This window comes from Mytilus trossulus, chromosome 14 (assembly GCF_036588685.1).
Source record: "Mytilus trossulus isolate FHL-02 chromosome 14, PNRI_Mtr1.1.1.hap1, whole genome shotgun sequence".
NCBI lineage: Eukaryota > Metazoa > Mollusca > Bivalvia > Mytilida > Mytilidae > Mytilus > Mytilus trossulus.
In genome coordinates this window covers 8839237-8983415 of record NC_086386.1, presented here as the reverse complement: position 1 = coordinate 8983415, position 144179 = coordinate 8839237, and the positions used below count along the sequence as shown (strand labels likewise).

At 32.2% G+C, this 144179-nt stretch overlaps 3 protein-coding genes and 1 long non-coding RNA gene across 5 annotated transcripts in view; all 4 read left to right on the top strand.

Moving 5' to 3' along the window:
* LOC134696112 (uncharacterized) overlaps nucleotides 1-4319 on the top strand; it is a 5832-nt gene extending 1513 nt beyond the window's left edge. The window contains exons 2-4 of the long non-coding RNA XR_010102898.1: nucleotides 1154-1207; nucleotides 2336-2423; nucleotides 3710-4319. This is a non-coding gene — a long non-coding RNA (uncharacterized LOC134696112). The remainder of the gene's footprint in view (nucleotides 1-1153; nucleotides 1208-2335; nucleotides 2424-3709) is intronic.
* Nucleotides 4320-43987: 39668 nt separating this feature from the next.
* On the top strand, nucleotides 43988-58467 carry LOC134696047 (heat shock 70 kDa protein 12A-like). Its single transcript, XM_063557599.1, has 6 exons — nucleotides 43988-44050; nucleotides 50839-50932; nucleotides 51924-52212; nucleotides 52755-52973; nucleotides 53423-53579; nucleotides 57329-58467. The coding sequence occupies exons 2-6, from the start codon at nucleotides 50856-50858 to the stop codon at nucleotides 58327-58329; spliced, it is 1743 nt and encodes a 580-aa protein (XP_063413669.1). The 5' UTR covers nucleotides 43988-44050; nucleotides 50839-50855; the 3' UTR covers nucleotides 58330-58467.
* Nucleotides 58468-63666: 5199 nt separating this feature from the next.
* On the top strand, nucleotides 63667-96826 carry LOC134696160 (heat shock 70 kDa protein 12A-like). Its single transcript, XM_063557811.1, has 11 exons — nucleotides 63667-63702; nucleotides 70756-70868; nucleotides 71567-71617; nucleotides 72398-72476; nucleotides 74737-74816; nucleotides 78059-78125; nucleotides 78832-78930; nucleotides 82179-82467; nucleotides 86666-86884; nucleotides 87508-87664; nucleotides 95619-96826. The coding sequence occupies exons 8-11, from the start codon at nucleotides 82447-82449 to the stop codon at nucleotides 96626-96628; spliced, it is 1407 nt and encodes a 468-aa protein (XP_063413881.1). The 5' UTR covers nucleotides 63667-63702; nucleotides 70756-70868; nucleotides 71567-71617; nucleotides 72398-72476; nucleotides 74737-74816; nucleotides 78059-78125; nucleotides 78832-78930; nucleotides 82179-82446; the 3' UTR covers nucleotides 96629-96826.
* Nucleotides 96827-111710: 14884 nt separating this feature from the next.
* Nucleotides 111711-141051, top strand: LOC134696649 (heat shock 70 kDa protein 12A-like). 2 transcript variants are annotated; one of them, XM_063558559.1, is made up of 11 exons: nucleotides 111711-111777; nucleotides 121690-121796; nucleotides 124697-124747; nucleotides 126529-126607; nucleotides 127019-127098; nucleotides 127649-127709; nucleotides 130146-130242; nucleotides 131930-132218; nucleotides 137426-137644; nucleotides 138024-138180; nucleotides 139947-141051. In XM_063558559.1, the coding sequence occupies exons 2-11, from the start codon at nucleotides 121695-121697 to the stop codon at nucleotides 140969-140971; spliced, it is 2160 nt and encodes a 719-aa protein (XP_063414629.1). In that variant the 5' UTR covers nucleotides 111711-111777; nucleotides 121690-121694; the 3' UTR covers nucleotides 140972-141051. The 2 variants fall into 2 exon arrangements, with proteins under 2 accessions (XP_063414629.1, XP_063414630.1); XM_063558560.1 differs by lacking the exon at nucleotides 111711-111777 and adding an exon at nucleotides 118355-118431.
* Nucleotides 141052-144179: the final 3128 nt, after the last annotated feature.

Sequence of the window (144179 nt, the reverse complement as noted above, 5' to 3'; positions counted from 1 at the left end):
AATGCATCCAAAATTACTAGCGTCTTGGCAGCGTACATGATTTTAACACGTACGTCGGAGCTATACGCTGATGTGTCACGCCTCGGTATTGTTCTATATAAAAAGCGTAGATTGTCAGGTTAAGATTGAAACTAAAAGTAATCAAGGATTTCATAGAGAGGTTCATTACATCATTGTCCATCCTGACATAAACATGATAAATGAATATTTATTTGACAACATATGACTTGAATTGACTCTTCCTGTACGCTTAAAGATATAGACAAATAACTGAACTACTGAGTATAACATTAAAGATACGGTTGTCCATGAAGCTCACTATAAATAATATCTTTTGAGGACACATTTCTTGTTTGTATGACCTCGCCCTTTTACAAATTTAAAGAGTTGAATTTGATTAAACATGCTTATATTTTAATTCCTCAGGCTTCCGAGCTCATCTTGTTAGAATAGCAAAAAAATGACTAAGCCGAATCGCTACAGCACTATCTATTTATTGAGACCATGGAGAAAGATGTAACCATTAATTAGTTCTCTCAAAAATATATAAACCAGTCTATGTTGACACTTTTAGCTATATATGAACTTATATGTAAATGAAAGGGTTAAAGTGTTGCATGTGATACCCTTAAGGGCATACGATACAGTTTTGATCATGTATTTACAAGTTCATAAAATTTTGCATATAGGCTATTTTTTACCCGATTAAATTAAATAAGAGTCTAGTGTTCATGGCCAAAGTATTTTAATCGTGACAGAAAGCCGATGCATGCCTTATGAAAAGAGGTACACTGTTTGATCACCAGTTTACGTCTTTATAGTTTGAAAAATTGTTTAAATGTTTTAACTGTTAATAACAAAAAATGTTTATTAAATTATTCAATAACAGAAAAACAGAAAATCATAGATTAAAAGCTAACTAACATTTTTTTTTACATAAATAAGGCCGTTAGTGTTCTCGTTTGAATTGTTTTACATTGTCTTATCGGGGCCTTTTATAGCTGACTATGCAGTATTGGCTTTGTTCATTGTTGAAGGCCGTACGGTGACCTATAGCTGTTAATGTTTGTGTCATTTTCGTCTTTTGTGCATAGTTGTCTCATTAGCATTCATACCACATCGTCTTTTTTTATAATTCTAATTATTTTCAAAGGAAATGAAGAGACCTGAGAATCAGATAAACATCAGATCATTGGAAGTAAAAAATGTGAGTATGAAGTATGAGTATGTTTTATTTGTTTCTGCTAGTCCCATGTTGTGGATTATGAAATAATTTACTGAAACTTAGATTACAAAATTGTAATGCCTTGGGCAAAGTAAATCAGTGAAATCTATAATATGTGTATGCAATGTAGTTTTAAGCTAACAACCGTTATATTTCTGTCTTCTCCGCAAAATATCAACGAGCACCCAAAAGAAAACATATATTTATATTATTTTTAAGTTCAGATTTGCACGTTGTGTAACAATTCAGCTTTTTTGGAAAACCGGTTGGGATCCAGTTCGCGGAAAAGGTGAGAGGGGGTGTAAACCCGGTACATCATGATACATTTGCATTTTTTGTGAACTTCAAAAATAGTCTAAAAGTTATTTCCAGCCATGTGTCATTGCTTGAACGATTTCACACTTAATTGAAATTTTTGTTTGCGTTTTACTTGACGTTAAATTGGGCCACATTTGTTCATGTTATATGTCTGTCCGAAATCAGTAATTTAGTGGTGTTTTGGCTGCTGTTTGTGATCTATGATTTCATTTCTATTCATCGGTCGTTGATATTCACGTTTAAATTTTTATACTCCACCTACAATAGTAGAGGGGCATTATGTTTTCTGGTCTGTGCCTCCGTTCGTCCGTTTGTTCGTTCGTCCGTGCGGCCATTTTTCAGGTTAATGTTTTTGGTCAAGGTAGTTTTTGAGGAAGGTAAAGTTACATCAACTTGAAACTTAGTACACATGTTCCCTATGACTTAATCTTTCTAGTTTTAATTCCAAATTAAAGTTTTGACCACAATTTCACGGTCCACTGAACATAGAAAATGATAGTGCGAGTGGGGCATCCGTGTACTATGGACACATTCTTGTTTGACATTATGTTAAATCGTATGTTTTAAGCTTACACTACGGCATATGATTGCTTATTGTTGAATATTGAACAGTAAAATATAGCTGCTTACATCCAAATCAATTTACGTCTATGTGATAGTATCACTAGAAATCATACCACATCTTTGTATTCATATCTAGTTTAAAACATAATATTTTAATAAAATTTAAAGCAGCATTCAAACAGAGGTGAAATTCTAAAGATGATTACAATGTTTTGAATTTTTTCTCAGGATTTCGCAGTGAACGAAAAAGTAATGGGCTTCTGGAAACCGGAAAAGAAATGGTATAATGCAACAGTCCTAGAAAAAACTTAATCAGGTAAACCATGATATAAATTTAAGAGAGATTACAAAAGAACGATAATTTATGAATTGATTGATAGTCAGGTAGTTTTTTTGTTTGTTTAAGGCCATATTGTGCACCCTAGGCTATATCATAGATACACACACGTGATATCGCGGGTCCGTGACTGATTTAAAGTATGTAACTATGCGCAAGACTTATATTTGTATTAGTATTGTCATCTGATAAAGCGATTATAAGATAGTTTTCACAGTTTTCTCTGCTTTTAAATCATTCTGTTTTAACCCGTTTAACAGGAACTTATCAATTAGTGGTAATATTAATTATTTGGAAAACAAAAGGTCCTGGGATGGAGTATTTTTTTAATCAACAGCATTGTCCTATATTAGTTATAAATTAAAGTTAAATTCTTTGATTCGCTGTTTTACGTCATGCCCGCTAACAAATTGAAAACTGTACCTATACGCCTTATTTTTAGTATTCGTATTGTTATCTGATTAAAATACTACAATAGGTAACAATTTGACAATTTACTAGTGTCAACCCTATGATTATGACCCGTGTATATAGCATATCCTGAATACACCGTTTGGTGGTGCGCCTGTCAAATACGGAACGTACAGATAAGGTAAGGTAACAGATGAATATACTATTGGTATCGGTATCGGACTCGACCCGGAACTTCTTAATTATTGGCAATATTAATTACGTGGAAAACAAAAGGGCTGGGAGTGGTGTTATTTTTAATCTACACCTTTGTACTATATTAGTTATATATAAAGTTGAATTCTTTGATTCGTCGTTTTTACGTGATGACGGCTGACAAATTGGATCTCGTAATTTTAGTATTATAGATAGGAAGATGTGGTATGGGTGCCAATGAGACAAGTCTCCATCCATGTAACAATTTATAAAAGTAAACCATTGTAGGTCGAGGTACGGCCTTCAACACGGAGCTTTGGCTCACACCGAGCAGCAAGCTATAATGGGCCCCAAAAATTACTAGTGTAAAACAATTCAAACAGGAAAACGAATAGCGGTTTAATTTAAAAATGACCGTTTGCATTTATTGGCTGAGAAAATTGGCGTATCTGGAGAGAACATAGAGCATCACATGTCTAATCAACAGAAACAATGTACATAGCATTCGAAGTAAAAGACTCAATAAGGATTCAACATTTCGATAAAGTCAAGGGAAACATCGTATGAAAGGAAAGATGTAGATATATTTGATTTATTTTAATATGCTTAATTTATGTTTTGTTTTCTGTCCCTTTGATTGGATAGTCTCTATTTTACAGGTTGCAAAGTCGTATTTGCAGACGACAACTTAGTAAGAGTGTTAAGTCTACAGAATCTACGAAAAATGACATCGAGATGAATTCAGCTGAAGGTGTTTTGTTTAACAAAACACTTTCATATATATATGAACTTACAAGAAACTCACAAGTCATCTGATATGTTCTCAAAACAGGATATAATAAACAATATCAACAACATAATGAGGCTGTATTTCCTTGTCCTTGAACAAAAGACATTTCACATCAGTCAAATGATCCTATATATGTATACATGTATACAAGAATGAACAAGGTTATATATATTGTTTAATTTATATTGGGACAGTATCATGATATCTTAATGATTAAAAAACAAACATTCACAGAATTAGCTTGTTTGGTCTGAATGTGCTTGTAATTTAATATGACAAACTGTATGTAGAATAAGAAGTAATTATCACACTATCACTGAGACAACATCAATGACGAAAATAAATAGATGAAAAAGTATGCAAAAATCATCAACAACAGATAGATGTGCATAGAATAAATTATAAATCGCCAAGTGTGTTACAATATTATGCACATAAAGCTGTTCAATATAGTTGCAATATTAAAACATGTTACAATGTGTCATAGAGCACTTTGTATAGTCATTAGTAAACACAATCTTAGCATATCAAAATTTATGATGATGTACTTACAAACATTTTTTATCTTTGTGCAAGTTATTGAGTTCCATCATCAACAGAATTACTTTTTTAAATTCATTAAAACATCATCAGCGTTTACATACAGGATAGATATTTTCTGAACATCAACAGCTTCAGGAAAACTATTTGAAATTTGATAATATTGATATTTGGTATAACAAATTGATTGGAATTGAGTCTTAGTAGGGCGGTCGGTTGTGTCTGCTGATTAAACAACCATAGATTTAAATTACTTGTTTGTGTGCCTTTTGTGTTTTTTGTGGTTTCGTAAGAATATAACAATCCCTTGTGTTTTTGTGGGTTTTTGTTGCTTAGTCTTTGGTTTTCTATGTTGTGTTTTGTGTACTATTGCTTGTCTGTTGGTCTTCTTTTTAAACCATGGCGTTGTCCGATTAATTTCGACTTATGAGTTTGAATTTTCTTCTGGTATCATTTGCCTCTCTTTTAAGGAGGTTTGTTCCTAATGGTGACGATTTAACGTAAGCTCCTCGTGTTTAAAAAGAATCTGTATTCAAAACATTCAGCCTTCTTTATACGGATAACAACAAAATATTCAAACATTTTGTCAGGAATCTAGCTGATGTTCAGTAGATGCTGTTTGTTGATGTTGTTCATAAGTGTTTCTCGTTTCTCGTTTTTGATATAGATTAGACCTTAGGTCTTCCCGTTTTAATGGTTTTGTGCTAGTCATTTTGGGCCCTTTATAGCTTGCTGTTCGGTAGGAGCCAAGGCTCCGTGTTGAAGACCTTTTTAATACCTATAATGTTGTTTTGTTTACAAATTGGGAGTTGTCTCATTGGTACACATTTGTTTCATAAGAAGTCAACTGTCTAAACACTGTCTAAATTTCACGACTTGGGATGACAGTTTTAGTACATACAATTAACAATATCTAATATGAACATGATGAGATTATGGGGAAATTACCCCAATTTGTAGTCAACAATATCTGATATGAACATGATGAGATTATGGGGAAATTTCCCCAATTTGTAGTCAACAATATCTAATATGAACATGATGAGATTATGGGGAAATTACCCCAATTTGTAGTCAACAATATCTAATATGAACATGATGAGATTATGGGGAAATTACCCCAATTGATAGTCAACAATATTTCTATGATTTGAACATAATGAGATTATGGGGAAATTTCCCCATTTGATGGTCAGCAAAATTAAAGCTTGTTTTTTCCAATTAATTATCTTATCGTGGGGATTTCCGCATTCTGATGTTTTTGGTTGTATATGTGAATGTGGGGATATTTCCCCATTCTAATGTTATTGGTTTTATATGTGTATGTGGGGATTTTCCCCACTGGTACATTTTTCAATTCAAGAAGACTATTTTTCTTCATTGAGTGGGAAGATTTCCTCAAATTTGATAACATTAAGTAAGCGCTTTTCCATTATCTGATAAATTTGTTGACAAAAAGTGTTTATTTCAATTCACATCGTCAACCGAATTTGAAACCACAAAAAAAAGAGAATAAAATAGAAATTCTCTTTTTCAAATAGAATGCGTTCTGTATACTAATTTGCGACCAGATTTATCGAACAACCATTCAGTTACATAGGAACACGTTTGATAAGATTACGTGGAAGTAAGGAATAACGACTGGAAAATCAAACCTTTCAACCGATTCAAAATCACCATGTAAAGCATGGAAAGCACGTTATTTATCTAAAGCTAAAAAGAAAACAATTTCCAATTTAAAAATGGTTTAATCGAAATAAAAATATGTGGTATGAGTGCCAATGAGACACCTCCTCATTCAAGTCACAATGTGTATTAAGTTTAGAATTATAGGTCAAAGTACGTCCTTCAACATGGAAACCTGGCTCACATCAACTAGTAAGCTATAAACGGCCCACAAATCGCTAGTGTAAACCAATTCACACAGGAAAACAAACTGTCCAATCTATATGAAGAAAAAAACCCTAGAAACGATAACCAGGTTAATTAACGACAGTCACTGAACAGAAACCGAGATGAAAAAACACATAACGATTCTTTTTAGGTAACCACTATATAACGTGGACCTTCAATTGTTCAGAAGAGGCCTGTGATAATGTCATACTTATTTACTATATGACTCTCTGGGGCATACGGCCATGAATGTAGTTAAATGTATAATTTTCGTCTTTAAGACTTCCTTATAGTATTTTAATCATTAATTCGCCACATTAATAGCCTCTTTCTCGAAACGAACAAAAAATTATTTACGAGTATTTGAATTGTGTTTCAATTACTAACGCTTTAACTTATTTCTTAATAATTTTCTGAAATGTTATATGCGAATATCGACAATATTCAAACTTGTTTTTATTGATGAATAAAGTGACTTTTTGTCAGATTTCTCCTGTTTACTTATAGGTTAGACAATACGTTGAACGGTCATCTTAAATGACCTGAAGAATTTTTTTTATAATATAACATCTCTGACTTAAACGATGTTGAGGTCCCCCGTATTTACATGGTCATAACTGTCATATTATATTATTTATGCAAAATTGCTTCGGAACTTGCAGATTTTCGGTTCACTGTAAAACCTCATGTAATGAATCCTAAATAATTGTATTATATACAAATTGATATAAACAATGCCTTTTAATGCACCTTGAACAGGAACGTTTTGGTTTTAAATCATGTTATGTGATCATAATTTAACCTTTTATAGGTCAAATAGGTTTTATCAGCTCGAGTATTAGAACACATATATATACAGATAGTTTTCATTCTACGGATTTTTTTGTTTCCACATTAATACAATTCGTGTACACGCTAGAGGCGATTTGTTTGGTATAACTAAATCTGTAAACTTACACATGGTCTGCCTAAAACTTTTAAATGTTTAAATAAAATATTATACTTTGATGTATTATTTGGTTGAACATTAGTACTTTAACAGAATAGTAACGCATTTGAGAAAGAGATTTCTTTTCTTAATAATTAATATAATTTACTTAAAGGCTTTCCCTTTGTATTCGCATTCCTTCAAAGTCAAATCAAATAATGGCAACCTTAACCTCATGAACTAATTATTATTAATAAAAGACTACCAAATAACATTAACTTCAGAAAATCTAAGGTAAACAAAAATAATTAGTCTTAGAAAAAAATGGATCTATTCCAAAAGCTTTAATATTAGATAAGACAAAATGTTTCATAAGTTTACACTGTATGCTCCAAAGTATGTATTTTTTTTTAATATACAGAGTTTTGATTTCGACTCGGGAAGGTTGCGCACGAGTCGGGCGAGTCGACGAAGGCCGATTACTTGGGGACATGACAATAATTTTTGCGTTGATAGAGACCCTTTAAATATAATATAACCATGATACAGTGTTAGCCTTGGAGAAAAAAAAACTGAAATTTATAGTAAATAGAAAACACACTTTATTTTTAATAAAGTTTTAATGTATGTTCATAGTATACAGAAACGCGAAAATAATGGACTTCAATAGAAAACTAAAACATAACAGACTTTTGAAAAAAGGGAGAGTGTTTTAAAAATTGTCCTGTCTCCAAGTACCTATGAATTTTGATACCTTTTCTGAAATTCTCCAGACATTAAATCTTTTACAAAAATTCTCCCTACAACTGTGAACATACTTTCAACCAAGCTCGAAATGCCCGTAATTTTGCTATATAGTATAGCAGTGATCGCCTTGGAGAAGAAACTTGAAATTGATAGTCCATAGCAAATACACTTTATTTATAGTATACGTATGTTCATAGTATACAGAAACTCGAAAATAATGGAATTAAAAAGAAACCAAAAAATGATCGCCTTGGAGAAGAAACTTGAAATTGATAGTTAAAAGCAACTACACTTTGTTTGTAGTACGTATGTTCATAGTATACAGAAACATAAAAATAATGGAATTTCACAGTTAACAAAAAAATAACGGACTTGTGAAAACGGGAGTTGGCTTAATAAAATTGTCCTGTCTCCAAGTAACTCTGAATTTTGATACCTTATCTGAAATTCTCCAGATATAAAATGTTTTACAACAATTCTCCCTTCACCAGTTTACATACTTTCAACCAAGCTCTACATGCCCGCGATTTCGCGGATGTGTTCTAGTTGTCTTTTAAAATACAACTGGCAATTTAGGATCGTAATGTTGCTATGTCGACAAATTCATCGGTTTTCAAGAGCTAAATTTGATAATGCTACTGCGATGGGTGGGTGGGGAATGCAAAATATACGCCATGCGGCTGCACATATCATTTATTTATAACTGCATATGCCGCTTACATCATTGCGTCTTCCCCACAATGGTTTCCATCTTTAAGATTGCAAGAGTATTTCAGTTTGTTCATATCTAGTTCTAAAGCTAACAACTTGACTGAAACCGGATAAAATGAATGGTAAGAATTCTAGAAGTGTTAATTTTGCCGACATTTTATATGGGACCTTATATTCCCCATGTGTTAAGGTCTTCAATGCTCTTCAACTTCGTATTTATTTGGCTTTTTAACTATTTTGATATGAGCGTCACTGATGAGTCTTATGTAGACGAAACGCGCGTCTGGCGTATAAAATTGTAATCCTGGTACTTTTGATAACTATTAAGGAAATATGACACAAATTGAACTTTACACTCCAGTTGTATGATGACACAATTCTTAATCACTAGTGTTGTCAAATCGTACACTTTTGCCTAACCGGTTACTCGGATAATCGTTCGACCGATTAACCGGTTAACCGGTATTTTAAGTTGTTGTTTGGAAGCCTTTTCAATAGTACCATACATGTACACATAGTTATAAGATGTGGTATAAGTGTCAATTTGACAACCTTTCATCCAAGTCATAAGACTACGATTAAAGAATTGAAGTTTGTCCTTTTAGCATTATAAGGCTTGTCTGTGAGGATTCCTGGAGAAGTTTGGTTTTTAATAAACACATACACCGTATCAACAATAGCATTTGTACCAACTTCAAATTGAAAAATATAAAAAAAAAAAAAACGTCTTGATCTTTTAGAATTGAATTTGTCTGAAACCGATCATTGTTTAATTTTCTCTTGTTGTCTTGGAAAATAATGTGGAGTGTTTCAACTTGAAATGATTAATTATAAAAAAAAGAAGATATGGTATGATTGCCAATGAAAAAATTTTCCACAAGAGACTAAAATGACACAGAAATTATTAACTATAGCTCAACATACGACCTGTTTCTTTACTTTGTTTGCTTGTTTCTTTAAGCATGTTACTCGTACTATCACGTATACCTTGAGTACATTCACATTAGTTTGCATTTCACAATTTTTAATGTAGCATTTCGTTTAAAGAAAGACTAAACCTTGCACTACTGAGGTTACAAATTTAGATGTTGGTTTACACAATATTAGATCAAAATGAAATAATCAACTTATTAGTAAAATGTAATCGTATCTCTGATTTAAAGTTATTGTTAAAAAAACATGTTTACCAATCATGTTTCTTTAAGGTTCTGCCCCGAGCTCTAATTAGTTTTATGTATTTAGGATCAACAATAGCAATCAATATACTGGACAATTAATCTGTCAAATAAATAACCACGACGACAATTTTTGAATAAAACGTAACTATTTAATGATCTCCATGCAAATTTATATCAAAACTATCAAAACTGAAAAATAGGTCCGGTTAACCGGTTAGCGTTTTTGGTATTCGGTATTCAGTCGTTCGACCGGTTAACCGTTGACAACACTATTAATTACAGTTAAAATGTGCAATTGTCAGTTTTTCTTTTACACAATTGCCTAATACAATTACTTCGTTATAGTTGATATATTTTGAATTTGATGACATATATATTGTCATTGAACAGTCGAATATTGAAAAATGAAATCATTCATTCAAGCAGGATAATTTGGTATAAGTTTCATTTTTAAATTTTAAATTGTTTCTACTTTTACCTTAACAATTTTTGATTGTTCGAATGTAAAACTAATCTTTAGGGCTGCTTTCCTTTGTTCAAATTTCAGACGAAAGAAAACAAATTAAAGGTCTTCCAATCTTTATTACAACTCACATTATGTATGCATCATATTTGAACTTTAAGGAAATAATGCGCAGCTTATTTTAAACGTGTAACCTAACTTTTAACGTGCATGCATAGATGGCTCGAGGAAAATATGCGTTACCACAACAATTATTAAGAAAGACAGTTTTAATCAATCCAAGATTAAACTTTGATGAAAGTAGATCCTTTGTTTTATGTTTAAGAAATAAAATAATTGGTTGACGATGTCCTTCCATACAAAATCTTTCACAAAACAAATTTGCGTCTCAAACATCAATGTAATATAAGGAAGGCGCTACCGTAAATGCCAGCTTTATATCAAGACAATGTCGATTTGTTGTTGGTTGCATAACGTCTAATTGCAAATATTTCATGCAAGTTCAGGACCACATGTCCTTTTTTATACGCTATGTTAACATATATAAGTTTTGTCTACAATAAAATAAAAAAAGACAAGTTATGCCATGCTTTAACTATTAAAGAAATGAATGCTGGTAACAAATTTAATTTGCTCATTTTAAAAAGATGATAATTAGATAACTTCACATAGAGAAAGAAAACTTGTAAGATTTCTGCAGCTTGTTTTGTTAAATAGGTGCAATTCGGGTACTGAGTGCAATTTTGGTACTGTGATGTAACATAACCATAAGTATTTATTGCTAAATAGATTGAAATTTGGATCTGATATGGTAATAAGTACTCGGTACAGTGAACATGTTTTGATCAGGTTTAAATTGACACATTATCATAAAATATACAGGCAACAGCAGCAGCTTGGATTTCAAAGGATGTAGCCCACATACTTCCAAGTAACATACCCTTTATTAAGGATTTGTTTAGTTGCCTGTATATACATACCAAAGTCATGGCCAATTTTTGACAATATGAGAGCATACAAACAGTATGTATCTAAATGTACTACTCAAACTCAAGTCTCCTTTTATGATTAAACTAAGAGACAGAAAAATAAAACATTTTCCATCTCTTGGGACTGTATATCATGCATAAGGTAGATATCCGATATGTGACATAATCAATGAGAAGATTTGTTGAGAGTTTGCAAAAGGAAGAGACACAGAATTAGAGTATGTAAAATTGATTGCTTATTTTGTTCTTGTTAACAACTTTTGTTTAGTTTTAAATTAGTCTGTGGGCTACATTCAAGAGTATAACCAACTTCATTATCAATGTTACTTGATATGTGGAATTATGTGGCTGATAGATACTATTAGGCATGGCCCACCAGTCCACCGGATTTTACCCTGCATGGCAATCTACAAAAACAAATATTAATGACATGAACTAACGACAAATACTTAAGTACACAGACACACACAGCATAATGCGGGGTTAAACATATTTGCTAACGCTCACTACTCCCTATAACCTGAGACAGTTGTGTAGCAGCACATGCACAACATGAATTGGTTGATATATTCTCTCAGTCGTACGGGAATCAAGATTACGTACTTACGAAATATAAATAATTCTATACTACCCTACATAATGACAATAACGAAAATGCTCGAAACTTTAAAACGAGAAGGGATGCAGGGGCGCCTAGCTCCCATCTTGTAAATGACTGTCTTTTTCGGTGAAAGACATGATTCTAGAAATGACAATTTGTAAATAAATGACACGTCAAATGTGATCCTAGGAAAATTATAAAAAATCACCGTCAATTACGATTCAAATCGATTATAGCTGTCAAATATATATTCTTTTAATTTCCTTAACATGAATTACACAATCATGTATTCAACAAAATACGAACTGCAATTGTTTATTCATTTGAATTGAACTGCAAATTCTACTTTCTTTTTTGGTTCTATCATTTATATTGCATTTAACGTTGAACTTCATATATTTCATTCCAAATTATCAAATATTGTATTTTCGTTTTATTCAGTTTACCAAATACATTCTCTGTAATAACTGCTGTATCCTTTCTTTTGGAATTATAATCTACAACCTTCAAACACAAGTTGTTATTTTCGTAATTTGCCGAGATTGCGTTTAGCACTTGATTAAACTGACTGAGTCAGGTTCAGGATAGTTAATTGACGACAGCATGTCTATACATATCTATACAAGGAAAGATAACGTACCAACATATGAAACATATGTAACATTGACACTGCGCAACTCAAACTGTGTGTACCAAGCATACACCAACGTTGAAGATAGCTTAATTTAACCTGACTATCTGTAAGTTGACTAGAAAACATGGACACTGATGACGCAGAACGCGAAAATGACATTGAGCAGCAAGAAACCCAAATTCTAGTAAGAGTTATGTTCTAAGTTAACCTGGTCAAAGAGTATCGCGTCGCCCTTACAAAGGCTTAATCTACTAAAACGCAGACCTCCACGGGTAAACACAACTCACACAGTGGATGCTCAAATGTCACTGGTATGTCAAGCCTAGCATGTAGGAAGCGTGTCAAAGCTGCTTAATCCAAAAAATTACAGAAAAACATGCCCTGAGGTATTACTACAGGAATGGTCTCTCTACAGACAAATTGAAATCAAACATCAAGTCATTTTAATGGAACAAAAATCCTTTTATGGCATCCGTTAACCTCTTTTGAATTCAACAAAAGTGTCAAAATCTAAAATTATTTTGAATTTTAATAAAAATAATTGGAGATAGTTTGATTTTTGTTATGATATCCAGAAAGCGACAAGCATACACTCACAGGCTCCTAACGACAGATAAATATAGAATTTGCATATCCTTATTAGAGACCAAACGACACAAGCATAAACTACTGCATATATAGGTCACCGTATGGCCTTTAAAAATGTACAAAGCCAATAACGCAGAGTCACCTATAAACCGCCCCTATTGACAAATGAAAAACTATTCAAAAGCTTTATTTTTCAAATTTTACACATAACAACAACAGATTCACTGTACATAACACAGATGAAAACAATAGAACGCTTGCAAATTAGTTACATAGTGTGCTTGTTACCTAATACGATATATGTTAGGTCAGTAAATTTCATATAGGGCGAGAGCGAAGCTCAAATCCCCTCAATTTACCCACACCATATATATCGCACTAGGTCACTAGCACGCTATGTAACGAATGTATCTCACCAACTATCTTAACATTTGGTATCTATATGGTGGCCTATAAAAGTGATACACTTTTTAATACCGTTAGTATTAAAAGCAATGACATCATTTTGGTTTTAAATGTGTTTTATGAATTAATGTCATTATCAATTGCATCATCTGTTGCAACCTTTTAGATTTTGCCTCAACATCGTGTTCTGTATTTGTATTGCTAAATGTAGAATCCCATTAAGGCTTTTATTCATGATGGACAAGAACGCCGTTGTTATGGTTGGTGTTCTTGTATAGCGATCTTGAAAACCTCTAACGAACCTGCATGCATAACTTTATCTGGTACAGTGTAACTAGTCTATTCCGACACTTGGGACCAGAAAAAAAGTGTCGGAATACTCAGGGTTTTTTTTTCGGAAAAAAAGGTATATTTTAGGACCATAAAAATGTGTCGGTAAAAGCAGGATGTTTGAATACTCAAGAGTTGATTAGGCAAATTACATTGTAGTTAGTTCCAGTGAATAGTTAGTTTCCATAAAGAATGAATGTTTTGTACTGTCAGATACGTTAATCCCTCTGGTGTTATTAATTATTTACCTTTCAAAAGTATTGTCTCTTTCACAGTTTTAATATACTTTGGTTTTCTTTTATTGTTCTTTTGGTCTTTGTTGGCTGGTAGAGCTAGCCCCAGACCGAGCCCCAGACCCTCAACAACCTTGTAAATCAGGATCAGACGGATGCTGCGTCTTCATCCTTCTAGCGTCTCCATTTCAAGATGTCGTCTCATGCTGGTCACGGATCCTGATTCTCGACTGCTGTATTTTTTATTGATCAATCGTATACATGTACCACTTTTTTTTATACGTTACAGTTTGTCTATATCCCCTTTCATATATGGGTTCTAGACAGTTGCGTCATTTTCCATTGTCGGTCTTAATAGGGATATGTATGTTACTTTCCTGCATGCTTCTTTTTAATTTCTCAAGCTCCTTATAAGACTTACAGACTTATACAGTATTCGTCCTTTTCCACAGGTAATGCCTACCTCATATTCAGGAAACGAAGTCCCCTATAACAGTAAAAAAAAAAATCGGGAAAATTTCCCGAAATTTTCATTGTACTAATGAACTCAAATACGTTAACTTTTGTTCTCACTTTTTTTAATTCCCTCATCTGCGCCGAAACCTACTTCCATTTCTCGGTCTCGTTTGCATGAAACTTAAGAGTAGAATTAAGGAATAACAGTACTGTAGTTGAAGAGTTGCCACCGTCAATTGTAGATGTGACGGTCGCAAATGCAGTTTTACTGGCGACGCGTAGCGGAGACAGTAAAACGGAGATTTGCGACCGTCAAATCAAAATTGACGGTGGCAACTCTTCAACAACAGTACTGTTATTCCGATTCTAATGCATTACAAAAAGAAAAAATCCGATAAAACTTGAAAAAATGTCTAAATATGTCAAATAAAAAAAATCCGCGAAACTTCTTGAATGATTTTGGCACAAAGACGTCATGGCTAAACGTGACGTCATACAAATGAAAACTTGCAAACTGGACGTTATTACGTTACCCGTACGCTTCAAATTCGGATAAAATTACATTAAAACGGCGAATTCGAGGTAGGTGTTGTTTTATTTTCGATTATATAGTAGTAATCGAACATTTGTTGATTCACCAATTCAAAATGGCTGGTCCCTCCTTAGTTACGCCTAGTCAACTGTGGATTTGACGGCAACTTTTAGCCAATGAAAAAAATTGCATTAGAATATATATTTATCAGTCTAGTACAGTATACTATATGAAGGAACGTCAATTTAATTTTTATTCTAACATGACGTCCTTAAAACGCTTTGAGTGCACACCCGTGGTAAAATATGAATATATTGCATTGACTGTTCCGATCGTACTCCCACGTCATATGTTTTTTTATGAATGAAGTACCTGACGTTATAGAATGATGACGTTATAATTTAGGCATTTTACGGGAAAATACACGCTTTTGATACGGAAAATCATCACAACAAGGAAACGTAAACAAACGATGCTAAAATGTGATATAAGCCCATTTTTGTTAGATACATAGAAGACATATGAGTAAGTTAGCATTAAAATTCATCCAAATCTATTTAAATAAGTTTTGTGAATAGTTTGAGCATGTTACTTATTCTGTTTGCTCCGTTCTTTTACGCCAATCTAAAAGTGCGCTAATTTATGGGAACGGCAAAGAATGGCCTCCACCTAGAGCGCTTCGATCCAAAAAAATTGCCGTATGTGTCCTATTAGAATCGAAATAATTCATGGGGGCTTGAATATATCTAGATTTTACCACGGGTTGTCCCTTTGTTTCGCTCAGGATAAAATATTTGTCATAAAGGGCCAACCCGTGGTAAAATAACGATATATTCAAGCCCCCATGAATTATTTCTTAAATAATTCCTTGATATGAAAAAACGTTACCTGATGATAACGTTTCTTTATTTACATTACATATGACGTCATAACTTAAATAACGTCACAACTAAAATTCCTAAAAACAGGACCGAAATCGGAAACGTATGATATTTCCGTTTTGAAATTAAAATATGTTAGAATTTAAAAAAAATAATTCGTACAGACATCACATCAAAAGTCTAAAAGTCCGAAAATACCATTTTTTGTCCTGATTTGTATGAACTTTTACTTGACATTCTCCAAAAGTATGAATTGTTTCTTAATTTTTCTTGACAAATTATCATTCATAGTAAATTTGTATGAAATGTACCCGACATATTCTCAATATTCTGCATATGATCTTAAAATTTCTTGACAAATTCTTTACATTTGAATATTGTCTTGAAATTTCTCGGCATATGTTCGTCATTTATATTTTTTCTCAGTATGGCTAAACATATTCTTAACATTTTGAATTGTGTCTTAATAAACATTAACTTGACAGTCCTGAGTTTTACAAATCATGACCAATATTTATGATATAACTTTAATCGTTATTTCTCTTCATTTATATACCTATATGGAGTTATTTTCTTTCAGAACGACAGGTCATTCTTTTTCAGAATCAACCCGGACGATACCATGTTTCAATGAAATATGCTCAAAGGCAGAAAATAATGACCTGTGTGAGGTCATTATTTTCCTTGATAAAAATGCAATCTATAATTCAATTCAAAAATTTATTCATTTGATAGTTTTTTGTTGCCGATTTGGAAATTTATATTTTAAAGTTCAATCGATGATAGTTGTAAAAGAAACCTTCATTGCCCGCATTTTAATTTTAGAAACAAATAACGCGTGAAGTTTTGTTAATTTATCGCTACAATAAAGAAACATTATCATATATGTGAGATGAATTTTAATATAGACTTTCATAAAGAAAAAGCCAGATTTAACATTTTCGTGTGTTAGATTTTGAAAATCTTATTGAGTCACACTGAATAGGTTGGTTGATTTTTGGTTGCTTGCTTAACGTCCAGTGGCAAATATTTCATGCATGTTCACGACGATAAACAAAATTAACTAATAAGATAATCTTATATTCTATTGAATAACATTAACGTAACTCAGAAAAGGGTCGGTTGCGGAGGGTTTATAATTATATCCTGATTATCTGTTAATAAATTGTATTGCTATTCAAAAGACAATCTTTCTGAATTTTTCATTCGATTCAATTAAAATTGTAAAAAAAAAAAAAAAAAAACACTTTTCCGCGATAGAAATGACATTACAAATAGAAAAAAAACATACCCCTCCCTCTTTTCCATAAACTAAGTAGTACAAAAAACTACTTACAATGTGTCTTGTATTTGTCATACACCGTTATCGGATGGTTACAATACATTTGAGTCTTACTTCATGCAGTTACAGTAATATTTTTATTGTGTATGGATAATATTTTTTAAAAGGTTTATATCTAGATTTATTGGTGAGTTTTATTTCACATTCTAAATGAGCCGAAGGGCGCAAAAAAACCTGAACTTATTAGAAAGGAACATCCCACTTTAGTGTTGTCGGTAATATAGGATACTAAATTTTGCAAATCTTTATAAAAATAATATTTTTTGACGGTATATAAGTCAGATAATGCATAATTTAAGGTTTTTCTTGTCGTAGAACACACCGAGGGTTGGCAGGATTGATCAAATGAAAGACCGACCGTATGCATTATCTATAACATAAAATACTGTTGTTTCAAAAAAAAGTAAAATCACAAAAATACTGAACTCAGAGGAAAATCAATTTGGAAAGTCCATAATCACATGGCAAAATCAAAAAACAAAACGCATCAAAAACGAATGGACTAGAACTGTCATATTCCTGACTTGGTACAGGCATTTTCAAATGTAGAAAATGGTGGATTAAACCTGGTTCTATAGCGCTAACCCTCTCACTTTAATAACAGTCTCATCAAATTCCGTTACATTTACATGATGCGTTAAATAAACGGTCACAATCAATAAAATAGTCAAAATATGGGAACATCAGTCATCATCGTATAACAATTTAACAGGACACAACAACATCTACTATCTACGAACACATGGATTGATTTGAGTGTCTGACGTCAGAAAAATTATATACGTCACATAAATTACACTTCTAACAACAAATATGAAAGTTGGGCATATAAAATAATTAAAAATTGGGAGTATCTTAATATTTTTACAAATGCAAATATGGCTATGGAATCTAATGTATAAAATAATATAAATGTGGGCGTGTTGATACAAAACAATTTAAATTTGGGTTTTTAAAAAAAATACAAATTTTGATTCTTAAATCTTATAATTTAAATGATTAATACCAATCATACTGTAGAAATATTTCATTCTGCATTCATAATATTCAATGTTTATATGGTAAATAAATAATTAAAAAAAATTGGTTTATATAAATAGCAAATTATGATGATATACAAATCAGTCATTTAAAAGAAGAAAAATGTGTGTAATGACATCTGTTGTAATATATATTAGGTGTTACACATGTTCAGGATGTTCCCCATAAAATTAAGGTACACCACTATCCAGAGTACATCTAACTGTCAAATAGAAATTACTGATTTGCGTGTAATCGGCCTTACAACTTATCAGTTGACCGCCCATGCAACTATAACGTTTGTTGAGAGATGGAAATTATGAAAATCATCATTGAAATTAAAAAAAAATATTTAAAAGGGTCTTTTTCATCAAAATTGTGAAGTTAATTGTTTTAACATACATAAAAAAAAAAATGAATAATTCCCAAAAGTTAAAAGAAAATTATTATCTACTTCATGAATAGTAAAAAACAAATGGATTTATAATTGGTCCCATCAATGATTTCTATAGATTTCTATAGAAATCACTGGTCCCAAGAAATGAATCTCAATCAGACATGCATAGTATTTTTTTTTTTATTTTTGATAAAAAATAATAAAATTCAACTTTCAAATTTGAATAAATTTTTTTTTGGGTTGTTCTAAAAAAATAATAAGGTTTAAATCAAGATGAGAACAAATGCTTTGATCTACACGAAAGCCTTTCTGTTCTGTATAATAAGAAATCGTCGGTAAAAAGTCTTACTGATGATGTTGCGTTGTTTGATAGGTCGTTTATGTGGCACAGGAACAGGATTTGTCTTGTTGTTCCGTATGTTTTACCTTCCACAATGATATGCATTGATCTAGCAGTAAGAAAGTTTTTCAGCCATAATGGTATAACTAATGTAGTAATGTGTTGTGTGGTACAGTATCAAAAGCTTTTGGAAAATCTAATACAGCTATATATATAGACTCGGCTATCGTGGCAATACGCTTGACAATTGCAGGGTCATACATGTAATATATATACTAGTCATTCTATTCAAATTGATTTAGATCCAGTTTGAAGAGCTTATTAAGCTAAAAGCAGACCAAGGTTTGGCTGAATTCGGCCTTTCATAGTGTTTCTTCTCTTGTGGTGTCCTTTTGGAATTAGAAAACAACACATAAAAGTTGGCAGCCAACTCAAGTTTGGCTGATGTTCAGAAAGGTGTGCCACAGCGTTATTTGCTTGCTCATGTGTTGTTCAAAGTTTTTATATTCGATATTTTTTGTTTTATTCATCAATGCTTATGATATAACAATGCAAGCATATAACTACACATTTTTGTTCTGCGCACTAATTTTTATTAGCTAATTTCTACATAAGAAGATGAACTCAAATGATTGTGGTTTTGACCCTTTCTTGGTATCATTTGGCTTAATACATTTAATGTTTAAAACAAGTCGAAAATATAAATAAAGGACTAGCTCCTATTTGTTTTAAAACATTTCGGATCGTTAGTTTCGGCCATGCAAGGTTTAGAAAAAATGTAGGTCTTTAAAAAACACAAAATGTCATGGTATTTTGCCAATATATCCAAATTTACTTACTTTACTCTTATGAAGAAATTTGTTTTGTCGAATATATAAGCTTTTGGAATAAATCCATTTAAGAAACCAAATTATGGAAGACCTTGTCCTTTTATATGCTAAACCTAATTGCACGATCAAACAATAGATAATTGAAAGTTTAAAATTAGTTTACAATAAGTATTGTGTTCTTTTTCTCACACTAAATTAGTTCTTTTTAATTTCGATTTTCTGAAACTCATGTTGTTCGGTAGTCTTTTATTATTGATAATAAAGTGACATAATTAACAGTAAAATACATTAGTTAAGGTATAGGTTCCCATTATTTGATTTTGACTTGAGAGAGTTGCTTCTATAAAGGGTAAGATTGTAAGTAAATTATATTCATTAAGAAAATTGTTTTTTTTCTTGTAGATAGATAGTTTATTCTCATAAAACCATGCAAGTACAAAGGTTACAGAGAAGTTAAAAAATAATATACATAAAAATAAAAAATGCATTAAAAATGCATAAAATTCAAAATTTCGGATGATATAACATATGAAAGAATATATTTATAGACTTATATAGTCAAATGTAAAAGTTAAAATTGTATAAAGAAATACTTACTATAAGTATGGTAAATACATTATGGTTGTTAAGAAGGAGTGAGCTTACTATGTATACACCACTTTTTTTGTTTTAAAAAGTACTAAATTTTAACCAAATAATACATCAAAGTATAATATCCTTATTGGACATGTAACGGTTTCGCTTTTTGTCAATTTTAATTAATTCCTAGCTAGGAAATTTAAGATGAAATAACTTAATATTGATAGTATGTTGTGTTGGAAAAAGTTTTATAATTTTTTTATTTCTCCATGTTTGAAATTAATTTCAGTTTTTACATACATGTCATTATTTATCAGCAAAAAAATTAGACTCAGAAAATTCAATTAATCTCCCCTTATGTCCTCATTTTTATTTTAAAAGAGATGCTCTAAATTATATGTCAGAAAGCACTACTCTATCATATAACCGAATTTGATAATTCTACCCTTGATCAAAACTGAACCTGGCAGTTATTATAGGATTAAACACATTTTTTCTAGAGGTTATTGATGTGTAAACCGGGGCGATTAACTCACAAACTGAATAAAAGTCCGAACTTTTATGTTGAGTTTTTTAGTAAGAGCCCCGGTTTACACATCAATAACCTCTAGAAAAAATGTGTTTAATCCTTATAATTCTTCAGCCAAACATTTGTGATATTTAATAAACATTTTGTTGTTGTTGATGGCTTCTATATATATTTACCATCAAAAGCACAATGGCAAGTCGTAACTAAGGAGTACGCCGCCATGTTGACTTTCTAAAAACCATAAATGTCCGATAAATACAACGGAATCTCGCTTCTCGGTTTCAAAGTAATTAACTTTTCAAAACACTAGTTTATATTGACAGGGGACTAATAAAGGAATCCAAAAAGCCAAAAAAAATATATAAATCACCGTGTTTGTTTTCGAGATACTAGCCATTGAAATTTTGGAGAGTAAATATTCTCTCTTGACTTTTCATAGCTTTATCATTGACAACTTTAAGTTCTCAAACACTATTAAAAATAATTAAAATTTTATAGATGACTTATCATTATACATGTAAAAGATTTACAAAAAGAAAAATGGAGGTCACCGGGCCATTTTTTCAAGGCATTCAAATGGATAAAACCAGAGGATTCCGAAAAATCTGACAAAAAATCAAAAACATGACAAGCCAGCTTCCTAAAGGTGGTACCCAACACCTTGACTAAAATTAATTTGGCTCGTTTAATTTTCATAAAATTTTGACAAAGTACTTACTTTATTTAACCCTTTGAAAAAAATATAAAAATTTTAAAACATTTTAACCAACCATTTAATCGGAAAAATTACACAGGAAAAATAGCAGTTTGACAGACAATAATTTTGATCACTGAGAAGCTTAATATTCCCTGAACAACACAACGTAATTAAAACGTTAAGCTGATTTTTAAAGAGTTATCTCTCCTTCATGAAATTTCGCGGAATTTTATTAAATTTTATTTTTATACATTTTCGAAGCTTTAGTGCATTACATTTTTTTTTTTTGTTATATATGCACCAGAATAGTCACAACTGTAATGCAATTGTTTTTAAAACTCAATTTGCTGAAAATCCCGGGATCACTGCAAGCTTGTGTATCGCGCAAGAATAGATTACAAAAGTAGTTTTGGAAACATGGGGCCGGTTTCACGAAGCTATCCTAAGACATGTCATAAGACATATCTTAGGACATGTCTTATGATCCTCTTATGACTATCCTAAGACATATCTCAGACCTCGTCTCGAAGCTGTCTTAGGATGATCTTAGCTAAGACATCCTAAACCTGTCTCAAGTTCTTTAAATTTTCAAATATAAATATGATTTACGGAAAAAAATCATGTAAATGTAGTATGTCTTACCATAAATTATTCTAAACGTATTGATCAATATAAATGACATAATTTGCAAAATAAATATAAAAAAAGTAAAAGTCATTTATTTATAAATTATCTTCAAACAATACATCAATATAAATATGAAATTTTTAATGAAAAATTAAGAAAACAAGAATATAAAATGATAATTATTTTGGTACAAGTGAGTTGAATTCAATTTCGACTTTATTGGTTATAAAAGGTTAAGGGATAAAATCGTGCAATCTTGATATCAATTATACATCGAATTTACATTGTTGACAAATCATGATAATCCGTCAATCAAGAAAAAATGCGTTAAAAGCAGGAACAGGAGAATAGATAATTAGATGTTAATAAGATATTTTTTTCAAAATTAATATAAAAAATAATTGTAATTTGTATAAATAAACGTATAACTATCCTAAGACCATCATAAGACACCTCTCGCGTTGTCCTAACTTTATGACCAACTTTAAGAGATGTCCTAATTTAGGACCACTTTGTGAAACCCACTTAGGACTAAGATATGTCGTAAGACCATCCTAAGACATGTCTTAGTCCTAAGACAGCTTCGTGAAACTGGGCCATGGTTTATCGAAGTGTAAACTTGGAGAAAAATTTTAATTGACCAATCCAATTCAAGTATTTATAGATATGCAAATCACATAAGAATTATTCATAAAGAGTCCGACTCTGACAGTTCTACTTTAAAACAGATCCTGAAATCCTAAGTCTTGCATGTGATTTGTGATTTGTTATGTTGTTTTTTTTGGGGGGGGAGGGGGGGGGTAGGGAGTTGAGTGGCAACGTAATCATTCTACGAATTACGAATGACTATATAAATGTGTATCAACAGATTGTATAATGAAACATATTTTTACAGACAGAAATATGAAGGAGGGGTATCTAAAGAAAAGGGTGTCTCTTCTCAAGGGTTATAAAGACCAGTGGTTTGAGTTGTCAGAAGATGGATTTCTAAAGTATTTTAATGTACGTATTATTTTATATGTTAACTTATGAGTACTTATAGCTATTTCAACTCGTTTAACCTTACACTATTGCTACGATCAGATCTAACGGGCTTCAATATATTACTGGTAAATTATGAAGCCATAGATTTCGTTACTACAAGTTACTTAAACCTTTCCTAAATTCTTCCATAGATCATAAAGATTTGGTTTTGAAGTTTGGTTGTACCTATAGAAAACTTATTTCAAACAGGATAGCACAAGTCATCCTCATTTTTACGGAAATGTTGTTTACTGTGCCCGGAATAAATTTGGAATTCACAAACTTTTATTAATTTGAATTGGCTACGTCTTATAGTTAGTAGAAACCTTAAAGATCAATTTTGAACAGAATTGGCACTTACTGTTAGAAGAATCACCAAAAGCTGTAAATTACAAAGTGTTTAAAGATAGTTTTAGTTCTGAAGCTTATTTAGATATTTTAGATAACAAAAATCTTGTAGAATTTTACAGATTTAGAACGACTAATCATAAATTACCCATTGAAGCTGGTAGATGGCTTAACACCAGCAGACAAAATAGAAACTGTACTCTGTGTAAAAACAATGAACTCGGGGATGAATTTCACTTTATTTTGGAATGCCAATTTTTTTAACAGGAGAGGAAAAATTACATAGAAAAGTATAGCTACACAAAGCCAAATATTTTAAAGTATAAATTATTAATGTCATCAAAAAAGATGGTAAAGTTGATTAAACTCTGAAAATTTATCAAAATTATAAATAAATCTGTGTGAACTCCTGGGGCCGTGTCAACGAAGCTGTCCTAGGACTAGGACATGTCTTAGGATGGTCTTAGGATACGTCTTAGTCCTAAGTCAGGTTAACGAAAGTGTCCTAAAATAAGATATGTCCTAAATTTGCTCCTAAAGTTAGGATATACAAATAGGTGTCTTAGGATAGTCCTAAAGGTTACAATGTCCTAAAAGGTAATAAAAACAAAATATATGGCATAAACTCAATACTAAAAATACTAATACTATATTAAACTATCATACTGTTATTAGAATTAGATTAATAAAACAAAATATTTTTCAATTTTGTTAAAGATTCAATTTTATTACATTAAATTATTTCGTGCTGCCTTTTTTTAAGGCTACAATTTACTACTGACTACATGTATCATCATAAGCAATATTTTTTGCGAATAACCAAAACGGTGCAATATCAATTTAAATATGGGAAAATATTACTTCTTTTTTTTTAACTAATCCTGATTCGATATATGTAATGAAATCGAGAGGACCTAACGACAAAACTAGTTCATTTCTAAAATTGCAGCACGGATATTGCATTTAACAATGTTTTGTGACTATTTACTTTTGTTTTCGTATTAGATTCTTTTATATCTTTTATCATATTTAATAACGTATTTATTAGTATTACTTTAAATCTTTAACTTTTATTTTGCGTTAATTGTTTTCCGTCCTCTCTCTCTTTACATATCTATAATACTAAAATTACGAAGTCCAATTTTTCAGCCGTCATCACGTAAAAACGACGAATCAAAGAATTCAACTTTATATATCACTAATATAGTACAAAGGTGTAGATTGAAAATTACACCACTCCAGGCCCTTTTGTTTTCCACGTAATTAATATTGCCAATAATTAAGAAGTTCCGGGTCGAGTCCGATACCGATACAAATAGTATATTCACCTGTTACCTATTACCTAATCTGTACGTTCCGCATCTGACAGGCGCACCACCAAACGGTGTATTCAGGGTTGATATGCCATATACACGGGTCATAATCACAGGGTTGACACTACTAAATTGTCAAATAGCTACCTATTGTAGTATTTTAATCAGTAAGACTTTCTAAGATAACAAGACTAAAAACGAGGAACAGTTTTCAATTTGTTAGTGGGCATACATGACGTAAAACAGCGAATCAAAGAATTCATCTTTATTTATAACTAATATAGGACAATGATGTTGATTAAAAAATACTCCATTCCAGGACCTTTTGTTTTCCCAATAATTAATATTACCAATAATTGTTCCAGTTCGACGGGTTCAAACAGAGAGATTTGAAAGCAGAGAAAAACTGTGTATCTTATAATCGGCATGACTTTATCAGATGACAATACTAATACTAAAATAAGGCTTGCGCATAGTTATATACCTTAATTCAGTCACGGACCCGCGATATCACGGGTGTGTTCTAGTAGATACTAAAATACAATAAAATCTATGTCATAGACATCTCTACCTTTTTTCCAATTGAATAAATGTGTTAGGATGGTCCTAGGACCATCGTAGTAAGGACTGTCCTAAGACAGCTTTGATTTACATCATAAGACATGTCTCAGACACGTCCTAAGACCATCCTAAATAATGTCCTAAGACATATCTTAGGACATATCCTAGGATACTTTCATTGACACGGCCCCTGGCTTTATCTAGTGTCACTGACGTCCCCCTATTAATTATTTTTGTAACAAGTCTTGTACTAATTGTATTTATTGAATATTGTATATATTGTAAATATTGTACATAATATTGTGTATTTCTCTATACCTTGTCAAAATGATGGTTTATTGAGAATAAAGATATATAAAGAAACGATCCTGGTAAAATAATTGATCCTTTAAATAAACTCCTTCTAAAAGGTTATCAATTCAACACAGAATTAGATCATTGTTTTTATTGGTATTACAAAATGAAATATTGATTGTGTTATCAGTAAATTAAAAGCAAACTAAATATTATTGTTATATACATATACACATTCATGGATCTACAATATCTTGGCATCGCACAAGGTTATGTTTTTCTTTTACTGTTTATGAAGTCTTTACACTAAATATATTGAATGTTTGATGTGTACTGATTCATAATATTAGTTGTGAGTGGCTTTAAACTTGCTGTCAGTAACTGTGAGTACTCTCAGATCAGTATTTAGTGTCTTTTTGGTGTTGGGATGTACAAGAACCCGCCCACGTCCACTCTGTGTAGTATTTGTATTTGTATCCATCTAATGAGTTAAGCCTTTTTCAACTGATTTTTATAGTTCGATTTTATGTTGTACTGTTACACCACTGTCCCCAGCTAGGGGAGGGTTTGGATTATTCTTATATGTTTAACACTGTCACAAGTCTAGTAGTCTGTACTTTAGTGGATGTCCTTTGTTTTTTTGTTTACTAGTATTTCTTGTACATAAAGTAGGCCGTTAGATTTCTCGTTTGAATTGTTTTACATTGTCATTTCGGAGCCTTTTATAGCTGACTATGCGGTATGGGCTTTGTTCATTGTTGAAGGCCGTACGGTGACCTATAGTTGTAAATTTATGTGTCATTTGTTCTCTTGCAAAGAGATGTCTTATTGGCAATCATACCACATCTTCTTTTTTATATTCAAGTAAACGATGACGAGGCAGCCACTGTTTCAAATTATTAACATACACAATTCAGAAAATTTTACTTAATGACTATTAATAATAACAGTTGGTTAAATGTAATGTTGTCTTTAAATGTGTACCAAGTAGAGCATACATGTAATTTTAACTAAATAGACCACTTTCGAGTTCATCCGTCACCGGCAAAAACTCGTCAATTATGCACGCCTTTATGACGTGATTTACCAGATAGAGGGGGTCGCCTGTATCCCTGCACTATTTACGTTCAACAAGCGTCTTAGTGATCGTCTTTGTGCAGGATAAACTAGAAAAAATGGTTGCTCTGTAGGTACTTACTGACAATTCCCTAATGACAGCAGTGTTGATTGTCAATTTTGAGAATTCAATTTGCCGAATAATTCGTACAATATAGAATTATAGTTTTCCAACCACTCGCTCAACATTGAAGGGAAGTGACGACGCCCCTAAACGCACAAATGATGGTGATAAAGGCGCGTATAATTGACGAGTTTTTTCCGGGGACGGATGAACTCGAAAGTGGTCTATTGATTGGAAAGTAGTACACTATACAAGTCCGCTCAGAATAACAATAACTTGCAATGGGTGGAACAAGACTATATAGATAAACCGGAGAATTTTTATATTGAAAGTTATAAAACATTTAAAATTCTCATCTTTTCCCTCATGTCAGCTAAGGTTAAAACTAAAAAAACATAAAAATTAAGAATTGTGTAATGATATAATTCATCTTAACATCAGCCCAACAATGTTAGATCTGTAAATTTCCGTATAGATATATTACCAGACCAAAAGGATACAACATCATAAAAAAATAAAATAAAAATAAACAAATGTTAAAAATTTCGGATAACAGATATCCTTCATCAGGATGATCACCATGTAAAATGAATCATTTGTATTTTGTAGTGTACTGTATCATAATTATATGAAAATGAAGATGTGGTATGATTGCCAATGAGACAACTATCCACAAAAGACCAAAATGACACAGACATTAACAACTATAGGTCACTGTATCATAGTTATATGATCCATTTTGTACTGTACTACATGTATCATAACTATATGATCCATTTTCTAGTGTATTGTATCATAATTATATGATCCATCGCCCCGTAAGATTCATCGTTGGCTATTTTTCAGTCATTTTAATATATTGGGGTTTTAATTAAGAAATAATTGATGCAAGCTATACTTTATTGAAGTTTTAGCATGGGTAGGCATATTATATTTGTGATTATTTTTGCCCGAGCGATAGTGAGGGCAAAAATAATAACGAATATAATATGCGATAGTGAGGGCTAAAATAACACGAATATAATGCCTACCCATGTTAAAACTACAATAAAGTATAGCTTGCATCAATTATTTCGATTCTGATTAGGACAATTAAGGTAATTTCTATGTCCGATGTGTACATGTATAAGTGTAGAAGGTTTGTGTAGGCTCTTCCATGAAACCCCCTTTTTTGTTTGTAAACGAGCAAATGACTGACATTGTAATTTTTCAGAGGGATGAGTTTGAACAGCCAGCATGAACGGAGGTCGTATCTATGACAAATATGTCAATTTCCAATTGCAACACATTACAGTCATAATAAATGAATTAGTAACAACTTGTGCATCATTTATAAGAGTTTGGAATTGCTTAAGTTAATGAAATATATCAAATGCATGCCAATTTGATGAAATTCATTATTCTGCAGTAGTAAATATACGCATGTGCAAACAAATTTTAGTGGATTTAGAGTATGGGTTTATTCACAAAGCGAAAGAAGTACTTGATATTATAATTCAACGCAATCATACTATTTAGGTTTGCACGTTGTTTTCAAATTAGACTGTTTTTATATTTTTTTGACTTGTATTATATTTGCCTGCAGGTTTATATGATCCGTTCATTCTATTCCGACTTGAAAATTAAAGAATCTCTCATAATTTGAGGTATTACTAAATTAAAAGGCTTTCCAAATACCGTTTCGACTCCTTACATCACTGAAGCGACATTATTAAGTATCTAAATACGAATATGCTGAACTAATTTTTGAACCTTTTGTTTGTGGTATACCATGATCTTTTCCAAGTTTATTGTTAATAATCAGTTTGATATTGGATAAATAATTAAGATCCATTTTGTTATATCTGATGGTCCGTTTATTTGGCAATCGCCAATGGGATTCAGCAGGGTTTAAGCACATCCGTTGTTCGATCAGTTAGTCAAATGCGTTTTGTTTAAAAAAAAATACGGTTTTATCCAGTTGAAAGTTGTTTTCAATTTAGACTTGTTTATCATGTTAAAATAATTCAAATACTATTATATATATACTTTAAAACGATTTTATTATGTGAACAGGAGAAACCCCTGCGGGGAAACCTGAAACAAAGAGGAAAACTGTTGCTATTGGTATGTATTTCAGCTTAAAGTCGAATTTTGCTTATCCCATGTAAGTAATATTACTTCCATGGTTATCCATTAATAAGACCATATGAGGATGGACGTAATATTATTACTTCCATGATATGAGTACATGTAACTATAATAATCATTGAAAGTATTCTAATTAAAAACTAGGAAAACACAATTTACTATTTACAAAACTAGCCAATGTACAGAGTCATTCACCAAAAACTCACTTTTAAATCTGTTAAGTATATTTTTCCTTTTGCTAGCAGATTTTTTTTTTCGCTTTCGAATTTAAGGGAGTTCGCTTCTCAGTTTCAAAATAATTAACTTTTAAAATACTAGTTTTTCATGATAGGGGATAAATAAAGGAATCAAAAGAGCAAAACAAATATAGGTGTATGTGCTTGTTTTCGAGATATTAGCCATTGAAAGTTGGCAGGAAAATATTCTCTCTTGACTTTTCATAGCTTTATCATTGACAAGTTTAAGTTCTCGAAAACTAAAAAAAAAATCAAATTTATAAGACTTACAGATGGGCTTATCATTAAACATGTAAATGATTAATAAAAAGGAAAACGGGGCTCAATTATATGGGCAAATGGTTTTAAGGCATTCAAATGGATTAAACCAGAAGATTCCTAAAATCTATCAAAAATCCCAAAATATGACAAGCGAACTTCCTTAAAGAAGGGTAAGGTACATCATAAACGAAAACTAAGCTATATTTGCATGTACGTTTTTGTATGATTTCTATAATAATTCATGAAGACATACAATTGTTTCTAAGCTTTCAGTTACAAGTTTGAAAAAGGACCTCGTATCCTTCAATGTTACATCAGCAGATGATGAAGTCTATCGTCTACGAGGTACGTTAAACGTCATTACGCGATAGAGCTGTCAAATAGGAAAGCTAAAATAACAGAAATATTCTTAAATTTTTTCTACATGTATGTATGAATGAAATTCCATGTTATCTGTTTATGCAATTAACATTCTGGGACCGTGTCAACGAAGCTGTCCTAGGTCTAAGACATGTCTTAGGATGGTCTTAGGACACGTCTTAGTCCTAAGTCGGGTCAACGAAAGTCTGATAAATTTGGTCCTAAAGTTATGATATACAATTAGGTGTCTTAGGATAGTGCTAAAGGTTACATCGTCCTAAAACGTAATAAAAACCACAAATATGTCATAAACTCAATACTAAAAATGTAATTACAATATTAAACTATCATTAGATAAAATTAATAAAAAAAAATATTGTTTAATGTTTGTTAAAGATTTAATTTATTATAAATTAATTCGTGCTGCCTTTTTTGAAGCCTAAACAATACTATCAGCATAAGCAACACTGATATTTTAAATAATTCAAATATGGGAAAAAGTTTACTCCTTTTTTACCTAATTTTGATTCGATAATGTAATGAAATCGAGTGGACCTAAGGACAAAACTAGTTTATGTACTTAAATTGCAGCACGAATATTCAATTAATTTATATCTTTTATCATATTTAATAACTTATTTATTAGTATTCCGTAAAAACTTTAACTTTTATTTTGCGTTAATTGTTTTCTATATAAGAGTCATCCTCTTTCTCTTTACATATAGGTTCTAAAATACAATTTAATCTTTGTCATACAGATCTCTACATATATTTTCAATTAAAAAATGTGTTAAGATGGTCCTAGGACCATCGTAGTTAGGACTGTCCTAAAATGGCTTTCTTTTACATCCTAAGACATGTCTCAGACACGTCCTAAGACCATCCTAAATAATGTCATAAGACCTATCTTAGGACATATCCTAGGATACTTTCATTGACACGGCCCATGCATGATTACGCTATTTCATTATTCTTTTGCTATCAAAACGTTAGAAAAAGTGTAAAACCAAACAACCTAGTGATAAAGTGTTTTCCCGAAGAAAATATAAACATTTGTCATGGAAAATACTAAAAAGTAATTTAATAATAATAAATAAAAGAAATACCGGAACAACTAGAAAAATTTGAAAACAGATTTATTTTGATAAAATGGCAATATCAAAATTTAATATTGATTTGTTATGACAAATTGTAAAAAGTAAGTTATCATGGCCCTAAAAGGCTTTCCTATATTCCTGACTGGGCAAAGACATTTCCTTATGTAGAAAATGGTAGATTAATAAAACGTTGTTTTGTAAAAAGCTAAACCTCTCACTTGTTTGACAGTCACATACAATTCCATTATATTGACAACAATGCGTGAGCAAAACAAACAGACCTATAGGTAAAAAGTCAGGGTAAACAGTTGGAAAAGCAGGTCACGGTTTGACCCCAAGTTTATCAGCAACAATAGAGTCACGTGACCGTGAAAATTCAGTAAAACTACGGATGGGACAAACCTCATTGTAACTCACTAAATACCACTGTCGTAATAAAAACTTATTGATCCAAATAATCTTGAATATTCATAGTTTCAACACTTACACATCAAATCAAAGTCCTCCATTCTTTATTTTATCTTCAAACTTGAAGTTTGTTTGAAAATTGTCAAGTCTCCTGATCGAAAAATATAAATATCTTCGAGGAAACTAAAAATGATGAGCTGAATTTAAATTCAAATAAAGCATCTAATTAAGACAAACACTCGATATGAATATCTAGCCAATTGAATTTTGGATACGCAAACATCAAGTTATGTTCGACATCAAGCGGTGGTTTTGTGCCGATTTGTGAAAGAAGTAACCTCCCCTTGATATTACAAGTCAAAAATAAAAACCCAGCAAAATGAATAAAATGGAGTTTACTTACCCAAAAAAACGTGGGAAAATAAATGAAATTCGATTTACAACATTGTTATTATAATATTAAGAAGAAGTACTTTCCTGCTTTTCAGAGAAGAATTAAATGTAAAAATTAAAAGACAAAATATGAGTAAAAACTAAGAAATTTAAACATATTCATAATTTTTTTTAAAGCTTTTTTGCTTTAAATAAGCTTTGGCTGATGAAATTTACTTTGCAATTTTTATAAAGGTTTATATATGGGATCACTTCTTGTAGAATTTCTTTTAAATCACTTCTTATAATGTTTAATGCAACAAACCATCTTTTATACAATTTAAATAATCTTTCTGAAAATGAAAATAATAAATAATACTGATCATTGATATTTTATATTCTAAAGTGGGACCAAGAGTCAGACAATAAGTTTCTTCAAAGTAAAAAAGCATTTAGCTCGATCCTTTGTTTCTTAGTTACAGTACTGCCCAGAACATATCCTAATATTACAGAAAAGGGATAAGTTTACCAAAGATTTTGACAGAAATTTCTATCAGAAATAATACTTTAATTGAAAGTGACATAATTTTGAATTTTAAAATCATAATTATTATAATAAAATTCAATTAATAGGAAACATAGCACAGCTAGTAGCACTTGCCTTATTTCTCAGTGTATTTTATTTATGTTGAAAGTAAACTTTTTGAGAGAAAAATTGGGCTTTGAGCAGCTGCTTTACATATTTTAAAACAAAGTATTGTATATTTTACCTGAATAATTGGATATTAATCTCAGAAATGAAATGAAATTGGCTGGACAAAACTTGTGCATTTTACTTTAATAATGATAAATGATGATTAAATTTGACAAGAATTTGCCATTGGAATACATTCAATTTTGTAAGAACACATCTCTATGAATTAACTTCTTGTTTGGCCTTGATAAGCTAGTTTTTGCTCATATTACTGTAGCTTATTTAGTAAAGAGATAATAATATAAGCAATTGTCTCCTTAGGGAGTTAGCACATGAAATTTCACCAATACTATGCCTGATATACCAAAAATCATTAGACACTGGCTAAGTCCCTATTGACTGGCGTACTGCACATGTTTCACCCATCTACAAGAAAGGTTCCTAATATAATCCAGAGAATTATAGACCTATTTCATTGACATGCATATGTTGTAAACTTATGGAATATGTTGCGCAATCATGACACACGCAGACAAACATAACATCCTGTATCCCCTACAACACGGCTTTCGAAAAAAAACAGATCTTGTGAAACTCAACTTTTGGAATTTGTAGATGATGTCACTAAAAATATGGAAAACTCAAAACAAACAGATGTACTTATAATGGATTTCTCCAAAGCTTTTGATAAAGTCAGTCATAACTTGTTAATAAACAAATTAAATTACTATGGGATACAGAGGGAAACAAATGCATGGATACAGGGCTTCTTATCATGTCGTACCCAAGCAGTTATCCTAGAGGGTGAGACTTCAGGCTATGTCCCTGTAAAGTCCGGAGTGCCTCAAGGATCTGTTCTGGTGCCCAAGTCTGTTTTTATTTTACATTAACGACATACCAGATGGGCTAAATTCCACCATACGCCTATTTGCAGACGACACCATTGCATATCTGGTAATAAAATCAAACAGTGATTGCGAAACCCTTCAAAAAGACCTCAACACACTAGGCACTTGGGAAAATACATGGAAAATGGCTCTCCATCCTGACAAGTGTAATGTCATGTCCATCAGCCGAAATAAAAATCCATTCGTATATATAATTACACTTTACATGGCCACATTCTTGAACATGTCGATAAGGCAAAATACCTACATTGTAGGTGTGACAATTCAATCAGACTTAAAATGGCACAGTCACATAAACAACATCTGCAATAAAGCCAACAGCATACTAGGTTTTCTTCGAAGGAATCTTAACATCAGTTCCACCTCAGTAAAGGAACAGGCATATAAATCGTTAGTCAGACCATCACTAGAATATGCCTGTTCAGTTTTGGACCCTTACTTTACTGAGGATATTAACAAAATAGAAAAAGTACAAATAAGGGCTGCTAGATAATGTCACTAACCGACACAGAAACACCTCAAGCGTTAGTGACATGCTAGATCATTTAAAATGGAGAGACCTGGCACACAGAAGAACAGATGCACGCCTGGTCATGTTCGTTAACAATGTCAAAAAAAAAAAAAAAAAAAAAATCCGACCTACCGACCCTATTTTTCAAAATGATGTTACCGGAAACGCAGATTATTTTTTTTAGGCCTCATTGCTATCACAAAAACAAACAGATTAATTCAACCGCTCAGACAGTCCAGGAACATGCACACACTCTCATACCAAATTCCATCCTGCAGAACACAAATAAGACAACAAACATTTTTCCCACGCACAATTAAAATCTGGAACAGCCTTCCCCTGAGTATTGTGATGAGCGACTCTATAAAGTCGTTCAAAGTAGCCGTTTCAAACTACACCTACAGCCCGTAAATTCGTCATGTGTAAATAGTTTTATCTTAATTTTTAAAAATAATAAATTAAAAATATGCCCTACCACTATGTAAAAAAATTTTGTTTTTGTTTATTATCACAAATTTGTTATATTTCACTGTATATATGTCTTCACAAAGCAATGCGCAGTACAAGTGACGTAAACTTCAACGTGTTGAAGGCGGTCATTATATAGTAGAAGTAGAAGTAGAAGCAAGATTTTATTTTATAAAAGATAAATATAATTAACTGACCTTCATTACCTTTTTTCATATGTTTTTTCCTACAGAATTTTCTTTGTAATGCATTTTATATTGCTATTTTTTTTGTGCTTCGTCCATCCACACAGTAGGCTATCAATAATTTGTCACATCTGTCAGAATTTTCCAAGACATTTAGTTACAAATGCAATAAAGAAGATCTTTGTTTGTGTTTCAACTTTCCAATGTGTAAATTTTTACTATGTACATGACCCTGACACATATTTTGTTATAAACGTTACATGACGTATGTTGAAAAAAGAAAACAATGTCACCGTCAATTTGTGTAGGGGATCAAAAGTCCTCAAAAGGGGGTTTTAGTTACTTTAAAATACAGGTATCGTATGCAATTGTGAAAATCCACAACTTTTTAATCAAAATTTCATTCATGTCTTTCATAAAATCAGTATTTTAGAGCACTTTGAAACAGATATTATAATGAAAAGAAGTTAAATTTCACTGTTTTGAAGGAGAAACGCAACTAAAACCAGATACAAATTGACATGGCTGGTGGTCACTAAAATTGATGTATAAAAGTAAAAAATGATGGCTTCAAAAAAGTGTAGAAATTTGCAATAGGTTTCCCGGTTTCATTTAAGATTATAACCGTTCTTTTCTGTATTTGGATACGCAAACGTCAAATTAGGAAAAATCGAATTTTTTTTTGGCGAACAAAAATGATGGCTATTTTTTCTAGAACGGACAGGATAAAGGAATAGCAATATAACTAGTCCTATAATATAAGATTCTGCAGGTTCATATCATTTACATTCAACGTTTTTTATCGGATATTTTTTTTTTACTATCAATGTTGAACCGCAGAGTCTTATTAGAACCATCCATTTTCTCGTAGTGGATTCCCAACGAATTTTTGTGGGAACTTTGAACGACAATTTGACAATGTTTACGACAGTTTTCAGTTTACTTATGTCATTATCCTTACACATGAACATCTCAAATCATAAATAAAATGTCTTACCATATCATATGATGGATTTATATCCTTTTTTGAACCACTTTTCAAACTGTCCCCCCTTATTTCAAATTGTCAAGCGGGTCAAGTACGAGAAGTTCCGCAGGTCTTTCCGAATGTTAATCAGTTGTACATATTTCAGAATATTCCTTGGAAAACGAATTTTGTTTTGACTTTAAGATGATAATAAATAAAATAATCCTCATTAATAGAAAAGGAAGCTTACCATCAAATGTTTCTTAACGGTAAACCCTTAATAGGCAACCATTTAGTATTCATAAAAAGGTAAAGGATGATTGTATAAATGAATATTATGTCCCAATAATAACAGGAATTACACGGTGATAATTTCCACAAAGAGTTATTGAAAAAAAAATAATAACTGTGTCATGAAAATAATGGTCAAGCTGGAAATGGTTTATACATACATGAATAAGCTAGTTGGCTTTCTCAAATTAACTTGCTTTACAGATTTTTTTCCATGATGGCCATATATAACGGCGTTTTTTTTTCTCTCGCGGAAGGCCATGTGGTATAACTGCTTACATCAACTTCATTTAAACTCTTGTTTATGTAACATTATTTTGTCTCATTGGCTTCCATACCACATCTCCTTACAATTTTGAAAAGGGCTAATTTCATAATGCTTGTGGAGTAAAGCTTTGGTCGGCTTGCTTGCTTTGTTTGTATAAACTTCTACCCAAGCTTTGTAAAAAAGATTCACATATTAATACAATAGGTCACGAAACGGTTACAGGAACTTCGCGGATTTTTGACAAAACGAGGTTATAAGAAATTGGACATAGATAAGGGGTTTGCGCGCGCTAACAATAACAGCCGCAATGACCTCTTACAGTACAAACGGAAGAGGCCCAGCAAAATAGTCCCGTTTGTTCTTACATACAATCCAGCCTTTAATAACCTTTCACGTTTGATCCGTGCCAATTGGCAAACTATTGCCAAACACCCTAAATTATCCAAGATCTTTCTCAATCCTCCTGTCTTAGCTTTTCGGAGACCAGCAAGTCTGAAAGACTTATTTGTTAGAGCTGACGTTTCCTCAAATAAAAGCTGTTCAACTGCAGGATGGTGCAAGTCATGTGGTAACAGACGTTGCCTGACTTGTCAACAAATACTGAATACTCAAACATTCACTTGCCACTCGACTGGGTCTGTGTACACTATATATTGCAATGTAACTTGCAAAACCCAGAATGTTGTATACCTCCTTCAGTGTCGATGTGGCATGCAGTATGTTGGCGAGACAGAGCAGCCATTTAACAAACGCATGAATGGTCATCGAAGTGACTACACTTGCAAGCCCGACCTACCCGTAAGTCGTCATTTGAGATCACCTGGACACACACAAGCTGATCTCAAAAACCTTACCATTACGATCATAGACCACAACGAGTGTTGGTCGAAGGTCGACAGAGTCGCTCGGGAAAGATTTTGGATAAGAAAGTTACGGACAGTCTCCCCAGAGGGCATAAATGAAAAAACATAGAACGAGTCCCTCATTTTCCTGTGACCACCTGTTTTAAACAACGCCGGATTTAGTACTGGCTTTACAGTTCGAAATTATTTTTAAAATTACCGTTTAAATTACAGGTTTTCATTGATTCGGGATGATGTATAACTACGTTGCCACGTTCAATTATTTAAGCTCAATATACAAAACTTATTTTTTCAATCACTATTAGACTGCTATTCGTTTGGAAGGCTTTAATATGTAGTTTCCGTTGTAATTGCCCTACCGTTGTCTAATTTATACCATCCTGGATCGGTAAGGACATTTTTGATTATTTTGATTTTTTTGTTTGAGGACTGCCCTCAATGCAGTTATTACATCTCAACTGTCACATCCTTTGGAAATCTAAAGTTGTGCCATTTCACATCGTAAATAACTATTTTTATTTTTGGCATATTTCTGTAGTCTTTGCGGTGTGTTTGGAAATTTTAAAATTGTTCCAGCGTTCGCTTAAATTGTATAAATCAAGATTTTGATAGAGTCTCAATTTGAATTGACATGATTCATTTGACATCGTGCTATTATTGAAGAAGGATATCTGTTATCCGAAATATCTAATATTTGTATATTTTATAGTTATTTTATGGTGATGTTGTACCCTTTTTGACTTGTTATATATATATATATATATATATATCCTTTACTATAGATAATTTAGCTGATCTGTAACAATAACATCTTCATGCCTTATATATCATGTACTGTAGTACGCCGCTAGATTAAAACTGACGTGGAAAGGTAACATATGGCCACCGAATGCTCTTTATTGAGAGCCCAGGTGGTCGTGTGGTCTAGCGGGACGGCTGCAGTGCAGGCGATTTGGTGTCACGATATCACAGTAGCATGGGTTCGAATCCCGGCGAGGGAAGAACCAAAAATTTGCGAAAGCAAATTTACAGATCTAACATTGTTGGGTTGATGTTTAGAAGAGTTGTATATATATATATATATATATATATATAGTTATACAGTTATACAGTTAATATACAACTCGTCTAAACATCAATCCAACAATGTTAGATCTATAAATTTGCTTTCGCAAATTTTTGGTTCTTCCCTCGCCGGGATTCGAACCCATGCTACTGTGATATCGTGACACCAAATCGCCTGCACCAAAAATTTGCGAAAGCAAATTTACAGATCTAACATTGTTGGATTGATGTTTAGACGAGTTGTATATAAATTATGTACACAGCCAAGTATCATCATCATTGATGGCGATCCGATGGATACATCTGTTGTAGGGTTGTCACTGACTCAGACGTAGTTATACAGTTATACAGTTAATGCATAGCTCACCAGTTATATTCAGAGTCTGCGGGAAAAATGTAAATCAATAAACGGTAAAATGTGATTCTATAAGTATTTTTTAATTAAAAAGTGATTCAAATGAATATTACACGAATAACGCAAACCAATATAAATTTGCATTTATACATTACAATATCTTTCATGTTTCTTGTGCTGTAAATCTGGAGGCCACTTTTCCCTTATTTTAAACGACCTTATGTACTATTTCCAAAAAACTTATTTCTTCCTGTCATATTCAAACAATAATAATATGTTAAGCCCTTCAATGAGACATCACACAACAAAACAATGGTAAAATTGCGAGATCAACATATGCATGAAAAGTTAAATATTAAATGTCCAAAATAAGTGTTGCCCTTTTGGTAAGAAGCTGGCAGATGCGCCAGTGATGGATTCAGTTTTATTTTATTATGATAACTTTACTTTGTCGCTAAAAACCACAGGCAAATGTATAAGCAATATCATAAAAAGCTTCAGCACTTGTATCAGACGTTAAATTGTAAATGAATTGACCGTAGACAACTTCATAGAAGATACATCAGATACAAAAAAAGACGAAGAATGCGATTTGCAGCAATGTCTGTGTCCTTCCTGTAAATGCTGTGCAGAGTGTTTATAAGACTGTACTTGTCAAGAAAGGAACTAATTTAGTTTTGAAGAGTTTCTACAAACACCGAGAGATTAAAATTGCTTATTTCTTGATCTTTCTTCTCTTGCTATTATTCTTTGTAACAACTCGATGTTTGCATTAATACAAATATTGCCTCGCTAGCTATTATTATTTCTATTGATACGTACAAGAAAACGTTTGGTGAATGAGAAAGTCGCTCACCCCCTTTGTATGAACTCGTATTTTGAAAGATATTTATCTACTCATCCGCTCTCACAACTAGAAATTTATTTCTGCTGATGCTTAACAGCTTAGACAAGAGAACTTTTGGTGAATGAGAATTTACTCGCTCACTGTTGTATAAACTCGTATTTTGAAGGAGCATCGCCTCGCCCGCTCTCACAACTTGCAATTGATTCATGATCATTCTTAACAGCTTGGACAAGATAACTGGCTTGCTCACTTCGTTGTATGAACTCATATTTTGAAGGACATGTATCGCACGCTCTCACAACTTGAAATTAATATCTAATGATGCATACCAACTTACTAAAGAACATTTGGTGAATGAGAATAGCCCATCTCTGTTTCATGTACCTGTACTTGGAAAATCATGTATTGCCACGCTCGCTCTCACATTGCACTCTTATGGAACATTGCAACTTCACACCGTTAGCAGCTAGCAGATTTCATGAACATTCGAACTCGTAATTCGAAGAAAATTCATCGCATCGCCCGTTCTATTGACTATAGCACATTTATTTGGTGAATTTGGCACGCACGCCCCCGTTACATGAACTCATATTTCCAAAGACATTCATAACCTCGCCAACCTCGCCCGCTCTCACAACTCGCCCATGATTTCTGTTCGTGCTCAATTAACAACTTGGGAGTAGAGAACTTTTTGTGAAGGATAATTGGTTTGCCCCCCCCCCTCCTCCCCCCCCCCCCGTTATGTGAACTCACGATCTCGCATTTGAAAAAAAAAAAAATTTGACAGTTCTGTTATGGAATTGTAACGACAAACTAGATTTCACCGAAGATTGCTTGACTAGCCCACACGAATCATTGGGTACGAACTGACTCGCATAATGAATAAGTTATACCTATAAATTAATTTATGTTAAAACATAATTTTTTTTACTAATCTGTTGATATATTATAACTGTATTTTGGACATTCTAATTTTCAACTGTAAACAATATACTTATACCGTTTTTTGTTGTTGTTTTTTTTTTTTGGGGGGGGGGGGGCATATCATCAAGTTAAAAAAAAATAGAACCCATATTTTTCTATTCTTTATGTTTTTTGCCGATTGTTCTCTATTCTGTTAACCCCATTCGTATTCTCTCACCACTCTTTATGGTTATCTCAATAATTGCATGACACTTTTATAACAGTAATTGGTCGTGTTTTTGTACGTTGTACTAGTATGCTGATTATAAATATTATCGTCAAATTCGTTTTGTTCACGAAATCCTTAAAATAAAGAATCGGCACATAATTTATATTTGAAATAAAATGGCGTGAAAAAAATTGTTTGTCAACTGAGGATAAAAGTGATGGATTAGAAACTATTAATGCGGTAAGAAGTTACTTTCATTCATATTTAGGTTGTTCCTAATAATTTCATTTGTTTTGGCAGTGGATTATTATTGCTACGAGAAAAAAATACAAATTTTATAAGACTCTGCGGTTCAACATTGATAGTAAACAAAAATATCAGATACAAAACGTTGAATGTAAATGATATGAACCTGCAGAGTCTTATTTTATAGGACTACAATATAACTAGCTATTTTTTGTAATGTATGTATGTTGTAAAGAAATTATATTGGCCACAAAACCTACAAATTTAAAAATTTAATTATAATAAAAGCATGCTGACAAGTTGCAAAAAATACTTTAAACGTCAATCTTTTAGCAGATTGATTTGGCGGACTTTTTGACGCTACGGACGACTTTAGCGCCACCTAATTAATAACCCCTGCTATTGTTGCTGATAAAGCTTGACGACAACGGACGTTTCCAAGGACTTGCTTTCCAACTGAAAGCAGAGAGATTAAAAAGGGGATATCTCATTGTTTACACCGGTATCGTTAACATATGCATTATATTAATTGAATACAAGAAAACACACTAATTATAAATACACTGGCTTTAAAATAATGAAAATCAAGTTGACTTATATATAATAAAGGCGTTAAATCATAATAAATTATATCCATAGCTTCATATTATTTGCATGTCTTTCTTCTGTTATTCCATTTTAATTTATGTTACCTTCTATATAATGTATAATACATCTGCGATCAACTAGTACTGGTATAATAAGTTCATAAACATTTGCTGCATTTTCATTGAATTTCTAATATTTTAATTTTCATGATATAACTTACTTAAATAATCTAAAATATGTTTCTGAATGCAGCTAATTCTTTTGAGAAAAGAAATGAATGGGTACAAGCCATTAATAATATAAGAACAGCCATGTACAACAAAATGTTCAAGGTATTGTATGAAACTTTTATTTATAGAAGTTCTAAGTTATGTTTCTTGTACTGACATATTATGATTTCTTAGTAAAATTAAAGCCAATAATTCCGTATGTAAAAACTTGTTATATAAAATCGATGATGGGTTTCGTCACGATGTTGTAAAAGACGTTGCATGAAAACAAAATTTGAACCTCATTTTTAAAAAGTCAAGTCAATAAAAAGAATAACATATCAACGACACTAAGAAAATAAAGACATATTTGATTGTTTTGTTGAATTGTTTTTACTTTCCATATATTCAATTGGACGCTATATAAAAACAAGGAGAATGAAGTGGGTGTAGCCAAAAGCCTCCCATTCGAAATTTGAAAAAAAATCACTGTATGCCTGAAAAGAGAAATATCGTATCGCGCTCGATGCAGTGCTGGCATTTATTCTTAAATTATGACGGAGAGTTTCATTTTGTCTTTATAACGATTCTTCTCTGTAACATTTCTAGTTAAGGTTTTTTGTTTGCATGTTTTTAAAAAATAGCACGAAATTTAAAAAATAAAATCAATCATGACGTAATGTAAATTTTACCCTTTGGTAAATGCAGCCTTACTCCCTTAGACCTTAAACCATATGACACCGAAAGCTACCCAGAATGATTATATCGGATAGAAAGGTCTTTTTAGCTCACCTGGCCTAAAAGGCCATGTGAGCTTTTCTCATCACTTGGCGTCCGTCGTCGTCGTCGTCTGTCGTCGTTAACAATTTTTCAAACATCTTCTCCTCTGAAACTACTTGAATATTATTATAGATAAAGATAAACTGTAAACAGCAAAAATGATCAGCAAAGTAAGATCTACAAATAAGTTAATATGACCAAAATTGTCAATTGACCCCTTAAGGGGTTATTGTCCTTTAATGACAATTTTTCACAATTTGTTCATCATATTTGCTAACTTTAAAAAATCTTCTCCTCTGAAACTACTGAATGGATTTGGATGAAACTTAGCATGATTGTTCCTTAGATTATCCTGCACAAAGTGTGTGCTTCGATTTTTGATCCGTCAAAAACATGGCTGCCGTTACTTAAAATAGAACATAGGGGTCAAATGCAGTTTTTGGCTTACATCTCAAAAACGAAAGCATTTAGACCAAATCTGACATGGGGGTAAAAATGTTCATTAGGTCAAGATCTATCAGCCCTGAAATTTTCAGATGAATCAAACAACCCATTGTTGGGTTGCTGCCACTTAATTGGTAATTTTAAGGAAATTTTGCGGTTTTTGGTCATTATCTTGAATATTATTATAGATAAAGATAAACTGTAAACAGCAAAAATGATCAGCAAAGTAAGATCTACAAATAAGTTAATATGACCAAAATTGTCAATTGACCTCTTAAGGGGTTATTGTCCTTTAATGACAATTTTTCACAATTTGTTCATCATATTTGCTAACTTTAAAAAATCTTCTCCTCTAAAACGACTCAACCAAATTCAACTAAACTTCAACTGAATGATCAATAGGGTGTATAAAATAAAGTTTTTGCTTTATTTTTTATTTCGTCAAAAAACATGGCCGTCATGGCTAAAAATATAACACCGGGTAAAATGCAATTTTTGGCATATATCTCAAAAACTCCAGCATTTAGAGCAAATAAGACGAAGTTAAAGTATTTATTAGGTCAAGGTCTACCTGTCCTGAAATTTTCAGCCGAATTGGGTAACTGGTTTTTCAGGTATAATGCCCCTGAATTGATGATTTTAAAGAAATTTTGCAGTTTTTGGAAATTTTGCAGTTTTTGGTTATTATCTTGAATATTATAATAGATACAGATAAACTGTTAATAGCAAAACTGTTAAGCAAAGTAAGATCTACAAATTAGTCAATTTGACCAAAATTGTCAATTGACCCCTTAAGGAGTTATTGCCCTTTAAAGACTTTTTTCAAAATTTGTTCATCATGTTGACTTACTTTAAAAAATCTTCTCCTTTGAACTGCTGTATCAATTTCAGCCAAACTTAGGCTAAATGAGTTTCAGAGTATCTAGTATAAATTTTATATTTCATTTCCTTGTATGTCAAGAAACATAGCTCCTATGGCTAAAATAGAACATAGGAGAAAATGTTTTTTTTTTGCTTTTGAAGAAAATAGGACGATTCGAAGAACATTTAAATAAATTGAAAAGCCAAAATAATCATTGATGAGAGATTTAACCAAAAAAATTAAGGTGAGCGATTCAGGCTCTTGAGAGCCTCTTGTTTCATTTAGCATTATAAGTATATTTAAGAATGCATTTTTTCTTACAATTAATCTGCTACAAATAGAAAGCTGAACATTGCTCAATGTTTAACTTGTATAGATCAGGTTTCAATCGTTTTTATTTTTAACAGGGAGTTTATGACACAAAAGAAATACTGCAAATAGAGTCAACTTCTGACGATAAAAATGACAACGGAGGTACTTTATAAGAATTTAGAATATTTTTTTTTCATTTGTTCTTTGCAGAACATAGTGAAATAAATCCATTTAGACAACTGTATGTCACTATACGGCCTTTTACCGTGAGCAAAATCCATACATTTTATTCAGTTATCAATGTTACCGACATGACATAATGTGACACAATAGAAATAAAAAAACAAACGGCTAGATCTATGACAAAAAAAAAACGAGAATCATAACAACAGACAACAACCAACGCAAACAATGGATTACATGCTCATGGCTTGATAAATACAGAATGTGACAATGTTAAATACACAAACACTGGACAATACTGAGAAATTCCTACTCGTGTGTCCTAATTTAAAAAAAAACAAACTATAAACTGGTTCTGAATTCTAAGTCTCATTTCTGTATTTATGTATATGTCTCTTGGTAATTGTTTAACTTTTGTTTGGTTGTTGCCTGTGTGAATTTTGCAGACATTCGACTTTCTTCAAGAAAATGGGGGGCTTCAAACAGAAACATTTTTTTCCGTTTTCAATTCCTGGAATGTACAAGCATTAGCCTTTCAAAAAGTGCTAGTCGACTCTTAGCTGATGAAAATGGAAAGTGCTGTCGCTTTGTAGATTAATTCATTTACTAGAATAGCCACGTGCATCAATCAACAAATTTTATCACACACGTGAGGTCACACGTTATGAAGTAGTATGTATATCATTTAACGTTGTTGATAACGAAACTCCAGAAGATTCGACTATTTATAGATAAAAGTTACCTGTGTACCAATATCATGAATATGCATGATTAATGACCAGGCAAAATCTAATTGCTAAAATAGAGAGGACAAATCCGATACTCTACGGGATTGAAGGACATTTACTAGGTTTGAATTGTCCTAACCAATCAATAAACTTTGATTATTCACGTCTCGTAATATCTTCCAATCAGGTAGCAAGAAAAATTCACGCACTAACTGTCCATCGTTCAATTCTTAATATCGACTCCTAGGAGTCGATAATTAGTATTTCACTGTATTTTATGAAATAAATGTATATTTATGATTTAGTAAAATACCTGTTCTATTTTTTATAACTGCATTTAGAAACCATTGATTTGTTATACATTGTGCATGTACTTTTATATGCACTCTCATCATTTGAGCACATTTAAAGAACAATTCACATTAAAAAAAAATCAATTTGCAAATAACCGAGACTGTCAGTGCCAAGGCTTACATTTAGACAAATATGTGATCAAGAAGAATGACAAATAAATAATGTACGTGGATATTTGAACTGACTTGAAATAGACAGAATTAAATTTCATATTTCAACCAGTAATTATCTACCAATGCTTCTTGGCAAACATTCTAAACGTATTAAAAATTAAGTAACAATGCGTAGCTTAGAACAGTCGGATATGCGGTTTAAATAGAACAAAAGAATTCGACCTCATGTGTTTAGACGGTAGAAAAGTAAAATAAACTTTGTATACGGTTGTCAAGATGTCACAAAAGTTACTTTCCGTAAAGTCATTATAAATATTTGCATTCACGTTGTTTAATTTTCATGTTGTACAATTGTTAACAATGCAACTTGCAACCAATCGTTTTCAAAACGACCACAAGTCAAGCTGTTACGTCATTTAGGGGGTCTCCTTAAAAACTGCTACTTTTTTTTGCCCGACATAGAAAAAATCTGGGGAAAATTAAAAAAAATTAGAATTGAATTGTGAATCGTTTAAGACCATTCCCAAAGTGGCACACATAAAATTGACATTTGGACGCAATTTCAAAGTTGGATGTTATATGACTGGGTTTTGTTAATCAATTTACGCATCGAACACACCCGTCCTATATATGTAACATCACATGACTTTTAAGTGATTAAAACTATTTTTTTAAAATAATATTTGCATGTTTGACATGTTTTTTTCTTAAACAATTACATTTACACCGACAGTCATAATTTCTGTATTATTTTAAAAAGTTTTGTTACACATTTTGTTACATCTTGGTTATACAGTTACCCGGATTGGTTGATCATTGTGAAGTTGCATATATTTATATCGTTGTATTCCTTTTGTTTATGTTAACCAATTGACGTTCGGAATTAGTTTTTATACATCATTATTGATCTTGCAATTTCTTGTAATTTTGTTTGCGTCTTATTTCTTTGGTGTCATATTTTTGCTATGTTTGTGTTCGATCATACAGTATAATAAGTCGGTAGTTACCCGCTAATGGATTTTTTTTAATTTCTTGTGACTTTTTGCGTCGTATTTGTTGATTGCAGTTGGTTTTTGTTTTGTGTCATGTGGAGATATGGTGTGATTTTGTTTTTCTTTTGATGTATTTGCATCTTAGATTGGGATTGCACTGAGTTATTTCATGATTTCTTTTGTGCCATATTTTCGATACATTTTTATTGCCCTACAATTGTAGAGAGGCATTATTTTTTTCTGGTCTGTACGTCCGTTCGTTCGTTCGTTCGTCTGTGCGTCCGTTCGTCCCGCTTCAGGTTAAAGTTTTTGGTCAAGGTAGTTTTTGATGAAGTTGAAGCTTGAAACTTAGTACACATGTTCCCTATGATATGATCTTTCTAATTTTAACGCCAAATTAAAGTATTGACCCCAATTTCACGGTCCACTGAACATATAAAATGATAGTGCGAGTGGGGCATCCGTGTACTATGGACACATTCTTGTTAGTCTATCTTATAGCATCTTACAATTGGCTCACTCTATTTTTCTCATACATGCTCACTATTACAAGTCAAGTACTATAGTAGTACACCGGTGTCTACATATTTCATGTTCTACACATGCGTATATATATTACTCGAATGTGAAACATGCAACAAATTGAATACTCTACCAAAGCAAGCCAGGAAACAATCCATCAACAAGGAAGTATGTTAATCATTTAACTTTAAAGGGGATATGGTTTTCTTGTCTGAGCGCGACCATTTATTGTCCGCCTCCACCAATCAAATATTTTTGTCTTTCAAAACTTAACACTATATGACTATAAGGTTTTAGAAGATCAGAATTCATAATAATTTTTATGGTTTTAAATTTTGCCTGACATTAATATTTTTTCGAACGAATTTTGGATCAGACGATTTTTTTTTTGAATGAATCTTAGTAATACCCTCATTCTTTTTCACAATTTGATGTTAAATTTTCGTAAGTAAATAACCAGCACAAAGACTTTCATTTTTTTAATATACATTTGAAGACTTCCATCGCACTGTTCAAACCAATATTCAGTGGCGGATCCAGAATTTTACATTAGGGGGGGGGGGGGGGGGGGGCTGACTGAGCTTAGGGGGGCTCGCTCCAGTCATGTTTCAGTGATTCCCTATGTTTAATCAAACAGATGTTTCCGACGAAAGCCACCCCCTCCCAAATCCGCCTATATTCTTGAAAACGTTATTCTTCTACATACTTACCTCCATGTTATTGTCTCAAGTCTTCAGTCTTTGCACCAAACACTTACAATCAACCAAGCCGTTGCTAAGACAGTTTTTGATAATCTGTTACAGTTTTGTACAAGAGTTAGACCTTTGTTGTTTTAATAATAAAAACGGAATTATTAGGATGTTATGGGAAATATCGAGTTTGCTTGATATTGACAAATCAAAAATTCAAGTCACATGGTAATGTTTGGGATGCTTAAACCTTTGACATATTTTGTAAGTTGAAAAATGAATATACTAATTTAAAGACCTTTTTGGGGTGTTTTAAAACATTTACGGTTGACTAGCATATTTTATGTAGAATGTACAACCTGTTTTATTTAAAAAAAAAAAAAAAGGTGATTCTAAAAGATAATTAAGCATATGCCCTTTTAACTGTTCTTGAACAGGGCTCCAATTTAAAAAAAAAAAAAAAAGAAGGGTTCAGATGAGCAAGTTCTTTGAAGAAGAAAAAGGAGAAACCAATGGCACTGCTATATCATCTCAGAAATTATATAAATTATTACCATCAGTATTACAAGGCTATGAAGGATGCATTCACATCTCTTCTGTTATGGATACGTTTGACAAATTCTGTATATAAAAAAAAACAAGTTCCTTTTGTGGCATAACTTTATTCATATAGATTATTTCTCCTACATATATTTATATGTTGCTTTCTTTAGTTCAAATTTGAATCTCAGATAAGCATCTGGTACTTTAAAACCTCTCCTCTCTGGTCTATGCCTCTGGTCGACATGTGTACTTCAGAGTAATTCCTGACTGTCAGATGTATAGCAGACTTTTCACATAACTTCTTGATAAAACTGCTGTCTATCTCCCTTTTCGACACTGCAAACATAAAAATCGAACAGGCAATTAAAGAGGGGCTTGCAACCTCATGTTCCCCGTACAAACGGATCGGAACTAAGAGCTCTTTCCCGGATCTGCCACTGGATTTATACATCAGATGCATCACAAAATATAAACATGTTATTAAATATACTTGAATATGAAATAAAGAAAAATATAAATCGAAAATGTTGAATTATAATTTATGTCTACGAAACCCAAAGTTCCTACTTAATTGGCCATGTTTTCAAATCATATCAAATGTTTTCATTGGTCTTCACATGTTAGAGAAATGTAGGCTATTGCATATTCTTCAGAGCTGTATCTTGAACTAATGAATTGAAAAAGAGGGGATGGATATACGTACTAAACATTTGTCTGTATTTTCAACATATCAAACAAACATGTGAGAAAAATTAGTTTTAGAATACGAAATATCTCTCTCATTCTGTAAACAGATATTGTAGGATTGTTAAGGTATTTTGGTGTTTATAAAAGCCCCCCCCCCCTTTTTTTTGTTTGTTATATACACCACAAAAAACAATAAGTTAGGATAAAGAACTAATTAACGCTAGTCCTATAATGTAAGGCTTCAGAGTTTCATTTCATTAACATTCAACATGTTTATCGGATTTTTTTTACTATCATTGTTGAACCGTTATTTTTTATCGGATTTTTTTCAACTTCCAATGTCGAACCGTTGAACCGTTCAACATTGATAGTAAACAAAAATTCGATAAAAAATGTTGAATGTAAATGATATGAACCTCCGGTCTTATAGTAAAGGACAATATATAATTATAGTAAAGGACAATATATAAGACTTCTGAGATTCATATCATTTACATTCAACGGTGTGTTTTTTTACTATGAACCGTTCAACATCAATAGTAAAAAAAATCCGATATAAAAAGGTTGAATATAAGTGATATGAACCTCCGAAGTCTTATATAATAGCACTACGGTAAACAGAATAATTGAAAATTCAGTTAATTTAGTGTGGGAGGCTATTTTAATCCACTTTATGCGTGTGTATTATATAATGTTACAATGTAACAAACCTATCGAACACACCGTGAAAAATAACATTATCTCCCCTGGATATGCTTAACAACAAGATACAAAAAGCTGCTACCTTTTTATGCCCTATATCACATAATTATGAAAACACATTACATAGATAGGGAATACTGTGCTTGTGTACACGTTTTAATGTGTAGGTGGCACACTCAGAACGATCGTCTCTAGATCTTTTTTTAAATTCGTCCCGGCCTTTCCGGGTTCACGAAGCAACACGTTTCTTTCCTTTCCAGCTATTCCTGATTATAAATAAATCCAAAACATGCATTTATCCCAAAGCAACAACTATTAAACAACTCACCTATACCAATGGTGATCGTCTTATTCTTAGCTGATTCCTTTAATCGTACCATTCTTGACGACACCCATCGTTGTAGCGTCTATCATTGGAAGTAGCGAAATTACATGATTTGACAGGGGAGCGAAATAAATAAGGGGAGCAATTTTATCGAACCGCATTCCGGATCGAGAACAAGTCAACCAGTTATTATTTGTGTTTACGTGTCATTGATTTAAAAACTGTGAACTGTTCAAAGAATGAAAAAAAGATAGCAATCATGATTCTAACTACAAATAAAAAATGAGTGATAGTTTCAATTTATGTTCTGTTCCTATCTTACGTGCTTTCGTTTTCAAGGACTCTTTCTTGTCTTTCATCAAAACGATCATCTATGCAGAGCTTATACATAAGATTGTTTTTAATTTTTGTCCTAAAAAGCATGAAATATTTGTCACTGTACTTTAATCAATCAGTCATAAACATTTTGTTAATTGATTGAATGATAATGTTTTCTTTTTTTACTTGTTCATACACAATATTATTTTGTTTTGTTTGTATAAATGTAAATATTGTATTCCTCTTGTTACTTTAACGAGTCTGAGTGATCAAATTGCAAATAAGAGTTGTTTAAAATAATAACTTCTAGTTTCATCCATTTCCAATGCACACTGTGATCTTACCAGACAGACCTTGGCTCATCATATGTAGTACCCAACAATTATGAATAGAAGTATGTTCTCTCTTAGTGTTCTGACGAACGGAAGTAAAACCCTTGCCAAAGTGCGGCGTTCGTTTGGCTGTGCGGGACGTACAAGTACACAATCACGCGTTGTAAGAATCGAGACGTAAAATTGGATTTCTTTTATAAAGAGAGAGAGATGAGATCCATTGCAAACAACTCTTTGAGGGATCTGTTCGTTGACCGTTTCCAGTCAAAATTTGTGTCCTTATTCACCACCCATATTTGTTTCCAATAGCAGTTCTAATTTACCGACCTTTATCCCAGCCCCTATTACGTACATATTGTATTTATTCTACTAATAAATGGTTTTCGTCGTGAACATGCATATAATATTGCCACACGTTTTAAGCAATCAACAATCAATAATGTATTTGTTTCTATTACATAGGAAACAAAAAAAAAACAATGAACGAAACAGTTTGTGACGAAGTTATGGCAAAACCAGAAAAGAATATTGCATCACTATTTCAGTCACCACAAAAGTAAGATGTGTCGATGATTCTAATATTCCCTTTTCAAATAACCTTGTTTTCAAAATATGAAATTTTGAAGAAAGGTATTTTGTACTTTTGATTGTCTATATTATACCTCATCAATAACTATATTATGTTTATATATGAATACGCGTCATAATGGAGTTGAGTCAACTATCCAAAAAAGACAAAAATCATTATAGATCAAAACAACTACAAGACACCGGACCTTTTTAAAAAAAAAAACAATATCATATAGTTACAAAAGAACTTATGTTAAGTGTGAAATCCATCAAAAAAACAAAACGAATTGTCTGTTCTATGCTAAAAAAAAGCATTCAGACAGACAACAAAAACAACAACCACTGTAATGCAGGCACTTAACTTGGGTCTAACCTTGGTGACCTTGTGCTGTTGTCTGCTCTATGGTCGGGTTGTTGTCTCTTTGGCACATTCCCCATTTCCATTCTCAATTTTAACACATACATAATAAAATGTGCTCAAACATGTGTGTGCGTGCAATTTGGAATGCGATGTAACAGTGTAACAACAGACCAAAACAGTTTTTAAAGATCAGGTAAAAGGGCTATATGTTATCGTGTGTTTTTCTATGTTGTGATGTTTATTGTTTCAGAAAAAGGGAGAATGTTTGGTACCATTAGAACGTTTAATACCGCTGCAAATGTTTGAACCTGTCCTAAGTCAGAAATCTGATGTACAGTAGTTGTCGTTTGTTTATGTAATTTTTACGTGTTTCTCGTTTTTTGAATAGACTAGACCGTTGGTTTTATTCCGTTTGAATGGTTTTAAACTAGTAATTTTGGGGTCCTTTATAGCTTTTTGTTCGGTGTGAGCCAAGGCTCCATGTTAAAGGCCGTAAATTTACCTATAATGGTTTACTTTTATAAATTGTTATATGGATGAAGAGTTGTCGCATTGGCACTCCCACAACATCTTCCTATATCTATTGACTAATCAGATAGGGTTTTGTTATATTTAGGTCGTTTGTTGCCGTAGCAGCGATTGATTTTGGAACTACATATTCTGGCTGTGCCTTTTCTACAGTACAAGATTTCAAAACAGACAAATTGAGGATAGTAACCATTCCACTGGATGATAAAAATGTATTTTCATACAAAACCCCTACAGTATTACTATTGAATCCTGAGGGGCAATTTCATTCATTTGGGGCAGCGGCAGAAGATCATTATGTAACGTTAGCCGAAAGTGACGAGGCTAATAGTTGGTACTACTTCGATCGCTTCAAAATGCAGCTGTATAGTGCAAAGGTATTTTTAGTTTTAACTAACATTTGTCAATCCCACTTACATATCTATTGAGAAAAGCTTTCAGGATTCTGTAAATTGGCATAATTGTAGATGAATATATATATAAGTAGCGACACTTTTGATGCAGTTCAAAAGCGATTTCACCTCCATCAGGAACGCTTAAATCTAATGACAAGGATAAATGTTGGAGTTCTTGAGGAGCTACAATCTAAAAGAGCAAAATATTCCTACTTAAACAACCGTAATATTCTTGACCTATTCTATTTACTATGTAGTTATAAATTTTATATCAAGTTTAAGATGAGTAGATTGAATAAAAATAACAAAAGAACCGAAGTAAAAGTTTTATATGTATACGTGTATTCTCTTTTTCTTTTTCATTAAACTGGGAAATTGCGTAAATGTTTTTGTATTTCGATATCCACCTCTGTTTTTCGTATATTTTGGGCCCTGATTTTGATTCTGCATGTTATCTTATTATAAAATTGTATGCAGTTTTATTGTTATCATTTAATATTTATTTTTATTCTTGCCATCCGTAGGATATAAATCGAAACATGATGCTTAAGGAAATGGGAGGTAAAAAAATGGAAGCAATGTTGGTTTTTGCATTATGCATAGAATACATTAAAGACAAGGTGTTAGATAGATTGCGCCTAGCAATAAATGGTCTACAGGACGATGATGTACGTTGGGTTTTGACTGTACCCGCTATTTGGAGTGATCAAGCTAGACAATTTATGATAAAAGCTGCTGCAAAGGTTTCTGCAATTTTCTAAATTATAAGTGGTCAAATATGAAATGAAATATATTTTGTCAAGTGAAATAATGCATAAAGGACCATTTTTACTTGCAATAAAAACCAGACTTAGATAACAACAAAACATGCAAACAAATATATAAATAAACAATGCCAACAAAACTAAATCTTTAATTTTAGGTTTAATTTTACTGTAGATGAAGTGTTATGCAAATTAATATTTACATGAGTATTTAGTCGGATAACAGCTCTACATAGCTCATGTTTACTATTTTAATTTAAATATATCATGCCCGAATCTAAACACAATTTACTTCACGAAAAATCTTATTGCAACACTAAAGATTTCAATAATATTTTGCTAATTGAAAAATGCAAACATTTCTTAAGTTATAAAGCAAATGCGTGATAACTTGTCGACATAGTCTTGATAACATTTTTCAATATTAGGCAGGTATTAGTAAAGAGAATTTGAAGTTGGCATTAGAACCAGAAGGTGCTGCTATGTTTTGTAAATATCTTGCGGTGGACAAAGTGGAACATGGAGATCGATCAGCTCTGAAGGCCTTTGAAGAGAAAGCACAATTTATGGTAGTTGATTTAGGTGGTAGGTGAATGTTATTGCAATTAAGATTTAAAGGAAAAAAGTCAATGCAATAGAAAGAATTTGAAAAAAAAAACACTTTTGCCATTACAAAATACCAGTTAATCACAAATCACAAATCGGATTAGGACAAATAATTTTGTTTTGTGAGGTAGCTTTAAAAGATTCAAACACTTGCTTTTTTCAACAGAATAAGTTAGTTGAGTTAAACTAGAGTTACTGTAATACTACAAGTTACACACTGTTAGAGAACATACGATCTAAGTCTTTTACATCTGGCAAAACTTGTTAAAGTATTAACAATAGTTGACGTCTCTCCAAAATTCAGAAACTCTAGTCAGACTAAAAGAATTAGTCAGAAAATTGAGAAAGGAAATGTGGAATGTGTCAAAGCGACAACAACCCGACCATAGAGCAGACAACAGCCGAAGGCCACCAATGGGTCTTCAATGTAGCGATAATTCCCGCACCCGTAGGTGTCCTTCAGCTGGCCCCTAAAAATATGTATACTAGTACAGTGTAAATGGACGTCATACTAAACTCCGAATTATACACAAGAAACTAAAATTAAAAATCATACAAGACGAACAAAGGCCAGAGGCTCCTGACTTGGGACAGGCGCAAAATTGCGGCGGGGTTAAACATGTTTATGAGATCTCAACCCTCCCCCTGTACCTCTAGCCAATGTAGAAAAGTGAACGCATAACAATACGCACATTAAAATTCAGTTCAAGAGAAGTCCGAGTCCGATGTCAAAAGATGTAACAAAAGAAAATAAATAAAAGAAAATAATACATAAATAACAACAGACTACTAGCAGTTAACTGACATCCCAGCTCCAGACCTCAATTAAACTGATTGAAAGATTTTGTCTTCATCATATAAATATCAGGCACAATCCCTCCCGTTAGGGGTTTAGTATCATACTATCATAAGATATATGAGAAGAACATAACCCGTGTCATGCCAATAACTGTTTTTAAAAAAAATAAATGTGTTTAATGCCGATGCAAAGACCCTATAAGTGAATCAATATTAAAGCCAAAATATGCAATCTTTAATGACCTGACAACAGTATCGTAACTATATCCCTTCTTAATAAGTCTGTTTAAAGGTTTTGTAAGCTTTTGAGGTGAATACTGACATTGTTGTGCTTTGTAAAGAATATTATCATAAAAGATTGGATGTGAAATACCTGAACGTATTCTGCATGTTGAGTTATATTTACGAATTATTTCCTTATACCGGTGATAAAATTTAGTAAATGTTTTGACCAGTTTGTGATATCGAAAACCCTGGTGTAATAATTTTTCAGTAATACATAAATTTCTAAAAAATCTAATACGTTGTTACATACACGAGCGAATCGTACAAGTTGAGATATATAAACACCATAAGATGGCGACAAGGGAACGTCACCATCTAAACATGGATAATTAACGATAGGAAATGAAAAATCATCTCTTTTATCATAAATTTTTGTATTAAGCTTCCCGTTAATGATATAGATATCAAGATCGAGGAAAGGGCAGTGGTCATTGTTAGTATTAGCTTTATTTTAAGTAAGTTCAACAGGATAAATTTCTTTAGTATACATACTGAAGTCGTCGGTATTGAGAGCCAATATATCATCCAAATTTCTAAAAGTATTATAAATTTTTGTATCAAATGTTGTTTCGATGGGTCTTTGTTAATTTTAGTCATAAATTGTAACTCATAACAATACAAAAACAGGTCCGCAATAAGTGGTGCACAGTTAGTCCCCATTGGAATTCCAATAACTTGACGATATACGGAATCTCCAAAGCGAACAAAAATGTTATCAAGTAAAAATTCAAGCGCATATATAGTATCAAAGCATGTCCAATTGACATAGTTCTTTTGTTTATTGCTACTAAAAAATGACCTAAATGAGTTTAAACATATATACTCGCATTCTGACTTTTTAAATGCCCAGTTAATAAGGGATGTGATTTTTTTCTTAATTAGAATATGAGGCAAAGTGGTATTAAGGGTAGAAAAATCAAAACTTTGAACAGATTCAAAATCACCAATGTATGCATGCAATTTATCAAGTACTTCCAACGAGTTTTTGACACTCCAAAAGTAATTAATTCCACTATTTTCAAAGGCTTTATTTGAACAATTTATTATCAGGTTTTTTATTGTACCAAGTGTACTAGTAAGTAAAACAGACAATTTAGTAGTGGAACAATGGCTTGAAGATGAAATAAATCTATATTTGTAAGGTGTTTTGTGTAGTTTCGGAAGCCAGTACATAGTTTGGACTTTCATTGTAACTGGTTCTGCTTGTAAAGAAGTAGCTAAAAGTTTGTGTTTGTACAGATGTCGTTTTCTGAAAATGAAGTCAGTTGGAATGTTGGTGAATTCGTGATTTCCTTTTGCAGAACCTCTATATAAAATTTACGTCAAACAATAATGATATTATTAGCAGCTTTATCAGCCGGGACAAAAACAAATTCCTTGGCTAGTTCCTTTAGTTTATGTTTGATACAGGGAAATAGGGTTTTTATGGTTGTTGTTAAGAGTAAAATGTTCTTTAAAATGTTGTATTCTAATATTAACTATCTTCATTACTGAATTAAAAAGAGTCCAAAGATTTGTTGTCAGCTTTTTCCCGTTTTACCCATTTCAAACAGTAGGTATGGAGTGAGTCGAGGATGATATTACGACACTCATTCTAATTAATAATTGACGGGGGACGATATTTAGGTCTTTTACTGAGGAATGATTTTAAAAATAAGTCATGCATGTTTCATTAAAGAGAATGGCCATAAAGATTCAAATAATTGTGTTAGGAGGTGACTAATCATACTTTGAAAACCACTCATTCGAAAAAGTATTCTCTGAGACAAACATCTATATCGAGGACGTGTGTTTCGTCAAATAAACAGCATTCCTTTGAAAAATGGATGTGTTTCTCTTTTTGTCGAGTGGTTACTTTATTTATATAAGACTTTAAACAGCACTTCCCAATATAATTGAAAAGGAGCTTACGTTATCCTTTAACTTAAATTTTCGCTGTATAAACGATGTTGCTATCATGGTATACAGTTTCATGAGGTAGAATTATGCAGATGGTTAATATAAAAAGCAAGCTTATTATAACTGCAAATTAATTAATTGTGTAAAATTAAGATTGCAACTCCGTCAGACAAATTTAACCACAAACGATTTAGGCTATATAGACTTAAGTAACCATTGGTGATTTTTATGGTTGTATTTTAGTGTTTATAGTCTATGAACTCGACGGGAACAACAGGTTTTCAAGAAATGTTATGAACATACGAATATCGTTCCTTCGTAAACTCAATGAGCAGACGATATGACAACTGTTTTTAACCTGTTACTACTTTCGTCATGTTGCCCGTCTATCACCTCTTTTAATTGTCCCAGTGACGAAAAACATTAGAAGTTTTCCTTTGTTATTTCAAAACAAGAGGTTGAAAGCAATAATATTTAAACAAACAAATGACCCTATCTTTCCTTCTAATTGTAATATATCAACCTCTCATGTCTCCAAATCAGCATTTCAAATACACTCATTTCAAGTTGTACTATGATATCACTAAATGGTATGTTATACTTTAATAAATCCGCTTGCAGGGCATCATCGTGAGAATCAAGTGTAGTGTCATAGGAATGAGATGTATACTAAATAGCATTTTTTATAAACCGTTGAATCTTTTAAACTGCACTAAACTAACTTGATTCAAGATGTTCTATTTTAGGTGGCACAATTGACATTACAGTATCTGAAGTACTCCCTACTGGACAACTGAAAGAAATCTACAACGCCACAGGAGGTCCCTGGGGAGGAAACTATATTAATGGCCAGATAATAAAAACCCTGAAAGAAGTTATTGGATGGGAGATAATCAGAACCTTCAAATTAGAGGAATTCTACGAATACCTTGAATTACTAAGAAATGTGGAACAAAGAAAACGTGGCGCGAAGCACGACTCCGAATTGTCATTGGCGATATCAAAAGATCTTTCAAAGAAAATTAAGATTCCCAATTCACACAAACAGAGCGTACGATTATCAGGGAGAAGTATTCATCTCTCGGCACTATTAATGCAGAAAATCTTTTCCTCATCTGTTAATACGATGACTAAACATGTAGAAGGGCTTCTTCAGAAGAAAGAAACACGCGGAGTGTCATCCATTCTGTTGGTAGGAGGATATGCAGCTTCTGATTTTGTCCAACGTGCCTTTAGAGAGAAGTTTGAGCAGAAGTATAAGATTATATTCCCGTTGACGCCAGATATGATAGTTTTGAAAGGCGCTGTTATCTTGGGTCATCTCGGAGAAGCAATCGTAGACAGGATGACAAAATATCATTATGGATTAGGGCTTTGTGCAGCAGCTGTCTCCGGTCGTATAATATCAGTAGAAGAAGATACGACAAAAACGTTTTTCTCGTTAATCAAGAAAGGTCAAACGATTAAAGTTGGCGATGTAGTTACGAATTACGAAGTTGCTATTAAAGCGCATTCCCAATGGGCAAGTATTGAAGTCTATACAACTGACGAAGACGTGCCAAGGACAAACATTGATGAGGAACACTTCACCAAAGTAGGAAACATTAACGTTACACTTCCACAATTCAAACACGAAAGCATCCTTATCCTCACTATAACTTATTGCGAGACAGAATTTAAAGTGATAGCAACAGATAAAACTACAGGTAGATGTTTCGTTGGTATTTGCAAGTTCCTAGGAAAATAAAGTACCGAAATCTGAAAACTCATAACAGTTTCTTAATGTGTGAAAGATATAATTCTTATATAAGTTTAATTTTTAACTTTTATTCAGCTTAAAGCTATATTTAATCAACAGTGTGTAATATTTTTTTATGGTGAAAGATTGTTGACTGATTGTTGTACTATAATAGAAATAAAGATTGTATAATTGTATTTAAGTATTCAAATGTAAATAGTTATCAAAGGTACCAGGATTATAATTTAGTACGCCAGACGCGCGTTTCGTCTACATAAGACTAATCAGTGACGCTCATATCAAAATATTCATGAAGCCAAACAAGTACAAAGTTGAAGAGCATTGAGGATCCAAAATTCCAATAAAATGTGCCAAATATGGCTTAGGTAATCTAAGCCTGGGATAAGAAAATCCTTAGTTTTCGAAAAATTCAAAGTTTTGTAAACAGGAAATTTTTAAAAAGGACCTAATTATTGATATTCATGTCAACACCCAGGTCTTGACTACTGGGCTGGTGACACCCTCGGGTACTAAACTTCTCCATCAAATCGTGTTTCCATATTATACAATGTTAGTCATTCGTCTTACTTTTCTGTTCTACTAGACATTGAGTTATGTCACCATACCATTGGCATTCCAGAAATCAGCTGTTGTTCTTGCCAGCTTGTTACTTTGTTCGAAATAAAACAGGCTTTTAAAGAGGACTTTCACACTAGCATTATTATATACCCTTTTTAATTTTTTGTATACGATTGTGTGTCTTTTGCATGGCGTACACATTTTAATCCTGAAATCTATGATGAGTACATGCAATACCACGAACCACTACATATCACAGAATAATTAAAGGTTTCAAGTGGGACAGAATATATCCACCTTCAAGAGCATCTGATATCCACTCCAATAGTTTGGAGTTGGTTTTACTAGTTTTTGAATTATTGTTAATTAAGTTACTCTTCTTCCTTTTTAGCTCACCTGACCCAAGCGAGCAATTCTCATCGCTTGCGTCCGTCGTCCGTTAACTTTTACAAAAATCTTTTCCTCAGACACTACTGGGCCAAATTAAAATAACCTTTGGGGTATACAAAACAAACGTAGTTTAACAAATATATCCAATGACCCCGCCCATCGACAAAGATGGCCGCATTGGATAAAATAGATTATTAGGGTTAAATGCAGTTCTTGGATTATAACTCTAAAACTAAAACTGAGAGCAAATATGACTTTCGGTAAAATATTCATCATGTCCAGATCTATCAACCGTGAATTTTCAGTTGCATCGTATAACCTGCTGTTTGGTTGCTATCGCATAACTGGTATTTTTAATGAAATTTTTCAGTTTTTGGTTATTATCTTGAATACCAAAATAGATATAGATAGATGAAATGTAGACATTAAATTGTTCAGCAAAGTAAGACCTACAAATAAGTCAAGATGATCAAAATTGTCAATTGACCCCTCAAAGAGTAATATCCCATTAAAGTAAATTTTTCGCATTTTTTTGTAAATTTTTGTTATCTTTTACAAAATCTTCTCCATTGAAACTACTTGGCCAAATTAAACCAAACTTGGTATAATCCATCCTTTGGATATCTAGTTCACAAATGTATCCGGTGACCCCGCCAATCAATTCGATTACCCTCAAGATGGCTGTTTTGACTTATTGTTGAACCTGGGAGTATCATGCAGTTTTATGCTTACTTTTCTATCCGCCTTGAAATTTTCAGACAAATCAAACAACCCATAGGTGGTTTGCTGCCCCTGAACTGGTAAATGTAGGGATTTTTTTCATCTGTTTTTGTTTATTAATATCTTGAATATTATTTTAAATAGAGATAAACTGTAAGCAGCAATACTATTCAGAAAAGTAAGATCTACAAATACATAACCAAAATGGTTTATTGATCTTATCAGGAGTTATTGCTATTCATTGTCAATTTTTAACCATTTTTTGTTAAGTTTTGTAATCTTTTACAAAAATCTTCTCTAAAATTCCTGAGACAAATTTATCCAAACTTTGCCGCAATCACCATAAGGGTACATGTATCAAGTTGAAAAAAAATGTGTTTGATGACCCACGTGCACTTTCCAACCGACATGGCCGACATGGCTTAAAATAATACATAGGAGTAAAATGCAAGTTTTGTCTTTTATTTTTTAAACCGTTATAAATAGAGAAATTCTGTAAAGAGCAAAACTGTGAGGAATAATGATCTCTACCAATTGTCTATATATGTCAAAACTTTTAGACAAATGTGTATAGGAGTTATTAGCCTTAATGATGTACTTAAGTGAGGGTTTGGAATAAGTGTCAAATGTTTTGTTTGATATTAACATAGACCAAGGTGAGCGACACCGATTTTTTTAAAGCACATAATTTGTTATGCTGATGTTCGCTTTATTTCGACTTTTTTAAGGTACCATTGGCATCTTTCTCCCTTTTTTCATACATTAGCTTACAACTGTTAATCAGGTGCAGGAGTTGGTAACAACTACAAAGTAACCATGATAACAAAAGAGAGGTCTTATTAGTAAATTTATAAATCAAAAACTGCCTTCAACGGTATTATTATAAAAGTAATGTCAACAACATGACAGTAAAAATGGATGACACTTAAAATTACTATCATAAAAATTCGACAAGTTTAGACGGGAGGCCATTTTTGTGGATTTTGATAGTAAAGGTATACCAGTCCACGACTTAATTTTTTTTTACGAAGTGCACATTTCTTACAGGTTAATATAGAGACACTAGGTAACCATAGGCATACCTAAAAAGAACCCATTTTATAACCAAAAAGACAAAAAAAAAAATTGCCAAATATATCTAAGGTCAACATTGCCTATCGGAGTTGAAACCTTAGTTTCTTCAAAATTTCAAAATATATAAACCGACAATTTGATAAACTTTTTATTTGTTAAAATTTACTGTTTGCAATAGCATGAATTGTTCTATATAATAAGGATGTTCTTATCCCGGGCATAAAAACAATGCCGTATTTGGCAAAACCTTTTCAACTTTTGATCTTCAGTGCTGTACAAAACTGTACCTTTTTCACTTTCGATCTTTTATATCTGGGCGTTATGTATTCGGGTTTAGTTTTCTGTAATTAGTTAATACTTCAGTTTCTTTATGTTTATCTCTTTCATATTCATTTGATAAAATTTACTGTTTGCAATAGCATGAATTGTTCTATATAATAAGAATGTTCTTATCCCGGGCATAAAAACAATGCCGTATTTGGCGAAACCTTTTCAACTTTTTATCTCCAGTGCTGTACAACTTTGAACTTTTTTCACTTTCGATCTTTTATATCTGGGCGTCACTTGTAAGTCCTGTGCGGACAAGGCGCGTTTTTGGCGTATTGAATTTTAAACCGGATGCTTTTTGTTATCTATTAATCATGTTTTTCTTTGTCTAATATGTTCTCCTATTTATTTGTATTGTAGTCCTGTAATATTGTGTTGTCATTTCAATGTTATATTTAACTTTGCCATTAAAGTGCGAGGTTTGGCATGCCACAAAACCAGGTTCAACCCACCACTTTTATTCACCTTTAAAAGTGTCCTGTACCAAGTCAGGAAGATGGCCATTGTTATATTATTGTTCGTTTCTGTGTGTGTTGCATTTTAACGTTTAGTCGTTTGTGTTTTCTCTTATTTTTAAATATTAATATCAGACGTGGCACGGTACTTGTCTATCCCAAATTCATGTATTTGGTTTTCATGTTATATTTGTTATTCTCGTGGTGTTTTGTCTGATGCTTGGTCCGTTTCTGTGTGTGTTACGTTTCGGTGTTATGTCGTTGTTCTCCTCTTATATTTAATGCGTTTCCCTCGGTTTTAGTTTGTTACCCCGATTTTGTTTTTTGTCCCTGTATTTATGAGTTTTGAACAGCGGTATACTACTGTTGCCTTTATTTATCATAAAACATATTAGTTTACGTTCTTACTTTTAAGCTGATTATACTATCAGGGACCGATAGTCCACCAGCAGAGGTATCGATCCACTATTGTTAAACTAAGTAATCAGTTTGCAATGATTCTTATATACGATAGTAGTATACATACAAAATAAAATAGACTATATCAACAAATATTTCGACTCATCAAATAGCATTCTTAAGTGTCAATGCATTTATCATATGAAACATAATAGGATTTTCCGTGTCGATATATATCTTTCGTAACTGAAGATTTAAACAGGTAGTTATATAAATCGAAAATCTTCCACCTTTCAAAACAATAAAGTTAATACTAGTACACTGTTGACGTGACTGCATGATCATACATCCCCACATGTCCAAAGATAGTAGATAGGGACTATATCAAAGGTTCAACAAACGTAAATAAAAACTAAATTCACATAACCCAATTTGCAAAGATTCATAAAAGTTTGTCAACATGCAGTTTAGCTCAAATTACAGAAGAAAACGTTTATACATAAACATTGCTCGTTGTTCTTGTATTTGTCGCTGGTGTTCAACACCTTTTTTTTGTCTGATAATTTAATTGGCAATTTGAGCGTCGTTTTTTGCTCACAAAACATGATTTATATTTATTGTGCATAATGTTTTCACATCGGTAAAAAACCTAGGTAATAAGTTATCACAGGTAACTTGGTTTATAATTTAGTACGACAGACGCGTGTTTCGTCTGCGTAAGACTCATCAGTGACGCTCATATTAAAATATTTGTAAAGCCAAACAAGTAAATACTTGAAGAGCATTGAGGAGCCAAAATTTCAAAAAGTTGTGCCAAATACGGATAAGGTAATCTATGCCTGGGATAATAAAATCCTTAGTTTTTGAAAAAATCAACGTTTTGTAAACAGGAAATTTATAAAAATGACCACATTATTGATATTCATGTCAACACCCAAGTCTTGACTACTGGGCTGGTGATACCCTCGGGAACGAAACGTACACCATCAGTGGCATCGAACCAGTGGTGTAAAATAAAAGGTTATTTAAAAGAGTAGCCAGTTCATCTTAACGTGACATACATTGTGAAGCTAATGAAATTGTTCTTCAATGTACACATACTATATATACGTTGGTGGATATTTAATCATAACAGTCAGTGCACAATTAAACCCGAAATAAATAAGATTAATATAAACAATGTACGACATGCTTATTGTTTTTATAAAAAAGGTTATAGATCCAATTATAACATAGATGTTTGTACCTGAAAATTTGAAAATTAATTCCCTTTGTTTATTTTGAAAATTTCTATCATATTCTCAAATTCATTCTGCAATTTTATTGGTTGAAATTTATCTATCTAACATATGAAATCTTAATGTAGGTTTTCTCACTAACTGATATAGTGTTCATATCATTACTGACACTACAGGGACTTGCATGTTTTAAGCCTTGGGTAAGAATTCTTAATTATCACACGTCTTTTTGAAGAACAGTAATCCTTTCTTCAACGTTTTATATTGACACATTACTATGAAGGAATATGTATATATTTAATGCAAAGCTCTGATTTGTTGCCCGGCTTTTACTATAATTTTGTTCTTTTTTGTTTACAAGAGACATTTTTTGTTGCTAGCACTTCTGGTGCAGTAAAATGCGCACTGTTATTGTAATTACTTTTGGTATGGCATATAATAAAACACTTTTAGAAACGATTTTACATAATGTAATTGTTTTGAAAACTTGTATCACTAGTATTGTATCAGAAAAAGGTTAAGCTTAGGAATTGTCACATGTTCTTTCTAATTTAAACGTAACACGTATTGAAAAACTAAGTACATCAATTAAGAAAAGAAGTTCACAGTTAGATATATTTGCAATTTCTAATAAAAGAGGGACGAAAGATACCAGAGGGACAGTCAAACTCATAAATCGGAACTAAACTGACGACGCCATGGCTAAAAATGAAAAAAACAAACGGGCAAACATTAGTACACATGACACAGCATAGAAAACTAAAGAACAACACAAACCCCACCAACAACTAGGGGGGATCTCATGTGCTCCGGAAAGGTAAGCAAATCCTGCTCCACATGTGGCACCTGTCGTAATAACATTACACATGTAGAACATTAGAGTACCGAAAATAAAATTACATGACATTGTTTTAAATTATATACAGCGTAGATCTAGACTCATATAACACACCAATTTATTACAGATCTGTTACACATGTCTCTAGATGCTATTTGATGGTCAATCTTTCATTTCTAAACCGCTGTTGTGGATTAACCTTTATCTGCTTTGTTCAAACCCAACGTAAATGTATGCAACTTCCAGGGTTCTTTCATCTTTGCATGTAAACAATTTATGATGAACTTGTAATATATATCATCTTGTAAATCAAAATATCTTTTAAATGAGTGACACGATGACAATTTTGTATCATTTTTTATAACAACTTAAAGTGACTTTGATTATCAAAGAAAAACATATCACGGTTTGTATAAATTTCTATAGGTGTATGTTATTATCGGAAAGAATTGTGAATATAATCATAAAAGAAACTGTTTTTAGGTATACGGAGCTTCTTTGAAAGAGTGTTATTGTTTTAGATTTATTAACCGACTAAAGCTTCAAAGCTTCGATGAATTCAAATATTTTGGTATCCCTGATTAGACTTAAACTTTACCGGGAAAGTGTACATGAAATTATGATTGACTACTTGTATACAGTATGAACTATAAACTAAAATTTTATTTACTTCTGGCGTCCTTTGAGTTTTTTTTTGTGTTTGTTTAAAGTTTTTAAGCCAGTTGAGTATGTATATTAGCAGAGTTTGTGCTACTCGATCCCAAAAATAGGTACGTTAACCGTAAATGTCTTTTTGGGTTGCTTAAATGTCATACAATTTTTTTGAATGTTTTTGGAGTTTCGTTTTGTAATTGATACGTTGTTTCTTTAAGCTAAGACATTTCTCGATACATTACACCATAAATCTATAAGTTCTTTTCATCAATCATTTAGCTTCATACTGAACGGAATATGTCAAAAGCCTTGCATCTATGATCTTATTTTTTACTTAAGAAAATGCAAAAGATTTCCTGCTTGTTCATATTTTATTCTAGTCTACTTATTGGCTTATTTTTATGCTCTAGTAATGTAAAAAAAGAGCTGCAAATATTTAAAAGTAACTGGAACTTCCTTAATTGTTTTTGATACATCAATTTCATCAGTGTTCAAACAAACATCGGTATAATTTCGAGTGCTAAAAAAACCTTGATATCCATTTTAGCAGCAATCAAACCTGAGCCTCACACTTAATGTGAAACTACATGGTTTATGTACAGCGCCTTGAGTAATTTATTTTTTATGTATGTCGCTTTATACATTTGCATTATTATCATTACTAAGTATTACTATGAAAAGTGTAACAGTTTTGGCCGCAAAGTGAGTTCCTATATATAGGAAATTGCTTTGTCTAGCTTTACAGAAATGCAACCTGAATTCGCTTTCGTGATTTCTTGATATTCTTATAACTAGGCTATTAAACTAATTATATTAGTATCCGAAACGGTGAAGTCAAGATCATCCCTTCGAAACGTTTATGGATGCCATTACCAGCTGGTTGACCGTTATGGAATATGTGTTTTATAGATGACAACGGATATGGTGTAACTGTTGCTTCAATTCTGTAGCCTAATACGACTTTACACCTTGTCTGTACTATCACGAGCCATACATAGGTTGAACATTTTGAGCTAGATCTGCCCACCATGCCAGGCAACTGCGATCACTCTGCTTTTTTTTTTAAAGAATTGATGTTGCTTTTGATTTTCTTTTTATGTTGGTTTCTGTGATTTTTCTGGCTGAATGTATGTAGTTTTTATACCGGTAATAGTTTTGTGTATTCTCATTCATGAAAAAGATGTTTCCATTTTCAAAATTGCACATTCGGATTCAGGTTAGAAAATGTATATGATCGATGGTCTACAAACTTGGTGAAATCTTAAGGTTTGGACAAGAGTCACTTTTCTATCCGTCATTGTGACGTGCATAATAACTTGATATAACGTAACTACATATAATACAGGTGCAACACGACACATGTGGAGAATGGGGTACTTCTTCTTTAGGAGGACCTGATATCACTTCCGGTGTTGATTGGGTTAATATGGCGCAGTCTTGAGTTTTCAATGTTGGGTTTTGTATACCATTGTTTGTATTTCGTTTTTTTTATTCATAAATGGATCTGCTTACAATCCCAGGGCACCAGAGTTTGAATATTTTAATGTATATTGGTATATTCTCAAGAGTTTATGTCTCATTTGGAAAAATCTATGCAAGAAATCATCAACTGAGAATCTTAGAATACTTAGTGCATGAGTTGCAAAAGGGGACGATTCCCATTCCTAAATACCTTATGTTAATAATGATATCTTTGCTTCCCCGGAATACAACGTAAATTATATATCAATAATTATATAATAGTTCTTGAAAAACTGGTCATTATCGTGATATATGGACTGCCCACAGGACAGTGGTATTGACTAAGATAGTGATAAATACCACTTACCTTCGGCTCAGTCATTATCACTATCTTAGTCAATACCACTGTCCTGTGGGCAGTCCATATATCACGATAATGACCAGTTTTTCAAGAACTACTATGTTTATTTCATTGAGAAACCATGTTTTGGAAAATTCTCATAAATTCAAAATGCCTACAGCGAACTCGAGTAGTTGTACGATTTCTTTGACAAAGAGTGAAGACCAATCGTAGTAATACTGCCATTCATTTTAGTGCAATTTTTCAGTATATAAATACTTAAACAAGTTATCTTTAATTTTATAATTAACGAAAACATATAATAAACAATTCAAAGTCTCAAATATAATATTTAAAACAGGAACATGTTTTATAAAAGGTACATCTCTCTAAACAGAGAAACCACGCCCCATCGGTCATTAACAGAGAAATCACACCCAACGGTCATTATCAGATGGAAACCACGCCCCATCGGTCATTATCATGTAAAAGTTCGTTAACGACCGGTTTTCGGGTCCGTTTTTTTTCTGTTAATGACCGGTGGAATTTATTACTGAAGAATAATGAATGTCATGTGACCCCTTTTAATCCAATAAGAGAATCTTATTCTCAACCGATATGAAATAATATATAGGTCAACTATATGTTTGAGTTGTAATTGTCATTTTTTCGCAAGTGTAACCATTTCATTCCACAAGAGTTGGAACGCACCAATAAAATCCATTGACCACTAGAATTTGTATGCACCAATACAATTCATGCAAATCGAACGCCTTTTTAGTAATGTTGAATACCATAAGTGTTCGTATGGTAACTGCGTTTCTAATACCTCAATTTACATCAAATTTCAAAGTAATAATCACAACGGTTGTCTACAAATGAAAAGTGTTCAAATCTTATTCACGTGTATACGACTGAACGGATCGGTTGCGTTGAACGGACACTTTCTCGCTGTGCATACGTTAACATTAATGTAAATGCAATACGTTAACATTTCACAAAAATGTTTTAAAATATTGTTTATCTATAATAACACACTGGACAATAAATCTTTAATGGTACATACACATTCTCTGAAAAGCTTTTTTTAGAATTAAAAGTGATTTCCAAGGTACTTTCTTAATTTTAAATCAGTTATGCTAAGAATTGTTCTGGTATTTAATCATGAACATGTTCAGACAATTTTGTGATTTTATTTCATAACGGTACACAACAAGTACTGAACAATTAAAACAAAGCCGTAAATGATCTTTTTTGAGTGAAAGCACATTATATTACCTGTACTAGCACTGCATGTACCGTATTGGAAAAATCTGAAAAATCAACTCAAACACTGAAAATAACTTACTAATTAATTTTTTGGTATTTTAAGATTGGTTGAGATCAAAATGAGTTTTGGCTTACTTATGAATTACTCTGATATGTATTTAGATGATTTGTATTTTTTACTTTCATTTTTGAGTTTGTGCATCTAATACACAAAGAACGTTCTTTAACATAGACCTTTCATTCTTGTTTCTTTGACCTTAAAACAATGCAATAAAACACTTAATAAAACATTTCCATGTAAGTCTTGACTGCGTCACCAGTAAAGTTGACACTACTCTTGTACTTGCATGAAAATACCAATAATATTGTATTTGTATGCGTTATATATTTCAAAATAAATTTGAAATCAAATTTATAATCATGGTACGTATTTTCTCTATCTATAGCTCTGATCCTAGTATTCGAATCTGGCTGTCTACTAGTATTGTTTGCTGTTTTGATTTTGCGACGTTTGACACACATATGTTGGCCTCATGCACCACAGTATAGAGGTATCTTCAAGGTCTATAGTAGGGGGTTTAATATACCGCAAAAGGGGGTGGGGGTTAAAAATACCATGGCAAGGTAAAATTTTCAAAACACTGAGTTTTTGAAATATGCCTCTCGTGCAGCAGTCAAACCTGTACCTTTAATGTTCTTAAATACCACAAGAAAGCTATAAACCTCCAAAAAGATATCGACTTTATGCTATTACAAATGTTATTGTTTGAAGATTGATTATCACAGATCATGGGTCAACATGCAGATAAATGTCACAAAATATGTATCCGTTTGATGAGTTTTCTGTGTACCGTCGAAAGTCAAGTCAGATCTTGATAAGTACATTCAAATATAAATGACAACAAAGCGAGACGTGGATGTCAACGACCATTTGTCAGTTCTCATATGACGACCTTCGTTTTATCAAGTGTAAATATATCCAATGTCTTAACATGTTATGTAGTAATCTCGATTATCTATTGCACTAGATATCATGCGTTTACAAGAGGGTTTTTCATCGAATTGAGGGCGAGATAAAATTTGTTTACACATACTCTGTGTGTACTTCTCTTACAAGTATGATATTCAGTTCACCTGTAGTATTGTAATAAAAGGCAGTGCTTTTTGGTGCTACTAATTTAGTGTAATTACATTAAAATTCGTTACCATACAGTTGTTAGTATCTCTATGCGAAGTTTTAATTTGTGATTTTAAAATATTTTGACAATATGAAAGACCGATCAGAGGGAAATCTTTCTTTGGGCAATACTGACACATGAGGTGTGTTTAACAACAAGAAACCGTTAAAAAGGCTTTATCTGACCTATAAATTGCAAAAAATATATTCAATTCTGCAAACATTTGCATCCTATTTTACCGATCACGTGCGATATTCTTTTCGTATGTGTAAAGGTTTTAATACGCCCTACACTTCATTTAAAAGATGTGAAATACATCTCACAAATTGTAATCTTGATACAAACTTTAGAATGGCAGGGCGAAAGATACCAGAAGGACAATCGAACTCGTAGATCGAAAGTAAACTTATAACGCCATGGCTAAAAAAGAAAAAGATAAACAGAAAAATAAAATAAAAGTCCACAAGACTCAACATATAAAACTAAAGACAAAGCAACACAAACCCCACAAAAAAACTATGTTTTTATGTTTTATGACTTTTATCGCGGAAAGCAGTTATTTGGTTTTTACAAATTTTCAAACGAACTATTGCGAATAAATGTTTCTCCTTTTTGTTTGGCAATTGATTTCTTTAAACTGAGATTCATAACTTAATCCAATATCCTCACAAACTGAATTATAAATTACGTGGTTGCATTTTTATAGAATATACATTGTAAGATTATTTAGTCATTTGATCATTTAATTGAGCAAAAGGTATAGATATAAGCTTTAATCAATAACCTTTTTTCAAATCTTTCACACGAGTAACTTCTTATGCCCGATTGAAATTTATTTTATGACATTACGAAATAACACTCATCGCCGAACTCGTACTTTAACACTTATGTCTTACCCTTCTAGTAACTGTGGGCTACTCTTTTGGACACCAGATGACACAGCGTTTATTGCTTTAAAAGTCGCTTTTGTTTCTACCGGTCACAGATTTGTCTATTCTGCGTCTTAAACAAAAATGTTTCAATTTCGAAATTTCAAATTTTATATCAAATAGTTGGTCTAAAAATTCAAAAGAAATGATGTTTTACAAATTAAATGATGTTTCAATTTGATTTTGCAAGATTCATAATCCCCTAATATAGCTTATCAACGTATTTCATATGTGTAATACGACCAAGTCACTAGGTTACTAATATTTAACCCATCTATAACACCAGGGTTTGAAGTCATAAAAATTTGCTCAATGCCCGGAGCACAAAAATCATGCTCGAAACTTTTTGATTGGTTGATTTTGGAGTATGAGTACAACAAACTGACTCGTAAGTTTTATGAACTCAAGGCTAGAACTCACGCCTTAATTTTTGTTTGGTAGAATTTGGGCTGCCAAGCCTCTTTGTTTTAAGGTAGAGTGATGTAACATTACTTGCCTTCTTGTCCTTCTATTTTTTCATCTCGTTGTCAGTTTCGACGGACTATTCAATACATCAAAACATTCCAAATTAAAATACTTCTTAGTTGCAGGTATCATGGTGATGGAAGGCTTTCTTCAAAAACGGTTGTCGCTACTGAAAGGTTATAAAGACCAGTGGTTTGTGTTGACAGATGATGGATATCTCAAGTACTTTAGCGTATGTACGATTACTTTTATAAAAAATATATTCTAGCTCTTACCCTAATTTGCCATAAAATGGACTTCATTTGAAATCAAATGACTGATTAATATGTAAGCGTATCTGTACTTAATATTGTTTTTTTTCACATTTCGTCTTTCTATGAAAACAAGAAGATGTGGTATGATTGGTAATGAGACAACTCTCAACAAGAGACCAAATGACAACTAAATGTCATCGTACGGCATCAACAATGAGTAAAGTACATACCGCATAGTCAGCTATAAAAGGTCCCGATATAAAAATAGTTAAACATTTAAAACGGGAAAACTTACGGGATTTATGTATAATATACTGAACGAAAAACAAATATGATATACAGCAACAAATGAACCAATGAATTACAGTCTCCTGACAGGAACATACGCAAGGTCGCGGCTTTATATATGTTAGCGGGTGCCCAACCTCCCCCTAACCTAGGACAGTGGTGTAACAGTACAACATATAAATAAACTATAAAAATCAATTTAAAAGGGCTCATAGATATATAGCACAAAAACTAGAGTGACATGGCAAAGTACTTATACATGCCCATTAACATAAGCATATTGCACGAATAAAATTTCAAAAATTATTAGAATGTAAAAGTTTTGGAATTATGTGGTAAATTATTAATAAAAGAAACAATGTGACATTAATTTTTATCATCTAAACAGGAAAAACCCATTCAGGAACTACAGAAACCAAGGGGGAAAATGCTTTTATTGGTACGTAATTTCAATGTAACAATGTTTAACGTGTTAAACGCAGGACTTCGGGAATGTCCGGAGAGCCGACAACCTTGCTTCGGAAGTTGATACATAACCTATCAATGTATAAAGTACATAACAAATTTTGTTCTAAAGCAGAGTAGCGAACCAAAACGAAATGTGTATCTCTTCTAAAAAAAAGTTAGATTTATATAGAACTGAGTCATCTTTTTCATCTGGCATATATTTTGGAGGAAGAAATTGAGTGCATGCTTTAGAAATTGCAATTAGAAAAAAAAAATATTGAACAATGATTATGTTCAGTCTTTTCGTCAATTATTCCGGTAAATTCAGTACTGTTTAGACAATTCACTTGTTATCAATTAGATCAATAAGAAGACCGTTCACATTTGTTGTAGTTTACCTGAACAAATAAGCATTATACTTAATTGTATGAAGGTGGATGAACAGTTTTGTGTGGACTGCTGGCAAAATGTCTGATACCATGCAAGCCATTTAGATAAAAAATATTTGCAACTTCTTAAATGTTGGGTTATTTTACAAAATTTTAAATTATGATTGGCATTCGAAATGAAAAAAACAAGAACAACACAAAACATAACAAAACAATTAATCAATGTTACGTATACAAATTTGGGTAGATATGCATATCCATATCAAAGAATGCTGTAATTTTATCGTGTTGACTGTATATTAGTACAATTCGCTAAAAAAATGAATTCATTTATTCATTGTTATGCATTTTATGTCAGCAGTTAACCAAAATACCTTTATAAGCTTTCAGATACAACAGTAAAGAAGGATAAAGTCTCTTTTACAGTAACATCAGCAAGTAACAATGTTTACCGTCTGAGAGGTAGGTATAACCAAGTTGAATTAAGATAACATTTTTTGTTTGTTAAAAAAATTGAAATAAACAAAATAAATGCAAATAATTTTTAACACACAGCGTCACATTGTATGTAACCGCACAACTTGAAACCAGTGTTTGATTGAAAAAAAAAATGGAAATAAATACCGAACTCAAAGGAAAATCAAAATGGAAAGTTCTTTATCAAACGGCAAAATCAAAAGCTCAAACATATCAAAAGAATGTAAAACTACTGCTCCTAACTTGTTACAGACATTTCCTTATGTCGAAAATGGTAGATTTAGCCTTGTTTTATAGCTAGCTTAACCTCTTCTTTGTATGGCAGTCGCATATAATTTCATTATATAAACATAAACAACAACGTGTGAGCAAAACAAACAGACATAATATGTAATAATGTTAACATTTTTGGTACAGCAGTCAACATTGTATTCTAATTTCAATACCTTTAAAAACAAGCAAATATGTGAAGAAAGATAAGAAGAAGGCGTATAGACAAATCAGATTGGCAAATACAACAATCAATGACAAGAATACAAAAATTTAAAATAGCACAATAACACAATGTATATCTATCGAGTCACGTCAAATGGATATTTCCAAAAAAAAAAGTAAACAGTAAAAGTAATAAATTATTGATAACGTTATTAAGATCATAAACAACGTCAGTACGTAGAATCTATACTTCAAGACCATTGTGTATCATTTGTGAAGTTGATATGGAATATTTATTAACAAGATCTTAATATCTTCCGATGAATTTTTAAAGAAAAATATCAGGACACATCTGGTGACGTGCTTTTGTTTGACGCTGAGGGGCGATGGTGGTATTGCGACTTTATCTTGTTGATAGCTATTGCGTTGGTAACAATGCTAACTCGTTCAATTTTAAACCTAATCGTTGCTGTTTACTTTGTTAAGTATCCAACGTCTATCCAAGCGTTTAGAAATTGACCATTAAAGACGCTTTATTCAAAGGTTATGTTCATTCAAACCAGCACTATTTTTTATGACGGTAAAACGAGGAAGCCATATTAAATTAGAATATTATTTGCGTAGTCAGACCGACACAAACTGTTGATTGATTGATTATTTGATTGATTGATTGGTGTTAAACGAAAGTATAAGCACAGTTGTGGTATCTCGTGGTGGTCATTTTTTTATTGGTGGAAGTAGTCGGAGTGCTGGATTGGAACTGCCGACCTCCGATAACTGACAATACAAGTCATTAAGATTGGAGTCAAACGTACCTGCCAAACACTGAATTTCGAAATTACAACCTCAGTGTTACGCTTGTGTTATAGTTATTCTTCTTTTATTACCACTCGGCCTCCGAGATCCTTAGACGTCCAAGACACAAAATAAGCAAAAATATATTTGGCTGTTTGGAATGAGAGCAAGAAATACGATTGATTACCGTTAACATTTTTAAACATCTAGAAGAGATCTATTCTGTTATAGTTGCTGTATCATAATTTCATTTCACAATATCAGACACTACGTTCAAAATGGAAGACCGTTGCATCTCTTAATCTTGATGAGTATTTTTTAGACGAAACGCGCGTCTAGCGTATATACTAAATTTAGTCCTGGTATCTATGATGAGTATATATATTTTCTAGTTAGTGTATTAATACCATAGTCAGCATTTCCTATCATGATTTGCGTAATACGGAAATGTCACCTGCTAGGAAGTTATCAAACTAAGGGTTCCAATAGTTAACCTTTCGAAAATTTTACGGGCGCTCTACAAGATGCTTGACCGTTATTGTATTTCTGTTTTGACAGATGACGACAGACTTGATCATCGTTATCAAAAACCGTCCCCTTTTCGTCGAGTTGAGATAACCGAATTAGACTTATCACTGAGTTTTTACTTACATAATCAATACGAAAGATGCCGCATTTGTTGTAGGATCTGCTCACCCTTTCGGAGTACATGAGATTATTTTATGTTTTGGTCGTTTTCGTGTTGCTCAGGTTTTAGTTTTCTTTGTTGTGTTTTGTATACTTTTTTTTGGCGTCTCGGTTTTTTCTTTTGTTTTCTTTCAATGGTCATGTCATTTTGTGAATACCTTTGGCATTTTTTGCCTCTCTTTTCGTTTGTCCAACAATGCTATAAAATAAGAATTACAGACAATCTTATAAAGATATTACTGCTTTGTGGTGTTTCTGAAGTCAATGTTCACAAAAGAAAACATAATTTTTTTAATGATTTTATGATAAAATGATTTTTTTAATAAAGCTAATTGTGAAGAGAAGAGGAGGAAATGGGTACAGGCCATCAATGAAACTAGCACACAAATGTATAACAGAATGTTCAAGGTATTGAAAAAAGATTTTGTTTCCTCTGCAAACAAATAAAAAGAAACACATTGTTATCGTATTAAGGTAGCACTACAGTCAGAATTTTCTGACTCCAATCAACAGTCTTTAAAGATTAATTTCTCCAAAACTACTCAATGGATTTTTAAAATCTTTAACTCATTTTAAAGCTGAAATATAACTTTTTCTTAATTTATATATAAATTTATTTTTGGTTTGATTTATCTCAAAATATAGCTCATTAATTGCCAAAACAGTGGTCTTCCAACTTGAATGAAAATGGCACATTCATGTCAAATGGTAGTAAAAATTTGTTTTCATCCCTGTAATCAACCATATACAATCTCCAAAACCGTGTCTCAGATTTTTTATATATGCCTCCAGTAAGAAGATATATTGATTTAACTGCTGGGTGCCAAACCTCATTTCACCTTTCATCTTTGGAGACCTATAAATTCATTTAGAAACAAATTATCAAAAACTGGGACACGGTATTGTAGAAAATACACCCTTTAATCATATATATCAAAGTCAAGCCAGAGGGGGTACCTTTAAAGTTTCTAATTTCATTTTTTCCTTACAATTCTCATGAAAAATTGTTCTGAGAAATGACCTAAAAACTTATTTTTCCCCTTAGAACCCCTATAAAGTCAATATAAATACAAACGTTCCACTGGGAACACCCCAGGAGTGTTCTGATATCATTACTATATCAATAGAACCACACACTTTGTGTCTTTGATGCTTTAATGTTGTAAATTTTGCTTTATATGTAAACTGTCCAACACTAACTTGGCATTTGGCAGGGTTTGAAGCTCCGCCTCTTTCTAGACAGTTTAAGATAAGAGAATAACATGATTGACCAGCTGCATTTAATCAATGTTTAACATCATTATTCTCTATATATAAAGAATAATTTTCATTTGAATTTTAAAAAAGAAATAAACTATGTCTGAAATTTTCTAGAACATTAAAAGTGTTCATAAAAAAATCAAGACCACCCTTTTCTTGAAAAAAAAATTACATTTAATTTAATGGGACTGAAAAAATACACATAAACTGAAAATTAGTTAAAATTCATAAAACTGTATTTCAATGAAGAAGACTTAAGAGAAGAAATTTATACAGGCAGTCAGAGGCTTTCAAAAATACTTCCCCACTCTTTTCAATAGTATTTTTTTTCCTTTTTGGTATATTTTTTTCCCTTTAGTTTTTTTTTCTTTTTCTTTGTTCACTTCCATGTTATATAAATAATTTTTGTTGCAAAACAATGAGATAAGGCTACAATATTTATCTTGTGGTCAGGGATTAACAGCTGGACACTGGTATATCAACAGATGATTGACATATTAGCCCCTCCCAAATGCCTATATATTTAGATTAACTACCATGTGCTTTTATTTACATAAATTCATTATCAATTTACTCCCTGTTGTGATATGATAATCACTTTGGAATTTTTACAAACTGTGCAGAATAATACTTACTTCAATATTATGTGATAAAAAATATGATCAAAAAATCATTGTTAGACTGTAGTGCTACCTTAAATATACCTTGATTAGTACGATCAGAAACAAAAACTGTGTTCGAGCAACAAAAGGTCTACAACGCAAATCTTGAAATGAGTTAAGGTTGATAACACAAGTTGAATCTTATGTTATTAACCTTAAATTCATAAAATGATTTCCAGTTCATCAAACGGATGAGACAAACATCATTTTACCACGAGTGGAAACACAATTGGTTCCTGAGTGAATACCAATTTCATCGGGTAATCTACTCTATAGTGTTTTACCGTATAAATGTAAAATGCATTCGTGCTGTTTTGTAAATCACAATAATATAAAATTATAATATATAATCAGGTTTTGTTTCAAAAAAGAATTATTAAGTAAGTTATTTAGTCACAGCGGTACATGCTGCAGATTATATGAACTATACAGTTTTATTGTCAGGAAAACAAATACTTGTAGCTGATTTTATAACATTTAATATATTTTTGGCTTAATTATTTATTTTAGGTTATTCATTTAACAATGTCCCTTTTAGCGCTTGTTTCATATTATGAGTTTGTGTTAGGAACAGACCCCTGCCAATAAAGTCCGGTATCATTTACACACAATGGCAGTTGTTAAATGCTATTAGGAAACCATATGTCAAATCGCTTGTCTCAAAACAACAATTTATTATATAGGGACAAAGTTGATCTGCACTTAACCTTTGATATTGTATATGAAAGAATGTAATCAAGAAAGTAATGCATTGAAGTTATGATTATGTAAATGATGGAGTAAAATACACAGTCATTCTGTTTTTAAAAGACAGTGTTTTGCACTTGAAACCATGATTAGGGGTTAGGTCGCAAACGTGGCTATATTCTGTATGTGCCTGTCAAAAGTCAGGCGCCTATAATTAAGTAGTTGCTGTCTATCATACTTGTTGTTCGTTTAATGCTTTAATGTTGAATGTGATGCAGGATCAACATACTTCCGAAGCACCTGAATCCCCCCTTTTTGGTGGGGTTTGTGTTGCTATATGTCTTTAGTTATCTTTGTTTTGTTTAGTGTTGTTAAGATTTTCTTTTTGTTTTTTTGCTTTAGTATTGTCATTTTTTTCCCGACCTGATTGTTTGAATATAGCTTCTGTGTTTTTTCGTCTCTCTTGAATGTAAATAGGTATCAATGGTATCAGGCTTATAATTTGGTACGCAAGAAGCGTGTTTCGTCTACATAAGACTCATCAGTGACACTCAGATCAAAATACTTAAAAACCAAACAAGTATAAAGTTGAAGAGCATTGAGGACCCAAATTCCAAAAAGTTTGGCCAAATACGGCTAAGGTAATCTATGCATGGGATCAGAAAATCCTTAGTTTTTCGAATAATTTATACTTTTGCAAACAGTTAATTTATAGAAATGACCATATAATCCATTTGATCACTTGTGTATTTTTTTTACATTTTGTGATGTAAGGACATTTAAAACTACTACGGGGTATACGTTATTTGGTCTCTGATGGATAGTGTCTCATTAAAAACCTTCCCATATCTTCCTTTTGTTATATTTTGTATTATTTGTATTCCTCGGTCCTTTAACTGATTTTTTCATCCTGAAGATAGGAAGCTGCGGCGCGAAAAGTTAACAGTACATAACATATTTTATAGCTTTTAAGTCTATTAGAAACGATGTTAGTACTGCTAATAGTATATATTTAAGGCTATATCATTTTATTGTGAACAGGGATTCTATGACATAGAAGAAAACAAGTCAAATATTACCGATTCGGACCAGTATAACGGCAACAAAGGTACCAGTTAATAAATAAAAATTACATACCACGATTTTTTACTATTTCTTTAATACAAAGTGTCAAGTTACATTTATCAGAAACACTGTAATAATTTCAAACAGTACGGGTAGTGGAAGATTAAAAGAAGAAATCGGAAAACAAAAAATTCTTTCGTACATCGACTACATTCAGCATGATACATGTTACTTATAATGAAGATACAACTTTAATATATTTAAAAAAAACAAAACAATACGGTTTTCTGTTGGAAAGCCCCAAAAAGCTATGTTCACTTAAATGTCAATACACTAAGAAAATAATTTCCGAAAATAGCCTTGGATAGGTTGGATTGCACTGTTGTGTGTTTTTACTTGAGAAACCATATTCTGCTCACAATTGTTCACACATTATTATTGATTTGTATATAAAAAGCTCGACTCACTGACTCAGACGTACTTATAAAAAGCTCGAGATATATACAGCCACCTGTCTACTGTTCATATCCATAGAATAATCTGTAAAGAGTCTTGTTTGCTTTAAGGCTAGTGCCAATTTTATCTATACTCTTCATGTGCATATGTAAAACGTTTTCATTCTTTTTTTTTCTCTCACTTTTCGAATTGATTTGTTACAATTATGTTTTCTTCCCTCAAAGTCTTATATATATGGTTGTCACTGACTCAGACGTACTTATGTATATATATATATATATATATTGATATAGAAACTGATGATGTGTTCAACCATTAAATGAAACAGATTTTGATGGTGTTATTGCTGTAGCAGAATCCAATATTGCATCATTATTTCAGACAAGGAAAACGTAAGTAAATCGATAGTTTTTTTTTGGCCATCTGGTGAATATTTGTAAATTTTACCTAATGTACACAGCAAAAATATGGAACAAAGAGAATGGCAGTATCTACTGTCCATGACCTAGGTTGATGTTTCGTGTATCCTACTTAAAATGTACATGTAGCTCAATACATCTAAACACTGTGACTAGTTTAAATACAGCATCTACAAGGGGGGGGGGAATCCAGCCGTTTTTAAAAGATGGTTCTCAACATTAAAAAAAGGGGGATGTCCAATAAATAAAGGCAACAGAAGTATACCGCTGTTCGAAACTCATAAATCGATAGAAAAAAACCAAATCCGGGTTATAACCCAAAACTGATGGAAACGCATCAAATATAAGAGGAGAGAACAACGACACAACAGAAACGCAACATTTAAATGTAACACACACAGAAACGAACTAAGCATTAGACAAAATAACCAATCCGCCACTTATCTACTTATGAATAACATATGTTTCAAAGTTGAAGGACGAATCAAGTGTAATAAAATAATTTTACAGGTGAAAATACAGGTGTAAAAACATTTTTGAAATCGCAAGTAGCCTTAGGTTTGCAAAAGTAACAGAAAAAGAAGTCGGGTAAACATATATTCACATGTATTTCTGAATGTTATAATGACATTACTTTAGTTAGATGTGAATGAAGGTTCTGAAAAAAATTATATTTCACAAGCATTCACATCAACAATCTATATATGTGTAAACATAATCTTTTCATTTCAAATTTTTGTTTGGGAACGGTTTCTTGCTATGCATGAACATGTTAGCAACACCTGATTATGGATTAAACAATAAAAAGATGTTACATTTTTGTACGTACAGTACCAAGTATTGCATGAATTTATTTTAAAACAAAAATTCTACACTAAAGGTATAATTAGTATGAATATAGCATTTGCTCATCCTCTCTAATTATCATTCATTTTGGGTTAGTAAGGGAATGATTTGCAAATATTATGTTTTAACTGCCTTTCAGTTGTAACCTCGTTGTATGTGTTGGCATTTTTGTTTGTTCTGTCTACTCCACTGTGTAACATCACCATCATATAAACGTGCCTCGGAAGCGATGAAACAATGACAGCAAAAAGTGCTAATTCCAATTGATGTACATGTTGTAAACAACTATTCGCCGTACAATTTATCCGCTTCATTCACATGAACATGTCTGTGTGAACAAATCTTCAAGCTTAATTACACATGGGATACCTTTGTTTGAAGGATATGTTTTAGCAACATTGATATCGTCACATGATTTGTTGTCACCCTATCCGATGCTGATAATTTAAAGAGCGAGAAAGCCAATTAAGGATAATATTCAGCTCTATATTGTAGCAACATTATTATGAGTCACTATCATAAAACTTAACTTATATTTATATCAAAATTAGAAGAACTTGACCTTTCCTGATTTCATACTTGTTTTTCCACTGCTTCGGGGATACCTTTATCTGGTAGTGATTCTTCATTGTGTGCTTTTTTTATACATTTTTGCTTTCTAACTATTTTGATCTGAGGTCGTGCAAGGGCCTCGGTGGCCGAGTCGTATACGTAGTTACTACTGTAATCACTAGCCAGTCAACACTGAGGTTGAGAGTTCGAACCCCGCGCGTGCCGGTGCACTCGACTCTAATCTCAATTGACTACGATTGTCAGTTTTCCTGTCGAAGGTCGGTAGTTTTCTCCGGTTACTCCGGCTTCCTCCACAAATAAAAACTGGCCGCCACGAAATTGCCCAAAAGTGGTGCTAAAAGGTGGCATTAAACACCAGAAATCTAATCAATCTGATGCGGTGCCATTTAATTCTAGAAACTGCAACAGATATTTCCAAGACTCTTCAATTCAAATGAATATCCGAATAATTATGATTTACTAATATGAAAACTATATTTTGTTATCCTCTCTAACGATGTTTTGAATATAATAGTTGAAATAAAATGATTTCCTGGAGTTCATTATTCATTACTATTTGTTAGAATGATGATCAAGTCTACAAGGAACAATACCTCCGTACTTTCTTTCAAAACGTTAGGGTAACCAGTTCCAAACATGCAACACAATAAAACTAGAGAAAGTATAAGATTCTTCTGTCCCAGTCTGAAACCTGTTCAGCTGCTCAAGGTTAAAGATCAGATAGTAAGAAACCAAGGAAGACAACGAAAACGTGCTCAGATAGCTATTACAAGCAGAGAAAACAGTCCAAATAATCCAAAAGTAATTGTACAAATAAACTCATCATAGATACTAGGACCTAATTTTGTATATACTCCAGACGCGCGTTTCGTCTACAACAGACTCATCAGTGACGCTCGAATCCAAAAAAGTTAAAAAGGCCAAATAAAGTACGAAGTTGAAGATCATTGATGACCAACATTCCTAAAAATTTTGCCAAATCCAGCTAAGGTTATCTATGCCTGAGGTAGAAAGCCTTAGTATTTCAAAAATTCTAAATTCTATAAACAGTTAATTTATAAATATCGGCTTTACAACATCAGTGCAGTAAAGGACGCTGGGTTGATATTCAATAAATCTAAAAAGAATTGAATTTCAAAATAGTTGAACATTTTGCATATTGCTTGATAATGCATCATATATTTTCTCTAGTTTGGAGCTTACTGTAAAGGTTCCGAATGAAAAGATTAATTTGAAATTTTACATGCATGTAATTGAGATACACAAAATGAAGAAATGGAATTGCGTCCTTAGGGCAGGCATCATAGTTTCATGAATTCGACAAAAATCATTAATGTTGAATAAATACTTGATATTGTAGAACAAGGCCTTATAGTGTGTAAACAAAAGTAAATTTGCAATTATATATCTTAATACATAAGTGCAAATGAATCTTCTATCCTCAGTGAGTGGCGTCACCAGTAACAAAAATATGTTTTGACATAAAGAGTTTTTGAATTTTGTATAACAATAAAAGGGTTATTGTGAGATTATTAACCAAGTTTGCCCCTCGGGAAGTTTAAAATGCACATTTAAGCTTGTGCATATTATATATCATATATATGAAGAGCCTAGAAAAATAAACCTAAATATGTTAGGGTAGATCTGATTATTTACTGTTTCCGCGAGCGGTGTTGCACCTGTACTTTTCACTATTCACTTCTACGACAACACTATTATTATTATTATTATTATTATTATTATTATTATTATTATTATTATTATTATTATTATTATTATTATCATTGATTCTTACATTGTAGGCCATTTGTTGCCGTAGGAGCAATAGATTTTGGAACTACCTATTCTGGATGTGCCTATTCTACAGTTCAAGATTTCAAAACAAACCCTTTGAAGATAAACACATTTCAACTAGATCATAAAAATGTGTCTTCGTACAAAACTCCTACAGTACTACTACTAACTCCGGAGGGTCGATTTCATTCATTTGGGGCGACGGCAGAAAATCATTACGTAACTCTCGCCCGAAAAGAAGAGGCTAATAGTTGGTACTACTTCAGTCGGTTCAAAATGCAACTGTATAAAAACAAGGTATTTAGTTTTTACATTTCGTTACTAAACTCTAAATTAAGATGAGCTTTTATATGTTTTAAAAAAACTTAATAATATAGTTAAAAGTCACAATTGCTCATGAAGGTAAGGCCACATTTCACAGAGAAACCATTCACTGATAGTTCTGAAATCTTTACTTTCAATTTACAGTCTTCCTTCTCTATGTATGTCATTTACTGTTTTTATTTTGATATAAGCAAATATTGAGATATGTATAGAATACCGTAATGTGATGGTATGATTGTAAACCCCTAATTTAGGGATTGTGCTTGATTTTGATATGATGAAGACATAATCGTTAATAATTTTAATTTACGTCTGGATCGAGCTGGCATTTCAGTAACTGCTAGAAGTCCGTGTTAATATGTGTATCATTTTGTTATCTGTTCTGAATTCTGACTTGGACTTATGAATTGAACTATGCGTATTGCTGTTTGTGTGTTCATTTACCATTGGCTAAAGGTATACAAGAGGGACAAAAGATACCAGAATATGTTGCTACATAGAAATATCATATATATGGCGTTGATAAATCATTGTATCAACTTAAATCTAAAGTCAACAACAATTTTATTATATGACTTTTCATCCTTCTTCAATTTTTGAGTATTTGCTCATTATAGTTTTAAAACTGCTGCATGTGTTTACACTAAATATATCATGTAAGGGTGGGTTGAGATCTCATAAAAAAATGTTCAATCACGATGCATTGTTGGGCCTGTCCCAAGTCAGGAATCTCTGAACCTTGTAAGTCTTGTATGATTTTTAAAATTTTTATTTCATTGATATGCATGTTTTGGATTTTCGTATGGCGTCCATTTTCGATGAACTAGGTCAGAATTTGTTTAGGAGGCAGCTGAGGCCGTCTCTTGGAACGGGATCTTCTTGCTGTGTTTTAGATCATTTGATGTCCTCTGGTCAGGTTTCTCTCTCTGTAACACTTTCATCATTTCAATTGTCAATTTTAATAACATATATCTGAAAGCCAGTTTTGTTGAAATTGGTCAAATAAATTTTCTTTTAAACTATCATTTGGCCAGTTTGTTCTAAAAAAACTGATGTTCTACTAGTAACCAGATATTACTATAAACACAAGTAAAAAGACTATTTTTTTATTAACCCATATTGTGTGAATATTTAAAAAACATAAAGTTATAAAAAAAAAAACTATTTTCTTTGCCATGAACAGTTCTAGACCAATATCTGTTCCCAGGAGCATGTACCTCAGTTATGATGATGAAATATATATAGTTCCTCTGATTGTGAACAAAACGGCTTCCCTCGTGTTTGTTTGTTACTTTGCTATTTGTGATATTACCAGCTTTCCATAGTTTTAAATTATGAACGAGCGTCTTCCAGCTTAGTAGTTTTACCAATGTCAATGCATATTCCTTTTTATACGTATTCAAGATCGATAACGATAGAATATCGCTTCAATGTTAACAGTTTAATTTGTCGAACTGTTTAACTTTTTGATTAAACAATGTTAAAAAAACGGATTATGACAATTCTAATACTTGCATACAATACAATATATCATAGTGAATAGGAACTAAAGTACGATCTAAATTCATAGTTGTTGTGTCCGACGTGGTGGGAGATAGCATACTGTACAAAAAGACGCCTACTAATAGTCAATATTTTATCTTAATGCTCACCTTACGCTTATTTTACTTCTTTGTTTACAAGTTTAATATTGAACTATTCGAACTTGCCGCAAGCAGAACTTAAGGCTTTCTTCCATTACTGAGTGCTCGCGCGTTTAGATACAAAATTCATAAGTGGCACGTGACATACTTATCCAATAGTTACTTGTCCTTTCAGGGAAGCCTGAACTATGAAAAATTATGATATTGAAAAACATAGAAATGAAATCATCTTGTGTTGTCCTTTGATTGTCCTTTGACATAAAACATTAAAACTAAACAACAGAGCATATAAATGTAATGTTAATACAAATTACATGACATATTCAATTACATATGCAATTAAACACCACTGCGTACGTATTGATTTAGCAGACTATAGTCGCAAGTACGTAGGAGTAAATAACATATAACATAGCTCATTACAACCGTCTTAATATTTACAACATATTTGTGTCCGGCAGGGTTTAACCAATAAAATATTAAATGTGTTGTATTAAAAAAGCAATATCAGATTGTAAAAACTTGCTACGAATTATTTATTACTTATAAATTACACCGCAATTTCAGAAGAATCCGTTATTTTGAATTCATAACAACGCTTGTGCGTCATACTTAAATTCACTTTCATATCCCAATGAAGTTTAACATTCATGATGATACGTGCCATTACAAAAAAGTGCATAGGTTATGCCGTAAAGAAATGATTAATAAAAATCGGTTTTCATGATCAAAGCTTAAAAATGTAATTATAAGTACGTACGAAAGGCATCTTTTAGTAATTTCATAGGGTTGTGAAAGCGTTGACCGTGCGCACATTGGTAGAATGAAGCGCTTGCGCTTGCACTCTTCATTTAAAATGCACTTCGTTAACGCTTTTTACACCTTAATGAATTTACAAAAAGAAGCATTCAATTCTTAAATGCATACATTGAATTTTACCAGGAGAAATTGAGTTACAAATTTAGGAACAGAAATATTTAGTAGAATATTTTTCTCGGTTTACATTTTCGTTTATTTTCAAAACTAACGTTTGATTTTAAGCTCATCTGGCCCACAGGGCCAAGTGAGCTTTTCCCATCACTTTGCGTCCGGCGTCCGGCGTCGTCGTCCGTCGTCGTCGTCGTCCGTCGTCGTCGTCGTCCGTCGTCGTCGTCGTCCGTCGTCGTCGTTAACTTTTACAAAAATATTCTCCTCTGAAACTACTGGGCCAAATTAAACCAAACTTGGCCACAATCATCATTGGGGTATCTAGTTTAAGAAATGTGTCCGGTGATCCGGCCAACCAACCAAGATGGCTAAAAATAGAACATAGGGGTAAAATGCAGTTTTTGGCTTCTAACTTTAAAACCAAAGCATTAAGAGCAAATCTGACAGGTGTAAATTGTTTATCTGGTTAAGATCTATCTGCCCTGAAATTTTAAGATGAATCGGACAACCCGTTGTTGGGTTGCTGCCCCTTATTTGGTAATTTTAAGGATATTTTACTGTTTTTGGTTATTATCTTGAATATTATTATAGATAGAGATAAACTGTAAACAGCAATAATGTTCAGCAAAGTAAGATTTACAAATAAGTCAAATGACCGAAATGGTCAGTTGACCCCTTTAGGAGTAATTGCCCTTTATAGTCAATTTTTAACCATTTTTCGTAAATCTTAGTAATCTGTTACAAGAATCTTCTCCTCTGAAACTACTTGGCCAAAGTTAATCCAAACTTGGCCAAACTCATCTTTGGGGTATCTAGTTTCAAAAATGTGTCCAGTGACCCAGCCATCCAACTTAGATGGCCGCCACGGCTAAAAATAGAACATAGGGGTAAAATGCAGTTTTTTGCTTATAACTAAAAAACCAAAGCATTTAGAGCAAATCTGACAGGGGTTAAATTGTTTATTAGGTCAAGATCTATCTGCCCTGAAAATTTTAGATGAATCGGACAACCCTTTGTTGGGTTGCTGCTCCTGAATTGGTAATTATAAGGAAATTTTGCTGTTTTTGGTTATTATCTTGAATGTTATTATAGATAGAGATAAACTGTAAACAGGAATAATGTTTAGGAAAGTAAGATTTACAAACAAGTCAACATGACCGAAATCGTCAATTGACCCCTTAAGGAGTTATTGTCCTTTATAGTCAATTTTTAACAATTTTCATAAAAATTGTAAAATTTTAATAACATTTTCCACCGAAACTACTGGGCCAAGTTTATTATAGATAGAGATAATTGTAAGAAGCAAGAATGTTCAGTAAAGTAAGATGTACAAAAACATCACCATCACCAAAACACAATTTTGTCATGAATCCATCTGCTTCCTTTGTTTAATATTCACATAGACCAAGGTGAGCAACACAAGCTCTTTAGAGCCTCTAGTTTATGTTGAAATTTGCACGTGTTTAGAACTTTAAATCAAATGCACCTATAGTTTTTCTTTATGTCTATCTTTCTGTCTTTAAGTGTTTTTACTATTTTTGTTAAGTTTTATTAGGATTCATTTAAAAATATAAAAGATCTTATTGCCATTCTTATACTAGGAGCTGAGAAGCAACCTTGTTATAAAGGAAGTTGGAGGTAAAACAATGAAAGCCATGGTGGTGTTTGCATTCTGTATAGAATACATCAAAGACCTGGTATTGGATATATTGAAGAAAGCAATACATGGTTTAGATGACAACGATGTCCACTGGGTTGTAACTGTTCCCGCAATCTGGAATGAACAAGCTAGGCAATTTATGATTGAGGCTTCCGCAAAGGTAACTGAAAGTGTAGTTTAATGGTATTACACATGGAAATAGTATATCAGGTCAATATGACATTTTGTTTAAGATTTATAAAGAAAACAATTGTATGTGCATAGGACGCCATACCCTGCTGGTACAATCATGTATCCATATTCAGTTACCCGCACACTTTGTGGTGAATCCGTGCTAGATACATAATTAAACAAATGCGTATCACAAAGACGAGTTTTTATTTGATTTAACTAAGAAATCATTGTAGAAAAAGACTTAAGATTCAATTAGGAAATTATCATATTTCAAAAAGCAAAATGGCTAAGCCTTTTTCATAGAAAAATACACGACATACAACAATTTACAGAAAACAACATAGAAAGTTTGTGTAACACGAATCCAATAAAAATAACGGCTATTTTATCAGGTGCTACAGAAAGGTGATGAGATCATTCTTTGAATGTGATACTCGTTAAGTTAAGTGTAATGTGTACATACAGATAGGTACAAAAATATACAAAAAAGAAACCAAAAAAATCAGAAGAAATACAAATTTATTTAATTTTGTACCAAAAATTTATATAGAAAAAATAAACGAAAAACAAACCGATACCAAAAACAAATATATATCTTTTTACTTATAGGCAGGCATTGAAAAAGAAAACCTGACATTGGCTTTGGAACCCGAATGCGCTGCTTTGTATTGCAGATATCTTGCTATGGACAAACAAGAACATGGGGATAACGTTGAAATAAAAGCATTTGATGAAAATGCAAGATTTATGGTGGTTGATTTAGGCGGTATGATATATCATAATTTATCCTTAACTGGTATTTCCTTTAACAACTAGAATTTGACTTGTTAATATTTGAGTGAACAACGTGTGTCCAAGATCACATATGCTAACACTACAAAACAGTAAAAGTCTGAAATGGCCTATATCTGTACTCGATTGTACTGATTTTTACTCGACCAGTCTGAATTGGTCTGAAATTTCCTTGATAATACGCGACTGTAGTCTGAACCATACTTAACAGTCTGAATTTGTACTTGACCAGTACTTAGCCATTTTATACGTGTCTGAACCATGCTCGACCTAGTCTGAACCATACTCGACCTAGTTTGAACCGTACTTGACCTAGTTTGAACCATACTCGACCAAGTCTTAACCAACCTAAACCTATTCTTTGTATCTATCAACTGAATTTTATCAATTTAGGAAATATTTTAAATAAAAATGAAATTTGAACAACAACTTGAAATTAAAAATGTATTCAATATAGTATTGAAATTAAAATTTCACAATAATCAATAATAATAATTCTTCACCACAATATCAATAAACACTTGCATAATAATATATATCAACTTCAAAATATAAATAAAACAATCTGATCAAATAATCTAAATCAAAGTACTGAAGTACTGAACATCAGAGGACCTCAAGTTATGTTCAATTATTGATAAATGACAGGTGTTTATATTATACCTGCCGGACAGATATGTTCATCTTACAATATAGTACAAATAATATAATTTGCTATATATATATATATATATATATCATATCTGAGATACTGACTTGAACTAGGAAACTTAACTTTGTGAATTATCAATGATTATGTGGTCAAATGAGAACTGTTAGATTGGCAGTATGACCATATAGTTGCACACATACAAAAATAGTTAGCGTATAACTTATAATAGAGAATCAATTTAGCAAACAATTCTTCGAGTAGCTATATACATTGTAGTCACTCACTGAACTATAATAAAGAGGTTCAAGACAATCATATTGAAACAGATAAATTGTAATATTGGAGCTAAAGATACCAGATGAACAGCAAACTCATAAATCGAAAATAAACTTACAATTCCATGACTAAAACTAAAAAAGACATGCAAACAAATAAAAGTACACTAGAAACAACATAGAAAACTTAAGACCGAGCAACACGAACCCCACCAATTTTTTGGTTTATATCTTGATTTTCCGTTTGTACATTGATGTGGCCGTTAGTTTTCTTGTATATATTGTTTAACATTTGTCATTTCATGGCTTTTTCTTACTGATGTATGTATAGTTTTTTTCTGATTGTAAAAGTGTTGTATGGTAAGCATTATTTCTTTTTCATCATTTTGTATAGAGCTGATGTCTAATTACCAATCATACCTCCCTTTTCGCTTCTTTTTTTTATGAATAATGACAACAGTTTGGTGTTAATTTTCATTTATGTATGTACTATACATGTAACAATATAAAACAGTATATACATGTATAATCTCATTCCATCATTAATATTGGTCATTGTTGGTATATATTTATCTTTAAGTTTAACAATGTACTGTGAAAGAGCTATCTTCTAACAGATACTTAGTATTTAGTATGGTTATTGTGAAACCACTGATTCAAAGGACAAGTTTCACTTATTGCCCAAAATGGCCTTAAATATAAACTTTAACATAAAGCTCCAAAAAGTTCACAATTTGGTTCCGTAAATGGGTCTATTTCAAAAGTCTTAACGCTCAATAAATCAGTTCTTTTCATAAAAGTACATTTTATGTTCCAAATTTTGTCAAAAGAAGATGATTTTGGGCAATTTTCAGACCCGAAATTAAGCCTTTAGGAATAAAGATTTGGCCGTCAACTACCATCCAAAATGTTTTGTGACCAAAAGAATCCAAATCTGATAGAATTCATCAATATAAAAACTTTTTGGATCTTGGATGGCAGCCAAGGTTAATTATGCCAAGAACAATTAAAGTTTTACCATAGTTATCTGTGGTATAATTTTCACAATTATTCAATGGTTTTGTTGTGTATGATTTACAAAAAGAAAAATAAAGATGGCAAGACCTGAAGGAGGCTGCCTGATTTTTTTAAGTGACATATGAACAACAGAGTCAGTGTGGGGCCACTAAGCTAAACTGCCCGCTTTGCACCAGCCAATATAAATGAATGCCTAGGGTGGGAATCGAACCCACATACACCAACTCTGTTGTCCCTATATTTTTTAATGAACAAAAAATTGTCAAGATCAAATTTTAAAAAATGTATAAATGTGTTAAAATTTAATTATTAAATTATACATGAAAATATCGGTTGATTTTCGGTGATTCAGATGTCTACATAGATTGTAGTCCCATAGGGTCCACTGTACAGCTACGTGAATATACAGCGTAAGAGGGTTTTAAATTGCTGAGGCAGATTTTTTTGGGGAGGAGGGAGCTGAAGGCACGCCCTTTTCAAGGAGCTTCATGTATCGTAAATGCGTAGTCCTTTTTGTCGAGCCTTCGACTTTAGTCGAAAAAGCGAGACTAAGCGATCCTACATTCCGTCGGCGTCGGCGGCGGCGGCGGCGTCTACAAATATTCACTCTGTGGTTAAAGTTTTTGAAATTTCAATAACTTTCTTAAACCATACTGGATTTCTACCAAACTTTGACAGAAGCTTGTTTATGATCCAAAGGTAGTATCCAGAAGTAAACTTTGTAAAAATAAAATTCCATTTTTTCCGTATTTTACTATAAATGGACTTAGTTTTTTCTGCGGGGAAACAAAACATTCACTCTGTGGTTAAAGTTTTAAGAATTTTAATAACTTTCTCCAACTATCCTGGGTTTGTACCAAACTTGGACAGAAGCTTGTTTATGATCATAAGATAATATCCAGAAGTAAATTTTGTAAAAATAAAATTTCATTTTTTCCGTATTTTACTTATAAATGGACTTAGATTTTTCTGCAGGGAAACATTACATTCATTCTGTGGTTAAAGTTTTTAGAATTTTAATTACTTTCTTAAACTATCCTGGGTTTGTACCAAACTTGGACAGAAGCTTGTTTATGATCATAACATAGTATCCAGAAGTAAATTTTGTAAATAAATAAATCTATTTTTTCCATATTTTACTTCTAAATGGACTTAGTTTTTCTGCGGGGAACCATTACATTCACTCTGTGGTTAAAGTTTTTAAAATTTTAATAACTTTCTTAAACTATCCTGGGTTTGTACCAAACTTGGACAGAAGCTTATTTATGATCATAAGATTGTATCCAGAAGTAAAGTTTGTAAAAAGATTACTCCGTTTTTTCTGTAATTTACTTTTAAATGGACTTAGATTTTCTTACAATCATAAAATAGTAACAAGAGGAATATTTTTATTGATTTTTTCCGCATTGATGTTGAGCCTGCGATTTACACCAAAAATAGGCGAGACACTGGGTTCCGCAGAACCCTTACAAATTTTTTATATAGTTTTACCCGAAATGTTGACTGGCTAGACCCCTCCCCCTTTAAAACTCCTGAATTCTCATCCGATTTGATAGAAATTTAAACTGTTAACAAGGTTGCTTAAGTAATAACAGTTATGTTTGGGAATTAAAAATAGATAGGTTCCTTTAAATGTTGCTGAACATTTTGTTTAAATTATCTAGAATATACATGTACATGTGGTTTTGATCGTGGACATTTTAAATCCCTGTTAACTTATGCGTGACTTGGGCTTCTGGTACAAATTTTAAAAAACATGGAATTATTCATGCAAACTCACAGAAAGATTCTTGAGATTTAAATTTCCACAAAATAATAAATAAACAAAAAACATTAAACATTTTAAACATTTAACATTTTGATAAAATAAAATAATACACTAACCCTTTGCAATGTTGCAGTTCAACTTTTAATCTGGGGTTCTGGAAAACCTTTAAAATATCTCTTGCAGTCATGGCTCATAGGTTTGTCTCAATAAAGATTTGCTAAGTTTGCTCATGCAGAATCCCTATATCGCTCTGATTAGTATAAATAGCCTCATGTGTGCTCAAATAACCATTTAGATTAGTCTCAATATTGATATATCTAACTCAATTGAGTAGATCTAGCTCAAATTTTACTCATACATGTAAGTGATCATATTTGCTCAATTTAAGATCTCATGGGTGCTCGTAGTGAAAGTTAACTGATTGTACATGTACATTGTATGCGTGAACAAATGTCTAATTCAAATTACTAAAATTTCACATGGATATGATTACAGAGGGGAGGGGGGGGGGGTAGGAGGGGTCCTGATACCGAAATCCTGGGCTTAAAAACACAAAATCCCGAGGTCCGGAATCTAAATAAAGTTAAATCCCGGATCCCGTAATTTGAAAAAAAGAATTCCCGGATCCCGAAGGGGTAAATCCCGAAATCCCGAGCTTAAAACACCCGATCCCGGAGTCCCGATAAAGGTCCTATCCCCCCTCATTACACAATTTAAGTAATGCTGTAGAGTATGATTAGCACATGTCATAGAATTATCATATAATTTTGGCAATACGGTGCAGTCCGGTGTATCCGCGCACCTAAGACTTATGACTTCACTTCATTCAAGTGATAAAACCAAAATTTGGATAATTTTGTGTGAACACATTCATAACATACTTTTATTTCATAAAATCTTCTGTTTGTATGGTTACATCCTTTAGATTTTGTGTAATGTGTGTCCAAAATTAGGAAAACCCCTGTTCTGAGAGTTCCTCCAATGTCCGGTGATTTCGCGCATGCCTTCCAAAAATAGCTTATAAATTTGAAATAAAGGAAAGATTTTATACTACGAAATATAGCTGAGTTTGTACCAAACACACTTCCAAGGATGCAGAGCAAAAAATATTTCAATCTGATATTAATTTGACTGAAATAAAACAAAAATAATCTGATGATGTAATTTTTTTAATGGAAATTGGCCAAATATGGTAAATCACGGGATTGCAGTTATTAATTAATTCTTTAACTTATCATCAATTTTATTCTTTTTTATCCCTTTGGAAGGCTAAAACAATAACAAGAATGATTTTGTAAGTGTTACTGTGTTGACATGACGAAATCAGCTAATGCGTGATGTCACGGGCCGCGCCGACACCGGGGACTCCACTGTACATGTCATGTACAGTATGGTCAAAATTATACAATACTACATGGAAGACTTAAAAAAAAACCAGGACAGTTACTCTATATTTATATCTCCAAAACTGTAAGGATTCTCCCAATATATCTATAGGTTTGTAAATGGTACGGACAACGCCACTAATTGTGATTTACCCAAATTCTGACATTTCAGTGTAAAATAAGACACTTGATTTTACGAGCAAGAGTCAGTATACACACTTAGAAAGGGTCCAACTCTATTGGAAGAATAAGAAGTCGAAGATTCTCTGAATATTACATAAAATACAATAATTTCAACCAATAATTATATATTAGAATTACTTACAAATTCATTAATACTGCACTAATAAAATGCCAGTATATCTTACCATATTATGTGTTAGTATTGTCTATGTATCGTATATATATATATTGTGTATTGTAATTATAAATATGCTTGATATTTTATTGAATAAAATATTATTATTATTATTATTAACAAAATCCGCGTTTTTTCCAGTCAAGGGACATAATTAATCAAATATAGTAATGCAACAAACTAAGTCGGAGAAGGAGCGAAAATCCGAAACAGTACCTTAAAAAACAGAAAATAGTTCCACGTGTGTGTCCAAGTGATCAATCTACTTGTTATTTACGAAGAAAAGAAATTTAACTCTAAAAATTGTTGAGATCTTTTAAAAAAACAAATTGTTACAATAAAGAATGCACAAAAAGTAACCTTGTCTTTAAGGGCCTTGCATGTTCTTGTTACTCCTACCAATCTGCTGCTATTTTCAAAATGGCTGCGGAAGACGCGGTCTGATAAATCAATGAATTTAATATTGTGTCAGATTAAATATTCCTGATTTTGCTACGTTAATATTATAGACATATATGCTACAAACAGTTTAAACAGGTTACTCCAAATCAAATAATTGAATTATATTATAATTACCTTTCTGTGTATAATTGCGTGAATTGATTTTCTCTCGTTTTCTTCAAGCTCGATCTTGCCCACTTGATGAATATGCATTCGTGGTATTCATCCGCAACAACAATTTTTCGACACGTCATTGATATTGAAGATCGTTTGATTAATATACAAATATTTCTAACGACAAAACATTTTCATATTATAAATTTGCATTAAGAAAAATTAAAAAAACTGAGTATCCATTGAAAACATGAATTTAAAAGAAGCGATACGCAATTTTATTCTGCACTATATAGGTCCGCGGGTCTATAATGTCGGTTATTATTCCAAAACTAATTATACATGCATCTCTTTGATCTTTGAAAAGTAGGCGATGGCAATACACCCGAGGCCCCTCAGGGGCCTCTGATGTAAAAATGAATTGTGACTTATATTTTCAATATTATTCAAAATTTTATGAATATTTCGGAAGTTTTTTGTATGGTTACTGGACTATTTTCACCATTAACTTAAGACTTGTATAGATTTATGGTGTCAGTTAAGTTTATAATGCAGTGAATGTTTTTTTTAATTTTTATATATATAAATAAATTTCCCAAAAAAAGAGACCTTAATTGTTTTGTTTTATTAAACCAAGAATATAATATAATCATGATAATAGAATTTCCATAGCAGTCCTTGATTTTAAATTATTTTAAGTAATTTTTGTCAAATTAAAAATATGGCATACATAAAACACTTTAATATGGCATAATTACCTCTGTACAGGTGTGCTTTACAGGTAAAAAGAAAGCCCTATTTTGTCAACTTCGTGTAATACTTATCTAGTATATTCGAAAGGTCTTGTTATTTAAGTTAAACAGGATGTTGCAATTTTTAATAAATGTTATTTAGAATTTTTAGAATACCTCTGACCAGGTGTGATCTTATTTATGAGTTTGTCCCAAGCAAAGGCAATACTTTAGATTCCATCACTAATGAGAAAAACAATTTTATTTATTTCTTTAATTCTATTCCTTTTTGATATAAAATATATATAATATAATTTTCGTTTATCCTAAATATAATAATAGATATATTTCTAATATAAGGTTTTGTTTATATAGATTAGACCGTTGGTTTTCCCGTTTGAATGGTTTTACACTAGTAATTTTGGGGCCCTTTATAGCTTGTTGTTCGGTGTGAGCCAAGGCTCCGTGTTGAAGGCCGTACTTTAACCTATAATGGTTTAATTTTTAAATTGTTATTTGGATGGAGAGTTGTCTCATTGGCACTCACACCACATCTTCCTATATCCAATTAAACAATTTATAAATTTTGTTGGCTGTTATATATGTAAGGTTAAAAAGAAGTTTATTTTAATAGTTAAAAAGGTAGAGGTTATTTGGTCTCGTATGGTTCAGACTGGTCGAGTATTGTTCACACCTTTGGATAAGTATGGTTTAGACTGGAAAAATAGGTCGAGTACAGGTCGAGAATGGGTTAAGACTGTCTCAGACTGGTCGAGTAATAGTTCAGACTATTTTAAACGGCAAAGATAAGGATCAAGTACGATTCAGTACAGTCGAGTAAAAATCAGTACCGTCGCGTACAGATATAGGCCACTTCAGACTTTAATGGTTTATAGTGTAATCACGAGTTGTTAATGGTAAAAAAATGATATTATGTAATTGTCGTAGATTGTAATAAACACATTCAAAAAATAATATTATTTTTACTACACACGGTTCCTTCAAACAAGTTATCATTAAAAAGACTTAAGTAAATTTATTAACTGATATAAAGAATTGTGGATGCTTTAACGGATGGTACACATATGCATGTACAAGCTGATTTTTATAAAGGTTTAAACGGATTTGCACTTATTTGACTTAGGCTACTTTTAATGTTTTCATAAAGTTTCCAAACTAATTTGCAGGCGGAACAATTGACATAACAATGTCAGAAGTAATATCGACTGGACAGCTTAGAGAAATATATAATGCCACAGGAGGGCCATGGGGTGGAAATTTTGTCAATGACCAGATAATGAAAACTCTGAAAGAAGTCATCGGATGGGAGGTGATGAGAAAATTCCAGGATGAGGATTATGATGATTACCTTGAAGTTTTGCGGCAAGTTGAACAAATAAAACGTGGTGTGGATCACGACTCTGAATTTGTAGTTTCAATACCAAAAGATCTTTTGACGAACATTAATGTTCCCGATTCACTCCAGCAGGACGTGCATATAGGGAAGAAGAGTATAACGTTGTCCACATCATTAATACAAAAAATATTTTCTTCATCAGTTGATTCCATGATTAAACATGTGGAAAAATTGCTTCACAACGGAGAAGCCTGTAGCGTGTCAACTATTCTGTTGGTAGGGGGATATTCATCATCCAAAGTTATTCAAAGTGCTTTTCGAGAGAAGTTTGAGAAGAAATATAGAATAATTATTCCATTGACACCAGATATGATTGTTTTAAAAGGCGCAGTTATAACAGGCCATGGCATCGAAACAATTGTAGGAAGAATGGCAAAGTACCATTATGGTCTAGGTTTAAGTGCAGCAGCAGTCTCTGGTCGTAGTATATCAATAGGAGATAATGACAATAAAACGTTTTTTTCGTTAATCAAGAAAGGTCAAAAGATAAAAGTTGGCGAAGTAGTAACACAATACGAAGTCGTATTGAAAGCAAAATCAAAATGGGCCAACCTTGAAATGTATACCACTAAAGATGATAAACCAAGGACAATCATTGATAATGACCATTTTACCAAAATTGGAGGCATCCTTGTTAAACTCCCACAATTCAAAAGAGAAAGCATACTTATCCTGACAATATCGTATGACGAAACAGAATTCAAGGTCGTAGCTACAGATAAAAACACAGGTCGATGCTTCGTTGGTACATGTAGGTTTCTTGAAAAGGAAAGCAATTAAAACTTGATTTGAAATAAGAGTAAGAACATATGTTTAACGTGTCAAAATGAATGTTGTTTAGCCCTTTTTTCACGTTTCATATAAGTCAGGATATGACACTTCAAATAACATTTAACAGATAATTAAAATGTTTAAACTTTTCAAACTCTGTTTTCTGTTGGGTAGTTTTTTGCATTTTTAATCTTTGTATATTTTCATATCGTTTTATAGAAAAAAATTCAAACACTTGTTATACAGATTATTAAAAAAGATTAAGTTTGTTTGATGCCAATGATTATACCTGCAACATGATATCCCTGAAATCAAAATGAGGTATTATTCTGTGATTTTCTGATTTTGTAATACATAAATTAAGCGTATTACATTTAGTTATTTGTATAAATATGTGTATTGATTGTCAGGGTTGATTGTTATACTACTTACCTTCATTCGAATCGATTTGATGGGTGGTTAAGAAAAGTTAATTAATTGATTTTTAGAAGAAACATAATTATATTTTGTACATGTGCTTTTAAATATCTAAAATAATCCAAGATGTTTTATTATTGTCTGTTTACAAACAACACTGATACACAACTTTTTAAGGTAGAACGGGTGTCATTTTGGATTGTATATAACTTAAGGCCAGGACTAGCAATCAATTTAGCAAAATTGTATTAGAAATGCAGATAGCTTATAATATTTTATAGAATAAATTTATAACATTTTCAAATATTTTGGCTCACATTAGCAGCACGACGCATGCCACAGCGAAGCAGGAACCAGTATGGATCCTCTACGATAACCTCATTTATTTGTTGTTGTTTTTTGGGGGGAGGGGGTTCGTATTGCTCAGTCATTTGTAGGGTAATGTTTGTCTTTTATCATTTTGTTGGTCTGTCAGTTTGTCTTCTACTTATGAGTTTGAATAACACTTTTGTATATTCAGTGTTATACATCTATTCATTGTACGCCTTTAACTAAATCATTGTTATAGGATGATCCGGTATGTTAGACGAGCGATAAAAGTCATATAAAGAATTGCCAAAATTGATGGCAGGTAAAACACTCATTTGAAAACATGCGATGCGACAAGTGAAAACAGCTATGGACACCATGGTCTCGATATTGCTAGACTTGATAAAGGCATGACATTACTTGTGTTTAAGGTAGAACAATACAAAGATTTTTCATCCCCAATCAGACATCTTTAAACCGATGTAATTCCACTCATCATTCTTTAAATTTTATAAATGAGGTACTAAAAGAAGGAAGAAGGATTAATCTTTCATATTGTGATAATTTCATTATGACATAATTATTACATAATTAAGTGTTATGTAATTAGTTGCCTTATTGTGATGTCCATACATGAATGAATTTAGCTTCTTTGTTATTCATCATGTTCATAGCAACCCAAAATAATTTATAGATTCTTGCACAACACAGCTTGACCTCCAAAACTGTGTCTCAGATTTTTCCTATTGTATTTCATTCTCTCATAAATCTTCAATGAAGTTTGCAACATCAATTCATAGGAGACCACTAAATTCAATTGGGTATAAAATTTGTTCTATTGATGTTAATTAGACACGCCGTCTTAAATTTAAGAGGTCCATAATAGGAAAGGAAAAAAAAATACCATCAAAGTGCTTTTGGTTAATTTTAAAATAGTTAATTTTAAAATATCCTCGGTCAATAATCAGACGGTATTTGAGTGGAAACACAAACCTGTCCGAAACAGGGAAATGCTGGCTGCAATATGAATTTGTTTACAAAGTTTGTCCATATTTCATTAAATTTAAGTGGGCTTTATTGATCGTAAATTCATGTCGTTTTGTTTTTGTCGTGCGTCTTCCGTGGAGAAAAAAGGGGGTGGGCTAATAGCTTAACTTACGATTTTGATCATGTTTCAACTTTATTCTAGTACAGCATACGTTTTACCTCTAGCAAACTCTATATATTAGTTATGTGTGAATCATTTGCTTCAGGTCGATCCACTTTGCATCTTGTCGTGAATATGCGTGATATATTTGCCACTGGACATTACGGGAGCAATTAATATATCAGCTTCATTTAGTGATGAATAATCATTAGTTCTCAGTTGATAATTGTCTAAAAAACGTTTTCCATTTTTTGTGTATTTAATTTTTATTTCTATTTGATTTTTTAAGCGTACCTTTTTAGAATTTGTTTCGACATTTTTAGGTCTTTCCACTTTTCGTGGAAAGAAAGACCTTTTGTTTTTCTTCTGATTATTTTTTTTTATTTTTTTTTTTTTTCCTTCTGCCGTCTGAGATGCTTTTTTGTCTTACCACATATCGAATGGATTTTTTGGCCAATGATGTTGTACAGTAATGGAGCACAGGTATTTGGGGAATGGACCCCCCTTTTTTTTGGACCTCACTAAAAAGCTTTTTTCACTTGGGGCTCGTATGGATAGTAAAAAAAATATTGTAATCGACTAGCAATGGATTGTTGAGACTTGATATATGTTTATACATTGTAGAAAATTGTAATTGAATAAAAAAACGCCAAAATTTTATTTTAGTGAGGTCCAAAAAAAAAGGGGGGTCCATTCCCCAAATACCTGTGTAATGGAGGTTTCAAAACTCACCCTGTGTGACCGAACACTTATTCTTATAGGAGTTATCTCCCCGCGTCCCTTTTGTCTTGTTATCGCTATATCTCTAAAACCGTAAAAGATTTTAGCAAACTGTTTTCACCAAATTGTTTGTCTACTCTTGAGAATGATTTGGTGTATTTTGACTTGAGTGATCAGAAGACATCTTATGGGAGTTATTTCCCTTTGAAAATTTAAGATAGCCGATTTGTTGGATAAATTCATACGTTATAAGTCGTAGAGGCCTACAGTCTTTTGATATGAAATCCTTGGTCCATTTGAAGGAAATTGAGGTCAAGGTCAAAGGTCAAGGTCATGTTCTAAATTTTGAATTTTGCTTGTTATCGTTATTCCACAGAAACTGTGACAGTAAATGATATGATGTGTTTGCCAAATAACTGTTAATACAATAAGGCGCAACTTCAACCTATTTCAGTCAAAGTGTTTTGGTTAACCCTTATAGGAATTTTCTCCCCTTATGTACTTCAAATCAGTATTTCTCCACAACCATACAAGTGATTGACCTCCGGTCTTCCTATTTTGAGTTCACTGACCTATGACCTTGAAATTGAGATCAAGGTCGAAGGTCAAGGTCATGTTATAAATTTTGAATTTTGCTTGTTATCGTTATTCAAACGAAACTGTTACAGTTAATGATATGATCTGTTTGCCAAATTACTGTTTACAAAAAGGCGCAACTTCAACCTATTTCAGTCGAAGTGTTTTGGTTAACCCTTATAGGAGTTTTCTCCCCTTATGTATTTGAAATCAATATTTCTCCACAACCATACAAATGATTGACCTGGGGTCTTTGATTTGAGATCACTGATCTATGACCTTGAAATTGAGGTCAAGGTCAAAGGTCAATTTGACGTTCTAGATTTTGACCTTTGCTAAATATTATTTTCTGTTCATACTAAAACAATTAAGTCTTCTGCATATACCTATTAATCTTATTTTTTTATATCAATTCGAAGAACCAAATTACATCAACAAGGAGTGACATTTTCTAACATCGTTTTTTAAATTTCATTCTTATTATCGAGGTGGAAAGACCTTCAATTGTTCTCTGAAGAATTGGTTTTTAATTCTCTTTGAATTTATTTTGTTGTTAAAATTTAGTAACCGGCGTAGTCCACATCAGGAGTTACATTGTATCCAGCCAAACAAGGAGGAGGGGATCAGAACAGAAAAAAATCTCCCTTGAGTACATACAATAACTCATATATTGAAACGCAAAACAACGGCTGTCTCGTATACACAGGCAAAATTTGCTCACGTGAATTTCAGACGAATATCACATGAAATTCACGTGAAAAATTTCATGTGAGATTCACCTCAAACGAGCTTATACATGAAACTCACGTGAAAATTTGCATGTGAATTTCACGTGAATTGAGATTCACATGATTCTCACGTGAAAAATTTCACATGAATTTCACATGAACTTTTCCAAAAAAAAAATGGGAATTTTTAATGATTTTACTTTAGTATGAAAATTTAGATGTTGTTTGAATTACTTTATTTCAAAAATTCATGTGAATTTCACGTGAACAAAATTCATGTGATTTTCATGTGAAATTCACGTGAGATTCACATGAGATTAATGTGAAACTAACATAAACTGATTTCACGTGAGTTTCATGTATAAGCTCGTTTGAGGTGAAATTCATGTGAATTTCACGTGAGATTTACATGAATTTAAATTCACGTGAAATTCATGTGAATGAAATTTGCCTGTGTAGGTGGCAAAATTTGCTGTGTCAATTTTATATATATATATATATCTGGTATAGTTGTCATAAAAGCAAAATCGGATGAAAAGGTTTCGGTTTTGTTATTTAAAGGTTTTTTTTAACGTATAATTGACTTTGCAAAAGGCGCAAAAGATGTTTTAACATCACCCATGCGACTTTTTTGAAGATCCAGGTGACCTTTGTTGGTTTATTTTTTGAAATTTCAATCGTAGATCGTATTTCTCCCTCAACGATTTATTCAGGTGGTTCTTTAATAGCGTATAGATAGCGTGAAACTCTCACTACACCAGGCATCGAATAACCGACATTTTTATTTCGACCAAACATGGCTGCATATTTTATACATCCGAACAGCTAAACGGCCGCACCCAATTTTAGCAAAGATATACTGTCGGAAGGGAGAAATCCAGAGATGTCACTATTTCTATTGCCAATCAATCCTTTGGTTTTGAAAACGCATATAAAGGTATACATCAATACGACAGCAACCCAACGACACGCATAAATATCAACATTAAGAGTCAACATACAGACTTTTGTAATAGCAAGAAGAATATACATGCTATACAGAACAAAAAAGCCCAAAACCGCAACATGACTAAATAATACGGAGTTGAGTTTTAAGACAAGTGTTTGGTTGAAAAGTTTCCCATGCCCCTTTTTAATTTCGATCGGTGGAAATTATAGAAGGTGTAATAAATCCGTAGAAGAAAAACACTTCACTGTATAGTAACGGTAAAATAAATAATGATTATGGATGACGTCCAGTGACAAATTAAATGAATTTTCAGGACAAAAACATGTAATGGAAATATAATATGAAAATTAACCCTGCTTTGCACTAGACCGACATACTGAGACGGAATTTTTAACGTGTAAGTTCACAAACTATCAGTTCGGAGGGAAACAAGTCACCCGTCGTTTGACCCGGTCGGGATTCGGACCAAAGTCCTTCCGCTCTCGATGCGAACATACTCTCACGAGATCAACCAGGAGAGCAGTCGCAAAGAATATCACACCAAAACCTCCAGCATAATAAACAATACAGTTTCACAGAATTATCATGGTTACTAATGCGAGCTAAAAGTATTTAACTTAAATTAGATGCGTTAAATGATATCGGAAACTACACGTAAATAACGATGGCCCACATCAGAGTAGATTTAGAGGATCATCGCTCTCTGCAAATTAAAAACTCTTGCTTTAATTTTTTTAGGGGTCCCACTCTGGCGAGCTGTTGCAAGGCTAAATGTCGATCCTTTTAAATCTACCCTCATTTTCCAGTGGTATTACAAGTTTACGTCCAACCTTACTGTCGACCGACTATTGCAAGTCCTACCTATTGTATTTAAAATTAATGTTTTCTCGTCATGAACATGAATGAAACATTTGCCACTGGACGTGATGCAAACAACAATGAATCAACTTCAAAAATGATTCTATGTTAAAAGTACACGATCTTGTTAGATGCTGTAATATCCATTTAAATCACTGAATAATAGTTCAAACATTTTTTTGTTATTTTGTGCAATTTACCACAAGACTGAACAATTATTTTTCTTTTAAATACTTCTTAACCATGGTTCTTTAAATTAATATCTACCGTTTTGTTATTATTTATAATATATGATTATGTCAGGCGATTATAAAACTAAGAAAGATCAAATGTTTTTTTCAACGTGTTTATGCTTCATCTATAGCCGTGAAAAGGGAATGACGGACGACTAAAATAAAAGTGTTTGTTCTCATATAAAACTCATATAAAAAAAGAGTAAATAAATAAATGGGGTTTGCCACATCTCTGGAGTAGCAACTCTCAAATACTTTTTTATTTAACAAATAATACCTGTATGACTATTTCAATAGTTTATTTTACAATGTTATATGTAAAATACTGTATGTTGTATCAATTATATATGTTATGTGTATATGTCCCCTTGGGGACCTAATTTGGAAAATAAAATTTATCTTATCTTATCTTATCTTATCTTATCTAATACTTTGTAATTCAATTGAAGAATTATGAAAATTTCTCATCTATACCCGTTTTGATCGAGCCACTCCAACCTACATATCTTGCTGCTAAAGTTGTTACATTTAGGGTATTCAATACAATAATATGCATTGAAGTTTACAGGCGTAGTTTTTTATTTTAAAATATTAAAATGATATTTATAAATTAATTGGACTTAACAGACAACACTAATTATTTCGCATTTGCATGTAACGTAGTTTAGGAAAGTTACAGAATCAACATAGGCGGATCGAGGGGAGTGGGGGGGGGGGGGGGGGGGGGGGGGGGGGCTGGCTCTCTTTCGTGGGAAAAATTTGGTTGATTATATAGAGAATCACTGAAGCATGACTGGAACGGCCCCCCCCCCTTAGGTTAGTCAGCGGCTACCCCCCCCCCCCCCCTTTTATGAAAAGTTCTGGATCCGCCACTGATCAAAATACCTGAACTTATGCATCTAATAACTTATTGTTGGAAGACTTTACTTATAGTTTTCATTTGGTCTGGTCATTACGAATCTGTATCATGATTACTGACAAATTAAAAACATTAAATATATATAACAAGACATTTTTGTACAGAAAATTCATTGGTCAGTTGTAAATGAGGTCTGTATAGGGTTTTGATTTGTTCATTTATAAAATGAAAAATAGTAATTTAGAAAAGTTGTATTTCAAAAAAAAAAATTATCCCTTAATTTTTTATAAAACTATCCTATGGTATTATTTAAATGCTAAAATTTGATAATAAATAGACAATGAAATGAGGTGCTGCCATTTAATCGGTCCGTTTCAAATGCAATTCGGTAACGGTTATTTGTATAGACGAGTATGAGTTCTATTTAAGTTTGATATATTTAGACTGGTCCAATTCAGGGGATTAAGGTTTCTGCAAGTGTTTTGTTGAGTACTTTTCTTATTTTTTTTACGGTTTGTAAGCCAGTAAAAGTTCAATGATTAGTTAATATTGACATTAAAAGACCTCCTCACAAAAAATGCTGTTCAAATCACCTCGCCCTTCGGGCTCGTGGATCTGAACATCCCTTTTTGTTCGGAGGTCTTTTAATATCAATATTAACTTATCATTGAGCTTTTACTATTACATAAAGAAGGGTGAAATTGATTACATCAGTTTAAAGTTGTCTGATTGGGATTGAAGAAATCTTTGTATTGTGCTACCTTTAATGAGCTTTAAGTTTGTTTTAAGAAGCCTGGGGTCCTGGCAAAACTTACTCTAAGCATCAAAAAAGTCAGTCGTAATAGAGCAATGAAGAATCCACGTACCAGCTTTTACTCATTTCCTGCTAAATTATATGCAATATTAACAATTACTGTTGATTCACGATATTAAATAGTAAGATTTGGATAATTGTTGATACATGTAAGTTTTCTGAAAATTTTACTACAATTCAATACGTTAATTATAATACTTCCTGTCATGTACTTAGAAATGACGATATACATAACAGACAATAAACTGATACATATTGTTTTTGTATTCCGCCTGTCGCTGCTGTCAATCAGTAAACAACAATCCTAGGATATTGATAAAGCTCACTTTCCATTAATAAACAATATTTGTATAAGAAACTTAAAAAAACATTCACAGTTCAAATATTATCAGGATGACTACTGACATGTATAATGTTTATTAGAGCTTGCGGAAATGTTTCGCTACAACAGTAAGCTAGTTAACTTAGCCTCAGGTTTTGATTATATACGCCGCTCATGTTCGATAATACTCTTAATGGTGAACTAAACTGTATTCGTAAGATAAAGAAAATATGACAAAATATTTTATTAGTTTACATTGAATGTAAATACTCGGTATAAAAATGAGAAGATGTGGTATGGTTGTCAAAAACACAACTATCCACGAATGTTTAAATGAATTAGATGTTAGAAATCATAGGCAACCGTATGGCCTTCAACAATGAGATAATCCAATACTGTAGAGGCGGCTATAAAAAGCCCTGTCATGAACAATAGATAACAACTAACGGTCTAATTTATAACAAAACAATTTACGAAAACAAATATGATTAACATGAACCAACGACAGCCACTTAACTACTGACTGCTACAAAGTAGGTAGACTACGATGAAAATATGGACGTTTGAACTGGAAAATGAAAACGTAGATAAGGGCAAACATTTAATCTTTTAAGAGGTCACATTTGTTGAAAATGTCATTCTTGAACGTTCAGAAAGCATGGCAGCCACCCTTCAGCAGGTAATGAATTTAATGTCCACATCTCGATCGTACGTGGCTGTAACATTGAACATTCCTAACAGCTTTGCAATAATAAGTTCGACCTCCAGTTTTTGGCTGCTGGATCCCAATAAGTGTCACAATACCCTATTATGTCTGTTTGGGTTACTAAAGGATTTCTTTTGATATAAATTAAACGGTACTATAAACAACTGTCGTACAAGAAGGAGATTTAGCTAGCTATAAAACCAGGTTTAACTCGCTATTTTCTTCCGAAAAAACATGTACCCAGTCAGGAATATGACAGTTGTTTTCCACTCGTTATGTTGGTTGATAACGTTTAACTTGTGCGTGTTTATGGACTTCCCCTTTTTGAGTTCGGTATTTCGACATGGATCTCACTCCCGTACGGGACAAGTCGGGGTTATCATATTTCTATACACAAGTCAGTCATAAGTTGTCTGAATTCGTTGATAAAGGAAATTTTTTACATGAAAGATATTGAAAATAGGGGTCTTAACTGTAAAGTTGACGTCATATGCTATAGCACTTTTATTCGGAAGGATTAAGAACATCGTCATTAGTTTGTTCCCACTTATTGTACATATGTTACAATGAACATCGATATAAGTCATCATAAATTATTCTTGATCACGACAACGATTGATTTTTTTGTGTGCAATTTACAGTCCGATGGGCTATTCGGGAAGATGATCTGCTAATGTTTCCGGTGTTGCCCCGTTTTTATTCCAATGGTTCATGTAGCTCAATTTACCGATTCCTGTGTCATGCGTCAATACTTTTGTGCGTCTACTTTCTTTGGATTTTTGTTTAATTAGTGCATATACTTTCAAATTGACTTGTTCTACTAACTTTCAAATTCTTAACTGTTTAAATTGAATATCAATCATTCGGTATGAATTCCTATCATTTTATGCGCTGGAACAACACAGTTTAGAAATGAACCAGAATTACACAATAATCTCTTATTATCAGAACACCAAACATAAGCAGAGGAATCGAGGTTTCGCGTTCGTTTGTTTTATTGAAAGAAGTGATAAATAAAAAAATACCTGCTATTCCGCTAGGCGTATGGCTTTAAGTTGTAAGACAAACATTGCATGGTCATTTCGAATCAGAACTCAATGCTTGTGATATTGTATTCTGTAAACTGTTTCCTGTCATTTAGCACGTTAAAATCCGGCTCAGGTGTATATAAAGGCAACAGTAGTATACCGCTGTTCCAAAGTCAGAAATCGATTGAGAGATAACAAAGTCGGGTAAAAAACTAAAACTGAGGTAAACACATCAACCATAAAAGGGAAACCACGAAACAACAAAAACACTGAAGTGCAACATAATTATAACCAAAAACGACAATGCAATATACAGAAGAGAATTATAAAATACCAACTGACAATTTCCTGGCTTGGTACAGGACAAATTTTAGAACAAAAATAGTGGGATGAACCAGTCAAGTGTTAATCTGAATGCATATGGATACTATTAGTAGATTGACATGATATCGTCAAATATAAATGGCTGTTGTAGTTGATATTCACATTGAACATCCATCTATCATTTTCATTATTAGCATATCGATGAAGAAATCATACGCCATGGGAAGTAAGGCAACTTGTTATGCATTTACCAAGAGGCCTTTATATCGTCCGTTTATCTTGATATGACAGATTTAAATTGATGGCTACTATCGGTTTAACCTATTCTGTCCTTTACCATAAATGAGAAACACATTTGACAAAAGGCAACAAAAGACAATCAGTCAAGTAGTTTATTTCACTTTTTATTCTCAATCATAACACTTTGACGTTCAACCTATGCAGAGATTTTCTAATTACAACCTAATCTTAAAATGACGCTAGTTCATTTTTGTATACCGATGTTCAATTAATATGACTACCTATACACGTACTCTTTAGCAAATGAACTTATTCCATCACTTAACCTCCATTCTTGTCGTTGTAAACTTTTCTTTTAAGATCTTCTCCTCTGAAACTGCAGAACCAATTTCTACTTAAAGGGGCACTAGCCGTCTAATTCATGTTCACAGATTTGATTTGAATTCTAATATTCGATTGATAACAATGTAAAACATTTATCGAAACTACAGTATTCGTAAAACAACAATGGCGGTCACATAACGGTAGGATAAACAAGATTTGACCGTCGTCTCCATGTCACAATCGAGATTGCAATGAATCTATATATAGATGGTCATGTGGGAAACGTGAAGTTGTCTTGTGACACGTGTGTGATGACGTCAGAGGCGTCTATACTTACGTTGTAGCTAATGTAAACAAAATGGGTCGCAAGGGAAAAGAACTGACATCTGATCAGAAAAGTCGTCTCACTGCATTACTTGATGCAGGTTACAAAAGTAACATCGTCATATTGACGGGCATTAATCAGAGTACTGTTTACAGTTTTTGAAGAGGTATGAACATCGGGTGATATAGAAAACAGGCAGAGAACAGGCAGATCAAAATCCTTCAATGACCGGAACATGAGAAAACTTTCCCGTTATGTAAAAAAATATCGCCGTACATCTTTATCTGAAATTACTTATATTTTTAATGAGAGCATTGATCGACCTTTCTTTAAACGAACTGTTGAACGTAAATTACATTCTGATGGATTCCACAAGCGGTCAGTAAAGAAAATAAAATCGTATACGTGAGGTCAACAGGAAAAAAACGAGAAAAACGAGTGGTATATTAAAGGGGGAATTTACATAAAACTGTTATTGCACACTGGAGTAAAGTTATCTTTAGCGACGAGTGCCAGGTAGTCATTAGGCAGGATTCTCGTGTCAGGGTCTGGAGAAAGGTCGGAGAAGAGTGGCTGACGGATTGTATTTCCCCTTCATCTACGCGCAAATTTAGTTTAATGATCTGGGGATGCATCACTTACCAAGGTATCGGAACTATTACTGTTGTTGACGGGGACATAAATACCTTAAAATACATTGACATTATTGACAATAACTGGTGGCCCATGGTTGTTCGTCATTTTCCAGATGATATCTACGTTTTTCAAGATGATAATGCCCCCGTCTATCGAGTCCGATCTGTTCAAGATTTTCGTTGGGAAACTGGTCTAAAAACATGAACTGGCCAGCTTAGAGTCCCGACCTCAATATTATTGAGAATTGTTGGTGGGTATTAAAAAGGGAACTGCAAACTCAAACTCAGAACATAAATAATACCAAAGACCTGGGACGTGAAATTCGTGACATATGGGACAAATTGACTGTTACCTACCTGAAACCGTTGTATAACAGCATTCCAAGGAGGATTTCACGAGTAATGAGGAACAAAGAAAACATAAAAAAAGTATTGAGGTAGGATTTTTTTATTTGGTTACTTGTTAAATAGTTTCAAGTTTTTTTCAGGTGCAGATTTAAATTGACTTGCGGCTATTTGGATTTTACGAATACTTATGGCGGACGACTGTATATATATCAAAAAATAAAATAGATAATAAACAGGGCACGAGCATGAAAATACGTAGCTTCGTTTCGTGTGAATTTTAGTCTAGACTCCTTCTAATTTATACAGCACCGATTTTAACTGTACATACAGATCTCTTTTTAACTGTATATACTTAAAGGTTGTTAGCTGTTCACTCATGCTGGAATATATACACTCAAAAATGAGTCCACTCCTTGACGAGAAGACAGATAATTAAATATCGAGTTGACCTCCAAAGTCATTTGATGACCATATAAGCGATGTAAACATAAATATAGATATAAATTATAGATCTATAGGTCTGTATAATTTCTATTATTGATTAGAAATATAAATTTATCATTGTTTATAACTGAATAAGAATTTTTTAAGTGAATCAATTCAGTTAATCAAATTATTTACCATTGTTCCAATTTCAATGTTGACATTCTTGTTCTTAAAATAACTTTACACATACAATTCACGTGTTGTACGTCTTTAGCTAAGGGGTTAAATTGAAGTTCACACGAATACGGTTTCAATAAGGTCGAATTATTCACTTGCAAGTGAATAATTCATCCTCAATGTTTCTTCGCTTATTTTGACAAAATTGAACTATTTGACTTTCATTAATGATTGAACCAACACAAAATCACATAATAGATTTTTATATAACTCGAAGCTAGTGTCCCTTTTAGGATGGTTCTCTTTTTTTAAAACACAAAACGCATGTTAAATACCGGTAAACATGAAGATTTGTAAATTATTAGTTTTAAGAGTGCATTTTTTTCTCGCACAACCAATACAAACACGTTAAGATCACTTGTTTCTTACATAAGTTTGTAAAGTTTGCATAAACTTTGACAAACTAAACAATCGCTGAAAATGTCTCTACGTTTTTTCTCACTAGAAAAGATTGATTCCCACTAAAGAAAAAAGATGTATTATAGTAATGATTGTCATAACGCAAAACAAGGTAACAAATTACTCAACTTTAGAAATTACCCTCTTTCATTGCTGCTATTTTAAATAAAAAGGTTTTATCATCACTAGCTGATATACATTCATCAATCTATTGTGTTAATTTATTTTGTGTGTTGTTATGGTATGTTGTAGCCGACAATTTTAATGCCTTTTGCGCATTCTATGGGGAGGCCGGAATCAACAACAGAAAACTAGAAAATAAAAAAAACGAGCTATTATCTAATAAAGAGAACATCAGTATAATCATAATCATATTTCACAGTACAACTTTTAAAGTTAAAATAAATTGAAAAACAATAATTAAATACTACAATTCAAATAAAATATAAAATAATAATAATAATAATTACCATTAAATTATACCTTTTTAGATTAAAATATAAAAGATTTATAAACTTTGTCTTATTTTTCTAAAGTAAAAAGAAAACAAATAATGTTAAATCTAAATTATTTCCAGAACCCAGAGACTCACCTAGAAAAATCAAGAAACAAGCTATTAATGTTTTAGCGACTTGATTTCTTTTTGTATTTATTTCTAAGTGTCAAAGTGACCATAAATCTCAGAGTCTTATTGTTAATCCACAATGAATCAAATAAGAATGTCAAAATATTGTTATGGTCCAGAACTAGGCCATAACTATAAATTATATAATATATTAGTTTTCTTTGATTTCTGTATTTCTGCTTTTGAAATTACCAAAATGTGTTTCAAAATATATATTTATTAATATTTTCTTAACTATAATACAAACACTATACAACTTAGAATAGGTATACATGTATATATAAAATAATATAAAATAACATTATGAATTTTAATTAAGATATTGATGTTACTAAGGTACTAGTTTGTGTCCTATAGCTTAACATACTTAAATTGTTGACGTAAGTTGCCCATATCGACCATTGTCCAAAGTTTGTGACTTGGTTTTTAATCTTTTACTTTCAAACAAAGATTAAAGTAATTTGTTCTATAAATAAATCAGAAAGTTAGTTTGATCAACGTGAAGTTTACTTGAACTAAAAACTGGACATGAAAGTTTGGCCTTTAAAGTATAAATCAGTTGAACAATAATTTTCTAAAAACTATTTTCACAGTAAATTTTGTATGTATTAATTAGTGAACTATATAAAATCAAATAAAGTGCATTTTTCTATTACAATAAATCTGATGAAGACAATAAATTAAAGATAACAGTATATATATATATACAGATTTCATTAATGTCAAAAACATCTTCTACAGAAGGTATTTTCTCGCGTTTTAAGTTTGATTCCAAACAACATGTGTGTGCATTTTTGACAGTCCAACTAGAGTCTTTAACCACTGATTTAATGATGCAAGCGTTTCCACTGTTGTATAAACGTTTAGCAAAGTGACGTAAAGAATATTCTAAAAATACACATGTTTGTTACATATTTAATTGACATGAAATTACTAATATTACGAACTGCTGAATTTTAAAACATTTGATATTTGCTTAAAACCGAAATTTCATCAATATAATTTTATAAGTGCGAATTTGCTTGATATTGATTTGGGGAGAAAAGGGGAAGAAAAAAAGGGGTATGTGCAATGACGAATGCGAAATAAAATTTCGATTTCGCAATGAACGATAAATTAAAAAAAATATTTGCATGCTGCTTATTTTGCAAGGTTCACTAAACGCAGTAAATAAAGATATTGAACGAAAAAAAAACTCTTTTTTTCATTTTAAAGAAAGAAACAAGGCTTTTAATTCAATAGGTTACGAATACAGATTGTTTTGTTTAACATTTTTCATGTATTCAACAGATATCAGTGATGCTTTCATCACAACAAACAGGATAAGGTCACAATCACAAAAACTAGATGTAAATATTTTTATATTTATTATAGTTGATAATGTTAAAAAAGCTCTAAAAGATAGCTTAAACAAGGGATAATCTGTGTCTCGGGTCACCCTACACAGGAATTCATGGAGCCTTTCATTTTCAGAAATTCATTTTTCGTATGAATTGACATAATTAAAAAAGGCTATTTTTAACAGTATGTTTTACCTGTTGCCGGGTTAGTATGCGAACTGAGAGCTACTAGTGGCAATAGTGGATTACCGTCATAGAACTAACTTTGGGTAAGATTTATAACGATCAATATTCGTTTCACTGCAACTATCTTCATTCTCTTTTTATTTTGCAACATAACAAAATAAATCGATATTTGTTTTCTTTTCTTACTTCTCACCTCCAGCCTTAAATGATAAGTTTTTTTCAGTTTGTTTCTTGCAGTTAACTTAAGCTTAATTTAATGATCAGCAAGAATAGCGTTGAATAGCGAAACACAAATATGATACGCATTGACAATTCCTAAATCAAATGTATATTTTTTTGTATATTTACATTTTAGTACAAAAAAAATTGGTTATCAATGAAATATGAGAAATTGAGTCAAATCGGCGTACTACACTTTAACAGCTAATGACCTATAAAGGTCAGGCGCGTTACGTTTGCGCGAATTATTCTAATACTTGCGTGGAAAAATCCATGTTTGCGCGACAAAACTCAATACGTTTGAGCTTTGAACTATTCTATCGGTCATCTTACATACACATGCTAACGATATAGAGTTTAACTCAATAATTGTTCACCCATACACAAGATTGAAAGTCCACTGACACGAGCAACTGTATTACCTTTGAGTAATATATAAAGGAAAATCAATTCTTGTTTTGATGGATTTACTTTCCGTATAGATTCTCAATTAAAAATCGAGGCATTTCCAAGAGACACACACTCATTTTTGCAGGCATACATGTAGCTTATGAGTACAAAGATAAGTTACTGTGATAGGAAAATGGTTTGCATATATTTTTTGGATTGCCATTTCATTTTTGGCAGAGGAAGTTGTCAAATGCTCCTATAAATGAAATTGCAATAAATATGCCGACTACTTAATAGAAAACTCTGTTACCAGCTAGTCCAAATTTAAACCAGCAATGTGAGTAACTGTGTCCCTTGATGAAACAAAACGTACCAACTATTGGCCAAAGTCTTTTCATAGCCATAACAATGAACAGTTCTAATCAACTCAACCAGCTATTTACACTTTTGTTGAGATTATTTCTCAAGTTCAAGCGACTACTAACATTTATATTAGCGGCAGCCGTTCAACAGTTTCTTTAAATATTAATTTTCCGTCAATGCTATCTGCAATACAAGAACAAGACAAGTACTGATCTTTAGATGATTCCCGTAAATTTATCATCCGTATGTATATTATATAGCATATTAATCTATTACAATAAAAATTCATAATTTCAAATAAAATTTGTAGATTTAGCTAACTAAGTCCTTATATTTGTATAAAATAACATTCGTTTATAGTGGAACATTGTTTTAGCAATGAATTAGCTGCAATCAAAATTTGCTTGCTAGTCCCTCTCTGTAATCACAAATAGATAACTCTGGCTCATTTCCTTTTTTTTTTTTTATCTTTTATCTTTATTCTATTTCCCATTCAATCTATTATAAAGGGAAGTAATTTCATGTAGTATTAATTCATAGTCTATTTCAAAAATGATAAAAAGTTCTTTATATTGGTAAGTAAAAATTTTAAACGTTTCAAATTTATGAAATTATATTCGTACATTAATTGTTTTGATACATCAATAACAAAAACTGAAATATATTGCATTGATTCATTTTGTAATTATTCAAAATTATATCAGAAACCTAAACATAATTATAAAAAAAATAAACCTGTTAAGGGGAGACAATTCTCGTATAACTTTTTCGAATTGGCACATAATACCACGGAATGTCACTCATCATACAAATGTCACATCCATATAATTAATTAACTGCGCAATCGCGCTCCACCTTCAATGATGTTTCTGAATTATAAATATAACCAAAAGTTGTTAATCTATAAATAGTGAAGACTAATGAAAGCTAACCCACTGTAAAAATATTTTTTTGCACTTTTTTAAAACTTCCTCAGGAAAAATTCTCTAGCCACTTGACTTTCATAGCTCAAAATTAACGTTTTTACAGAATATTTGAATAAAGTAGTTACAGATTATTCGCTTCTCAAAGTGTAAGACGCAATAAGAATCGTATGCTTGCACAATCTTACCGAAATACGGATTTAATTAAGTCCTAAACATTTTGACATTTCTTCGTATATTTTTATCGAAAACCGGTTTAAACAAATCACACGTACGTGTTAAGATCCGACTAAATACCTATTTCCAGATATGGTCAGGTAAAATTGCTATACAGTATATTGCGTTTTAATAGCTACAAAAAATCTCAGGTAAACTATTACTGGATTGATTTCACTTGACTGGGCGGGGTTTAAACGGTTTGCTTATAATAAACCAGTCAATCTATAGATATGTGTATTAGGATATTAAACTCATCAGTGAAGTGTCCAGTAATTTTTTTGTAAATAAGCTTCGCCCGATCAGTTGAAATAGCATTGGTAATACAGGTGAAGTGGCGCATATGTAATATCATATATTACCATTTATCATATATTTAGTACAAAATACAGCTATTTTGTATATCTAATAAAGGTTCTTTTTTCCAGTCTGTATCACCTACCCTGTATCGCATACCCCGTATCGCATGGCTAAACCCGTATCGCATGGTAAAACCCGTATCGCATACCTTTTTTTTTTTTAACTAAAGTCAGTTTTTTAGGGTTTTTTTTTGCTTAAGAAATTCTTTTCTAAAAACAGGTATTTTTTTGGAATGACGTCATTGTTTGGTATGTAACGTCACGTACATCAAGTTTTCATATTGTATGTGACGTCACGAACATCAAGTTTTTACAAATTTTTTGGCACACTCAATGCAACTATAAAAAATACAAAACACTTAAATGTATACAATAATAAACAAAATATTTTCAAAACAACAGATTGTAAAGTAACCTAGGTGCTTCGTATAAATAATTGAGCAGTTATTTTAAAGCTTTGAAACAAGACAAAAGCAGAACTGAAGGTAACCCAGTGCTATGGATCAGAAAACAGTTCATATACTATAATACTCTTCTGTTGAAATATATGATAAAGCGTATAATACATGGCAAAATCCGTATCACATGCCGTATCACCTAAAGGCCCTCGGGCTGATATTGATGTCTCGGGATGATACGACATATGATACGGATTTTGTCATGTATTATTCTCTATATATAAAACCGTTAGACCGATGGTTTTACCGTTTGAATGTGTGTACACTTGTAATGTTGGGGCCCTTTATAGCCTGTTGTTCGATGGCAGTCAAGGCTCCGTTTTAAAGACCGTACCTTGACCTATAATTGTTTACTTTCATAATTTGTTATTTGGATGGATGGTTGTTTCATAGGCACTCATACCACATCACCCTTATCATAATAAGTACCAAGAACAATTATCATTATCTCATAATCGTCGAATAGACATTTCTGTACAAATTAATCTCCGCCTGATCAGTTGAAAATTGGTAATACCGGTTGACTTTAACATTTACCTTTCGGGTATGCGAAGTAGAAGGATAACAGTACGTGCAGTTGATCTGTGCTTTTCTACTTTGTCAGCTTCCGGATGTGTTCAAACTTCTCTATGGGCCAACCATTTTGAAAAAAAAAAGTTTGCGAGTCTTAGAAATGATCGAAAACGTGTTGTAATTCGTTGATTTGGAAATGTATTCACAGCATCTGTCTTTGATAGTGGCAATGCCTTCGTTTGACAACATGTGTCTCTAAAGCTTTCTTAACTTGTGATACATTTCGTAGTTTCGGTATATACTTTTATTTGATCAAATAGATGGTAAAGATTAAAAAAAAAAAAAACTAATTGTTTATTTACCAGAAAATGAGTGTTGTAGATTTTTTTAAATTTTGGCTGAAGATATCAAGCATTTCGATAATTTGAAAGATAAGATACCCTGTCTGCTAATTATTTTAGGCGACAAAAAATTTACGCAAAATGATTTTTTACTTCGGTCTCCTCTCAGACGATAATATTTCAAATACTATACTCAAATTATATGATGACATTTTTAAACCGTTTGACTTCTTACTGTGAATATTAGATCACACATTCGTGTGAAAATACTAAAGCTGTATAATTTGAAAGTAGTTCTAATAGTATACTCGTCTATATTCTTCAATTAGTTGTTGTATAGTTAATAGTTCTGATTGTATTATAATGTAACAGATCATATATTTGGGACAAATACATGTAATATTTGAAGTCTGATATGTGAAATTAATGTAGGAAAACCTTAGACGAAATCAGATTATATGCCTGTCCCAGGTCAGGAGACTGTAATTCAGTGGATGTCGTTTGTTTATGTGATACATATTTGTTTTTCATTCATTTATTTATATATATGAGGCCGTAAGTTTTCTCGTTTGGATTGTTTTACATTGTCATATCGGGGCCTTTTATAGTTGACTGTATGCAGTATGGGCTATGCTCATTATTGAAGGCAGTACGGTACCCTATCGTTGTTAATTTGGTCTCTTGTGGACAGTCCACCTATTGGCAATCATACCAAATCTTCTTTTTTATATGCCTGTTTCAGGATCACATTGGAGTCATCTGATTTAGTTACAGTTACAAATTATAATGATATGAATTTTTGGAACAGGTATTATCAACGTTCTCCATTATAACATTCAAATAGCAGGATTTATCAAAGTTATTGTTTAACATATTAACAAATGCTATACTACTCTCTGCTATGAAACGAATTATAATGTCACGCCATCTATTTATGGTCTAATTGCGCTTTTATAAATCACAAAGTAGAAATATGGTAGGGCTAGACAAAAACACATTAAACTTTAGTCATGGCATTGATTTTTGCTAAAAAGTCGAAATTTTATCTTTCAACAAAAAATTTAAAGTTTTTTATTTCCTTTTATATTGAATATTTAACATGAAAGTAATAGCTTTTTCAAAAAAAAAAGGTAGCGGTCTCTTAGCTGTTGTACATGGAAAATGTACTTGTTTTGTAAATTAATTCATTCAGAATAGCCTTGCATTTGAATTAACAAAACAAATTTTACCCAACAAGCTATTGTCAGTATACCGTTTAATGATGGATGTCATCGTAGTAATCCGTCTAAGCTTAACGTACTAGATTGCCATAATCTTTAATATTAAACTGTTCTTTTAAAATGCCAACAGTATTTTTGTATTTGAAATTAATGATTTTCATTTATTTCTCTTTCACATTCTCCCATATACCATACGTATATATTTATATGTATATATATATTACTCGTCTAAACATCAACCCAACAAAGTTAGATTTGTAAATTTGCTTTTGTAAAAGTTTTTGTTCTTTCCTCGCTGGGTTTCGAACCCATGCTACTGAGATGATATCGTGACACCGAATCGCATGCACTGTAGGCGTCCCGCTAGACCACACAACCATCTGGGTTTCATAAAAATGAAGCTTACGGTAGCCGGGTGTTACCTTTCCTCGTCAGTTTTAATCTAACGTCGTACTACAGTACATGATATATAAGGCATGGAGATGTTATTCTTACAGATAAGCTAAATTATCTACAGTAAAAGATCCTACAAATTAATGAAAGGTACAGTTACAGAAAATAATTATATGTATAAGTACGTCTGAGCAAGTGAAAACTCTACAACAGATTTATCCATCGGATCACCAGCAGTGATGGTGATTCTTAGCTGTGTACATTATGTATATACAACTCGTCTAAACATTAACCCATCAATGTTAGATCCGTAAATTTGCTTTTCTATAAATGTATATATTGATTAAGATCTAGGTTACATCTCGTGATTAACCTGTTTTGTAGTCATTAGTTGTTCGACCTGAACGTCACTTTAAAGTAAATGCTAATATTTCTGAACGTAAATTAAAAAACCCCGATGTATATCATCTTCCGTATAACATGACAAAGGTGTTGCTGTGAATGTGGATGACGTTAGATTGTCTAGATACGAATTTATATTCAACAAGTCCTCCCATAGCTTTGCTCTGAAGTTTGATACACGATTGCACATACACATAATATGTTCAATAATGTTATAGAAAAACTGTCCACATTTATCGCATAAGAAAGGAGACTTTTCTGTTCGGATGACGGAACATAGGTCAACAATATATTAAGCTCCTTCTTTGAAGTAAGAATCAGCTTAAGCAATAACGTAAGCTCTGTGTGGTACAATGTGTTTGTGAATTGTGAGGAAATTTTTAAGTCACTCTCATCTGATATTCATTATTGCCATCTGTTGTTTTCAGAATTTGCTACTGAAGTGGATTTTGTTTTGTTTCATACAGACTTACTTGCAAAGCTGCCATATTTGATGAAATCTACAACAAAGATTATCAAATCATATTTAACGGCTATTCTGATTAAATCTGGTACAAAACCATCTTGCTTTTTGGCACATTTGTATCGTAATTCTAAAAGTTAAAGTAATAGCATACATTTTGGTAACAAAAAAAGAACTAAGTTTTTACATTGTAAAAACCAATCTTGAAGTGAAAAACTAGGCATGTAATCTAACAGGTATATGCACGTGGGTAGATTTCAACTAATGTTTCAATCATAATCATCATTGCACGGATCATTTGACAAAAGATTGATTTTGCAGCATCTGCATCTGATGTGCGTTCAATCGAGAAAAAAAATTGTAAAAATTGTTATATTGTAACACGCTTCTTTACTTTAAAGATACAGCATAACAGATAGAGGAAGTAGATTTAGCTCAGCAATCGATTATTAATCTCCATTAACCTTAATCTTTACGGTGAGCATATTTTTAAATGAACCGTTGCTACATTTTAAAATTTAGAAATCGAAGTATATTTTTCAAAATTGAAAAGTTTGTTGAAATATTTTTTGGTTTTTTTTTGCCAATAGCGGGGAAAGTCGTAAAAACTTTCATAAAGGCAACAGTAGTGTACCGCTGTTCAAAAATCATAAATCCATGGACAAAAAACACAAAATCGGGGTAACAAACTAAAACCGAGGGGAAACGCATTATATATAAGAGGAGAACAACGACATAACACCGAAACGTAACACACACAGAAACGGACCAAGCATCAGACACCACGAGAATAACAAATATAACATGAAAACCAAATACATGAATTTGGGATAGACAAGGACCGTGCCACGTCTTATCTCAATAAGATTAATTCATGCTTACACATTTCATTTATTACTAGTCTACTATTGGGGCCTTTTATAGCTTGAAGTTTGGTGTAAGCCTAGGATCTGTGTCGGAGACCATACTTAATTTGACCGACCTATCATAGTTTTCTGTTACAAATTGGGACTTGAATTTGGAATTGTCGCATTGGCATTAGTACGACACCTCTTATATCTAATATTTTCGAGGTACGAAGTAAGTTTTTTCTTTTTCTTCTGTGACTATCTATCTATTGACAGTTATAATGCATATTTAGGAACTATGCTATCAAGGTTCAATCCATAATTAGTACTAGAAGCAGGACTCTGTCGTGAAATTTTAGTTGATCTTGAATTAAGGAATTTATTTGGTTACATGTTATTAACAATTGAATTTCTACTTTCATTAAATTTTACCATTTTGATCGTAATTTCTGAAAAATGGCACTTTTTATTCTTCAAACTTCAAATAGCGTATATTACTGTTGACATTTTTATTGACAGTTTTCATATAAAAAAAATGTGGTATGATTGCCAATGAGACAAATCTCCAGAAGAGACAAATATGACACAGATATTATTTATTATAGGTCAACGTACGGTCTTCAACAATGAGCCAAGTCCATACCGCACAGTCAGCTATAAAAGTGCACGAAATGACAATGTAAAACAATTTGTGTCAAATGGTATTTTCTTGTTCAGAATACAAAATAAGACACTTTTATTTGATAAGAAACTTGTCTTTGATGATATTGTGTGATGATGTTGTATAAATGGAAGAGAATTGAAATTATCAATGTCGAGAAACTTATCTTCAAAGAGTTGTATCTCACTAAAAGCTTCAGAGTGTTCAATTTTACAGACATAGTGAATACTTCGTTTGGCACATGTTGTGCCACAATACCGTGAAATAGTGGTAATATAAGTCGAATTTCATATCTCGTTTTTTGGGTATTTAAATTTAACCCGTACGTCAAACAATAACATTATTTATCTTTTCGAATTTTTCAGGGAATGCAAGGATTAAACGGTTTCTAAAGAATGTATTTTTGATTACATTTTGTATCAAGTAAATTTGAAATGTTTTTAAACGATCAGTATCATTCCTTGTATATATAACATGCGTTCTGTAACATGTGTTTACATTTCTATATAAAATATTATTAAACCGAATATGCATCGTTAATGAAAGTGTATGTCCCTGACGTTTCATCGTGATTATATGGAAACTTAACCATACGAATATTTAACGACCGCAATTTATTTTATAACAGATCATTATCTTTCGAATAGTATTTGATCTAATCGTATGTTAGGTAGGTGCATTAAAAATGAAATTTTATGGTTCATGTCGCACGTTTAAAACCTTCAGGTCAAAAATATTATCAGAAATATTTTCGATCTTATCACAAGGCTGCCGTATTTGACTTGGCCTTCTCACCTTATGTCATAATCATGTTACATTGCTGAGTATATTTTAAGCTAAACATGTCCCGAATCTTTGATAAGTTTTGCAAGTACTAGGTTGATTTTATTGTCAGTGAACATTTTATCTCTAGTCGAACCATCAACTTGGCAGTCAGCACTGTTTGACTAATAATAAACATAATCATTATAATTTGAATTCAAAATCGGTATCGAAACCGATACTGGAACTGACTCAAAAGATAAATAATCGAAGGCAATAGTAAAATACCGCTGTTTAAAAGTTATAGATCCATTGAGAGAAAACATATCTGTTTGTTTCTCAAATGAATCCCATTGACTTGTGTTGCGCCTTGTGTGTTAACTGATAAAGTATTGTTGTTGTTTTTTTTTTTATCTTATTGCACAGTATTTTTGAAAGTTGAATCATTTTGACGGACATCTGTTTACCGAATTTGTTGCACGTTTTGAAAATACTAAAGATTTTTAACAGATTGTGAAATATAATTACAAATAATTGCATTCACGATCCAATCACAATGTTGAACACCGTTAGGTATTCTTTCTCGATATTTTTTTCTCGATATACCGAATGACCACTATACTTATGCACGTTCGGAATTTTACTGCTTGCTTTTTACTTAAACAATATGTCTTTGTTATCATCGTTTCTGTTTCCCTTGTCATGATATTTTAACAAATAAAAAGCTCCCCAGCCTAATGCAAATTCATTTTTCTTTAGGAATCTCGTAATCTCGTTTTATTTTTACATTTCACTTCGACATTAAGGTTGACTTTTCTTTTGTGTTTAGACATGTTTTTGTTTATATTTTTTTTATTTTTTATAAATATATTTTCAAAATAGTTATCTCAACCTTTTGGAGCAAAATACCATAATTTCAAATCAAATGGAAACTAAAATGTTGAATGCGAAAAATTCACAGAAAAATTGCATTAAAAACCATAATTTACTATAGTATAAACACATGGCAGATTTATAAAGATCAGACATGGTTATGAAACTATATGAAACTATATTTAGTAAAAAGTATATAGTTTTCAGATGTTATTTTGTTTTTTCTCTTCGTCTTTCAAGAAAGAAAAGAAACTTGATGGTTCAAATCTGAGCGAAAGGAAAAAAAACGGAAAAAATCAAAACGAAAAGTCTTTTATCAATGACAAAAACTTGTTCTGCCCTATGTCGATGCCACTGTTGGTGGCATAAGGGTATCACCAGCCTAGTAGTTGGTACTTCTGTGTTGACATGCATTATCATTGCTAGAGTCATAATCATCAATTAACTGTTTATAAAACTTCGAATTGTTTAAATAGTAAGGCTTTTTTAACTCAGGAATATATTACCGTAGCTGTATGTGGCAAAACATTTAGGAATTTGTTATCCTTCATTTTTCAATGTCAAATGAGATATATATGTGTTTATTTTCAGAAGTCATGCCGATGGAAGGATATCTAAAAAAGAAGTTGTCACTGCTTAAAGGCTATAGAGACCAGTGGTTTGTTTTGACACAAGATGGACATCTTAAGTACTATGTTGTAGGTATTTTTAATTTTCTCATTTTGAATGTTTTTTATTCAACGAACACTTGACTTTCATATGATTCATTCGCATGATAACAGTTTTAAAAAAAATCATTGAATATTTTCCCCACTAGATAGAAGTTTAAAATTTTCTGTGTATGCTTGTTTACCTTTTATTTGAACTCCTTTGTATATCAATATATATGATTATGTGACAGTTTATTACCTACATTAATATTTAAAATGGAAAAAATGGACTTTAATGTAGCGTATATAGCATGTTCATCTGTAAATAAGTTTTCAGACATTTTATTTTTTTATCTGATTTTGTTAGTTAAATTCGATGGCCATTTCAACAAACTTCAATGTTTTCATGATCGTCTTACATAATATGAGAAATACAACTAAGTTTTATTACAAAACAAATCAATAACATGAAAATTCAGTTTCATAATTGATTTTTTAACATTGATATAAAAGGTTTAAATTTCTTTTCCATTTACGGTGTCATATAGTCATTCCCCATGACATTTTGGACAGGATTCAACTTCCCCCCTCACCATAATTGGGGCACTCTATGCTCATGGTATATTGTAACTAGTTATACAAGACTCTTATTGGACAAAAAACAAATTCGGGGTAACAAACTAAAACTGAGGGAAACAACACAACATTAAAATGTAACACACACAGAAACAGACTAAGCTTTAGAAAAATCCGATGAGAATAACAAATAAAACATCAAAACCAAATACATGAATGTGGGATAGGAAAGTACCGTGACACGTCTTAAAATTTTGAGAATTCACAGTCAAACATAAGAGAAAACAACCGACACAACGGAAACACTACGTAAAAATGTAACACACACAGAAGCCAGCTATAATATAACAATGGCCATATTCCTGACTTGGAACAGGACATTTTGAAAGAAAAAATGGTGGGTTGGACCTAGTTTTGTGGCATGCCAAACCTCGCACTTGAATAGCAATGTTAAATATAACAATAAAATGACAAAATAATATAACAGGACTAAAATACAAATCAATTTAGACTCGTTTATATTTTTTCGTTTGAGCTTGGAAAATTAACTAAGGATTTTCTTATTCCAGGCATAGATTACCGTAGTCGTATTTGGTACAATTTTTGGTAATTTTGGATCCTCAATGCTCTTCAACTTTTTACTTGTTTGACTTATTTTGATATGAGGGTCCCTGGGTCGATGCCACTGCTGGTGGACGTTCGTCCCCGAGGGTATCAGCCCAGTAGTCAACACCTCGAAGTTAACATGAATGTCAATCATGTGGTCATTTTTATAAATTTCCTGTCTACAATTTTTTTCTCCAAAAACTAAGAATATATATAAATATAATAAAGAGACTCTCCATATACTATATCATTGTCCGCCTTGGAAAGTTAACTTAGTAAAAAGTTTGTTTACACTATGATAAAATTGAGAATGGATATTGGGAATGTGTCAAAGGGACAACAACCGGACCATAGGCCATTGATGGGTCTTCAATGTAGCGAGAAACTCCCGCACCCGGGGGCATCCTTCAGCTGGCCCCTAAACAAATATGCATACATAGTTCAGTGATAATGAACGTGATACGTAATTCCGTATCATACACAAGAAACTAACATTCAATATCATACCAGAATAACAATGACCAGAGGCTCCTGACTTTGGACAGGCGCAAAATAGCGGCGGGGTTAAACTTGTTTATTGAGATCTCAACCTTTCCCCCATACCTCTAGCCAATGTAGAAAAACAAAAGCACAACAATACACACAGTTAAACTCATTTTAAGAGATGGCCGAGTCCGATGTCAGAATATGAAAATAAACAAAATAAACAAAATGACAATGATACATAAATAACAACAGACTACTAACAGTTACTGACATGCCAGCTCCAGACCCCAATTAAACTGATGGAAAGATTATGTCTTCATCATATGAGTATCAGACACAATCATTCCTATTAGAGTTTTAATATTTTACCATCATGAAATATATGAGAAGAACATAAAAATGCCAACAACTGGTTTTATAATAAATGTGTTTAATTCCGAAGCAAAGACCCTTAGGTGAATCAATATTAACGCCAAAATATGCAATCTTTGATGACCTGATAACAGTATCGTATCTATATCCTTTCTTAATAAGTCTGTTTAAAGGTTATGCTAGCTTTATAGCTTCATTTAGTATAAATCATATAGATGTACAAGTCAATCACATTGACTTAATATAACTTTATGAAAATCTTAGTTAGATGCTGCACGTTCGCTCAATATCCAAGTTACCAACACATTGCAGTTGCAGTTGCGCGATACTATCTAATCGTATACCGGAAGTATTGTGGCGTAATATAATTCATCCACTGTCCACAAAGACTATCGTCTTATTGAAAAGGATTTTTGTTCAAATACTTGACTACATAGTGACTTCTTTAAAAATATGCTTTGTTTATGAATTTAAAAATATGCTGTTTTGATTTAGGTTATCACATAACAGAACGCCTAAATAAATAACAAAACTTCCATGTTGAAAACAATGTGGTAAATTTATAGTATTTATTCAGAAAATGTTCCTGAATGACATAAACTAGGTGAAGTCCGATTTTTTGGTCGGGTTTTTGTAACACAGTCCTTTGTTCTTTTGTGTGGTATTTTGTATTTTGTTGTTCTCATTTAAAATCCCCTGCCTCTTTCTAGTTTTTGTAATTCTGCTTCAGATATTTCCTCATATGCACTGAGAGTGAGTATATACTGTCGTTTTAATTCGGGCGATAGAAGTATCAATCTTTGGTCCATACATTTAAATCAGCCAACATATCTAATAACAATAGATTTCTTGTTATGTAAAATAAACAGTATATTTATTGTCTGTACAACGATTCTTTACATTTACAGGAAAAACCAATGGAGGAAAAGCAAAAACCTAAGGGACAAATACTTTTGTTGGTTCGTATTAATTTTATTCTATTAATTTATTAAAGTACAGAAATCTGTGTTTTTCAGTGTAAATTCACACTGTTACATACAGAAAATACATAAATAAAAAAGAAAACACAAAATGCATTATCCGATATATATGCATAGAATCCATCATACATAACTGCTATGAAGGGCTTTTGTACAAACAGTTTCTTTGATGCCTTACACTGTTTTGCTTTGGCATTTTGCTTTACAAAACAATTATTGCATTAAAAAAAAAAGTTAGGTAATTAAAAACGGATTACATTTAGTTCAATCTAAAACATGCAGAATCGCTATTATGTATTACTTCATCTCTGTGTATTTCAAAGGACTTTAACAGGGGTATAATTTCAAATGTGTAAGAAGACATATTTTTTGCTCTCGAACCAATTAATGGAAACGAAACAATATTTGGTTGAAAATAAAACTGATGAAAATATATATGTTCAGTGGGCTATTTTATTGTGTAATTTTTGGTCATATAGCTCTATATAAATTGTCCCGGTTCTTAGAAAATCATTGATTTTCAGATAGTTGTCTTTGAGCGTTCCGAGTTAGAGTAAATATAGAAAAGTGATTTGGACGCATTAAATTTATGTAACGTATAAATTACATTTCTAGACATTATACATGCAATTCAGATTTCCTGTGTTTGAATAGTTCAAGTGAAGTAGTTAGTCTCTCTAAAAAAAAATATCATGCAACAGAAATTATGTGAACAAGGGTCCACCATAACAGAAAGAAATAAAACAAATTGATCTGCTGAAAACCGTAAAATATTTATCCCGTAATGATGGTAAATCGTTGACGTTTTTTGTTTTATCTTTCTGTAGACTTAGCTTTTTTTTTTTTTATATAACTGCGTATAGTCAAGCTTAGTTACTCATAATTATTTCTCATTCACTGAATGTACGATGTTGTTTCATACTGGAGAAGCTGACCCTGTTGTTTACATTCAAATTCTAATTGTGTCAAAACCACGTGACACATTGAATCGGTATATCCAATCAAATTGCTTTATTTTCAATAAGATGATGTTTTTATTCAAAGGGAATGATATTATTGGTTTTTATGATAATTCAATTTTTTTTTTATTCAATAGGAAACCACATAGTTAGCCATGAAATTTGACTTCAATGGAATTTTAAATTGATATTTGATTATGTTCATAATATTAATCTCTTAACATTTAACCATTTTTTTTGTTTATGATGTATATTGTTTTTTTTATTAACCTACTGTATATTCATGAACAAAAATATGGGATGAATATTTTTGTTCCTCAAAGTTTTTCGTTCATTTTCGACGGTTTTTTTTCTCGCGGGAAAATCGAGTGAAACATAGGGTGGTTGTCATTTTGAAATTCCTAAACATACGATTTACTTAGCTTGTTTTGTAAGCCGTTAAGATTAATGACGCGTTATGGAATGTAAATAAATCAATGAAGGCCGGCAGAGAAATTTTCTAAAGCTCTGAAATGTTTATAGGCATTCGGAAGTCCGATTTGAAACGGCCATTATAAACTTGTACAATAGCTTACAATAACAATGAAAACATATCTTTAGAAATGTATTTTTACATAGAAAAGAAGAAAAAACATATTTTGTACGCTGGTATTAGCGTACTGACGTAAATGCAGAGTTTTACCCGAGTGATATGTACAATAGCAAAGTCCGAACTAACCGACATTATGACGGTTGACTTTTCTTAATTTGGTATATCTAGATGAAACATTTAGTTTTTAATTTTTGCACATTTTTATTTAGCTTTCAGATATAAAACAAAAAGGTGACAACGTCTCATTCAATGTTAAATCAGCAAATAACAAGGTCTTCCGTTTGAGAGGTGAGCTATGTCAGAATATAATACATATTAAAAGATTTGTTAAAACAATATAAAAAAGAAGATGTGGTATGATAGCCAATGAGACAAATACCCTCACAAAAGACCAAAATGACACAAACATTAACAACTACAGGTCACCGTACGGCCTTCAACAATGAGCAAAGCCCATACCGCATAGTCAGCTATAAAAGGCCTCAATAAGCGGCGTTTTGCATTTGCGCCGATTTTATTACAGGTAAATAACAAGTAAATTACAGGTGAAATGATATAAGAATTTGTTTTTCCCTCCTTGATCGAATATTAACATAACATGCATGATAGTTCATTTTTCTGTGAATTTTATTGGCTAAAATCAACCGTGATAATATAATCACATTTGTTGTTTTTTCATAAATATTTTTATGTGTACAGCTGAAAATACGGAGAAGAGGAATGCATGGATTAAAGCAATAATTGAGACTAAGACTAAATTGAATAACAGAATGTTCAAGGTATTTTATGATATTGTCCTATATATTACTTTCGTTTGTCTGACTCATTTTGCTTATTATCTTTATTATAATCACACTTCGTATATACTTATCATAGTTTAAAAAAACACAATATAAGCATGTATTGTCCTTTTGTTGAAATGAACAATATTGGGAATATTACATTTACTATTTGCCACAGCGGTGAATGTCTGATATACGTTTTTGGGTATATGTTTTTTCTTTCCTTTTTTAAAAAAAAATCAATTTCATATTTTTAGATAAAAAAAGAAACATCAATTTAACAATCATGAAAAGATGAACTAGTTCAAAATGCAAATGTTTCTATTTTGATTAATGTTTAATGTTTAAACACAATTGATTTTAAATGTATTTTTCGTAGTTCCTTATGTCGTTTAGTGCATAAAAGCATGGTCATATCCGTCGACACATTCTTGGTCATCGTCCTTGTTTACATGAATTACTCTCGATGGCGTGTCCTTCAAAACAAATTAATATTTAGATAGACATTTCACTATACATAATTGAATTCTCTTTTTTTGATAAACAGGGATTTTATGACACAGGAGAAAGACTACAAATAAATGCTGATCAAGAAAATGTCGACACTGGTATGAATTATTATTTTATTATATTATTATATATTTCGTTTAATCATTGACTTTTATATTGACCTTCATAATTTACATTATACCTTCGTACATCATAATACGTATTAGCATTGCCATTAAAAAACATCATAATGTGGGGTTCACACATTGCCGATTATTGCTCCCGTTTGAGATCAGACAGCAATACGACACGAAAAGTGAAAAGGTCGGATTAGTATCCTCAATTTTCTTGAATGTCATATTATTGTCTGAACGCAGTCGTTTTAGATCGTAACAGATTTCTACGGGACGGGAAGAGTCCGAATAGTTCGGCAAAGCACCCCAACAGTAAGGTGCGTCCCGTAACATTCAGGGCAACTCAACCGTTTTTGTCTAGTCGGATTACAATCGTGGCTATGTCGTGACTGATTCTCTTGATTCGGATCGAATTCCGAACAATGTTTTGTGTATTCCGGACGGTGTCCTGTGGAACGGGAATGATCTGGAGTAATTTTTCATAGCTGTTTTTCTGCCGATTGAGTCCAGATTGCATCCAAATCTTGTCGATTGTGAACCGTTTTTTTTGTCGAAACCGTTCCGAATAAGTCCCGTTATTAATACTTAATGATACCCATGTCAGAATCCCGACAATTACAGAATACAATACGACTGAGACCAGACAAAGCCGTTAGCAATGCGCGATAGAGCGGACCGTGTTAGGATTACGTTCCGACAGTACCTGATAATCCCGAATATGCCGACAGTATTCGAACGGATAAATTCCGTCAGCGTCGGTCCACTGTCTGGTCACTGTATGATCTCTGTCGGACTACATTTGATAGAGTCGGGCGGCAGTCGTGACAGAATCGGTCGAATTCAACCTGGCGAAAAATACAAATCGGATAAGAAACGGATTCAGAACGGGATTATCGGGACAAATTCGCTTCGAAACTGTTGAATATCGACGCTTCCTGAACACTATCTGATTGTTGTCGTGATCAAAATATTTTTTTTGCAAATTTTGATTAAAGTTTGAATTTTCATCCACGATAGTCAAAATAATTATGACGTCTTATAAGACTATTTTAAAATTTTGCTTTGACGCCTTACTGCGACGTCATAATGCTGAGGCCACCATTTTCGGTTGAACTTTGAGACCATATTTTGCTCTTAACTTTGAGACCCAATTTTTTTATAATTTTTTTATTGAAGGTTTAAATTATTTGAATATATAAACATTCTTACCTGTTTTGTGTTTGTTTGTGCAAAATATTTCTAATTAATCCTTACAGTAACGATGAAATAAGTTACAATTCCATCCGAGGCGGGAAATTGTCGACTGCTTTTTTTGTAACGTTTATCTGATTTCTTTGGAGGAGACTATAAAATAATGTTTGCACCAAACTCGGCAAAATTTGACAGACCCGAATTTCCGATCCCTTTTTTTATATTGTCCGGAAAGTCAGGTCCGTCAATTGTGTTTGCGATAAGTGCCTTTTGTGTACTGACTTTTTTCGTACATTTTGCTTAGTTCTTTTGGATAAATATTTTTTGATTGTTACATTTAAAAAAAAATGTTTAATTTCTCATATATTCTCTTGTCACTAATCTTCCTCCGTAATTGAGTTAGTGAAATGTTATGGTGATTTCACAAATTGTTAATCCAAAAACTATTTGAAACTTCAATATCTACTAGTAGAATTTGAATTCGGATTCATACTCATCCAAAACCACTGCAAGTCAGAATCCTTGTTTGAATCAAATTTCCAGAAGAAACATCTTTCTTCTATATAAATTTCACTTATATGCTTGGTAGGTAAACAAAAAAAATGATAATATAACACAATTATCGAATCGTTATTACAAAAACAATCTAGGATATGAGAGTAGGTTATGCAACATAACACGCCAATTGCAGTGTACATTGTCTGTTCCTCAAGATATGGGATATTTTATCTACATCATACTGTTAAGTACCTTTGCCACAAACCAACAATAACCGGGTGCGGGAATTTCCCGTTGCATTGAAGAACTGTTGGTGACCTTCTGCTGTTGTCTGCTCTATGGTCGGATTGTTGTCTTTTTGACACATACCCCATTTCCATTCTTAATTTATATATCTTGACAAGTTCCTTTTGGATTATAGGTTGATAGAGCATAGATGGCACAGTAAAATAATATTTTTATTGACTAATCTATTGGTGTTATTTCTGGTGTCCTGGCAACTACAGTAGATCATAGTATTGTCTACAGTTGAAGAATAATTACTAGCTATATAAAAGCTGCTGTGGAGAAATTGATACGTTTTACCAGGATTTACCTGCACCAGTAACTCTGAAATTCATATTTAATAGGATGAAACGTGTTTATTTCAAAATTGATTGCTGCTATGTACCTTACTTTACTATTTTTTTAATAAATTTAATAATGTATTGTTCCTTCAATGTCTCCATGTAGGATGTGATTTTGATTATACTCCGGAACTAGAAACAGTAAGTGAAGATGGTGGAGCGATAGAAACTGATATTGCATCTTTATTTAAGACACCAAAAAAGTAAGTTATGATATACTATCTAAATACTGATATAGACGTATCAAAATATATTTGAAAAACTATTCGACGAATTATTAATACTTATCATTATCAAGAAGTCTATCAATCATTTCAATTTATCCTCAATAATATTCATGGTTCATTACTAAAAAAAAATTCTCGTTGTTGAAGATAGTACTTTGATCTAAAGTTATTAATTTCTGTTGGTTTGTTTTTGGTCTCTTTGGAATGGTTGTCTCAAAGGTAAAAATACCACACCTTTTTCAATTTCAAATATTTATTATTAGAGATAATGCCTGTGAAAATCAATTGATTCAGTGTTTAAACCTATCAAATTTAACTTTGCGATTTTGGTTAATATGCATATGTCGCTTCCACAAAATATGTCAAATACTCTTGTCTATCAGTATATGTGCTACTTATAGTTTCGGTTAATGATTGCAATTTACAAATTTAGAAAAATTTTGTTGCGTACTCGGAAGAAAGGAGTAGGTTCAGTTTTGGCCCCAAAATATAGCAGTTTTAGAAAATTGTGAAAATGTCATCTTTAAGCTATATTTTGGAAAGTAAAATACTTCTGCTACATAAATATGAGCTGCTGTTTTTTACAATACAATGCACAAATATCGCATTCCAGCATCATTAAGTCATGCTAAATTACTGATTATTTTTTATACAGAAATCTTCATAATTTAGGCATTTTGGTTAATTTTTGGACGGTTTCCGTCTTAAATGAAAGTGGCCGAATGGGTGTTCATTCATAAAACACGTTTTGAAATGTAAGTTGTATTTGATGATAATACAAAACATATATGAAGGTTGAGGATGAACACGGATGCGGCCACTTTCATTTTTGACAAGAACCATATGAAAAGTGACGTTTTTGGCATATTTGATAGAATTTGCATATTTAAACTTGAATCAGAGCGTTTTTAATGACTAAACCAGTTAACATCTTTCACATAAACTAATCCAATCAATTGAAATAAACACTTAAGTGTTTAAAAAGTGTCAAAAAACTTTTGTAAGGTAAACCTGAAATTTGAGGCCAAAATCGGCCCTTACTTGACCTACTCCTTTTAACAAACAAACATTTGAACATAAGCTTACAATACCACCAAATACCATAACAAATTTCAGAAACAAAACCATTATAAATACCTTTTTAATTGGCGTTTCCTGTCAGATGCTACGTTGCTTATATTTCAACTAGATATTTGTTTTATAATTCAATAGGACAAAATTACACATTCATTACAAGAAAATAATAAAATAATAAATTACGCCAACATAGAAGTAAGAAGCTAGTATGTATTAATTAATTAGTCTAAGGCGTCATATTATTTTTTTAAAAATTGTTTTGTAATAAAATGAAATATTTAGGCATGGTTGATTGTCATATTAGGGAGTTGTGTCCCATTCCGACTTGCCACTTTGTAATTGAGTATGTGCTGCCTCTTTGGCAGTCTTTGCAAGCAAGTTTCATGTTAATTGATGGCGATTAACCGCTTCTACGTCACTTATTATTCTTGTTAAAAGCAGAGCATCTAATGGAACTTACTTAATGGTGACTGGTGCACAGACATTTTTTGTTAATCCAATTTTGAAATTCATGTACAAATCTTTAATCACAATACTGACATGAATTATTCAGAAATTCATTTGCAAAATATATTGTATGTTTTAGGCCATTTGTAGCTGTTGCAGCCATTGATTTTGGGACTACGTACTCTGGCTGTGCTTTTTCTACAGTTCAAGATTTCAAAACCAACCCATTAAAGATAGAGACAATCGCACTAGATGACATAAATGTTCTTTCGTACAAAACCCCAACTGTCTTACTGTTAACCCCCGAAGGACGATTTCATTCATTTGGAGCAAAAGCAGAAGAGGATTATGTAACTTTAGCAGAAAAAGACGAAGCTAATCGTTGGTACTATTTCAATCGCTTCAAAATGCAACTGTATAAGTCAAAGGTATACTAATTTATATGTTTGTATGTAAAGAAACAATATTATTTTTGCAAATAGTACATGTATATAGTGATTATTGACATTGCATGTTGTAATGAAAGTCCCTATTAGTATCTGGGTGCAATACATGTTTTACTCTACTGCATTTTTGCACTTGTCCCAAGTCAGGAGATTCTGACCTTTGTTGTTCTGTAATTGTTTTTTTAATTCTAGTTCATTTATTTTTGAAGTTAAGTATGACATCCGTTTTCACTGAAAAAGTACATTTTTTTAAGGGACCCGCTAAGGCCCACTTCTGGGTGCGGAATTTGCTCGCTGCATTTAAGACCCATTGTTGAGGTCGGCTGTAATCAGTCCTTTGGGTGGGTTTTGTCTCTTAAACATTTTCCCCATTTCCGTTTTCAATGGTATTATACATTATTAAAACAGTTGTAATATTAGGTTATTTTCATTGCGCTAATTGACATTTGATGTTAATATCGCATAAATGGTGGAAAATGTATTAACAATTTAGTTAATCATTATATATATCAACTGAGAGAAAGCTGTTTATTTTTCTAAACTTCTGTTGGTTTGTTTCTTTTGGCCAATATATGATAATTACATTGATTGCCTATGTTTTATATCGCACATCTTTGAAGAATTCTTTGTTTTTGTTGTTATCCAGCACTTTTGTTTAGTCCTTGATTTTATAGATATTTTAATTTTCTGTAAATTAACCGTGAATAAAATGTCGAATAGCTAAATACACTTTTAATTTTATTCACTAACAAATATATTTAATTTACCAAAAACGTGTTAATGCCCTTCAAGTTCACTTTTGATATGCACTTACACATGTTGAGTTTTATTCCTGCCTGTAACATTTTGTATAATTGTAAATACGCAGGGTGTGAGATTCGTGTATAAACAACACCTCTCTGCGATATGGTTATCCAAAAAGTCAGGAAAATTATTTATCCATTAATTTGAAACACAACTTGACCAAAAACTATTGGATTCAGTCACAGATTATGCTAGGCAACGGGCCAACAAAATAGAAAACGTATATTATTTTTAGCTTACCTGGCCCGAATAGCTAAGTGACCTTTTTCATCAATTGGCGTCCGTCGTTCGTCATCCTTCGTCGTTAACCTTTAAAAAAATCTTCTCCTCTTAAACTACCAGACCAAATTAAACCAGACTTGGCCACACTCATCATTGGGTATCTAGTTTAAACAACATTGGGTCCAGTGAACCGGCCAACCAACTAGAAGGCCGCCATGGCAAAAACTAGAACATACGGGTAATATGCAGTTTTTTTTTTATCTCTTATATCTCAAAAACAAAAGCATTTAGAGCAAATCTGACTTGGGGTAAAACTGTTTATCAGGTCAGTTACTGTATCTATCTTCACTGAAATGTTCAGATGAGTCGGACAACCCGTTGTTAGGCTGCTGCCCCGGAATTTGTAATTTTAAGGAAATTTTGCCGTTTTAGTTTATTATCTTTGATATTATTATAGATAGAGATAAACTGTAAACAGCAAAAATGTTCAGCAAAGTAAGATTTACAAATAAGTCAACATGACCTTTATAGTCAATTTTTAACCATTTCAATTGTTATTGTCTTTTACAAAAACCTTCTCCTCTAAAACTGCGGGGACAAATTTAATCAAACTCATCCACAATCATCATCAGGGTATATAGTTTGAATATTGTTTCCGATAACCGGGCTTGCAAACCAAGATAGAAAGAAATGACATGGCAAACAAAATACATAAGGTAAAATGCCGTTTTTGGCTCATATCTCTGAAATCAAAGCACTTAGAGCAAATCTGACAAGATAAAATTTATCACTCAGTCAAGATCTATCTGCCCTGAAATTATCAGACCATTCAAGAAAAAGTAAAATTACAAACATACTGAAACCCAGTGGAAATCAAATAGGAAAGTCCATAATCACATGACAAAATCAAATAACAAAACACATAAAAAACGAATGGACACAAACTGTCATATTCCTGACTTGGTTCAGGCATTTTCAAATGTAGAAAATGGTGGATTGAACCTGGTTTTATAGCGCTAAACCTCTCATTTGTAAGACAGTAGCATTGAATTTAATAATGATAATGATACGTGAACAAAACAAACAGACACAACAGGTAAAAATGTCACAAATAAAGGTAAAAAGTCTTAATTCGGTAGGTCACATTCATGAAAAGGTAACAGGATTGTAGTAACGACATTAGGAACATATCCTGTATCATCTTTATAACAAATATTCCGTAACGGTCAACCAATTCGTGATGGCATCCGTAAAATTAACGAAGCGATGATTTCAGCTTCCCAACGCTTCACTATAAGGAAGCTGAAATCATCTCTCTTGTCGTCAAATTTTTTTTTCAACCGACCCTCATAGCCAATTTCTAGATATAAATCCTAATCAAGTGGCAAAATCGAGAGCTCAAACACATCAAACGAAGGGATAACAACTGTCATATTCCAAACTTGGTACAGGCATTTTCAAATGTAGAAAATGGTGGATTAAACCTGTTTTTTTAGCGCTTACCCTATCATTTTGGTGACAGTCAAATTCCGTTATATTTACAATCATGCGTTAAGTAAACATTTAACTAAACAGACATAATAAATAAAATAGTCAAAATATGGGTACAGCAGTCATCATCGTGTAACAATTTTAAAGGACAAATTTAACAGAACACCAAAACATCTATCTAAAAACACATTCATTAATTCGCGTGTCTGAGGTCAGAAAATTTTATACGTCACATATTTTAAAAATTTTAAAATTTCACATAGGCAATGTTGGCAAACAGGGTTAAAAAATCAAAAGTATGTAAGAATTATATTCAGGAATAGACCGAGATTTGAAAAAGCCCATAAGTTATAAAGAATTTATAAGAATCCACAAATAGTTCATTCAAGTACAAGATTGATTAATTTTGACGTTTGTGGTTCAACTTATTTTGTAGTTTATAAGCTTTCTGTTATTATCTTGAATATTATTATAGATAGAGTTAAACTATAAACAGTAATAATGTACGGCAAAGTAAGACCTAATAATAAGTCAACATTACCAAAATGGTTAATTGACCCCTAAGGAGTTATTGCCCTTTGAAGTCAATTTTCAACAATTTACATAAAATTTATACAGTTTTACAAACAGTTTCCAATGTAACTACTGGGCCAAAATCATTATAGATAGAGATAATTGTAAGCAGCAAGAATATTCAGTAAAGTAAGATCTACAAAAACATCACCATCACCAAAGCACAATTGCTTCATGAATCAATCTGTGCCCATCGTTTAATATGCACATAGACCAAGGTGAGCGACGCAGGCTCTTTAGAGCCTCTAGTTTTTCAATTGCGCTATGGCTGTAAGGTTGTAAATATAAATCAGAAAGAGAAACTTAAAATGGTTCAAGAAAATACACATGCTACATCATGTTGTAAAGCACCTGTACTACCTTCATGACAAATATGTTGGTGTTTCTGCAGATAAAAAGAATAGGTATTAGTACCCTTAGAAATAACTTGATACTGCGTGATCTTACAGGTGTTCCACGAAACATTTGGTTAATATCAATGTTTTTTATCAATACAAACCATGCTATCAATTTCTATGAAACAAACTGTCCAAAAAGAGTGTAAATCAAATGTATATATATTTTACTGCCATAAAGATAAAAGCGGAATGAACTATACATAATTATAACAGATGGACTAGTACTTGTTTTGAAAATCCACCCCACCTCTTTCTCTCTCATTCGCTTGAAAACAGAGGAAACAATAGCATATTGACTAAACGACTGATTGAATTTTAGTCCAGATTTTTCATTATCGCCAAATTCAGGATTAGGTAAAAAAAAAAGTAATGCAGTCGAGTAAAAAACAAATTAAAGGGGCACTAGCTGTCAAATTCATGGTCACCAATTTGACTAAAATTCTCATATTTGATTAATAACAATGTAAAACATTTATCTTATCTATCAAACGTTTAAAACAAACAGTTTACAGAGCATGGGGTAGATGATATGTAGGTTCGTTTCGTGTGTATTTAAATCCAGATGCCATCTAATTAACTATCGATTTGACCTCAGATGACCATATAAGCGATGTAAACACAAATAAAGATATGAATAGGTTAAACCAGCTCGTGCAATTGGATTTTTATAGGTCTGTTTGATTTGAATTTAAAGATTAAAAATATAAGTTGCTCATTGTTTTTTAACCGTATAAGAATGATTTATGTGGATCGAATTAGTAATCAAATGATTTACCGTAGTTTCACTTTCATTGTTGACATTTTTCTTCTTTAAATAACCAGTTCACGTACAATGCATGCGTTGTCAGTCTCTAGCTAGGGGGTTAAATTGAAGTTCACATGAATACCGGTTAGAATGATGATGACGTATTCACTTGCAAGTGAATCAGTCAGAAATTATGTATAATCGCTTATTTCAACAAAATTAAAGCAAATTGATTGCTAAAAGCAAATTATTATTTCATTATTCTAATTTAATTAATGATTAATCTAAAAAAAAATCATACTTTATTTTTTTATATATATCGTAGCTAGTGCTCCTTTAAAACAGCGCAACAATGAAGGAAAATGGATTGTTAATGAAATGACTCGTGTCCCTTCAAAATTGCGCTTTATCTCCTCTTTTGAATATACTTTCATGGCCTGCAGTAACGCCATTTTCCCGCTCATCTTTCTGTAAAATGTATTGTGAATAAAAAAGCTAAAGGCGCGTTTATTGATTTTAAAACTCTGTGTCATATACAAAATATAAAAAAAAAGATGTGGTATGATTGCCGTACGACCCTCGACAATGATTAAAGCCATCATCAACTATAAAAGGCCCCGAAAGGACAAATGTAAAACGAATAAACGAATGATTTAATTAATGTACAAATAATTAACGAAAAACAAACATGTAGCACATCAACAAACGGGAACCTTTGAACAACAGGCTCCTGACGTCGGGCAGGCACATAAGTCAGGAATATGGCAGCTTTTATCTAATTGTCCGTTTATATGTATGTAGGCATCTGGTTTCGTAGGAGTTCAGTGTTTCTGTGGGTCCGTTGTGTTACTCTTATATATGATGCGTTCCCATCAGGTGTGTTGTATGAACCTGATTTGTTTCACAAGTGTACTATTGAACAGTGGTGTATTACTATTGCTTTTGTTCATATATAGGAGCTGAAAAGCAACATGGTTATAAAGGAAATGGGAGGGAAAACAATGAAAGCAATGGTAGTGTTTGCATTCTGTATAGAATACATTAAAGACAAGGTTATGGAACGATTGAGTCAAGCAATACATGGTCTAGATGAGGATGATGTTCATTGGGTACTTACTGTCCCGGCAATTTGGAATGATCAAGCTAGACAATTTATGATTGCAGCTTCTGAAAAGGTAATTTTGGTTTTTGACACAATTAACTACAATGAACTACTATATTGTTGTGTTAGGTTGAATTTTCTCGTTATCTCGTTAGTACAGTGCCACTAAATTTGCCTTTAGTATAAATGTGTCTGCATGCAAATAAAAAAAAACCAGACGGAAAGTACAAGTGACATGTTTACAAGTCAAATATTCGTTTATACATGCTAAACCTAAATAGAATTTGGTATTAAAAATATTTGTATAGATAGAAATGATAAAAAATGTATTTGTTAACCCTCTTATCAAAAGTAATGCTCGGCCCAAGTATTACTTCTCATAAAAAAACCAACTACATAAAAAAAGATGAACTGAAACACTTCATTTGATTGCATTCTTGAATTACTTTTAGGCAAGCATAGGGAACGATAACTTGACATTGGCACTGGAACCAGAGGGTGCTGCTATGTATTGTAAATACCTTGCTTTGGATAAAAAGGAACATGGCGATGCGACAGAACTGAAAGCATTTGATGAAAACGCACGTTTCATGGTGGTGGATTTAGGCGGTAAGATAATTTAATTTACTTTGTGTTAACAAAAAGGTAAGGCTAATTTGCCTTGAAAAACAGTAGTAAATTCCCACCTGATTAATTTAAAAAAATCTATGTTTAAATTCTTTACGTCATATATCCATTTGTTTCGATATGAGCGTCACTGATGAGTCTTATGTAGACGAAACGCGCGTCTGGCGTACTAAATTATAATCCTGGTACCTTTGATAACTATTTACAACACTGGGTCGATGCCTCTGCTGGTGGACGTTTCGTTCCCGAGGGTATCACCAGCCCAGTAGTCAGCACTTCGGTGTTGACATGAATATCAATTATGTGGTCATTTTAATAAATTTCCTGTTTACAAAACTTTGAATTTTTCGAAAAACTAAGGATTTTCTTATCCCAGGCATAGATTACCTTAGCCGTATTTGGCACAACTTTTTTGGAATTTTGGATCCTCAATGCTCTTCAACTTTGTATTTGTTTGGTTTATACTTATTTCGATATGAGCGTCACTGATGAGTCTTATGTAGACGAAACGCGCGTCTGGCGTACTAAATTATAATCCTGGTACCTTTGATAACTATTTACACCACTGGGTCGATGCCTCTGCTGGTGGGCGTTTCGTTCCCGAGGGTATCACCAGCCCAGTAGTCAGCACTTCGGTGTTGACATGAATATCAATTATGTGGTCATTTTAATAAATTTCCTGTTTACAAAACTTTGAATTTTTCGAAAAACTAAGGATTTTCTTATCCCAGGCATAGATTACCTTAGCCGTATTTGGCACAACTTTTTTGGAATTTTGGATCCTCAATGCTCTTCAACTTTGTATTTGTTTGGCTTATACCTATTTCGATATGAGCGTCACTGATGAGTCTTATGTAAACGAAACGCGCGTCTGGCGTACTAAATTATAATCCTGGTACCTTTGATAACTATTTACTTTAAAGGTTTAAACAGTATCATATGTTTTCATAAAAAGAGCAGAACATCTTAAACGTAAAATGATAGTTTTGAAAGTTTTGTTATAAAAATATGTGCATTTTACAATATTTTTTTTACTACTCTTTTTCATAATAAACGGAAAATACCACGTATATTAAATGAACGATTTGACGTTGTTTTCTTTCAGTTTCATTAGAATGGAGATATCAATTTTGTAGTTAAAGCTCCGACGGTATGAATTGGTGATTTGATGATCGCAAAAACCGTTTAACAACTCCGCTAAAGCGTCGCCACTAGAATAAATTTAAGACCATCAAAACAACAATTGATGCCATCGTAGCTTAAAATCGATAAAAGTTATTCCAAAATTTATAATCAGACATTATTAGTTACATAGTGTGCTTGCGACCTAACACGATATATACGAGGTCAAAAGATTCCATGTGGCATCAGAGCGAATCCCAACACGATGTTTGTGATTTTTACTTGTTCCCTCTACTATCTTTCGCCCCTCGTTAATGATACAAGACCATTTCTCACAAAATTGTTTGGAACAGGATCTACTTGTAGTACTCGTTTTAATTAAAACTTGTAAAATATGTCTTACCTTCAAAATCAAATCGTTATACGATATGTAATTGACAACACGTCATAATGCCAAATAAATAACATAAACGCATCCCATTTTACGGCATCAGAAGCGTTTTTCAGAGATTAAAAAGTACACTTACTGGTATTAGTGACATGTTGCTCAACATTATATTAGTTCTGTTTGAGCCAAATTGCATACTTATTATAAACAGAGTATATTAGATGACATCTTATTTCAGGAGGTACAATAGACATAACAGTATCAGAAGTACTAGCGACCGGACAACTTAGAGAAATTTACAACGCTACTGGAGGACCATGGGGTGGTAACTATATCAATGAACAGATAATCAAAACCCTGACGGACGTTATTGGTTGGACTGTTATGGGAAGGTTCAAAGCAGACGATTTTGATGATTACCTTGAATTATTGAAAAATGTGGAACAACGAAAACGTGGTGTTAAGTACGACTCCGAATTAAAACTAAAGATATCTGACAACTTATTTAAGAAAATTGAGATTCCAGATTCACATAAAAAGGTCGTACAAAAGGACAGGAAGAGTATAACGTTATCGGCGTCATTAATAAATAAAATCTTTTCATCATCAGTCGATTCAATGATGAAACATGTAGAAGAGCTCCTTCAGAAGGAAGAAACACGGGGAGTTTCAACTATTTTGTTGGTAGGGGGATATGCTGCATCCGACTTTGTTCAACGTGCCTTTCAAGAGAGATTTAAAAAGGATTACAGGATAACAATTCCGTTGACACCAGATATGATAGTCTTAAAAGGTGCTGTTATCACAGGTCATCTTGTTGAGGCAATCGTTGGCAGGATGACAAAGTATCATTACGGTCTAGGACTTAGTACAACAGCAGTTTCTGGTCGGAGTATATCATTGGGTGATGATGATGGAAACAAATCTTTTTTCTCTTTAATCAAGAAAGGCCAAAAGATTAAAATTGGTGATGTAGTTACACAATACGAAGTCGTTGTGAAAGCGAAATCGCAATGGGCAAACCTTGAAGTCTATACAACTGAAGATGATAATCCAAAACCAGTTATTGATGAGGAACATTTTACAAAAGTAGGAAGCATCAATGTTAAACTTCCACAATTCAAAAAAGAAAGCATTCTTGTCCTGACCATATCGTATGATGAAACAGAATTCAAAGTAGTAGCTACAGATAGAAATACAGGTCGCTGTTTTGTTGGTAATTGCCGATTTTTAGATAAAGATATCAAGCCAAACGTCGATTAAAATTAGTTTGAACAACATTTACAACATGTGAAAGCATTAACGTTTATGATTGATTTTTTTTTTGATTTTTCAAGCTTAGTATGTAGTTTTTAATGTCATTAATAATATTTTAGTTGTCAATGTTCAGATTTCTATATATTATATTTATAAAAAAAACTTCAACAAGCATACTGAATTCCAAGGTACATTCAAAACGTGAGAAGTCCATAAAAATGGGCAAAATCAAACAGTCCGCATGAACAGCCATCAACACGATCGAATTGATTACCACTGTCATATGACTGATTTGGACAAAAAAAGGTGTACATGATGCGTTAGTAAATATAACATTTATTACATTTTTTTTTCTGAAGTCGTTAAATATCCTTAACAGTTTTCACATTGACTCTGGCCAAACGTTTATTTTACTAAAAGACAGTAATTCTGAAGATATTTACCTCCTATTACCTTCCAACAATTTATTTGATGGTACATATGAACATGATCCTAATGTCAATTTATATTTTTGGTTAACAATAGTTTTTCTTCATGTTATTTATCTGTTCAAACAATTTTAAGCTCGTTTTGATAATTTGGAACATGTCAGTTATTGTTAATCCTATTTTGGAAGATCTGCCGAGAAGCCTGTCAGCCAAATTACATCAAATGAGTATGCACATGTTCTTTATTTGGCTATTCTCTTAATGTAAAAATGTTAGTTTGTAATAGTTTATACGTTAATTGAAGATAAAGCAATGCATAGACTGAAAATAAGACTAATTGTTTATATTAATGTCTAACTGTTGTCTATAAAGCAAACAATCGACTTCGTAAGTAAATCAATAGAAACAGGCCATTTAATTTTCAACTCTATTTTTTAAATTGGTTACAAAATTAAAACCACAAAAATACTGCAATCCGAAGAAAAATCAAAACGGAAAGTCCCTGATCAAATAATAAAATCAAAAGACAAACACGTCAAATAAATCGACAACAACTGTCATATTCCTGACTTAGTACAGGCATTTTCTTAAGTAGAAAAAGGTGGATTGAACCTGGTTTTATAATCATCTCCCCTAGATGACAGTCGCATTATATTGACAACGATGCGTGAATAAAACAAACTGCCGTAAGCTTTCTCGTTTGAATGGTTTTACATTGTCATTGCAGGGCGTTTGATAGCTGACTATGCGGTATAAGCTTAGCTCGTTGTTGAAGGCCATACGGTGACCTAAAGTTGTTAATTTATGTGTGGTCTCTTGTGGACAGTTGTGTCATTTCAATCATATCACTTTTTTGTTATGATAATAGGTACAATTGTTAAAATAGGGGTACAACAGTCAACACCGTGTCTCAATTGTAATCACAACAAAAACAAACAATTTTTTAACACAGAAAAGTACTTTTGTTGTTCAAAGAATGCAAAAATTATAATAGGACACTAAAATAATGGCGGGATGTGTAAAGTACAGAGTAATATGTATCAAAGAAACATAAAAGGTCACATGGACGAAAGCACACACGTTAAAATGAAAGATAATACAAACAACACAATGATGGGATGCATAAGTACAGAGCCACGTCGAATGTATATCAGAAAAAAGCACCCAAACAGTAAAAGTAAATATTAATAAAAACAAATGAAGGAACACTATAACACGTTACTACGATGATACAGGTAAGTATGTAGAATATATACTTCAAGACCATCATGTATGTATTTCATTTAAAAAACTGAAGTCGACAAGAAAAACGTCGTTAAAAGTTATTGTGACGACTTTTGAAGATGTCAAGTACAGACAAACCAGTGCATCTGGAAAAAAATTGAGGCATACCCTAGATACGTAGATTTTAAATGCATTGAAAATTTTAGAGAAATCAAACTTAACTGGAATTTGCAGGGCATTTTATTTAGTCCCTGCAGAAGATGATGAAATTTAAAAAAAAGAGGAATGTACCTTGATATGGTCCAATCAGGTACACAGTTTCAATCACCAATTATTGCCAGATGTCTATTGTCCATCTTTAGATCCTTACAATCAATACAGCTCACTTCACTCATTCTCTGTTGGGAAGCTTCCAAAGCTCTTTTCAAACTTAGTTTATTTTGACATCTTCTGGATGAATGAAAATAAGTGCACTGCAAAATCCTGTTAAGTTTTTAATTTTTATACACATAAAACATTTTTGAAATTTATTTATAAAGGGCATGCTATGCCTTAAAACTTTTCCAGATCACAGGTTTGTCTGTACCCAGAGTAAATGTTGAGGCGAAAACGAAGTCAATTTAGCCAAAGGGTCCACATGAACATTGAGTTGTTTACTTCAAATATACCTTAATTCTTTTGCTCCCTATGAATGATTAAACACAACTATATCATATAATAACTATAGATATTATGTTATTAAGGTAGCTCAAGGATATAGAATAAAAATGACAGAATTTTCTCAAATTTGAAAGAAGATTTGACTATGCTTTTTCCAAAATAGGATAAAAAGTATGAGTCACCGCATTTATTTTTCAAGGTAAGAGTCGTTCAAAATTGCCAGACATTTGCTTAGATTGTTCATGAAAAGTCACATTTGTGGGGCATTAAAAGAAATTTATGAGACAAAACTTTGAAATAAAATATGAGAAGATAGGTTTTGTAATATATTTAAAGAAAATAGAAAGAAAAATGGTGTCACCGAACTCGTTTTTTTGCTACAAGTAAAAAACGAAAATTTCCCTATATGTTTAGTATAAATTTTGTACTAAAAGAGTTATATCCCCTTAAATGGCCTATTTGTTTCTTGAAAGGTGTAATACCACCAAATCATGATACGTCACATCCGGTTGTATACGAAAGTAGGCCGAAAAAATATTCCCTTGAATTTGACAGTTGTAGGTAATTAATCCTACATTTTATTGCAGTAAAACCATTTCTGTGTCATAAACATATGCCTTGGGTATTTCAAAACACCATTATGTTTTATTTGGGATTTCTATAGAAAATTGTGTAATCTTGAGGTTACATGGTGACTAAACCTTATAGACAGATAAAATAAGGGGAGAAATTTGATAGGTTAACTTCCAATGATGGTTACTTTCTTATATGCAATGAAATGTTATGTGATTTTTTTTCTATAGAATTGGACAGGATAAAACTTTACTCATGCCAAGTATTTCTTTATTTGAAACAATGATAAATTCTGCACATTTTTTTTAAAAGTGCAAATTTAAAAAAGA

Coding starts and splice junctions, on each gene's coding strand:
- LOC134696649 (XM_063558559.1), top strand. CDS start 121,695: ATGCCGATGGAAGGATATCTAAAAAAGAAGTTGTCACTGCTTAAAGGC. Junction 137,645..138,023: donor TGATTGCAGCTTCTGAAAAG/GTAATTTTGGTT, acceptor AATTACTTTTAG/GCAAGCATAGGGAACGATAA. Junction 138,181..139,946: donor CATGGTGGTGGATTTAGGCG/GTAAGATAATTT, acceptor ATCTTATTTCAG/GAGGTACAATAGACATAACA.
- LOC134696160 (XM_063557811.1), top strand. CDS start 82,447: ATGCAACTGTATAAAAACAAG. Junction 82,468..86,665: donor TGCAACTGTATAAAAACAAG/GTATTTAGTTTT, acceptor TTCTTATACTAG/GAGCTGAGAAGCAACCTTGT. Junction 86,885..87,507: donor TGATTGAGGCTTCCGCAAAG/GTAACTGAAAGT, acceptor TTTTACTTATAG/GCAGGCATTGAAAAAGAAAA.
- LOC134696047 (XM_063557599.1), top strand. CDS start 50,856: ATGAACGAAACAGTTTGTGACGAAGTTATGGCAAAACCAGAAAAGAAT. Junction 50,933..51,923: donor CTATTTCAGTCACCACAAAA/GTAAGATGTGTC, acceptor TGTTATATTTAG/GTCGTTTGTTGCCGTAGCAG. Junction 53,580..57,328: donor TATGGTAGTTGATTTAGGTG/GTAGGTGAATGT, acceptor GTTCTATTTTAG/GTGGCACAATTGACATTACA.